This window comes from Pipistrellus kuhlii, unplaced genomic scaffold, assembly GCF_014108245.1.
Source record: "Pipistrellus kuhlii isolate mPipKuh1 unplaced genomic scaffold, mPipKuh1.p scaffold_m20_p_2, whole genome shotgun sequence".
In the NCBI taxonomy this organism is placed as follows: Eukaryota; Metazoa; Chordata; class Mammalia; order Chiroptera; family Vespertilionidae; genus Pipistrellus; species Pipistrellus kuhlii.
Genome location: NW_023425515.1, coordinates 4716317 through 4854046, shown reverse-complemented (window position 1 = coordinate 4854046; position 137730 = coordinate 4716317). Strand labels below are relative to the sequence as shown.

At 49.1% G+C, this 137730-nt stretch overlaps 3 protein-coding genes across 13 annotated transcripts; all 3 read right to left on the bottom strand.

Moving 5' to 3' along the window:
* Window positions 1-36100: 36100 nt before the first annotated feature.
* Window positions 36101-44373, bottom strand: GATD3 (glutamine amidotransferase class 1 domain containing 3). 2 transcript variants are annotated; one of them, XM_036446124.2, is made up of 7 exons: window positions 44102-44371; window positions 43893-43945; window positions 42601-42714; window positions 41644-41763; window positions 38734-38826; window positions 37404-37560; window positions 36101-36612 (listed from the first exon to the last, which is right to left on the bottom strand). In XM_036446124.2, exons 1-7 carry the CDS (start codon window positions 44261-44263, stop codon window positions 36484-36486), a joined length of 828 nt encoding a protein of 275 aa, XP_036302017.1. In that variant the 5' UTR covers window positions 44264-44371; the 3' UTR covers window positions 36101-36483. The 2 variants fall into 2 exon arrangements, with proteins under 2 accessions (XP_036302017.1, XP_036302018.1); XM_036446125.2 differs by lacking the exon at window positions 38734-38826 and having other exon boundaries at window positions 44102-44373.
* Window positions 44374-45843: 1470 nt separating this feature from the next.
* Window positions 45844-61093, bottom strand: PWP2 (PWP2 small subunit processome component). 4 transcript variants are annotated; one of them, XM_036443719.2, is made up of 21 exons: window positions 60977-61092; window positions 59175-59287; window positions 57753-57847; window positions 57374-57473; window positions 56516-56659; window positions 55538-55673; window positions 55067-55296; window positions 54598-54741; window positions 54076-54146; window positions 53497-53633; window positions 52917-53065; window positions 52585-52732; window positions 52198-52348; window positions 51081-51261; window positions 49745-49892; window positions 48780-48888; window positions 48467-48532; window positions 47332-47550; window positions 47003-47153; window positions 46653-46727; window positions 45844-46444 (listed from the first exon to the last, which is right to left on the bottom strand). In XM_036443719.2, exons 1-21 carry the CDS (start codon window positions 60992-60994, stop codon window positions 46261-46263), a joined length of 2769 nt encoding a protein of 922 aa, XP_036299612.1. In that variant the 5' UTR covers window positions 60995-61092; the 3' UTR covers window positions 45844-46260. The 4 variants fall into 4 exon arrangements, with proteins under 4 accessions (XP_036299612.1, XP_036299614.1, XP_036299613.1 ...); XM_036443721.2 differs by lacking the exon at window positions 46653-46727 and having other exon boundaries at window positions 60977-61093; XM_036443720.2 differs by lacking the exon at window positions 48467-48532 and having other exon boundaries at window positions 60977-61093.
* Window positions 61094-62777: 1684 nt separating this feature from the next.
* TRAPPC10 (trafficking protein particle complex subunit 10) lies at window positions 62778-132844 on the bottom strand. 7 transcript variants are annotated; one of them, XM_036443713.2, is made up of 24 exons: window positions 132593-132844; window positions 119760-119841; window positions 114231-114366; window positions 110712-110908; window positions 109983-110178; window positions 107804-107915; window positions 105140-105387; window positions 95175-95321; window positions 94259-94373; window positions 93324-93400; window positions 92025-92116; window positions 89859-89999; window positions 89173-89285; window positions 85973-86487; window positions 85061-85202; window positions 82995-83153; window positions 82034-82269; window positions 78496-78596; window positions 75122-75248; window positions 73931-74101; window positions 67037-67214; window positions 65254-65448; window positions 64758-64981; window positions 62778-64660 (listed from the first exon to the last, which is right to left on the bottom strand). In XM_036443713.2, the coding sequence occupies exons 1-24, from the start codon at window positions 132657-132659 to the stop codon at window positions 64655-64657; spliced, it is 3777 nt and encodes a 1258-aa protein (XP_036299606.1). In that variant the 5' UTR covers window positions 132660-132844; the 3' UTR covers window positions 62778-64654. The 7 variants fall into 7 exon arrangements, with proteins under 7 accessions (XP_036299606.1, XP_036299605.1, XP_036299608.1 ...); XM_036443712.2 differs by having other exon boundaries at window positions 62778-64981; XM_036443715.2 differs by lacking the exon at window positions 73931-74101 and having other exon boundaries at window positions 62778-64981; window positions 132593-132839.
* Window positions 132845-137730: the final 4886 nt, after the last annotated feature.

Below are 137730 nucleotides of genomic sequence, written 5' to 3'. Positions count from 1 at the left end.
TGACCCTCTCTCTGATCTTCTCTCTCTGACCCTCTCTCTGGTCTTCTCTCTGACCCTCCTTCTCTGCAGACCATCTCCCATCCCAGGACCCTTAACTAATCCCATATGCAAAGTCCCTTAACCCCACATTTTCACAGGTTCGGCCCACGCCAGGGCCGTGTGGCCAGAGAGCCAGACACCGGTAGCAGGGTGTGGGTGGGGGAGCCCCTGAGTCACAGCACAAACCCCAACCTTCTCAGCTGCTCTGAGCCCCCGCGGAGGGGGTGACAGCAGGACCGCGGACGCTCCGGGCCAGTGCTCCTGCCGCCGAGTGTGGGCGGGCCGGCTTCCTGCGGGCCACGCGTCACGCTGCCCGGACACAGAGCACGTGTGACACAGATCGCATCGCACACACTCTGCAGACCCAGTGAAGCGCCCTCCCCCCCCGGGCGGCCGCAGAGTCCCTAGGATTCTGCTAAATGCCCAGGGCGCTGGGCTCCGGGGATAACGGACACAGCATGTTAACCTCAGTTACACTCGATTCTCACGCAGTAACTCCCCAGGGCTGGACGCGGAGTGGAGTCCCCTCAGCACGTGTACCCTCACACTCACGCACTGTGTACACACCGAGCACCGAGCAGTTCCCGCTGCATCGCTCCCTCCTGTCCCAGAGCCATCCTGGCAGCCGCCCGCCCCTGCCACATCGCTGGGTAGGGAGGGAAGGAGGGAGGGAGGGAGGGAGGGAGGGAGCCCGCTGACTTGGCTCCTGTGTAGGTTTCTTCCCTGGGAGTTACATGGGACGATCCTCACTCCTGCCTTGGCGGGTGCCGGCTCAGACAGCACACCCAGCAGGTTCTGGAAGCTTCTCTGAAGCCCATATGAGCCCATGTCCACAACTGACCGGTGAACCCAGCTGGTTTCTCGGGCAGAAAGCTCCGTTTGTCCACTGGTGTGCCAGAGGGAGGTGACAGGGGGACGTTCTCCCCTCGTGGGGCACGGGATCCACAGCTCCGTGCTTTTTGGCAAGAAACGATTGGAGGCACATAAAATGCAAAAACACGGAGCAGAGAGTTGAAACTTTTAAAAAGCTTTTACACTTCTGTTCACAGGCAGCGCCCCCACCTCAGGGTCAGCCTGGCCTGGAAGAGCCACCAGCTCCCGAGGCTCAGCAAAGCCCGGCTGGCCTCCAGGGCCCGGCCACCGAGGCCTCTGCCACCCGGGATCCCACGCAGACACGGAGGAGGCCTCACCGAGTCGGCACCTGGCGGGACCTCACGAATCACACAACCCAGGACTTCGGCACTTTTCTAGGAAAGAATTCATAGACTCAAGTTTTTAATTTTAAATTTAGCTGCTACAAAGCCCTCCCTTCCCCTCCCCTCCCCTTCCCTCCCCTCCCCTCCCCTCTGCTCCCCTCCCCTCCCCTCCCCTCCCCTTGCAGAAATGAAGGCGGGGACAGAGCTCTGGGCAGAGAGCTCCTGGCTGGACACGTGACCTCATGGTGAGGAGCCGGCCCCAGCCCCTCACAGGGAGATGCTTCCCCATAAGTCAGCGTTTTTCAACCGCTGTTCCGCGGCACACTAGAGATGTTGCCTGGTGTGCCGTAGGTGCAGACAATACAAGAATTTTATAATTTTTCACTATTTTGTTTACTTAATATTTCATAATAAAGTAATTATAAAATACTTTCTTTGTGTTTATTTGATTCCTATTCAAGAGAATTACTTTATATATAGTCAATATAGGCACAGAGTTAAATTTTTTAACATTTTCTAATGGTGGTGTGCCTCGTGATTTTTTTCATGAAACAAGTGTGCCTTTGCCCAAAAAAGATTGAAAAACACTGCCATAAGCTCTGGGTCTCACGGGTCACAGTAACTTGTCTACAAGATAACAAGTTGGTTGTTTTCATCAAATGCATAATCATTATTGTAAAATGCTCCCAATCGAGAGAAAAAAAATTAGCACCTAAAGCCTCATGGTTACAGACCATAAAGTGACTATTATTTTCCATTGATTTGCATAGTTAGCTGCAGAAAAGTAAGAAGGAGATCAAGACTGTGAAGCATAAAAATGTGTTAGGAGAAGTTCACTGGGAAAAGGCAAGTGAAAATGCATGGTCTACCCTCCCCCGCCTCAGGGACCCACCCATGTGCACAGGGTGTCCCCAGCCACTGACAGGGACAAGGATGGTGGCGGGTGAAGCCCTTAGTCTCAAGGAGGCGTCCAGCCCAGGAGGGGGAACAGGGCCTGACACCCTAACTTGGTGGGAGCTGCCTGGCCTGGAGGGGGAGAACATGGGAGCTCGGCTGAGAAGTGGCTGCTCCCCATGTCCTCACGCGTGGGCACAGCCAGCCCCAGACCCTCACACACGTGAGGGCCGGGATAAGCACGGTCTGGGGGGCACACAGGCAGGTCCCCAAGTTAACAAGTCCTCTCTCTGAGATGGTGGCCGTGGGAAGAGGACAGGACTGTGGACAGTGGGGCGGAGGTCGGCAGGAGGGGCAGTGAGACAGCCTCAAGGCCAAGGTGGGGAACTCCACAATGATAACAAGACCAGACCCACGCATCCCCCCCTTTCACCCGGCCTCGGAGCACACTGGGAGCTGAGCGACAGCGACCGCGACAGAACGTGCACATGGCCAAGTTTGTGTCTGTGTGAATTTTTTTTATTGTTTTTTCAGCTGAGACTCATTGTGTGGTTGTTAGATGACTAGGTCTGTCTCTAAGTGTACTCAGAAATCTAAGCCAAGATTAAACAAATGGCCTTCATTAAACATTCGCTCTGCCCCAGTTCCATAGCCTGCCAGGGATGCAGCCAGACGCAAAGCAAGACAAGAGCGTAGGGACGTCGCAGAGGAAAAACACGGTGAGCTCTTCCTGAAAAAGCCCAATGCGTCCCCGGGCAGAGAAGTGAACGGTGAGCCTCACCTCACACCACAGGCAAACGTGAACACAAACTGTTCCCAAGTCCGAAGTGAGCTAACACTACAAAACTGTTAAACAAAGACACAGGCAGCAAACTGCATGACACTGGGTTGGGCAATGACTTCTCAGATATGATACCAAAAGCACACGCAATGGAAGAAAAAATAAATAAACTAGGTTGCATCAAAATTAAAAACTCCTGTGCACCAAGGAACACAATCAACAGGGAAAAGGCAATCCACACAATATTTGCAAGTGATATGCCTGATAAAAGGCTAATATATTAAAAAAAAAAAACTCCTAAAATTCAACAACAACAAAGAAAACCAAACATTTATTTTAAAATGGGCGAAGAACTTGAATATAAATTTCTGCAAAGAAATTATAAAAATAGTCATTGAGCACATGAAAAGATGCTCAACTTCACTAAACGTTAGTGAAATGAAAATCAAAACCATGATGAGACATGACTTCACATCTATCAGGATGGCTATTATTAAAACAACTAGAGGCCTGGTACACGAAATTCATGCACAGGTAGGGTCCCGAGGCCTGGCTCAGGGCCTATTGGGGCCTTCCTGCTGCCGGCCGGTGCCTCCCTTCCCCAGCTGCTGGTGGGGTCTTCCTTCACTCCACGCCACCCCCTGGTGGTCAGCACACATCATAGTGATCGAGTGATCAAACTCCTGTCTCCTGGTCAAACTCCCGAGGGGACACTTATTATATTAGCCACATATATACACACACCGGTATATCTAGAGGCCTGGTGCATGAAAATTCATGCACTGGATGGGGGGTTCCTCAGCCTGGCCTGTCCAGGAGCCCTCAGAGGTGGGAGGCAACCTGCGATCAGGGGAAGGCAACACACCATCACACCTCTGCTGCTGGTCCATGTTTCTCTCTCATCGACGTTTCTAGCTCTCTATCGCTCTCTCCTCCTCTCTGTAAAAAATCAATAAAATATAGTTTTTAAAAAAATGAGACAACAATGTGTTGGCAAGGATGTGGAGAAATTGGAACCCTTGTGCACTGTTGGTGTGAATGTAAGAAGGTGTAGCCACTATGGAAGACAGAATGGCAGTTCTTCAAAAAATTAAACACAGAGCTGCCACATGACCCAGCAGCCACAGGGTGTACAGCCCAAAGAAGTGAACGCAGGGACTTGAATAGATATTTGTACACCCATGTTCATAGCAGCACCATTCACCACAGCCAAAAAGTGAAAGGAAACAATGCAGAAGTCCATCCACAGATGACTGTGTCACCGCTGTAACTGGTTATTAACGATAGGAGAGGAGCAAAACGGCGGCCAGACACTATAAGCCGGCCACTTGGGTGGCTTCACCAGGAAGCTGCAATTCCACACTCCCCGGGGAACCACCAGCCTGTTTCCTGAGAATTACGGGGAAAGGGACTGGACAAAGGGGAAGCTGGGCGCATATGCACTGAGTCAGGGTGACCTAAGGGAGGGTGCTCATCAATCAAACCTGGGAACGGAGAGGAGCAGGACCACGGTGAGCCCATGGAAATTCGGAGATACATCATGTGCTACGAGCTCGCTCTCCGGCTCTGAGCTCGCTCTTGGCTCTCTAGCTTCTTTGTCTTTGCTCCTGTCCACGTTGCCTCCAGAGCCCTGTGGCCACGCGGATCCCACATGCAACGGGCGGGTGGACCGCAGCTGCAAACCCGCGCTGAGCTAGCCTGATGCTCCCACAGCGAGCGGGAACGCTGGCTCTGGCTCTGACACCAGCTCTGAGAAGCAGCAGAGGAAGGGAGAGGGGACCGTGGGAACTCAGGGGCTTGATTCCACAGAAATTAAGCTTTCTGCAATGTCTCATCCACTCATGGGGGCCCCCAGAAATTCTTATTCCAGCAGTACCCCCAGAACCACACTCCCACTGATAACAACCGGGTAAGGAAAAGGTGGTCCATCCATACAACGGAATGGTATTCAGCCTTAAAAAAGGAAGGGTGTTATGCTAAGTGAAACAAGCCAGACACAAAAAGACAAATACCGCATGATTCTACTAAGATGAGGTACCTAAGATAGTGAGATTTATGGTGTTTGCCAGGGGGTGAGAGGAAGGGCAATTATTTAATGGGGACAGTTTTAGTTACAGAAGATGGAAAAGCCTTGTAGGTAGATGGTGGCGATGGTTACACAACAACATGGATGAGCTTAATAACATTTAATTATACACTTTAAAATAGCTAAGATGACAAATGATGTGATATATATATATATATATATATATATATATAACCACTGTTATAAAGATTAAGTGCCTAAACATAACAACTTGTATATTTTCATAATAAAAATGTTAAGATTTATAGCTCATTAAATTCTTTATAGTTACCTCAAGTTAGCATTACACTATACTTCACTGAAACAAAAAATTAATAGAAATAATGCACTATGCCAACCTCTTTGTATTCGCTACCTTCAAATGAAGTTTTGGAATAACCTAGATGTCTATTTCTATTAGGCTTGTGATTTTTAAGCTGAGATGTTTAATTGAAGTTTAAAAAAACAGTATTAGAACGTGAATGGGCTTTGTTTGTTATAAGCTTCATCTACTAGCTAAGTGAGAGTAATTTACCTGTCGGAGACATTTGGTTTGTGTGGCAAACACCTTGCCAGGTACTTGACATGCAGAAAAGAAAAATGCACACGTTAAATGATAGCAGAACTTATAATGCTAAAGGAATGTAATTTTAATAAAGAGCCAATCAACAACCATCCACCTGGGCCTGAGGGAATCTCCCCGGCCGCCACCCTGAGCTGATGAACCAGCTGAACTTGTTTTCACGCCGTAAGGTGATATCCGGTGAGGGCTGGTGAGGGGGGGCCAGCATGTGCTGATGAGGAGGCCGTATTGGGAATAAGACGAGTGTGAAATCTAAATGGCCTCCCGGGGGTCCACCCTGCTCCGTCTCCCTCAGGGTCTCACACCCCATCACAGTGCTTCCAAAGGGAGGGGCCGCTCCGTGAGCACAGCCTCGGGACAGTCAGACGTAGGCCATGGACAGGGAACTTACTAGAAAGGTGACTGTGGGCAGCTGATCTCAGGGACATCTGCCATCAGACTCTAGTCTCAGCTCTCCTCTCTGCTCCTTTCCGGGACTGGATGCTGCCCTCCTTGTGCTCCTGCGAGCCACTGCTCTATCCATGGGCAGGGACCTGGGCCGTCTCCCCCTCCCGCCCAGGTGTCATGGCAGGCGCTGCAGCCACAGATCCACACGCCTGAGGAAGGCCGAAGGGCCTGTCTGGGCCCTGCACCTGTCCTGGTCAGAGGTCAGAGCCAGGCTGTCCTGGGACAGGCGTTGGATAGCTCAGGTGAGCCCTCTCCCCACCCTCTGACCCTCTCCCGGCTCCTCAGAGCGGGGGGCCAACAGCACCCGGGCATCTGGGCTGAGATCACATGAGCCAAGGCTATGCTGGGGCCTCAGAGGGGATGGGGTGTCTCACGTCTGTGTGTGAGGGTCACAGTAACAGTAAAAACGAACAAGATCACTCTGCGGGTCGTGAGTGTTTACGGTGATTTTAACACTCCCGCCCACTGGATGGAGGAAGTGCCGTGACAGCCTCTATTTCACAGATGGGGAAACCGAGGCAGAACTTGCCCACCGACAACTAGCCACCCAGGTAGGTAACCAAGCTCTGGGGGGCTCCTAGCCCCTCACCGGCCCACTTACCGGTGACAGGTAAGGACAGTCAGTGTGTTTGGGAGAGTGTCCCTGGCCCCAGGGGCCCTGCCTCCTTATCACCATGTTCTTCTGGGTGTGTCTGTGGAGCTCAGGAGGGTGGGGTGGGGAAGAAGGGCTGTGCAGGCCCACGGGAGCAGCAGGAGGAGGAGCAGGGGAGTTGGATCCTAGGTGGGGGAGGGTCTGTGTCTGCAGGCCTCGGGCCCTCTCTCAGGTTTTCAGGCCTCAAAACACTGGGACAAGGGGCCAGGCTTGAAGGCCCACTGGTCCCGGCCACAGGGGGCACTGCTTGGTGGTGGTAGTGGGGGTCGGGGTGTGTGTGTGTGTGGGGGGGGGACATGCGGACAGTGACCCCTGCCCTGGTTCCGCCCAGACTCACCTGTTTGCTAGAACACGTCCTCCAAAGGCCCCCGAAGTACAAACACACCACAGGGGCCTGGGAGCCATGTCGCCATGCCCACGGTGACTGGCACCAGGCGTGGTGGGCCTGGGGGGGACGGGCTCCTGGACGTCGGCATCCAGGGGCTGTTTGAAGGAAGAGGGCAGCGCCGAGGAGGGGAGGGGAGCCCAGGACCTGAGCCCCTGGCGTGGAGGCTGGGCCCCGAGGCCTCAGGGCCGGACAGAGAACCGCAGCTCCGGGGACGGGCAGGAGCCGCTCCTGAGCAGCACCGTTCTCCCTGATCGGAGCGTGGCCGCGCTGGAGCAGCTGGCGGGTCTGTGGGCACCAGGGAGGCAGGGCCCAGGCGGTGGGGGGCAGGGGTCTGCGTGGCCCGCTCTGGGCTTCACGCTACAGGCGAGGAAGCCACGAAGATGTGAAGTCCCCCCAGTGGAATTCCCCCTGCCCCGGATCAGCTGAAACCAAGCGCCAAACACCACCCAGCGAAGGGAGAGCAGGACCAGAACCACCAGACGGGAGGGAGGGGAGCGGGAAGAACCACGCTCCGAGCAGGGGAACACCGGCCTCCGCAGAACTCCGAGATGAGCGGAGGAGCAAAGGGAAAAATAAAGCCAGCACGGAACCACTCAACGGTCTTTTTCATAAGCCCAAGAAACAGCACCTACTTGTGAAAACTATTTTTTTTTTTGTGTGTGTGTGTGTGTGTGTGTTTTGTTGTTGTTGTTGTTTTTAAAAAATATATTTTATTGATTTTTTACAGAGAGGAAGGGAGAGGGATAGAGCTAGAAACATCGACGAGAGAGAAACATCGATCAGCCACCTCCTGCACACCCCACCCTGGGGATATGCCCGCAATCAAGGCACATGCCCTTGACCGGAATCGAACCTGGGAATCCTCAGTCCACAGGCTGACGCTCTATCCACTGAGCCAAACCGGTTTGGGCTGAAAACAATTTTTTGAAAGAAAAAGAATACATTCAGGCTATTAGTTTCACTCAGTAAAACTTAAGAAACGCTTACCTGTAGGGAGTAAGGACTGAGGAGGCGGTGAGACAGACGGCAGGTGAATGGGAAGGTAGGCAGGTGGAAATGAGAACGGATGGAATAAGTCAGTGGTCGGCAAAGTGTGGCCTGAGAGCCACACGTGGCTCACGAGCACGGTTTGCTGCTCTGCTGACTAATGAGTTTGCCGACCACTGTATATGCTACCCTTTACCTCCTTGCACAAAGTATGCCACAGTTGCCTAATCCTCACAGCTTCCAGCTACACGGTAACATTTAGTCTAGTCCAGTGGTCGGCAAACTCACTAGTCAACAGAGCGGCAAACCACTGGAATAAGTAAATAATGTGGAATAAAGATGCGATGGTGACCTTAGGGACATTTGGAGACAAAACCTAGAGGCCCACCAGGTGGCTAACTGATTTTTCCAGGTGAATAAACAAAACAGAGACAATAATCAAAGAAATAATAGAAGAAACTTTCTTCGGCTAGAGATAGATCTCAATCTATTTAACAAAAGAACTTGTTGGGTATCAAACAAAATTAATAAATATTTTATAATCAGGTATAAAATAGCAGCAGGAAAAGCATGGAGAGACAGAGTGGCCCCAGAGAATTCTGTGCAAACACCAGGAGAGAGTGCGAATGGCCACGGTGTCCCAGCTGCAAACCCAGGCGTCTGTGCACAGCCGGCCACGGGTGACCTGCTGCGGTCAGCCACACGGGGGACCAGAAACTGCACTGAGGACATCTCCTCCGAAAAACCAACTCAAAAGATTATCCCGAAACCAGAGGTGACCCAAAACAAAGACCACAGACGAGGGATGGTGGGATGGGGGAAGAGAGGAGACTGAAGCCAGAGTTAAGTCCTAGAAGATTTTGTGAATAAAATCTGAAAACTGCAAAAGAACTACCCTCGCCCTGGCTGGTTTTGAAGGCTGATGCTCTGGCCGTAGCTGGTAGCTCAGTGGTTAGAGCGCCAGCCCACAGACTGAAGGGTCCCGGCTTTGATTCCAGTCAAGGGCACGTACCTTTGTTGCAGGCCTGATCCCTGGCCCCAGTCAGGGCACATGAAGGAGGCCACCAGTTAATGTGTGTGTGTGTGTGTGTCTCTTTCTTTCCCTTCCACTCTCTAAAAAAATAAAATAAAATAAATAAAATCAATGGACAAAATACCCTCAGGTGAGGATTAACAACAACAGAAAAAACTATCCATAATGCTAACACCTTCTCCACCTGCTAGAAGTGATGGCTCTTTGGGGGTCCCACTGCAAAGGAGACAGAGATGCACATGGCAGGCGGCACCCTGGAGAGATGTGGGCGCCATCACGTCCACAGCCAGCACCAGAGTCTCCGTGCCCCCTGCCCACCCCAGGCCCTCAGACCTGGCTCACATAGGCAGGAATACCAGTCCCCAACCTACCCCATGACCTGCACCCTTAGCTCAGCCAGAGACCTCCTGCCAGGCCCCTCCACCCTTCCCATGCTTCGCAGCTTCATAATATTCACTCTACCCACTTCCCTTGTGTAGTAGTCGGGGTTTTCCAGAGAAACAGACCAATGGTGCTGTCTCCATCTCCATCTCATCTCCATCTCCATCTCCATCTCCATCTCCATCTCCATCTCATCTCCATCTCCATCCCCATCTCCATCTCCATCTCCATCTCCATCTCCATCCCCATCCCCATCCCCATCCCCATCCCCATCCCCATCCCCAACTCCATCTCCATCTCCATCTCCATCCCCATCCCCATCCCCATCCCCAACCACATCCCCATCCCCATCCCCATCCCCATCCCCAACCACATCCCCATCCCCATCCCCATCCCCATCCCCATCCCCATCCCCATCCCCAACCACATCCCCATCCCCATCCCCATCCCCATCCCCATCCCCATCTCCATCCCCATCCCCATCCCCATCCCCATCCCCATCCCCATCCCCATCTCCATCCCCATCCCCATCTCCATCCCCATCCCCATCCCCATCCCCATCCCCATCTCCATCCCCATCTCCATCTCATCTCCATCTCATCTCCATCTCCATCCCCATCTCCATCCCCATCCCCATCCCCATCTCTATCCCCATCCCCATCCCCATCTCCATCTCCATCTCATCTCCATCTCCATCTCCATCCCCATCCCCATCCCCATCCCCATCCCCATCCCCATCTCCATCCCCATCCCCATCCCCATCCCCATCCCCATCCCCATCCCCATCTCCATCTCCCTCTATCACCATCTCCATCTCCATCCCCATCTCCATCCCCATCTCCATCTCCATCTCCCTCCATTTCCATCTCCATCACTATATCTAGAGGCAGATTCAGTTTAAGGAACCACGCCAGGCCAGTCCAGATTCAGAAGGGCAGACCAGAGACCCAGAGAAAAGTTGATGGTGTGGAGGGAGAATCCTTTCTTCCTCAAGCAAGTTCAGTATGTTTTCTCTTAAAACACGCCCACATCTGGAGGGCAATCTGCGTTACTTAAAAACTTCGGATTCCATGCTAATCTCATCTAGAAAATATCTTCAAAAAAGCATCCAGATGTGTTTGACCAAATATCTGAGTACCATGGTCCAGCCAAGTTGACATAAGATTAACCACCAGTCCTTATCGGTCCTTTAAAAATTAAGATTTCAACATGCTCTAAGGACAGGCAAATATTTTCCTTTCCAAAGAATAAACCATCTAATCTTACCACGCACAACATGGCTTATTTCTACCATTTATGTGTATATTGATTATTATGTTTCATAAATATAACTTCATTCTGAATCACATAGTCAGGGCAGGGGGAAGGGACCCGTAATGGTAATAATCTCCCCCTTAATACTGGCATATCTTCTTTCTACTTTTTAAAAAATCCTTACCCGAGTGTTTGTTTTTATTGATTTGAGAGAGAGAGGAAGAGAAAGAGAGAGAGAGAAACATCGATCAGTTGCCTCCTGTACACACTCTGACCAGGGGTTGAACCTGCAATCTGGGTATGTGCCTTGACCAGGGAGCAAACCCGCCACCTTTTGGTGACAACACTCAACCAACTGGGCCCTCTTGCCAGGTCGTGTATACTTTTTTTTTCTGTTTATTTGTTTTGTTTGTTTTTAAATAAATCTTTATTGTTCAGATTATTACAAATGTTCCTCTTTTTCCCCCCTCCATTGCTCCCCTCCACCATGTTCCCCCCCTCTGCCCTTTCCCCACCCTCCATTGTCCTCATCCACAGATACACAGTTTTTGTTCATGTGCGTATGTTTTTAAAGCTGAGAAATTTGACAGCAAATCACAGACATCATGGCGATGGCATGCATTCCGGAAATGTTTCTGTGTGCATCTCTTAAAAAAATACTAATATTTCCCCCGCCACCAAATAACATCCTCACCCTTAACAAAACCAAGACGAATTCTTTCATACGATTGTCCTCAAACCGAAGAGTCTCTTCAACATCTGGTCGCCCCCAAAGCGGACTCCGCCGGGGCCTCCCTTGTGGGTGGATGTCCCCGGGGTCAGGCCAGAGCACATGCTGTTTCCGAGACCCTGACAGGCAGGAGCCGGGCCAGCTGCCCTGTGAGCGCGGAGACTCAGATCTGAGGGCTTGTCGGGTTCCAATGAAATATTTTTGGCGAGAACGCCTTGCGGCTGACGTTGTTTCACAGTAAGAAACACGAAATCCGGTATGGGGCCAAGGCTAGCTTTCAGGGTCAGCCTTGTGGTTTCAAATCGGGACACCGAAATGGGCCGGATGAGCTAATGGAACAGCCTCGTTTGCAAAGGAAAACGTCTCTAATCCCACAACCAGCCACTGGCATCTACAGTAACGCCCGTCGGCGACCCTCGTGACTGTACTTCCCGTTGCCCGGCCGCTCTGGGAAAACTCGGGGTGGGTTTCACCCGGGAGCACCCGCGGGAGCCTCCATTCTGCCGCTGGCCCGGGGCTGCCAGGTCGCGGCTGAGGAGCCTTCCCTCGTGGCCCGGCCCTGGCGGCCTTTGCTCCCGCCTGCGCCTGTCATAATAGGTGGCTCGTAGCTGCTGAGAAAGAAGCTCAAGGGCCAGCACCGGCTGGCAAGACGGGCACGTGTGGGCGCTGGCGGGGCCTGCCGTCCCCTGTGCTCCCAGCAGCGTCACCACCGCGCCCACACCTCTCCCGGTGCCGCCTGCCATGTGCATCTCTGCCTCCTCTGCAGTGGGACCCCCAGCCCCCAAAGAGCCATCACTTCTAACCGGTGGAGAAGGTGTTAGCGTTACGGATAGTTCTTTATGTTGTTAATCCTCACCTGAGGGTATTTTGTCCACTGATTTTATTTTATTTTATTTTATTTTATTTTATTTATTTATTTTTTTAGAGATAGAGTGGAAGGGAAAGAAAAAGACACGCACACACACACACACACACACACACACACACACACACATTAACTGGTGGCCTCCTTCATGTGCCCTGACTGGGGCCAGGGATCAAGCCTGCAACTAAGGTATGTGCTCTTGACTGGCATCAAAGCCGGGACCCTTCAGTCTGTGGGCTGGCGCTCTAACCACTGAGCTACTAGCTAGGGCCAGAGCATCAGCCTTCAAAACCAGCCAGGGCGAGGGTAGTTCTTTTGCAGTTTTCAGATTTAATTCACAGAATCTTCTAGGACTTAACTCTGGCTTCAGTCTCCTCTCTTCCCCCATCCCGCCATCCCTCGTCTGTGGTCTTTATTTTGGGTCACCTCTGGTTTCGGGATAATCTTTTGAGTTGGTTTTTCAGGGAGGAGATGTCCTCAGTGCAGTTTCTGGTCCCCCGTGTGGCTGACCGCAGCAGGTCACCCTCGATGGCCCTCAGGGACCCAGGGACCTTGGTCTTTCTGTCCGGGTCCCGTGAGCTACGTGCCCGCCCCACCCGCAGTGGCACAGGGTGTGCAGTTGTGTGGGCGGGCCCGTTACTGCCCGGAAGGGAACTGCTGGCACCCTGCAGATGCAGCATGGGGGGGTCTGAAGAGGGCCACTGGGTGCCCAGACCTGGCCTGAGTTTGGCCTCTGACATTCCTGTGCAGGACTCAGGTCTGGAGCCAGTGAGCCCTGAGCAGGACAGGCTGGGCAGGGCTGTGCTGAGTCCAGTGGGCAGTGCCAGCTGGGGCTCCTCACAGGCCCCCTTTGGGCCTCCCTGGACCCAAAGCAGTTGGTGAGAGATCGCATGAGCTACAGCACACACACATGCACACACACCAAGATGCATGCAGACATACACATGCAGACACATAGACACACGTGCTTCTGAGCACGGCAGTGATGGGGAGCTTTATACTGGGGTTGGCATTAAGCACAGCCCAGGTCAGGAGAGGGGGACCTGGGGGCCCTAGGTCAGGGGGTGGGGATGAGCGAGTGCTCAGTGGAGGAGGGGGCATGAGGTCAGGTGCGAGGCATGAAGTCTAGACGCGATGCTCACAGTGTGGGCCCCGGACAGCAGCCCGGATCCGCGGAGCCAGGACCCCTGGTGACTCGGTGCAGTCACTTCCCAGAAGCCCAAGCTGGCCGGGACTCTGAAGGGACAATCAGCCAGCCTCCGTAACTGGGCCAGCGAGGAGGCCGGGGCAGACCGCCAGGACCAAGGGCGGCGTCTGAGAGCTGAGAGCGGTCCCTGCCCGACCAGCAGCAGGAAACAGGCCCTGCCCTGCCCCCAGGCCCCGAGCTCTGCCTCAGCCTGAGCACCCGGCGGCCCGCGCTGGTTTCTGCAGGTGAACCCTGAGCCGGCCCGGCTGTGCCACGCTGACTGCAGACCCGGGCGAAGCTGCTGAACTGGGGTTCTTCCCACTCACGCGTTCCTTGTTGCCGCGGTAAAGTGCACATAAGGTAACATCTACCGCTTTCACGGTTTTAAAGTACTTGTGTGCCCTAACCAGTTCGGCTCAGTGGATAGAGCACATGCGTCAAACACAAGGCCCGCGGGCCAAATCCGTCCCGCCAGGCCTTGCAATGTGGCCCACACCACGCTGTCATCACTACACTCAGCTGCGTTTCCATCACAATGACAGTTTATGACTGTTCAGTAAACCATTCGGCCCGCGATTTAGGCTGGATTTCTCTGATTGAATTCGACACCCCTAGGATAGAGCGTCAGCCTGTGGACTCAAGGATCCCAGGTTCAATTCTGGCCAAAGGCATGTACCTTGGTTTCGGGCACATCCCCAGGAGGCGGTGTGCAGGAGGCGGCTGCTAGATGTTTCTCTCTCATCGATGTTTCTAACTCTCTATCCCCCTCTTTCTCTTTGTAAAAAATCAATTAAATATATTTAAAAAATAAATTAAAAAAATAAAATAACGTACTTGTGCGAACGTCACCTCTATGGAGGCCAGAACCTCCTACCCGCCCGGACTCGCTGAGCGAACCCCAGATCCAGGCCAGGGAGGGCACACTGGAGAAAGTGGTGGCAGGTCCCTGCTGAGGCCACGCGAGCCCGGGAAGCCCCCCGTGGGACATTCACCAACAACCAGGCCTCAGGGGCCCTTCCCCCAGACAGGCCCGCCGCTCACTTTCTCCTCCCGCCAGGGGAACTCCACGCCAGGGGAGGCTGGCTCCCGGGGAACCTTCTGCCCAGGACAAACCTCAGACACAGGAAGTGGCACGACCTTTCTCCCGCCCAAAGACCCCTGCACAGCTGGGGCGACCTGGCAGGGAGGAGGGAGGCGCCTGCCCTGCTCTGGACTAGGGTCCCCTCCCCCTGGGCATTTCCGGGCATCCTGGCCGGCACCTGCACCCCGGAACTCCTCCGGGGAGGGGCTGGGGGCTGGTCAGCACGGGGCCTGTCTTTGGAGTGGGGGGCGGGGGGGCTGGCAGGACTCCTGGCACCACCTCTGGGCAAGCACTGCTGGTTCCGGTCACCATGGGCACTGCGACCTGCTGGCCCCCCGACGGGTCCTGACACAGGTGCCTCCCTCTCCGGCCAGGCGTGAACCCGTCCATCCATCCCGGGGAAAGCATGTGCATGTACTGGGTGTCCACACATGTGCCCCCGTGGTCTGCGGGGTGGGCGAGTGCGGGCAATCCCATCACCGTGGCCACCCGCCTGTCCCCTCCCACAACCAGATGGGACTAGCGGTAGGGGGTCTGGGGGGGCATGTGGGGCCCTCTTTTGACCGCACCAAGACCCTCGTTCTAGAAACTTCTTTCTGCGCATCAAAATAACGGGGAACGCAATGACCCCAGTCCCAACATTCCCACCCCCTCAGGTCTGCCAGCCTCAGCTTTCTCCTCTGAAACCTTTCCATTTCCTCAGGAGACCCGAAGGAAGGCCGAGGCACCGTGGGGGTTATGGGCTTGGCTCAGTGCCAGCTGCTGGCTCGGCGGTCCCCTCTCCCGTTCATTTGTAAGGTGGGTGAGATGGCGCTTGCTTTGCAAGGTCAAGAGGAGCCAGTGTCCGGCCCTTCGGTGGGGCTCAGGGGACCTCACCTGCCACTCACACCTTCATGGATGTGAGCTCTCCCACAGACCCAGTGTCCTGGCAGGAAGTGGACGGACCGAGAGATGAGAGCGCACACACGGGCCACGTGTGTGTGGCTTCCATGCTCCCCTCTCCACCGTGGCGACAGGAAACCGTGTTCTCCCCGACTGTGTCTCGGTCTGTGCACTTCCTGGGGAATTGGGAAAGTACAGAAGAACACGGAGAAGAATCTAAAAACCACCCAGAGTGTCGCCAGCAACGGCCAGTGTGTGTGTTTCTCCCCAGAGAGACTCGTCGGGAGAGCACACTGACGGGTCCCAGATGGGCAGGGGCTAGGGGGCTGGGTGAAAAGGGGGAAGGGACTGCCCTGGCCAGTGGGCTCAGACGTCCCATATACCAAGAGGTAGCGGGTTCGAGTCCTGATCGGGGCACCTACCAAGGCCAGGGCACGTGTGGGAGGCAACCAATCCATATTCCTTTCTCACACTGATGTTTCTCTCTCTCTCCCTCTAAAAATCAATAAAAATTTAAATCAAATGAGAAAGGTAAAGGGATTAAGGAGTATAAATAGGTAGTTACAAAAACAGTCACAGGGATGTGGGGTACAGCACAGGGAGTACAGGTTACAATACTGTGATGGCCACGCACGGTGCCAGGTGGGGGCGAGACGTGCCGAGAGTTCCCTTCGTAAGGTGCATACACGTGTAACCACTATGCTGTCCACCTGAAATTGTACGTGATAGTGAATGTCCGCCATAACTGACATACAAATTTAAGTGTGTTTTTTTAATACATTTTATTGATTTTTTTATAGAGAGGAAGAGAGAGGGATAGAGAGCCAGAAACATCGATGAGAGAGAATCATCGATCAGCCGCCCCCTGCACACCTCCCCCACCGGGGACGTGCCCGCAACCAGTGTACATGCCCCTGACCGGAATCTAACCTGGGACCCCTCAGTCCACAGGCCAACGGTCTATCCACTGAGCAAACCGGTTTCGGCCAAATTTAAGTTTTTAAAAATAAAGTTTGAACATCAAAAACAAAAAGACGTTCCCTGGCTGGGTTTGAGAATGTGTGAATTCCGTCTCTAAGTGGGACGTTGATGGCTTCCGGTCGCTGAGGTGTGCAGCTCTCTGTGAAAGTGTGTGTGTGTGTGTGTGTGTGTGTGTGTGTGTCAGAGAGAGAGAGAGAGAGAGAGAGAGAGAGAGAGAGAGAGAGAGAGAGAGAGAGAGAGGGAGAGAGAGAGAGGTTGTCTTCACGCAGAGAAAGCCCATGAATGTCACACCGATCTCGGTCCGTTCACCAGGGACAGCGAGATGCACGGCCAGAACGTCACAGGAGAAGATGGCCCGCAGGACAGAGTCATGCCTTCTGTCAACACGCAAGTCACAGTGACTCCGTGGACCTCTGTCCTGACTCCTGGCTCCCGGGGAAGACTGGGATGAAATGACACGACTCCTGTCTCGATAGGGCTGCATGTCTGTAGGCAGAGCTGTGCCCGTGTCCCAGGACAGAGCGGCCGGAGCGCTAACAGCGAGGTGCCGTGGGGACCAGGGCTGGGCAGGTGGACGCAGGCGAGACCCGGACCTTGAGCGGCTCCTCTGAGCCACCCTCCGAGCACACGGGCCTCCCAGGTCAGTCCAGGCTCACAGGGATGACGTCTGCCCAAATTCTCCGAGCGGGTTTTTCTACAAAACCAGACAGAAGCTGCCTGGTCATGACATGGCCCTCTCCTGGCCCAGTGGGAAGGCTGCCTGGCAGAGGCCATAGACCCAGTGGCATCGGGACGGACGCGAGTAGGGATGCCTTCCCCACTGAGGCCCGAGGCCGCTGAGGGATGGTGCCATCTTCCCAGCCGCCTCTCCCAGGAGCTTGGCCCTCTTACCCACAGGCCCAGAGCACTCGCGCCGTCTGCGAATCCACGTCCCACCTGTGCAGGTGCCCGACGCCACATACACGTGGCACCTGCCGCTGGGATGGGCGTGCAGCAGCCAGCACACTGCACACCGTGGGAAAGGCCCGCGGGAGCCGTCGTGGCCATTGTGCGTGGAAAACCACAGGCCTGCTGACCACCGGAACCATCCCCGTCACAGTGACCCCAGGAAGCAGGTCACACGGGGGAGACAGAGGCGTGGCCACGTGAAGAGCCATGTCCCCATTCCGGGGGTGGTGGGGAGACTCGGCTGCCAGGACCATCTTCTGAGCACTTCGGCCCAGCCACAGGCACCTTCCAACCCCCAGACTGGCCTGAACGGGGGCCCCCAAGCCTGCCCAGACCCCCCCCACACACACACCCTCTGCTCTGGGAGGCGGGAGTCGTGGGGCTGCGCGTCGGCCCCCTCCCCGAGGGTGGCTGCTCCCACGCCCAGGGCTCTGCTGGCAGGGACACCTCCCTGCACCCAGCTGGGTGCCACGGGAAGCCATCAGAACAGCTCACTTCCTCGGCCGGCCGGCCGGGCGGCGAGCCAGGTTCCCACGTGGAGAAATGAAAGTCGGGGCAAGTCCCAGGCTGCTTCCCAGGAAAGCCCCTGCAGAGCCCCATGGTGCTGGCTGGCGCGGCTCCCGTTAGCCCAGGAGGAAAAGGGGTTCTCTCTCCCAGGCTGCAGGGTCACCTGCCTGTCATGTCCCGGTCCCGCCCGAACGCTGGCTGTCCCTGCGTGTCCTAGTCTCCAGGGAGAGGGCATGAGGGGCCACCCCACCGAGGCCAATGCCCGCCGTACCCCACGATTGGGGGGCACTGGAACACTCCAGCCTGCAGCCCAGCTTTCTGGGCCTGTCTTGGGGCGCAGGTGTCTGCACATTGGGTTCTGCACTTCCTGAGGCAGAGCCTCCGCTTCCCTGTGGGGCCTTGTGAGGCCCCCTGGTCTCAGCCCCCAGTTCCAGCCTTCCCTGCCCCCTAGTCACTCACCCCTCTCTCATCTGGGATGGTTCTCTGTGGTCTCCGACCTCTCTAAGTCCCAACTAATCTGTACGGACGACATTCACTGCCCTTCCCCCAACAAGCCTGCAGTGGGCATCCTCTCTGGGCTAGGCCCTGGGAGGGGAGCCGCCCGTGCAAAGGCCCGGGGGCCGAGGTGCTGGGACAGAGCAGAGTGGCTGAGCTCAGTGAGGCCCAGGGTCAAGGCCGGGCGAGTGTGGCCTAGCAGACAGGCCCCGTGAGGGTGTGAGCTGCGAGAGTGGAATCTGACCCAGGCTTTGGGCAGTGCCCTCCTGGCTCCTGGGACGTGGGCGGGTCTCTCCAGAGGGTGTTGGCCCGCAGACTCCACTTTCACACGGGGTTTCCCCGGGAGCTGTCTCTGTGTAAGAAGCCTGACCAGGAAAGTCCCGGACCACAGTCAGTGAGGAGAAGGCAGCTCCAGGCGGGGCCGGCGAGGCCAGGCCAGCAGGGCCCTGTGGAGGCTCCTGAGGGCACAGGCTCTGACACACAGAGCCTACGGCGGGCCCTCTCCCTGGGACAGCAGGACAGACACCTTTGCCTCAGGCTGTGTCCCTGCCTCGGTCAGCCTGGCCCTCAGCTGTGCAGGGACGCAGGGAGCCGGTGTGGCCCCTGTCCTGAGGGGGATGGCTGTGTCTACGGAGGGAAACCGGACCCAGGTTTGGGGAGGTGCCCTCTGGCTCCTCTGCAGGGCGGCGTCCCAGGCAGGATGCCAAGGTGCTGGTCACACTCCAGCCGGAAGGACCGAGGGCCCAGGAATCGCCCTGGGGTGGCAGCGGTCACTCTGCCGCCTGCTGCTTATCCCAGACCTGTGGTCGGCAAACTGCAGCTCTCAAGCCACACGTGGCTCTTTGGCCCCTGGAGTGTGGCTCTTCCACAAGGTACCACGGTCTGGGCGAGTCTATTTTGAAGAAGTGGTATTAGAAGTTTAAGTTTAAAAAATGTGGCTCTCAGAAGAAATTTCAGTCGTTGTTTTGTTGATACTTGGCTCTGTGGACTAGTGAGTTTGCCGACCACCGGCCTGGGGAACAGGTGGCCACCTGACCGATGGCTATGGCCCGGGTAGGTGTCAGCTAGGCCCTGCTGACAGGGTGATAGTGAGCTCCTTTCTTCCCTGTTCTCCCTGGAGCTCACGGCTCTCACCACCCTTGTCCACTAAGAGGAAGTTGGGTGCCTTGTGCCCCCGCTGTGCCCTTTGGGACCCAGTCTCCCTCTCTCCTCCTCCTCCTCCGACCTTGACCTCTGCCCCAGACGGCTGAGTCACAGTGAACACGACCAGGGGAGGTGAATGGAGGCCCTGGAGCACATGCTCCTGTGCCGAGTGCCGCCCAGGACACCGGCTGGCCGTGTTCTCCAGAGCCCTCAGGGCACTGCCAGGCGCCCTCACCTCCTCTCTGGATGCCCGAGAATACCGCCTCCCAGCCCCTGCTCTGTCCACCAAGGCACCCCATCCAAGACCTACAACCTTCCTGCACGCCCACCCCACACTGACTCTGGCGCTGCCCTCACTGTCCCCTCCCGCCCACGCCCTTCGTTCCCTCTGCACCCCGCAGGCTTGCCCTCGGCAGGGGGTGGGCGTCTTCTTGTGAGGAGGAGCGGTGGGCCCCTGCCATTCGGACATGAGCAATCCAATCCCATCCTACGGAGTCCGCTCCGACAGCCCGGTCATGTCCGCACATGCAGGTCCCTCGCCCGTGGTACTCGCTCACCCACCTCAACCCCACGCGCCCAGCCAGTCCCCTCCTTGTTTCCCATTTCACAGGAGGGGAAGTTGAGGCCCAAAGAGCTGGGCAGGCTGCTTCAGGCCACACAGCACAGAGGGTGGTGCTCACTTAGGGTGTAGCTCAGCCCTGGCAGCCCGCCCCCCCTTCAGCCTCCCCGTGTCCTTTGGGCTCCTTTCTCCCCAGACAGGGCACCTGCTCCCCCCCTAATCAGTGGGGACACCTCCAGAGGGAGGTATGCAGTTTTGGAGGAGAAGGCCCGAGCCACCGTGTGCTCCTGCTGACACAGATGGAAGATGGGGTTCCCGGGTGCAGACGGCTGGTGCTGGATGGGACGTGCAGACAGGACCGGGCTGTCAGAGCGGACTCCGTAGAATGGGATTGGATTGCTCACTTAAGAGTGACTTAAGTGAGCGCCAGCGACTGTGTGGGTGGGAGTGCAGGAAGGCCGTAGGTCTTGGTCGGGGTGCCTTGGTGGACAGGGTACCTCCGGAGAATGGGAGTGGACTCTGTAGAATGGAGCCGGATGCGCTGCTGTAGACCGGCCAGCCCAGGCGGCAGGAGAGCTGGAGAAGGGCCGGGAAAGCCCAGGGCACTGCCCAGCCTGACAGCCGTGGCTGGCCCTGCAGGAGGGAGATGCCACTGATGGTTCCCCGGTGGCTGGGCCTGATGCAGGCAGCCGGACAGCCCCCTGGCCGGGAGCAGGCGGGACTCCAGGGCAGCGTGGCCACTGGCAGTGAGGGACGAGGGGGCTGATGGGCCCCAGGTTCTGGGAGGGGGCCAGGTGAGGCAGATCTTCAGAATATTTCCAAGATTTGAAAGGCAAATGTGTATGTGAAAGGCATTGCTTTTGGTGACTTGAGGGAACGGAGAACAGCCGCCCTGGGCAGAGGGGCAGCTGGGGCATCTGGCTGCAGCCCTCGCAGGGCCTGGGTGCGGGCGGGGTGACTCAGGGAGATCTGTGCCCCGAAGACGCGAGGAGCTGTGGGCGCGGCTGAGTAATAAGGTGACGCTCTTGGAAACCCAGAGTTTCGGTCTAAACAGAGGGTGGCGTAGACACACAGGAGGTTAGCCGTCCTGCTCATGTCAGTTGGGATGGGGACGTGCTTTGCATTTCTGTTCGTGTTTACTTCACCTTCTAGATCCACCCCAGGCTGGTCCCGTGGGAAAACCCGAGCACCTGACACCAGCAGCCCTCCCTCCTGCCCGGCTGGGTTTCCCAATTCCATTCCCATCCGAGAGGCAGCAGGAGCAGCGAGGCCGCCCGAGGGCACAGGTGAGCCTGGCACCTCAGCGGCAGGAGGGCGGCCCTGGGGGCTAAGTTTAGGAAAATCTGAACTTCAAACAGAACAATGACTAACTCACTGAAGGAGTGGACACCCACACGTCCAGAGAAACACTGTTGGAAACCTAAAACGGAAACCTAATAAAACAGCAGAAGAGACTGGGGGAGGAGAGGGAAGAGGCTCTCCTGAAGGCAGCGAGGCAGCCGGTGGATGCAGAGGTGCTGATGAGCTCAGGCCTCTCCTCGGCAGCCCCCGTGATCACCGGGGACCGGGGACTGGCCTGGAGGCAGGAGCCACCAGGGGCAGGGTCCTGGGGACCAGGGGACCTCTTGGGGCTGCAGTGGAGCGCCCATGACTTGGTAGTTGCGAAGGTGGGAATACACCTCAGGGTGGAGGCCAAAATGGGGGCCGGGGTCGGCTCCTGAGCAAGCACTCGGGACACACGGAGGGTCTGACCAGCGCTGACTGCCAGCCAGGATGTTTGAGGTGGGATCTCTGTGGGGCCCGGGCTGCCCTACACAGGGTGGGCGATGAACAGCACCCTCGCCAGCGTGACAGCCCCTAACTCCTCCAGACGTTGGCAAACATCTCCTCGGGGCAAAGTTAAGGTTAAGGATGGCGGTCCAGATCCAACCCCCAAGCTACAGGAAGCCAGGGAGGGGACGGCAGACAAGTTCAAGACCTCAGGAGGGGCGGGAGACAGATCCGGAATGTGCGACGCTGCCACAGCCAGGTCATCAGGAAGCGTCTGGACCAGGGGTCAGCAAACTGCAGCTCGAGAGCCAATGCAGCTCTTTGGCCCCTTGAGTGTGGCCCTTCCACAAAATACCACGGCCTGGGCGAGTCTATTTTGAAGAAGTGGCATTAGAAGAAGTTTAAAAAAATTGTCAGTCTTTGTACAGTTGATATTTGGCTCTGTGGACTGATGAGTCTGCTGACCACTGGTCTAGACAGACGGATGGAGAGGCTGGGACCCAGCGTGGAGCCTGGCAGGCGGGGAGGGGTGGGGACCCGTGGACGGGGACTGGTGTGGGCACTGCTACAGGACGTTCTGAGGCGGGAGGTGGGGCGCTCATGTTGTTCTCACCCGGAAGTGTGCCAGCACCTGCGTGCGGCGTTACACCTGCTTCCGGACCGCTCACCGGAGCATGTGCACCATCAGTGCTGACAGTGGTGCATGTGCCGTCTTCCTGGGGAGGGTGCGGCCCCTCCCTCTCCCATTCTTTAACCTTTTTACATCAGTTTCTCCCCTCCCCCCCCTCCCCATTAGAATGGCTATTACATAAACCCAAAAATGAAAGGTGAGAAATCAAAGCTCTGGTGCACTGTGGGTGGGAATGCAACATGATGCAGCCACCTGGAAAATATTATGGTGGTTCCTCAAAAAAATTAAAAATAGAATTATCATATGACCCAGCAATTCTACTTTTGAATAGACACTCAAAAGTGAAAGCGGGGTCTTGAAGAGAGAGTTGCACATCCATGTTCACAGCAGCATTTGTCACAGGAGAAGCAACCTGGGCACACGGTGAGTGACGGATCAGCATGCGGTCCAGCCGCACCGTGGAATATTACTCAGCTCTGAAAAGGAAGGAAATGCTACACACGCCACAGCATGAATAAGCCAGACAAGAAAGGACAAATACGGTGTGGCCCCCCTCATCCCTGGAGTTGTCAGATTCCTGCAGAGGGTAGGATGGTGGGTATCAGGGTCTGGGGCAGGGGACTGGAGAATTCGTGTTTCATGGAGACAGTTTCCTTTGGAAAGATGGAAAGTTCTAGAAATGGGTGGTGCTCAATGCCACTGAACAGTGCACTTAAAAATGGTGAAGATGGCCCTAGTTGGTTTGACTCAGTGGATAGAGCGTCAGTCTGCGGACTGAGGGGTCCCGGGTTTGATTCCGGTCAAGGGCATGTATAATACCTTGGTTGCGGGCACATCCCCAGTAGGGGGTGTGCAAGAGGCAGCTGATCGATGTTTCTCTCCCATTGATGTTTCTAACACTCTATCCCTCTCCCTTCCTCTCTGTAATAAATCAATAAAACATATTTTTAAAATAATGGTTAAGATGGTGAATTTTACGTGATGTGTATGCTACCACAATTTTTGGAAAGGTAATGTGGGTTCCAAAAGGCGGGAGGGTCCTGCCGTCAGGCCCCCAGACCTCGCCCCTCGCCCTGGCCCTTCACTGGGAGCGCCACCAAGGACCAACTCCATCTTGAGAACCTCTCTACATGGTCACGTGGCTGCAAATGCTCCCAACCTTGAGTCTGCAGCCCCGTTTCTGGGAAAATACCCCGAGGAAAAGGTCTCTGAGGACAAAATGTTCTTCCCAACATGATTTCAATCAGGAGGAGCTGCCAACGATGGAGCGTCCTCGGGAGAGGGGATGACTGTGTGTAAGCGTCTGAGGAGCAGGACAGGCCCGCCATTTGGGCCGCGATCCAGCAGGGCGGCTGGAGGGCTGGGAGGCGCAGTGGTTTTTAACGTGCTCACCTGCACTCCCCACTCCCTGAGCCATAGGACGCACGGGCCTGGCTGCTGTAGGCTGCAGGGTTGGAGGCAAGGCTTATTTTTTCTTTCCCCAATCTGCAGTCACTTTCACAATAACATCATCAAATATCAAAACTGGGAGCAGCGTGGCTCGAGGGCGGGCCCCGGGCATTCCTGCCCTCGGCTTTCCCACTCTGGCATCATCAGTGGCTCTTCCCTGTCAGGAGGGAGAACCATCTTGGGGCAATTAAGGGCTTTTCCATGGGGAAGGGCTGTCTCCGGTCCTGTGAAGCCCTGAGGGGCCTGGGCAGCCTCACAGAGGTGGGTCTCGAGCTCAGGCCCGGGTGGCAGCAGCCCCGAGGCCTGAGGCCCTTGCCCTTGGCCAGCGAGGCCGCGGGAGCGCTCCTCACAGACCGCCAGGGACAGGTCTTGTCCGGCTCCCCAGGACTTGTTTGTTTGGGTTTCCTATCACCTGGTTTTGCCGAAATGGCCGGGGAAGAGGGTGGAGAGTCCGTCTAATCAACCGCTTATCTCGTCAGGAAATGCCCGTACAGACACACCCAGAATGTTTAATCTGGGCCTCCGAGGGCAGTTACACTGACACATTTATTAGCCATGACCGCGGAGGCCGGCAGGGGATCTGGCTGGGGGCGGCGGGAAGAGGGGGTGACCTTGCTTGTGCCAAGGAGGGAGGCAGGTGCTCCTGGGCGTGGACCCAAGACACCGCAGCAGAGTCTTCCTCCGAGGTGACTCATTGACTGACCTTTCAGAGCCGTTTAGCACCCTCAATTAAAGCTGGTCTGCAGCTGGAAATCCCCCTCAGAATCCCCCACAGGCCTCCAGTGAACAACTTCCTCCCCGAGAGAGCGAGGCTGGGACCCATGTCACCTGCAGCCACAGCCGGGCAGGTGAGGGACCAACACTCTCCCTCCCCTCCAGCCTCTTCATGCCCCGTCCCACTGCAGGGCACGCTGGGTCTGGTCTGGGCCTGGAGGCACCTGGGACCCCGTGTCCCAGGACCGCTGACAGGGTGGGGACAAGGAAGTCTCACCCACCTGTCCTGCAGGGAATCATGAGGCTCAGTCCCCCTCAGAGCCCCACGACCCAGCCACCTACCCTGTTTGCTGCCCCATCCATTCTCCTGTGCCCCCTCCTGTCTCCTCACCTGCCTACCTCACCTGGGCTCCCTTCCTCAGGTGGCTCTGCAGAGCCAGTCCAGGACAGCCAGCTGGGCACTGTGGGGTCAGGTTCCAGGCCTGGCAGGACGGCTGTGAGAGCAAGGTCCCACTGTGTGCTCACGGACAGATGGACAGACCAGACAGGCAGCGTGCGCTGTGGGCATAGGCCCAGGTCCCACTGCGTGCTCACGGACAGATGGACAGACCAGACAGGCAGCGTGCGCTGCGGGCACAGGCCCAGGTCCCACTTCACTCAGGGCAGAGCTGGGATCTGAGATCCAGCAGCTGCTTTCTACATTTTTTCTGAGGGCAGCTCAGGGTTTCTAGGATCTAAAACCCATGTCCACCCCGAGTGGACGAGCCCTCAGGCAGGCAGGTAGTGGGCAGCGATGGGGTACCAGGGTCCTGAACTGACTGTGGGGGCCGCAGAGCACTGAGACCGGGTACGATGGGAACTCCTGTGTTATGTGTACTTCACATGCACGTCCTGGGCTGTGCTGGGCCAGGTTTGGGCAAGGGTCCCATGAGGCTGACAAGGGGGCATTGGGCTCGGCCTGCTTCAGAGTGAGCTCTGTGCTGTTACAGGCACAGCTGCCCTCTAACCCAAGGTGGTCCGCAACTTCACCTTCAGCCTCTGTATTGACCTACAATCCTCCCAAAGACAGGCCCCAGGCTCCAGTGTGCTCACAGGCAGATGGGCAGCCCTGGCCAGTGTGGCTCAGTTGGTTGGCAGTTGTCCCAGGAACCAAGAGGCTGAGGGTTCAATTCCTGGTCACAGCACAAGCACAGGTGGCAGGCTTGATCCCCAGTTGAGGGCATGCAGGAGGCAGCCATCAAAGTTTCACTTTCACATCAATGTCTCTCTCCCTCCCTCCCTCCCCAACCCCTCATTTCCCCTCAAAAAGAGATGGTTTTATAGGCTAAACTGTGTCCCCCCAAAGCTGATATGTTGAAGCCCTGATCCCAGGACTTCAGAGTGTGACTGTGTTTGGAAATGGGTCTTGGAAGAGGTGATTAAGGTAAAATGAGGTCATTAGGGTGAGACCTGACCCAATCTGACTGTGTCCTTCTGAGGAGAGACCAGGACACAGACACAGAGGCACAGGCACCTGAGGGCCCAGGGAGAAGACGGCTCTTTGCAAACCAAGGAGCGGCCTCAGGAGAAAACAGCCCCGCTCATGCCTGAATCTCCGACCTCCAGCCTCCAGGACTGAGAGAAAATGACGTGGTTGTTTAAGCCGCCGGGTCCGTGGTACCACCATGATCCCCTGGCACTAACACAGCTGGGTTCTTGGTTTCTCCCAAACCATCCTTTACCCCCAGAGAAAAACCAGGTCTTCCCCAGGCTGGGAACGGCCCCCGCAGGAGGAGAGTCCAGTGTCCCTGCAGGACCCAGAGTGGGGGCTGGGCTGCGGGTCGAGTGTAGAGCCCGTGATGAATGCAAACTTCCGATGACACGTCTCACAGAACTTCCTGTTTCGGGTCAGATCAGAAGCTCCATGAGACGCTAATGAAAACTATTTCAGTACTTCTGCTATTTGACCTTAGCCCAAACCAGGAAGTGCAGGGAAGCATGAAAATGAGACAAAGAATATTAAAGAGGACAAACATTTAAAACGGTGATGGATTGTGCAATTTTAAGACAGCTCCATAAATCCCAAGGCGCCGTGGTGGTCCCCACGCTGCTGCCCCTGCGGGCACAGCTGTTCCTTTGGAGCCCAGGACTGAGGCCACACTCGGGACACACAAGGCCTGTGGGTGCTGGGGAGCAAATCAGAACAGCGGGGGCTGGTGGCTGGTGGGGGTGGCGTCTCCACTGGGGGAAACAGCCGGAAGTATTACGTAGCCACAGGTCCCAGCTGGGTCCAGCGTAGGGTGCCCCACTGTGCACACCCCATAACCCCACAGCCCCTTGTTCTCGGTGGCAAACGCATGAGGCTGGGCCTGCACCACTGTGGGGTTGCCAGGGGGTTCTGGAAGACTCTAAATGGGGCACAATCCCACACAAAGTGGGGGTTCTCCAAGCCTGTGAGGACAGAGGTGGGTGTCTTCCAGGGTGGCCCTGACCGTCTGTCCTCAGACAGCAGCCCAGCCTGAAGCCACGGCAGAGTAACTCCCAACACAGGGACCCTTGATGGTCTGCCTAACCACAGACTCACCCAGCCACGTGGCTCTCCGACCTAGTGACCACCCGCTCTGTTCTCTCTCCTCCTGACCCCGAGTCCAAACCTGCTTGGGGTGGGGGTGGGGGATGAAGAGGGGAAACACGCACATGGCCTACCACAGGCCAGGGCTCTGTAGCGGGCCAGCCACCCAGGGCAGGACGGGCCCAAACCCCACCTGGCAGGATGCCCACCTGAAGTTACAGACCACCTGTCCGCTGTGGACTGCCGAGCAGTGGGGCTTTCCTGCACCACAGCCACCCATCTGCTTCCTCCCTTCCTACCGCCTGCCTGGATGTGCAGGTAGCGGGAGACCTGCTGCCATCTGGCACAGACCTCTGGGCGCGCGTGTCTCTTGTTCACTCTAAGCTCTGCATCAATGCGTCTCCCAGCCCAGGCCCCGAGCTGGGGGCTCGGACGGACAGGAACCAGAAGCACCCCATCCAGCCCCCCTCGAGTACCCCTTCTGTGGGGTCAGCCAGATGCCCAGTTTCTTGATGCAGGGCAGCCCACTGGACAGGCCCCTGGCCCAGCCTGGGGCAGGGGAGTATCATTACCTCCTGCTGCATAACAACCCCAAAGCTTAACGGGTTAAAACCACCATCACTTTATTGCTCACAGTCCTGCATCAGCAATTCGAACTGTTCTCCCCAGGCCACCTGCCGCCATTCAGCCACTGGAGTGGCCATCAGCCACTGTCAGAAAAGGAGTGTGCGTACACACAGGCTTGCCACCAGAGCGGCACCATTGGGATTCCTGCTCCCGTCTCTAAGGAAGCACCAGGCTGTGAGCACAGACAGCACCTGTCCTCCACCCACCACCACCACAGCCAGCCTGGCCCCTTCATGCCCACCCACTCCTTTCTCACAAGGCCCACTGGCTGCAGGAGAGCAGCAGGCACAGGAGGGAGCTTCCAAGGCCACATCCCTTTCCTGTGAAAGCGCAGCAGGAACAGTCTCACAGCATTTCTGGGCGAAGGCCAGGGCCCCACTCATGGAACGTCTGCCCTACTGTGTGCAGGGCCCAGGGGTTGAATCATGCCTTCAATGCGGAGCACGCCAAAAACTAGAACTAGGCTTGTCATAGTCAAACTACAGAAAACCAAGATAAAATCTTGTAGGAAGCCACAGCCCCGATGGTGTGGCTCAATGGTTGTGTGTCCACCTAGGAACCAGGAGGTCACAGTTCAATTCCCTGTCAGGGCACATGCCCAAGTTGCAGGCTCGATTCCCTGTGTATGTGTGTGTGGGGGGAAGGGGGTGGGGGTGGGGGTGGGGCAATGCAGAGGCAGCCAACCAATGACTCTTTCATCATTGATATTTCTCTCTCTCTCTCCTCTGAGATTAATAAAAATATGTTTTTTAAAAAATAAGTCATAGAATTAACCATCTGACCTACAGAGAAGCAAAGGTAAGAATTACATCTGGTATCTAGAAATCATGAAGCAAGTCAGGGAATGGAATATTTAAAATGCTGAGAAAAAGCCCACCACACACAGAAGTCTATGCCCTGAGAAATGACCCTTCAAAAGCGAAGGAGAAAGACTATCTCAGAAAAACACACACTGAGGGTTTATTGTCAGGAGATCCGCCTTCCAAGCAATGTTAACAGAAGTTCTACAGAGAGAAGGGAAGGATACAGATCAGAAACTCAGGCCCACATAGAACGAAGGACGGGAGAAGGGACAGTGAAGAAAAACAAAGCACCTTTCTTATTCCTAATCCATGCAGCAGACAGCGGTTTGTTAAAAATAATACAGCAACAAATGTGGTCAATGACTATTTTCATGGACATGGAATGAATAGGAGAGAGGGCGGGATCTGAGTACTTTGTAACTAACTGTTTTTGCCCAGCCAGTGTGGCTGTGGTTGAGCCTTGACCTATGAACCAGGAGGTCATGGTTTGATTCCAGGTCAGGGCACATGCCTGGGTTGTAGGTTCAATTCCCGGTGTGAGATGTGCAGGAGGCAGCCAATCACTGATGTCTCTCTCATCACTGATATGTGTCTGTCTCTCTCTCTCCCTCTCTCCATCCCTCCCTCTCTCTTCCTCTCCGAAAAAAAAAGTTACTAGTATTTGAAACAGTCTTAGATTAGTTATAAATGTATTGCAAACTGTAGGCAATCACCAAAAAAAAGTAAAAAAATATAATTGATATGCTATCAGAGGAGAGAAAATGGAATCATATAAAATGCTCAGTTAAAACCACAAAAAGCAGAGTAAGAGCGGAAGGGAAAAATGGGAACAAAGGCCAAGGGCAATGAATAGGAAGCAGGAACAGTGTGGTAGACATTAACTGAACTGTGTCAATATTCACTTTGAATTAAAGGACAGATTGTCAGGCCCACCCACATGTCGTCTACAAGAAACCCACTTTAAATACGGGGTGGGCAGAAGCAGGTTTACACTTGTTGGTACGGAAAAATAATAAAACTGTTAATAAATAATAATATAAGAATAAATGCTGCCCTGGCAGGTGGCTCAGTTGGTTAGAGCATCTTTCCATTCACCAAAGGATTGAAGGTTCAATCCCCGGTAAGGGCCTGTACAGGCGGCAACCAACCAATGTTTTTCTCTCTAAAACCCAATAAAAACATATCCTTGGGTGACAATTAAGAAGAAAAAAAGAGAAGCAGCTCTGTGTTTCCCATACTCACAATTGTGGATCTCCTTTTGCCCTGTCCTGTGTACAGATACATTTAGGTTACAAGTCAATAGGCAGACAAAGAAATATAGTGCTAACACTGATCAGAAGAAAGCGGAAATAGCAATGTTTTTTTTTTTAAGTTTTTTTTTTTTTATATTTTTTTAAATTGATTTTATACAGAGAGGAAGGGAGAGAGACAGAGAGCCAGAAACATCGATGAGAGAGAGTCATCGATCAGCTGCCTCCTGCACACCCCTAACCGGGGATATGCCCGCAACCAAGGCACATGCCCTTGACCGGAATCGAACCCGGGACCCTTCAGTCCCCAAGCCGACGCTCTATCCACTGAGCCAAACCAGTCCCGGCGACACATTTTTTATTATAGGAAACTCACTTGAGGCATCACCTTTTCTGAATCCCCTTTTCATCTGTGGTCTCTAGTTCTGGGCCGGAAATAGCAATGTTAATTTTAGACGTGGCGACGTTAGAACAGAGGCATCAGGGATAAAGAGGGGCCTCACATGATGATAAAGGAGCCAATTCTCTGCTCAAACCTGTAGAGAATCTTTATGAGTTTATTTGAGCCAAACTGACAATTACTGGGAAGCAGAATTTTAACGGATTGAGAAAATGTTCTGGGGAATGGCAGTTTTGCGCCTTATTTTATACCTCAGAGTCAAAGGGCTTACCTAAGGAGAGTTAGGGGGGAATCCCTCAGATTGGGTAAAAAGTAAAATAGACACATCCTTCTTTTACAGTGGCAGGTATGGGATAATAGTGACAGTATGCGGGAGAATGAGGGAATAATGAGGGCTTCTGTGGCCTCATGTTCTGGGGGGAGGCTGTGCCCTGACGGATGCGAAAAAGGGGACTGCTCTGACACTCCACAGGTATGCTACTGTAGATGTGAATCAAGGTAAAAACAGTGAAGGGAAAGGCTGACCTTTGTCAAGGAAGATACCGGCCTGGGACATGAACATCCGCCATGACTCACTCTTAGAGTTTTCATTTCAGACCATCCTGTGTGGTTACTGCAGGCCCCTGGGTTTGTAAGGCTTGCCATGCATGCCTCCCAAGAGCTTGTCAGGTTTAGTTTTTTTGGCCCCTTTTTTGTCCATATCTCCAAGAAGACATAACAAATCCTAACACACATGCACCTACAAAGAGGGTCAAACTACATGGGGCAAAAAGTGACAGAATTGCAAGGAGAAAACCCACTTATCATTAGAGACTGACACTCCAATTCAGAAATGGACAGACCCAGCAGATGGGAAAGCAGTGAGGAGAGAGCTGACCTCAATAACACCAGCAGTTGGCTGGGTCTAACTGACATCTAAGGACTTTATACAACGACAGCTGGACACACATTCTTCTCAGGCTCACATGGAACATTCATCAAGAGGAGCCGTTTTCTGGCCCCAGCCGGTTTGGTTCAGTGGATGGAGCTTCGCCCTGAGGACCAAAGGATCCCAGATTCAATTCAGGTCAAGGGCATGTACCTCGGCTGCAGGATCCTCCCTGACTCAGCCCTGGTCAGAGGACGTGGAGGCAACCAACCGATGTGTCTCTCTCACATCCATGTTTCTTTCTGTAGTTCCCTCTCTCTTCTACTTTCCCTAAAAGTCAATGGAAAAATACCCTCAGCTGAGGATTAATAAACAAACAAAAAAAGAGACCACATTCTGGGTCAAGGACACACACATTTAAGAGAACAGAAATCATATAATATCTGCCCTCAGACCACAATGGAATTAAACTAGAAATCAGTAACAGAAAGATAATGGAAAATCCCTAAGCACTTGTAGATTAAATGACATACTTCTAAAGAACATGTGTGTCAAACAAGAAATGTCAAGAGAAATTTTAAAATACTTTGAACTAAATAAAAATGAAAATACAGCAATCAAAATTTGTGAGATACAGCAAAAGAAGTGCTTAGGAAGAAATTTATAGCATTAAATGCATGTATTAGTAAAGAAAAAAAAAGACCTAAAATCAATAATCTAAGCTCATACTTCAGGAAACTTGAAGAGAAAATTATAAGTTCTAAGGAAGCAGAAGAAAATAAATAAAAATTAGAGCAGAAGTAAATGAAACTGAACGCATGAAACAGAAAAATCAATGAGACCAGTAGCTGGTTCTTATTTTTCAGTAATATGGATAAGCCTCTGGCCAGAGAAGACACAAATTACTAATATCAGAAATGAAAGAGGAAATATTACTATAGATCCCATAGGCATTAGAAAGATACTAGTAAGAAATACTCTGACCAACTTTACACCCACAGATTAACCTGGATGAAATGGACCAATTAATTCCTTGAAAGACACGATTGGCCAAAATACACAAGGTGCCGATGATCTGAATTGGCCTATGTATGAAACAGAAATTAGAGCAATAATTAAATAATCTTCCCAAGCAGAAAGCACCAGACCCAGACGGGTTCAGAGGTGAATTCTGCCAAGCATTTAAGGAAGGCATTATACCCGTTCTCTACAATCCCTTTCAGAGGAAAGAAGCTGAGAGAATACTCCCTAACTCAGTCCATGAGGTCAAACAAAAGGCACTATAAGAAAACTGCAGCCGAAACCGGTTTGGCTCAGTGGTAGAGAGTCAGTCTGTGGACTGAAAGGTCCCAGGTTCGATTCCGGTCAAGGGCATGTACCTTGGTTACGGGCACATCCCCGGTAGGGGGTGTGCAAGAGGCAACTGGTCGATGTTTCTCTCTCATCGACGTTTCTAGCTCTCTATCTCTCTCCCTTCCTCTCTGTAAAAAAATCAAAAAAATATATTTAAAAAAAAAAAGGAAAAAAGAAAAGAAAACTGCAGACCAGCACCTCTCATAAACAAAGATGCAAAAATCCTCAACAAAATATTAGCAAGTCAAATACACACATTTAAAAAGAATTAAACACCACAACCAAGAGATTTATTCCAGGCATGCGAGGCTGGTTCAACATCTGAAAATCAACTATGTCATCCATCACTGTCAACAGGCTAAACAAGGAAAATCACAAGTTCCCATCAATAAACACAGAAAAACACTTGACAAATTTTAGCACTGATTTATGATCATTAAAAAAAAAACCCAACCCTCCTGGGAACTTAGAAATAGAGGAAAACTTCCTCAACTCAACAAAGAAAATCTATAATTAACCCACAGCTAACATTATACTTGAGAAACTCTAAAGCTTTCTGAAGACACTCTGCCCCTGATGGAGGTGGCAGAGGAGACTCAGGGAGGCCACCCACCCAGGCTGTCAACCAGGGAGCCTGCAGCCAGACCTCACGACAGTTCTGTGGTGCCCCTGGTGGCAGGGCCTGAACCACAGGCACGCTCCATGGCTAGGTCTTCTGGTCAAGGAGCCTCAAGGGACTGGCCACACATACCATACCACTCATGGCCCTACTGCCCCCATGTCATGCTGTCCTTGGCCCTGCTGGTGCTCCCACTGAGCCTCTGCACCGGCCGCTCCTGCCTGGAACATTCTTCACACATAGCCACCTGCTCTCTCCACTTCATCCTCAGAGGCGCCTTGTCCCCTCCCGTCCCTGACCACCCTGGCCCCACTGGTCCTCCTTCCCAGTGTGCTCAGGTGTCCTCCATGGTCTGTCGGCTCCATGGCTCACCTGCCTATATGCCGGTCGTGCCCCCAGCCTGGAAAATCACAAGCTCTGTGTGTGCTGGGGTCACGTCTGCCCGTTTCCTCTGGCTCTGAGCATACAGTAGGCACTCAATCATCAAAACAAGTAACTGACTGAACTCGGGTTCGGACTGCTGGGGCCTCGCCAACGTTTCAGATCTGAGCAGCAGTCTTTGCTTGACCCAAGTCTCAGCTTAGCCTTATGACAGGGACAGCCAGGAACCCACTGCCCAGGCCTCTGCAATGGTCACGTGGGACGGGTGTACGTGGGACGGGTGACCCGCTTTCCCCAGCACAGTGGGATCTCAGGAAGGGCAGGGAAGTGCCATCTGACCCGCGCCATGAGCACTGCATGGAAAAGCAATGGGATGCACAGTGACCAAGTACACAAGGGAAGGGCCTGAGGACTGAGGGACCCACGCCAGCTTTCTGGGGTTTCCTTGTAAGTTCTCCCTTCCCTTTTGGTCACCTGCCCTTTGGCCAGGTCACCGCAGGTGAAGCAGAAGTGAGAGGAGGTGAAACCCAGCTAGCCTGTTGTTCCCCGAGCACAGACCCCGTTTCTCGGGCACCCTGCCCACAGCACTTCTGACCACCAAGCCCTGGGGGTGAGCCCGGAGTGGGTAGACGTGGGGGAAGGGGTTGCTGCCCCCTTCCAGGGTCCAGTTCTGACAAACCACACTGCAGAGGAGATGGAGTCACAAACTCTGATTCTAGATGTACCACTGATCTGAACGAAGGTCAAACAACAGGTAACAAACAACAACACAGGAAAATGCCTTCATGATGAAAGGTGGAGAGGAATAACAGAGAAACACAAGTGTGAAGTGAAGGGTGATCAATGGGCCACATAAAAATGAGGACTGCCCTAGCCATTTGGCTCAGTGGGTAGAGCGTTGGCCTATGAATTGAAGGGTTCCAGGTTTGATTCCGGTCAAGGGCACATGCCTAGGTTGTGGGCTCGATCCCCAGTAGGGGGCATGCAGGAGATAGCTAATCAATGATTCTCTCTCATCATTGTTATTTCAATCTCTCTCCTCCTCTCTGAAACCAATAAAAAGATATTTTTAAAAAATGAGGAGCCAAGACTGAAGCCGGTTTGGCTCAGTGGTAGAGCGGCAGTCTGTGGACTGAAAGGTCCCAGGTTCGATTCCGGTCAAGGGCATGTACCTTGGTTGCGGGCACATCCCCGGTAGGGGGTGTGCAAGAGGCAGCTGATCAATGTCTCTCTCTCATCAATGTTTCTAACTTCTCTATCCCTCCCTCTCTGTAAAAACTCAATAAAATATATTTTTTAAAAATAAATAAAAAATGAAGAATATCTGCTCACCAAGACACCCTTGAGAATGGAGACAGTGGGAAAAAATATGAGTGACCCACTTAACTGACAAAGGCCTTGTGGCCAGAACACGTAGGTAAGCCCAATGACGAGACAGACAACCTCCGGAGCCGGACAGGGCCTTCACGAGAGGATTGCCAAAAGGCTGAAAAACACATAAAAGGTCACCAGCCTCAGTGGACATCAGGGAGACACCATCCTCCTACCAGGGTGCTGGAATGAGGCCGAGGGCCAACCACACCCAGCAGGCGGGGGAGCGGGACACGCGTGCTGGTGGCACACAGCAGGGACACGCAGGGCGCTGTTGCCACTCGCACTAAAGCCGCACATCCCCGCTCTGCCCAACAGCCTGGCAGCTGCCTGTGAAAGTGCCGGGAACACGATGAGACGTTGGTGGAGGTGTGGAACGTGAGAGGCACCCCGGGGGAGAACCCGTCTGGAGATTCTTCCACAGGGGAAGCCACACAGCCGAGGCTCCCGTGCTGGAGCCGAGACGCACCGGCACCTGTGGGCTCAGGTCTGGGGCCGTGGTCTCTGGTCCGGGTGGAGGTTCGAGTGCATTCACTGTGAGAACTCACCAAGGTGCATGATTGAGATCGGCGCGTTCTGCCAGAACAAGGGGTTCCCGTGGAGAAAGGACTGGGATGCCAGGGGCTGAACCAGATGCAGGTGAGCCAGAGGGCCTGGGCGAGCATGGTGCCAGGAATCACAGCCCGGAAAGCCAGCAGAGGGGCGTCCATCACCCCGCCCTCCCTGGCAGGGGTAGGGGAGGGAGTGGCAGGCCCTGTCCCTGCACCCGTTCCCAGGCCGCCTCCGACACAGCGCAGTGGGAGATGGACCAAATGAAACAATGCAGCTGCTTCCACCCAGGAGCTTTCCCAAACCAAACAAAGCACAAACACTGTGGCGTCTGTGTGTCCGGAGCGCCCCCAAGGGGCACAGACCGGAAGGGGACGGTGCTCCACACGTGGGTGGTCCCTCCGAAGGCCCTCTCCCCATAACAGAAACTACAATTCAAAGGGAACATGGCAGAATTTACTGTGCCTTCTGGATACACCAGTGTCAGCTGCTGCTCGTGCTGGGACCACCTGACAGTCACTACCCAGCAGCCCCCACCTACGCTGAGGACTACAATTTCTCCTTAAAATTTAAGAGAACTCAGACTAATTAAGAAACCTCATTTACATTTTTCATTTACCCATTTCAGAAGACCCGACATGTGGCTGCCTGCTACAGAAATCCCAGGAACATTTCAATGAGTACATATTTACTCCAGGTTAGAGAATCTTTAATTGTCAATAACCATGTTTCAAGTTTTCTGATTACATTTATAAACTTAAAATTATTTTCCCCTCCCAAACACTTAGTATTCTGAAGCTAGGTGAACCTGAGGTTATACAATACCTCCACCTGACTGGCTTCCTGAGAAAGCGGACTGTCATTTCCGGGAATCACCAGGCCAGCCGCCACTCCATCCTACAGGCAGGGGACTCCAGCCGCCTCCTCCTCTCTGGAAGGAAGGTGAGCCGAGCAGAGCTGATGACGACTCACACCAATTATCTGACCCCAAGTGTGTCATATTCCACGCGGGACTGCACAGCAGGCCGCCAGCTCCGCCTGGTGGATGAGGCGAAGCCAGAGCCGGCGGCTCACTTCCTGGCGAGCTCCAGCACCTTCTTCACCATGGCCCCGATGCCGTCATGGATGTGGTGGAGCGCCGTCTCACACATGAAGGCTGGGGTCGTGACCAACTTGTTTTTCTGGTCCACGTGAGCTTCGTGCACAGAAGTTAGGGAAAACACTGCCCAGCAAGGACGAGGGAAAGTTTTAGGCACAAAGCACATACCAGCCACTGCTCCCAGCTGCCCTCGGAACAAGCATCCCGTCCTTCCCAAGGTGACATCAGGGAGACACCATTCTTCCCGGAGGAATCTGCTGGCAGGGCCACTTCTCACAATCTGTGCGGCTGAACTACACGGGAACGTGACCAGCATGCTCCCAAGAGAAAGAAAGCAGCTCACGCCTCAGCGACCCGCGTCAGCCTCACGAAGCTGGAGAGCAGTGTGCCCCGGTACCCACACGGCACCCACAACCTTAAAGGCAGCAGCAGCACCTCTGCTTTTCAGATCAAGAAAACAGAGAGAGCTCAGCTGCGTGCCAGCAACAGCAGAGCAGAGGCCAATCCCACCTGGGAGCGCCTCCTCACCCCAGCTCACGCAGACCTGAGGTGACAGAACTGGCCTCGCCCCACCTGCCCTGGACCTACATAAAACCCTGGGCAAGCCCGGTCCTTCCCACCGGACACGGGTCTGCTGGCCGCTCTGTGCCAGGGGGCACAGGGACACTTGAAACTAACTGCTCACAAAGACACTGAGGCCGACAGCCGCCTTCAGCACAGGCGGGCGCCCAGGGGTGACGGGGTCATCTCCAGGACATCTCAGGTCCAGGTGCAGACCCGGGGCTCTCTGCGCCCACGGCGCTCGGGCAGTTCCTGGCTGGAGACGTCGCTTGCCCAGCCACAGAAGGGGAGACCCCCTGTCACGTGGGCCCCAGCTGCTGGAAAGGATATGGTCACTCCCTTCACACAGTGCTTGGCACCCATGGCTTTGATGGCCTCCGCGGTGCCGGCATACGGCCACTTGCCGCCTTCCTCCTGCTCGTGGCCCACGGTGACCTCGACACCAGGGAGCACTTTGGCCGCGAGGACAGGAGCGATGCAGCACAAGCTGAAGGCGAAGGAGAACAGGGTCAGGGGGGCAGAACCTCTGCAGCTCTGAGGGGAGACGCGCAGCGTGGATGGCATCGGCCGCTCCACAGGTCCAGTGTAGGCGGGCAGGAGGCACATGCGCAGACCGCTCCCAGGCTCGGACCCTCGGCTGGCACTGGTGGTGCTGCAGGGCTCCAGGACGGCTGCTGGGCCAGCTCTGCACGTGACTGAAGTCTGAGACACTGTCAGCAGGGACTGTCCTCAGCAGCCTCTGTCTCCCACTGGGATGAAGGGGTCTAACATAAGCTGCTCTTTTTCGGTTTGCCAGTGACACGGCAGCAAGCAGCACCCATGGGAGCCAGGAACAGCCTCAAGTTTCCATCCTGCAAATTTTTTCCTAGTGTGTGCGCTGTGCTCCTGCCAAGCCTTCTCCCAGTGACTGACTCTGAACACGGGAGATGTTCGGGCTCTGGCTCACTGACGTGGACAAACCACGCAGTAGGAGTGAGAAGCAGCCACTGGGACACTTGTGGGCACGAAAATCTGATGAAATCAGGTCTTATACAGGGTGGCCATCACGTTTCTGAGCCCCTCCTGGTTGCAGGTATGGCCACCCTCACCTGTCTATCAGGACCAAGGACCAGGGGCTGTGGCATGAGCAATGGTTGTGCCGATGAGTTTGGGGGTGCAGAGAAGCAGGGGGACTCTAGTGTGCGGCCGGCCTCAGGATCCAGGCTCCACAAGGAAGAGAGGGCAGTCGAGAAGGACATGGTGGCAGGAACAGTGCACAGAGCAGCAGTGAGAGTGGAAGACAAGGGCTAACTAGCTGAGCAAGGACAGGAGGGCGAATGGAGGCCAGGCAAAGGGCAGGGGTGCTGGGAAAGGATGGTGGTCAGGGAAGGACCGGGGAACATTATGGAACCTGACCATCACCCCCTCTCCTTCCTGTTAAGCTATCAGGAGAAACCAATGCAACCACAAGACTACAGAATTTTCAGAGCTGGAAGGCACCTGTGAAATCCCACAGTTAAGAGGAGGAAAGGGGCCGAGTTTTCAGGACCACACAGCTCAGAGTGGCAGCTCCCAGCTGCCAGTTATGAGCCCCGGGCCCCGGCCCCCTGCCCTGCCCACCACTGCCGGTCACCAGAGGCCCACCGGCCCCCAGGCCTGCTCCTGGGGCAGCAGAACCTACCCGATGGGCTTCCCCGCCTTGTGGAAGTCCTTCAGGACACGCTCCACGTCTTTGTTGACTTTGCAGTCTTTCCCGTCCACGGCGAACGTGCTCCTGCAGGGAGAACAGGCGGCCTTACAACTCAGAGCCCCTGGCTATTTGCCACAGAGCTCTGATGTGTGGGTCCATGGATTCCTCAGCAAAGGAAATGATTAGCCTGTGTGTGCACATGTACACAATATGTAACTTCTCATCACTGTATGCTTTTCTGTTTTGTTTTTTAAAGAGAAAACAGCATGGAAAGCGGGAGGAGGGGGGTGGGGCAGCAGAGGTGAGGTGGGAAAGCAGACCCAGAGCTAGGTGAAGCCTCAGACCACAAGCCACACCACCTGGTCCTCAGAGGTCTGCTGGGAAACCAAGGAGCAGCAGAATGTGCACTGGCCTAAAACTCCACTTGACTGACAAGGAAGAGGAATGCAAATTAAACAAGACGCCATCTTTTTCTCCAGAGCAAGAGTGGCTCAGGGTCTGGAATAGTCTGCCCTCCCAGGTGGTGGGTCTGCCCTGCCTGTACCATTTCTATGAAGGGCAACTGGGAGACCCGTCAAATTTCAAAGTGCACTCTCTTTGCCAAGAGCCACACGCTGGGCTTCCCTGTGTTAGGTCTGTAGGTCCCACTCCTCCATCCTAGACGCCTGCATGGCATTGGCACAAAGGACTGACGGGTGGTCACTCTCCTGACACGTCAAAATGCATCATTTAAAACATGCATGTCAACTGCACCGCCAAAACGTATTAGGAGAAAAGAGGACTGCATATCATGAGCACCTACTGACGTTGGGTCATCCACCCAGTGGGATGTGTTTGCAGCTGTCAGACTATTAACGGACCAACACTGTTAAGAGGCTACCATCTGGTTAAAATTTTAACACGACCACATATGTGAATATCTTGGGAAATACACATAAAAGCTAGTAACAGTGCCAGGTCCCACCATGAGGAACCAAGTGACTTCTGTCACCACTGAACTTGCCTGCTGCCACCTGCTGCACCCAAATGACCACAGCAGCCACCCGGTAGGAAACCACTGATGTAGGAGTGGGCCTTTCTTCTGGGAAGGCAGAAAAGAATGGGCCAGCGACCGGAAGTGCATGCTGGTCAGGGTGCCCCACACCCTTTAGCACCGAGAGACAGACACACCAAGAACCCGGTGCACCTCCTGTCTGGGCTCCTAAGCCAACCAGGTGTCAGCCATGCTGGGGACACGCCCCTCGGGCGGTGCTAAGAGTCAGAGGTGAGACCAGTGGTTTGTGAAGCCTGCTTATATTTCGGAGAAAGAAAGCCTGGTCCTGTCGCAGGTGAAAAGCCAGACAGTTCTCTGCATCTCCTACCAGGAAGCTCATGAAGACGGTGACATGGGGAAGTCATTGAATGGCTGGTTCTGGGGACCGAGAGTGGGTGTGAGGCAGGGGCAGGGCTCTGGACAGAAAAGCAGCCTTCTCAAGGCTGCATCTGAAGGCATCAGCATACAGAGTGGCCTTGAGCAGAGTCAGACTTTAGGGAACATAACCACCTCTGCCCATCAATTCTGGGTGCAGGACGCCCAGATGGACAGAGCCAGTGTGAGGGTCAACTGTTCAAACAGGGTGATGGGGATAATGAGCAAGGGCCCTGGCTGAGGCCTGAAGCCTCCCCTGCCCCATCTCCCCGATCGCTCATTCTGATGACAGGTGAGCACAGGTGAGGGAGTCAGCGCTAAAGATCAGCAAGATGTTCCAACAGGACTCCGGGGCAGGCAGCTGGAAAGGTGGGTCAGTAGAGGGAGGTTTGTAGTCCAAACATGATGGCAGCAAGGCAACATGTGAATGCAATTCATGGGGAGAATGGGAAGGGGTGCAGGAGGGAGGTGGGGACTCCATGAAGGAGTACACAAAGGACCACTGGGCTCAGGGATCCGGCCAGGCCCAACAGCACCCAGAAAAGTAACCTAGGAGGGAGCACCTAGGAGGGAGGACTTAGAAGGGAGAGCCTAGGAGGGAGCACCTAGGTAGACACCTGCAAAAGGTGTGAACAGCACGGCGAGGACACAAAGGGGTGTCCTGGAAAGGCTGTGGGAGAGCAGCACCCACTCAGTCCGAGCGCTAAGGGGACGAGGAGAGAGCAGCAGGAGGAAGTGGCGATTCCTGGAGCGCTGCACGGGCAGGCGCCGTCAGCAGAGGGTGGGGAGAAGGAAGCTGCAGAGCCCCAGGAATGGCCTCGTCAGCGGGAAGGCGGTTTGTCACCACAGACCCCGGGCCTGGGAAGAAAGGTTCTTACGAGTGACACCGGAAAAGTTCCATTCAGGGCCGATTTGCTGATCTGCTGTGTTTCCATCAAACGCAACATACTACGCTGCATGTTCACTCAGCTGTGCCGTGAACGCCTCTGCCCACCACAGGAGGCAGGTCCTGGGACAGTGAGGCCAGGCAGACAATTTCCATGAAACTCAGGAATAAGGAATGAGAGAAGAGAAAGAGGATCTGAAACCCAACGGACGTCATAGTGACGGCCTCCCGCCCAGGCTCCCAACCAGCTGCGTGGCAAAGACCCAAGGGTGCTGGTCAGGACGGCCATGTGACCGGAAAGAAAACACAGGAGCGTGGGCGCCTGCAGGAAGACACTGGCTTGCTGTGAGGAGGCACACCGGCACAGAGGTTAGGTCAGAGAAGTCACACCCACAACAGGGCCAGGTGCCAGGAGGGCTCGGAAAGGAGCAGGCAGAGGAGAATTCAAGTCTTGCCAAAATGTGACCTAAGCCCCATCCTGCCCTGGTTCCGTCAGAGCGGCTATTGCATCGTTTGGACCCGAGACCTCAGCAGCGGCTCATGTCGCCACCTGGTCCCAGCTACTGCGCCAGGTAGAAAGCCCAAGGCCCCAAGCTCAGACACTCACAGGTTCTTGGCAGCTCCGAAGCCCCCAGGGAAGATGGCAGCATCGTGGTTTGCTGCACTTAGCTGGGCCAGGTCAGTGATCTTGCCACGGGCGATCCTTGCTGACTCAGCCAGAACATTCCTGGGAAAGAGCACAAAGAAGCCAAGAAAACAAGGTTCAGCGCAGGTGGGAGAATGGCAGGCAGGAGCCCACAAGACAAGAGGCCGTGTTTTCTCAGCCCCAGGGAGTATGCTCACATGTGAATTTTAGGTCAATACACAGAAAAGGCAATTAAAGCTACAGGGATGTAAACGTCTGCAGGGCCCTTCAGGTCAGCACTTCACAACCCACCCAGGTCATCTGGAGCCTCCCGTAGGAAGGCGGACCCTACGTGTCTGACGCACACAGCATTTATGTGGAACTGACGGCAGGGCGGTGGTGGGGAAGTTAGGAAGCTCCTGCATCCGGTGAGTGCAGCAACCACAGTGGGAGCCACTGCCCCCCTAGGCCAGGGTCCTGACTAGGACCTAGGACCCAGCCCCTAGCCCCCAGCAGACAGCTGCAGTGTCTTCCCCTGGCCCCTCTCGCCGCACTGTCTGAGCCCAGCTGAAAGGGGCCATTCTCTGTGGTCCCGGCAGGACAGGAGGGGAGATCTCAAGCACCCAGGGCCACGGGAACAGAAACACTGCTGGGAGCTACTCAAAGACACGTGGGCCCAGGCAGGCAGTGAGGCGCCAGACAAACTGAGGCGCAAACCTTTGGTCAAAGCATGGAGCTCACTCTGCAGTAATGTGTTTTGGCGAGGAGTGGAAGTAAGTAGGGACAGGAACACTGGCTCGCTGCAAAGTCCCGACTGGAGGACAGGAACGTGAGGAAGGATGCTCGTTGGAACTGGTGCGGCCCTGCCTGGGCTGACAGAGCTGTGTGTGCAGGTTCTCAGGGAGCTCCCAACCAAGGACGAGAGGGCGGGACCCACACCTGGTCTCGCTCTCCGAAGGCTGCCCCTTGGTGTGGTCAATCACGTGCATCTGAGGGATGTTAGGAGCGAAGATCTGGACCTCGGCCCCGCCACGGCTCAGGTGCACCAGCGCCCTGCGAGGGAGGAAATCACACCAGGCTGGGAGACAGGCCCGACCCAGCTTCACCTGTCAACGCGTTTCTAAAGGCAGGATTTTAGCCGAATGCCAGGTATAAATTCCTTGTGTCGTTAATATGCCACTTGCTTTGCAAGAGGCTGTGGTCCAAACCCCCACAATTTGAATTCATTGTCACTGAACGAGCTTGCACTGCAAGCCAGTCTCCACGTTCCCTTTACAAACCGAGGTGCAGGGGGAGGGGTGACCTGGCTGGTGTCACAGTCTGGGTGTTTGGTTCCCAGGCTGCTGTGGGGGTGCCGTCCCCCCACAGGCCAACTGATGTGGGTCTCAAAAGTCTGAGGTGGGTTTCGGTTCACGGTAGTAAATTTAATTCCAGGTGTCCCCCAACTTTGCTGTCGTGGAGGTGGGAGATACGGAGACAGGCAGGTCTCCCAGAGGGCTGCTCTGTGCCAGGCATGCGGCAACTCACCCATCAGTCCCAGACTCGGTGCTGTCACTGTGCCCCTTTGGGAGGACGCAGGACCCAGCAGAGCCGGGACCGCCCTGGTACTCACTCGGGCTCTGCTGTTCTTGCAACTTCATGGGCACTCCAGGTACAGCTCCTGGTCCATGCTGGGAGGTTTCAAACTGTGCCCCGCTGCTCCTGCCTTCTCCACTCCCTAGTTCCCCCACCAGGAAACCCTCCTGGCCCTCTGCCACCCACCTCCGCACACTCTGGAGTCCCACGCCTTGTCTAGCGCCAACACCATCACAGCTGGCAATCCCGGAATGGAAGGGCTCTGAGGCCATGCACAGCCAACAGCCTCAGGCTCCTAACTCAGGAACAACTGACAGGTTTACCTGTGACAGTCTACACCCAGGAACCCTGCGAGGGTGCTGCGAGGATGGAAACCCGGCTGATAGATGGGGAAAACAGCTCCATGGGGAAAACAGCTCCAAAACTCAGGCACCTGATCCCAATGTTTGTAACACGTGGGTGTTCAAACCGCTAGATGTCACAGGTGATACTGAAGCAGTTTATTTTGTGTCTCGTATTTTACAGCTGTAATTTAGAACTTCCCCCCTGTGCCTCCCTATGTCGCGTCCATCTCTCCTGCCTTAAGGGGACAAAGGTTTCTGCGATCGGTTCGGGAGAAGACAACCCTTCCCCAGGGCACTATCCAGGGGGCTTACGCCGAGGCCTCGTGGAGCTCCGTGCCGTCGTAGACTCCGCACCCGGACAGCACCTGCGGGGGAGCGCGGGTCACGGGAGTCCACGCGGTGGGGTTGGCCCACGTGGCGGGGGGAACCGGGATGTTTCAGTTTGGGAACGGGGCGGGGGCAGGGGTGGGGGGAGCCCGACCTCGGCGGCCCGCCCCACGTCCCCGCGGGCGCGCACTCACCAGCGCAACCCTGGGCCCCGGCCGCGGCGCGGAGCCGTGGAAGGCCGCGCGCGAGGCGGGCGCCGGCCCCGTGAGCAGCAGCGGCCGCAGACCGGGGGCCGGCGCGAACGGAGAGGCCGCCGCCACCAGCCGGGGTGCCAACAGGGCCCTGACAGCCGCCATGGCCGCGCCGGGACAGCGGGGTCAGAGGGTCACTGCGCGGAGGAGACCCGCGCGGGAACCCGCTCAGTGGCGCCTGCGCAATCACCCTACTCCCCCGAGCGAGTGCCGGTGGGCGGGGCCGCGCCTGCGCAGCAACCGAGTTTCATCTTCGCAAGAGCGGCGGTGGGCGGGGCCGCGCCTGCGCAGCCACCGAGTTTCGCCTTCGCGAGAGTGACGGTGGGCGGGGCCGCGCCTGCGCAGTCGCCGGGCAGCGCTGCGGCTCAGCCCGCCTCAGCTGGGGCGTTTTTTCCCGGTCCCTGGTCTCGCGTCGCTCGCGGGACCGCCTGGCTCTCGACCCTCGCTGGTTCCCTCCCGCCCCGCGCCCCAGCTTCGCGCCCCCAGCTCCGGCGGGTTCAGGGCCGCGCCCGCAGTGAAATAGCCTATGTCAGCTCACCCATAAAAGCGATTCCTGAGCATCGGAGACCAGCGTTCAGACCTGAGGCTCTGGGGGGTCCACGCAGTTTGTGTCGGGATCCGAATGCAGCCCCAGGCCTGCCGCTCCTTGTTTTTTCCCACGTGGGTCTTTCCCTGCGCCTCCTGCAAACTGCAGGCCCTAGAGGCGCCACTCTCACTAGGATAGCCCCAGGCTGTGGCGTGTCCTTCCATCCAGAGCCCGCGAGGTCTGTTCTCTCCCTGCGCTCGATGCTCAGTGTGCGCCCTTGCACTAATCATTGAAAAATGAGGACATGCATGAAAACACACCTAGTTATCCAGGAGCCGGTCGGCATACAAATGCCTGGATAGGTGCTTTAACCTTTCCTTGAAGTTTCAAACTAACACAGATTTTTAAATATTTGAGAAGTTGCAGGTGAGCAACAGGCTGGACTGCAGACACAACTCAGGGCTGTTGCTTCTGGGCCCCACCCGCTGAGCTTCGCCTTCCATTCCTGTTACATCTCCATGCGGGTTTGCTCAGCTGTACTTCCCTGTGCACACCGTGAGGCTTACTGAAAAGCTCATGTGGAGAAGGAATACATCTTTATCCAGCCCACGTTACAGGTGGGGAAGGTGTAGAACAAACACCCAGTGACCTGGGCTGAGCTCTGCCAGCCTAAGCATATACACTGTGGGTGAACAGATGGGTTAGAGGCCACGAGCAGGCATAGGCCTGCCACAGAGGGCATTCCTGTTGGGTGGTGGTGGCGGCAGATACTGGGACACCAGGTGTCATATGCACTACCCCCACCTGGCCACATCAGCCTAGGAAGGTGGGCAGGTATCTACTCTGAGGAGCACAGGAGAGCCAGGCTGTCCAATGACCTGTGGGCTACACCTGATAATCAAAACCATTCCCGTACACTCTGAGGCAAGCACTGTAGGGTGGAGTTGGCACAGCAGGTCTCTGAGCTCCTCAGGAGGCCCGTCTGGTCCTTCTCCAGGGTCAGAGTCAAGCAGCTGCTCCCTGCCCAGACCCTACGGACAGATTATGGGGTAGGCAGCCTAGGGTGAGGGCCATGAAGGCTGTCCTGCTCACCTGTTCCCCTGGCATCGAGCCAGTGGGTGGGTGGCTGAGACCCCCCCCATGACAGTTACACTCACGATACATTATAAACATTTTAATTCAGAGTTCAGATTTAATCCATATTTACATTTTAGAAAATCCCATCTTTTTCATCCCTAAATGTACCATTAAAACTTCATATTAAAAATATAAATAACTTTCATACAAAGTTCATGAGTCTATAAATATGAGCCTATTTGCCTCTTGAAAAGGCATTTTCAGTAGCAGGCGCTCAGCACTTTTTTATTCATACCCTCAGGTCCTGGGCCAGCCCTGGGCGCCAAGCCCGAGCTGACCGGTCCGCTCACTCTGATGCTGTGTTCTTGCACAGAGTGAGTCCTCAGTGGTGGCTTCCAGCTCCCCGGACTGCCCTCCACTCACTGCCTGGGACCAGACAGCCGTGGATCTTTCTTCCATAGTCTTATCCGAAATGAACGGGGTTGCAACGCAGCCAGCTTTACACCAACAGTCTATCCCCGTCATCCCCATCCCGATGTCCTCCACTGAGCAGGTGCAGACTGTCCTCATCATCAGACGCATCGGCTTCCTCCTCACTTCCCAGCGGCTCCGAGGGGCGTTTCACGCCCCGCTGCTTGGAAACTGCCAGAGCGTACTGGATGTTATAGCGGTTCCAGTCGCAGCTGTGAAAGGGCAGGGGTCGCGTTAGTGAAAGCAGGAGTGACTTCTATTCCACCAGAAACGCCGGCTCACCGGCACCCACCACCCTTTCTGCAAACTTGACAATACCCAGCTGTGGTATCTCTTATCCCTGAATGAGAGGACCCTGGTGTGGTTCAGCTGGCGATGACATAGCCCCCGACCCAGCCCACCGACGCTGGCAGAACGTACAGTTTGGAAACATCGTCCAAGTGCCGCTGGATGCTCTTCTGAAGGAACTGAACTGCCGGCAGCAGCTTCCCTGCTCTGGAAAGGAAACTCCCCTCAGTGCTCAGCGGCTATGAGAGGCCCCGCGGGCCGCCCGTCACGCTGTGTGTGCTTGTAAAGGCCCCCGTTCGTGATGCATGTGCATCTGAAGGCCTCACACCACACCACACACGCGTGCAGAGGCCTCACTTCATGCTGTGCACCCCCATCAAGACCTCTATTCACGCCATGTTTGCATGCTAAGATTCCCTTTTCATCTGCAAAGATCGGCTGTGACAGGAATTGCAGACGAATGAGTAGTAAGCACATTGTACCTGGACTTCAGCTTCTGTCCATGCGCCATGAGCAATTTCTGAGTCCATATGAGGTAGAACTCCAGATGGCGAGACACTTCGAAGGATGAAGCCAAAAACTCGAGCACTTTCTCCACGTACAACTCGGGGAGGGAGGAGCTGATAACGTCAACTGTAAGAGAAGGAAACCCACGCTCACTCTGCAAAGAACTCAAACCAGGAGGAAAGCCGATTGCGGCTCATGCCCTTTCTGTACGTGCACAGAACCCGAGAGCCTGACCAGCAGCTGTGGGTGCAGGGTCCTGGCAGCTCCAGCCCCCAGCCCTGCCCCAGCCGGGCCTGGCGCTCACTCTCATCCCAGGGCACGGACTCCAGGGTCTCCTGAAGCAGCAGCTTCTCGTTGAGCCGCACGGCCATCAGGATGGCCCTGGTGAAGTCCTTCTGGCGCAGTGCCGCCCGGATCCGCCCAGGGGTGACGCTGGTGTCCAGCTCAAAGGGGTCAAAGAGCATCTGGGTGTCCAGGGAGTAGATGAGGAGCCCCTCGGTGGTGGTGGCTGCCCAACAGCGCCCTGTGAAAGGAAGCAGTCACATGGCTCCAGACAGTTCCTCTCCTGTTCCTCACTCATTTAAGGAACAGGCGCCGAACAGTGCGTGGTCCCTGATGCAGCAGCACAGGAAGGAGCACGGGGACGTCCTCCTCTGGGAGGAGCACCCGGGTCACTGGTGCCAGCCGTCCTCCCGCACCGTGTGCACGTGGCAGCGGACACAGAGGTGCTCCCCACCTGTTTACCCTGGCAGGCATGGCAAAGGCAGCAGATACATCCAACTTTGCAGGCCATGTGGTCTCTGCAGCAATGTCTCAACTCCACCACGGTGCCCAGACAAAAAGGGCAAACAGACTGGCATGGCTGGTCTGTAAACACTTAACTTGTAAAACCAGGTGGCCCAGCCCTGCCTCTCGGCTGCGGTCGGTACTGCTGGCTCACAGTGGCACTGTGCCACGTGCTGCTCTGCACCTTATGGTCCTTGTCACCACTCCACGCTGGAGAGTGTCAGCTACCAACCCACCACCACCCCGTCATGTTCTGGTCTGCACACCCAAATGGCCCAGGCCTCGGGGTACTGACACCTCCACACAGCTGTCAGAGGCGGTCTGCTGGACACTAGGTGGGGGGGCAGGGTAGAGGATGGTAGACGAGAAAGCGGCCCCCCAGGATGGTCCCAATTGGCACATGTGAAGGGTGCTCAGAGCAGGTGCCTGCCTCCCCGTCCCCAAGCCCAGCCTGTCTGAGGTCACAGCTGTCACACCACCCTCCAGAGAGGACAAAGATGACCATGCCTAACGCACGGGGGACAGCGCAGCTCAGACAGAGCTAGTCAGACACTGAGACCGACATGTCCGTGGGAGCAGAGGCATGGTGTATCATGTGGGTCCATGCCTGACCCCCACCCCTTCCAGCACCAACAACGCCCTGCTTGGCTCACCTGTGGGAGAGAAGCGGAGTGAAGTCACCCTGATTTCGGGTTTGAAATGGCGCGAGCTCATGTCACCTGGAAATCAAAGGAACCACTCAGTTACAGGGTAGCACATCCCTTATGAGGCGAGTCCCTTCACCGGCCAGGTGGCAGGCCTGTCCCTGGCCCTCCAGCCCTATTCACAGCAAGTCAGGGAGGCTTCCTGCGGCCCAGCCTCCAGCAGACACACGTGCGCAGGGAGTTTTCAGACATCAGCCAGGGCGGCAATGAGCAGGGCAGCCTGCTGTGGCAGAGCCCACAGGGACAAGGACCCTCTGCTCACCTTTCCGTACGCCTGGCAACGGAATGGCGACTCCATTCTCCTCTCCGGCATCTTGATCAATTAGCGCCAGGTTGCCAAACTCTGTCATTTTCCTTCTGTTCAAAAATTCCTAGAGGAGTAAAACCCCAGGTGTTGGGAGCCAGCAGAGTTGAGGCAAGCAACTTAGTCTTAAGGAAATAGAATTAAGTTCCTTCTAGCAGAAGTTACTCGGTGCCCTGAGGGCTTGGCCAGAAGATAAGATTAACCTGGGGCTTAGCATCTCCTGTCTTCCTGCCTCTTCCCCTTCCTGATCCTCCCCCCTAGATAGCCCAGCCTTGGAATGTTGCACCTTGGAATGTTAACATCTTTGCAACTTCCCCTTCCTGATCCTCCCCCATGGACACTGCCAAGGACCCCTCTGCTTGGGCGGCCCTGCCCCCCTTTGTCTCTGCTGTATAAATACAGCCATTTCAAAGAATAAAACTGAGGCTTGATCAGAACCTTGTCTTGCCTCCATTCTTTCGAGTTCCTTGTTTGTTTCATTCTCTTAGGTGGTTCCTGCGTGCCCCCGTTGTTGTCCCGCAGGTCGGGACACCCAGGTATCGCCGTAAGAGGTGGGGAGGGGAGCATGCCTCTCCGCCTTTGCCTGTGTGTATAACACTTAAGGAAACCAGCCCAGGACATGCACAGGACACAGGACCGAGGAGACAGCATCAAGCCAGTTTTACGGCAGAACCTCCTCCAGAGCCCAGTGCTGGTGGGTAGGAGTCCCTGCTGCCACAGGGGGCTGGGTTCTCTAACCCAACCTTCAGAGGACCCCCGAGGGCCTTTGTGAGGGGGACAGGCACAGGGAGAGGGGCTGGCTCTGCTCCCTCAGACTGCCAGGCCCATCCTGGCCACACGCCCTCACACCACAGCCCTGCCCCGCCCCACACTGGGTACTGAGCCCACAGATCTGTGCTATGGAGCCCCCGCCGCTCACTCACCTCCATGGCGTCCAGCGATAGGTTGCAAGAGATCTCAAACTTCTTCCTGAGAATCTGCTCCTTGACGTGGTATATGCACACGAACTTGGACATCCCTCCTGCCAGGACACTCTGGCCGTCCGCGGAGTAGCACAGAGTGGTGAAGGCCCTGCAACGCAGGGTACTCGGACTTAGTCACCACCCGGGACCTGCGACAGGTGGTCCTCCCACCATGTTCCCCAGCAGCCTCTGTGGCTCACAGCCTAGATACCCACATGACTCTAACCCTGCACGCACAGGACCCGAACCCTGCACACACAGGACCCGAACCCTGCACACACAGGACCCGAACCCTGCACACACTGCACACTAACCCTGCACACACAGGACCCGAACCCTGCACACACAGCACACTAACCCTGCACACACAGGACCCGAACCCTGCACACACAGCACACTAACCCTGCAGTCTACAACTCTAGTCCTGTTCCCCTCAGTGTCGGGCATGGACCGCAGCCTCCTGGGAGGCACAACTCAACACAAAAGGACCACGTGGTTCAAATCAGGGAGTGTCCTTGGGAAGCCAGAGGTAAATAGATGTCTTCAAAATTAAAAACTTCTGTGCTTCAAAGGACACCATCAAGAAAGCGAAGACAATCTCAGAATGGGAAAAATATTTGCAAATTGTACTATCTGCTAAGTCTCTCATTGTATCTTGAAGATATGAGAGACTCCGTTCTCATTGACGCCAATTAAAATGGGCAAATGCTCTGGAGACACATTTATCCAAAGCTGACGATCGAATGACCAACCCAACCGACCCATGAAAAGATGCTCAACAATGTCAGTCCTCAGAGAAATGCAAATCAGAACCACGAGTTTTGCCATCTGGTGCAGAGAAGTGAGGGCGCTGAGCTCTGGGGAACACGCCCTCAAGCTGCAGCAGCTCCCTGCCAGAACGGCTGCGATGCAGAACGGTGCACAGGACGTGCTGGTGAGGACGTGGGGAGGTCGGAACCCTCCCACTGCTGGGGGGCAAGGAAATGGTGCGGCGTCTTTGGAAAACCATCTAGCAGTTCCTCAAAGTTAGCGTCGCCCCAAGTCACCCAGCAACTCCTTCCTAGGAACAGACCTCCAAGAGCCGAGCAGGTATCCACACACCTGAGTGCTCAGGGCAGCGCTGCTCCCACGGCCGAGGTGGGGGACACTACGATCTACTGACCCACACAGAACCCCAGCACAGGCTCCGTGCCCCTCTGGGGAGTGAGGGGGAAGAGATCCCTCTGCTGAGCAGGCTCCTGAGTGCCAGGGCGCACGCCCCGGGTGAAAGACGCCCTGCCCCCAGCAAGGCACTCACTTTCCCTTGGACGAGTGCTTGGCAGTGATCTTGTCCAGCTCCTTCCTGCCGGCCTTGAGGTCGTGCCTGCCCTCGATGGAGCCCGTCTGCACGGCGTTCTCAGGGTCCCAGAAGGTGATCTGCGAGTTCAGCGTGGCCACAGCCAGCTCTGCGCCATCGGGTCGGTAGGTCACAGCCAGAGCTGAAAAGAGATGGAGAATCAGAGCCTGAGGAAGAGCCAGGCTCCAGCAGATGGGCCACACCCTCGCTGTCCTCGCTGCCAGCTCCCTGAGGGATGGGCCTGGCCGGGGCGGAGATGGGGACACACAAGCTCTCCCTGAGATGCTCCGCCCCAGGAGGAAGGCCTCAGCACCAACAGCTCACACCACATCAGCTACACGAGCAGACAGGCGCCAGTGCGAGGGGTCCAGTCTTGGCCACAGACGGGTCCAGGGAGGAGTAAGCAGGGCCAGCCTGGCTGGCGGGAGGGCACAGGGGAGTCACACACAGGCCACGGCAAAGGTGATTCTGATGAGACTAAAGGACAGACTGGAAACAGACTAACTGGAGATGGAGGCCAGTGTGGAGGCCCCATAAAGATGAGGAGGCCGGCTAGGAAGAGGCTGCACCAGAGGCAGGTGGGGGAGGGGGCAGAGAAGCCCCCAGGGACCTGGAGTTGGCTGATGAGTTCTATGCAGGCCAGACAGCAAACAGTCCAGTCTCTGCTGTGACCAATCAACTCTGCTGCCGCAGGGAAAGCAGCCCCAGATGGGACGTCCACACTCCGCTGGCTGTGCACGGGGCAACTTCGTGCACAAACATAGGTGGGGGGGCTCCAGGTGGCGGGTCCACCCAGCCTGCGGTGGGGCCCCCCGCACCTACTGCTTCCTGTGGACAAGGGTTAACCTACCGGCCAGGGCAGAGTGGCAGGAACCTGCAGCCAGGCCCCAGCTCACTCTTAGGGGGGAGCCTGATGCAAAGTGACCCGACTGGGCTGCCAACCCCGACAGCTGTGGGGCCCTTGGGAGTCCCAGGCTTACACCCAAACACACAGCTGGGACAGGCAGGACCAGCACTGAGACCAGGCCTTCCCACCCGAGCCTGGACTTCTGCCCGCTCGGCCCATGGTGTAGCTTACCATCGGAGGTCAGAGCCAGCGTCTCCGTGGTCCTCCAGCTGTCCACCATGTCCCACAGGCGCACTGTCTTATCCCAGGAGGCGCTGGCCAGGATCGACCTCATCGGGTTAAAACACAGACCGCTGATGGGCCCCTCGTGGCCAGACAGGACCTACAACAGTTCATAAAGGAGGTTTGAGATGAGCTTGGCGGACGGACCCCTGCTGGACAGGGAGCACAGGTGCTGTGGCTGCTGAGACACGGCCCTTCTCAGCGCTCAGGGCTGTAGGATGAGGAAAGCAGGGAGCAAGGCCAGAAAACTAGAGTTAACAGTGACCTCTGCCCCTCCTGCATCTGTCCCCCACCACCAGAACCTTCTGGAGCGCAGCTCCTGGGACGAGCCCTTACCTCCAGCAGCCTGCCTGTCTGCATGGACCAGATGAAGATCTCGAAGGAGTCCTGGGCCCCGGCACAAACGATTTCCCCGCTGGAGTCCACGGCCACACAGGAGAACTGGGTGGGCCTTGGGGACGTGAAGGTGCGGAAGTTCCGGTACCTGCCGCGGAGAGAGAAGCCCAGCTGACATCGCCCGCTGAGGCCCCTGCCGCCCATGCTATGGCTCCATCCCGAGCCTCAGCCCACACCACACGCTGCCTGACAATCCCAGAACCCTCAGCCTCACTCTACAGCCCAGCAGAGGAACAGCTTGCTCTGAGCCAGAGATTGAGCAGAAAGGTCACCTGTGAAGGTCAAAGGCCCGCACAGTCCCGTCCATGGAAGAGGTCACGATGACGTAGCCAGTGGCGGTGAAGGTCACGCCAGTGACGCCGCTCGAGTGCTCCGTGAAAGTGATGAAGCAGAAGCCACTGAGGGTGTTCCACACCTTCACCTGTGGGGAGTGAGCCGGCGGGTCCCGGTTTGGGCTCACTCTCTCTCTCACACACACACACACCCATGTGGACACCGTCTGCCCCGCACCTCCTCCCGTGAGGGAGGGCTGGGGGATTGTCGGGGGCCTTGTGCCATTCTGGAAGTATAGCTAGTCAGATGGTGGTTGGTAGCATCCAAGACCCATCAGCCAAGCAGCTGCAAGTGTGGAAGCCCACCCCACTGGGATCCGGGTGAGCTTGTAAATGCCTTTTCATGAGCCCAGATAGGCGAGCGGGCCTGCAAGCCCTGGGCTGAACCCCGCAGCCGGGCCTCGCCCAGTGCCTCGGTGACCCAATGTGCAGGGGGAAGGACAGGGAAGGACCCCACAGCTCCTCCACCCGGGCCATGCTCCCTCCCCGCCGACCAGCCCAATCCAAGGTAACAGCCCACCTTGCCGTCATCCCCGCCGGTCACGATGTACTGCCCGTCGGGGGAGTACGCCAGGGACACCATGCTGTTGAAGTGGCCCTGCTGCTTGAGCACGTAGGACTCGCTCTGCCACTCCCACACCAGCAACTGGCCCAGGCCTGAGGGGCACACCGGGGGCTGAGGACCTGATCACAGCACCCGCCCCATGGGCAGACGAAGGCACCCATTGCTTGTGAGATTCGGGGGGAGGAAAGGTCTGTCTAGCCCTGACTCATGCTGGCACCGAGCCTACCCCACTCTGAGGCAGGTGCCGCCATCACCCTCCACCTGTCCACCTGCGTGAGGGGACCCAGCAGACACCCCAACCTCCCGTCACCAGTGTGCAGAGGGGCCCCATACTGCAGCCCGCCAGAGAAGCCATTGTTCTGGAAGTTTCCCTGACCGCTCCGTCACCAGAGCCACCGCTGGCCCCCTCCGCTCACAGCGGGCCCCGGAAGGCGTCTCCCAGAGCCGGGAGGAGGGCCAGGGACCGAGGTGGGACCACTGGCAGGTGCCCCAAAGCGGAAACTCCTGTCTCACACCATCGAGCAGAGGACGAACCTGAGCAGCCCAAGGCGATCCAGTCCCCGGAGCTATTGATGGCGACGGACTCGACCCTCTGATCTGAGATGCTGAGCAGAAAGCAGGACTCCGTGAGCACAAGCGCCCCTTCCCCACCCTCGGTGGCCAGCTTACCACCGGAAACCAGGGCCAGCCCTCCGGCCTACACACTTCCTGCCCACTCCCTCCTTGTGCCAACAACTCAATGCAAAGCCCGGGCAGCCCCGGAGCGCGGCCCTGCCTTCAAGCCCTCGAAGGTGCGTAATGTTGTGAACTAGGGACTTTAGCTTTCTCTGTGCTCCTTAGAGCAGGACGGAAGGGGAAACGCTGAGATCCACAGGTGGAACCAAAGCCCAGGGAAGGGAGCAGCGCCTGGCCAGGACGGAGGGAAGGCCGGTGTCCTGGGAAGCCGCCCACGCGGCCACCAGGCCTGCGGCCACTCAGGGCCCGAGAGCAGGGCAGGCACAGCGTGGCCTCCCCTGTCCCGCCGCCAATGGCCCCTCAGAAAGCAGAGGCACCCACCTCAGGGAGTGGATGAGGTTGAACTCCGGGAGCTCGTGAAGGTGGAAGATTCCAGAAGCAAAACCGGTGACCAAGAGATGGATCTTCTTGTGATATGCTGCAGCTGTCAGATTGTTAAAATCTCCTTCTTTGTTGAAAAAGTACCTAAGGACGGGGGACAGCAGAGCTGGAAGGACCACCTGGGACTGGGGCCAGAGCGTCCGCTCCAGGTGGGCACCCGGGAAGCCAGCCCTCACTGTCCTGCCTCGAGTCCCCTCTCCCTTCCCATCCTCAGCTCCCCACTCCGAGCCTCCCTGTGCCTGGGACCCACGAGCCAGGATTCCCCATGACGGGCCCAGGAGGAGCGGTCTGTTCTGTGCTTCTGGGTCCTCGCCCCGTGACATCCCCGCCGGGGTCCCTTCCGAGGCCGGAGTCCACAGGAGCGCCCTGTTCTAGCACGAGGCCCCTGCTCTGTGGACGGGAGACCTACTTGGCCAGCCGGGAGTACTTCACTTTGCCCTGCTGCTCCTCGGAGGCCGGCGCGGCTTTCCCTCGGATGGTGGTCTCCCGCTCCTCCTCCTCCTCTCCCTCCTCCTCCTCCTGCTCTTTCCTCTGCAGCAGGTCTGCCTTCCAGCCCCTGGGGGCCTTCAGCCTCAGGCCCTCAGGGGGGGTGTCACACTGCCACACACACAGGGCCCCGTCCTGGCTGAGCGTGTAGAGCTGCAAGTGGGAGCACAAGGTGGGCACGGTCACCCTGACCCAGGCCCACGCCCTCCACAGGCAGCTTCACAAGAACCCTGTTTACCTGCTCCAAAAAGCCTCCCACGCACATCAGAGATGACTCCCAACGGGCAGCCAACAGCCACCATGACTCACCAACTGACCCAGGAGGACCGCAGGGGAGGGGCACCTACATCTACAGGGACGGGACCCGGGGCTCTGGGGGGCTGCAGGAACGTACGTCTAGGCTGTTGGACTCAAAGAAGCAGGCCACGATGGCGTCCTTGTGTCCGCCCAACGCGTAGTAGATGAGGTTGTCCCAGCGCTCGGCCCCAAACACCCACGTGGACATGTCTTTGCTCCCGACCGCAAAGCACCTGGAAGAGGAGACAGCTCACTCCCAGGCTCCCAGCTGAGCGCTGCCCCAAGCACAGCGGACACCCAGGGTGACGAGTGGGGACAGGCCAGGGTGCTGGCTACATCCATCTCGGCGACTCCTGGAGCCCTGGTGGACATGTCACTGTTCTTCCTCGAAAAGCAGGCCCTCACAGGGTCAGCCAGCGAAGTCCCAAGAGCCGATCACAGAGCCCATTGGGTGTTGCTTGGGGAGCCTGTCTAAGTCTCCCTGAAGCCCTCCCCCCCACCCCAAGATCCTAATTGGGGCAAACTCTGCTTATGGCAATGACAGAGAAGGCCTGGTCTCGGGGCACCCCAACCTTCTCCCATAGACCCGTCCCCCAGGAACGTGCGACTGCTGTCTCCCACCGACATGCTGCCTGGGGGCTGTGTCCCCGCTCTCCCGCCCTCAATGGAGGCCAGGGATCTATAAGGCCAGCTGGTCCGTACAAAGCAGCAGCCACCGCCAGACTTCATCTCTCCCTGAACGCAGAACGACGGGCAGCTGAGAAAAAGCCAGCCACTCTCAGGTGCCTTCTGGGATGGCGGCCATGAAAAATCAGGCCATAGCCACCTGGGCACGAAGGCGGGGAAAGGCTTGCCAACTTGCCCACCGAACATGTTCCTGAGACCTGTGCTGGCATGAACCTGGCCAATGCACTGGGTTACAGCTCCCCTCGCCTGGGGGGATCCTGCTCTCCGGTTCAGCGACCAATGCCAAGCAGTGTGGCTCTAACTCCAGCCCCACACCAGGCCCAGGAGAGGCGTTTCAGAATGGAACCCGGGCCGCCCCCGCCTCCAGGGCCGCCCCACCCAGGCTCACCGGGAATCGTCTGTCCAGTCGATGTGTGTGGTCTCATCGTAGGGCCCAAAGTAGGTTTTGTCCAGGACGAAGGCATTGAACTCTCTCTTCCTCCCGGGGGCGTGGTACATCTGAGCAATGTTGCCTTTCGTGATGACGAACTTCCTGTGGCAGAAACAGTAGTCCCGGTAGTTACCAACACTCAACACCAGCCGGACCTGAGGCCAGCTGGGGGCCCAGAAGCACAGACCGCCTGCTCTGAGGTCAGTCCCCGGTGAGGCAGACCTGGGGGCCGCCTGCCTCACTGGCTCCGGGGGACCCAGGCTGGAGGACCGGCGGGCAGTCAGGGAAGTGGCCACACCGTCGCCGTGAGCATATTCCCTCAGGCGCTCCCTCCCACCAACCCCATTGCCGAAGCCCTGGGAGGACCCGAAAGGAAGATACTGGCCCTGATGGACAGGCAGGACCTGGATGCTGGCGAGGGGGTTTCTCAGTGTGTACAGGAGACTCACAGCGGAACCAGAGCCGCCCCTTCCACGCACATCCAGGCCAGCCCAGGCGTGAGCAGCCTCGGAACCAGCCCCCTTTCCCTCGGGCCTTGAACCTGTCCCCACACGGCCTCCTCACGGTGACTTTGAAGCTGGCGGCTCCTTCACAGCCCCAGGGTCTGGAGGCGTGTGCCCACCAGCCCGGAGCAGGAGGGGCGGAGGGGCCACGTGGGCAGCCCCGCAGGAGCCTGGACCCAGCGGGATCACTGGGTTCAAGAACTGTCTAGGCTGCCAACACAAAGCACAGCACAGGCTCCCACGGGGACGCCCTGAGTGGAAAACGCCCCCCAGGTCTGCACCAGCCAGCTCCAGCCGAGCCGGAGGCCCTCACCTGCCATCAGGCGAGAAGGAGACGCTGTGCACGGAGCCCTTGAAGTGGAAGCGGTGGAGCACGGACCGGCCGACCAGGCTGACCAGCAGCGCGTTGCCCCCTGCAGGAAGGAAGGAAGGGAGTGGCCACCGTGGGACACCTGACCTACAGCCAAACTGCAGAGAGTTCTGTGGGCTTCCAGCACCTGAAGCCCAGCCCCACTTCCAGGCCAAGGACCACGCCCACCACTGCCCCCCTCCCCACACCCAGGTCCCAGCGTGCGGGCCTACACCCCAACGGGACCTGGAATCAGCTGTGTCACCCTGATGCCCACGCCTGCCCCCTCCCACAACTTGTGCCACCCGTTACCACCCTGCACCACTCAGTCAATGGCGGTTACCTTCATCAACGATGATGGCGAGTCGGCCGTCTGGGGACAGCCCCACACACTTGACATTGTACCGAGTGGTCAGGGGCAGAGTGTTGGACTTGTTGCTGGGAGACAAAAACCAGAGCCGTGAAGCTGGCCTCATGCTGTCAGACCGGGAGGCCAGGACCACAGGTCACCTGCCCCCACCACACCCTCCTGCCCCTGGGCCAGAGCTCGGCGAAAACCTTTGCTCCTCACTAAAGGGAAAGGAAGACAAATCCCTGGGAGAAGTTGGCACAGCATATTAAAAACCTACAATACGGGCTTTGGATGTGTCAAGTTTGCCTCTAGGACTGCTCCTCCAAACCCTACACATGTATAAAGTCAGAAAACTGGACACAAGAGAGATTAACAGGAGAGATGAACCAAAGACAGCGCATCCATGCATGTAAAACTATTTTTACAGAAATTGCACAAAAATGGAAAAATAACTAATGTCAAAAACAGGTAACGGCTGAGTTGGATTCCAATTTTGTTCTTTATTTTATTCCCTAATTTTTCTTCAGTGAGTGTTTGATAGTTACTCTAGAGAGCCCCCGTCAGATGTCATTTAAACAAACAGTGCCAGCAGTGACCGTGCCAGCAGCCGGCCCTGGGCATGCCCTGAGCAGGCATTGCTCTAGGCGCTGCAGCAAGGAGAAGGGCTGGACTATCGTCCTATCCTCCAGGCAGGGACACCGCGGCCTTCAGAACGGGGGAGACCCAGGCAGCCCCTGCATCAGGAGGATTGTGCTCAGGCCGCACACGTCCGGGAAGGGGTGACCGCCCGCCATGCAGGGGTCCTTCCCGTAACAAACACAGCAGCACTGTGCTGACTGGGCAGGCGTCCACGCCCTCGTGCCTTCCCCACACAATTTAGCCCAGTGACACATGGTTTGTACCTTGAAGGCAATGACCTCGATTCACGGGGTACAGCTCAAGCACTAGAATGAAGAAACTGGGACTCCTACGGCCAGTTCCCCTGCTGACCCATCCACTCATGTAATCCTGTGGCCTCCGCCTCAGGCTGCCTAATGAACAGGTGTACTATTGAGAGGAAGTTAAGGAAACACCGCTGATTTTTACATGCAAAACTATTGTATAATGACTGCTGCTGTTAACATGACTTTAGGGTTAGGAACTTAATACTTTGTTTTTTAATCTTCACCAGAGGGTATGTTTCCCACTGGTATTTAGAGAGAGTGGAAGGGAGGGAGGGGGGGAAAAAGAGAGACAGAGATGGAGACAGAGACACACTGAGCAGTTGCCTCCTACATGTGCCCCAACAGGGCTCGGGAATCGAACCTGCAACCCAGGCACATGCTCTTGACCAGGATCCGAACCCCAGACCCTTCGGTGCATGAGCCAATACTCCAACCACTGAGCAACACTGTCTGGGGCTTACGAACTCACTTTTTAAGGTCAAACACAGTGACTCTATTTCCCACAGGACTGATCACTGAATTTCCATCACACGTAAAATTTAAGTTTCCACGCCGGTAGACTGTCCCCAGCAGATTTGAAAACTGGAAAGAAAGCAAAGTTGTCTTCATACAAAGAAAACACAGAATCTCAAAGGGTTAAGTGGCAAAATTGATCAAGGTGGTGCAGAGCCCCCACAAGGACCCTGGCCACCCCGGGCTCCCTCCAGTCACCCCCTGGGACACTAACTGGGCACCTTTGCAGCCAGCCCTGAGCAAGAGAGAGAAGTGAGCCCACCCCCAAGGGGCCCGAGCTCCCACTGCGGTGGCTGAGGACACCATGAGCACTGGGGCAGCCCCCACAGACAGGAGGTATTTGCCAGGAAAAGGAGAGAACAGGGCCCACGTTTAGGAGGAAAGCTGTACCCACCCCAAGTGCACTCTGGACTCAAGGCTTCCTGAACACAGGAAGAGCCTGCCAGCATTCTATTTATTAATTCATTCATTTACTCAACCACATGTGAGAGTTCCCTGCAGTTCTCTCTGTGCAGCAGGCAGGGCCAAGGAGACCATTAGAGCACACAAGTGAAGCGCAGACAGCAAACCCCAGCGGTGGGAGAGGCAGAGGCATCTCAGGTAGGGACTCCTGGGCTGGAAGCTGGACGAAGACCAGCCAGGCAGCACTGGGAGCTATAGGCCTGCAGGGCCGAGAACCTCAGGGAGCCCCCGGGGGCCTGGTCACCCAAGGTTTTAAGCAGAGGCTTGCTGTGATCCAATTCCTACTTTTTTTAAAAAAAATATATAGATTTTATTGATTTTTTACAGAAGGAAGGGAGAGAGGTAGAGAGCTAGAAGCGTCGATGAGTGAAACATCGACCAGCTGCCTCCTGCACACTCCCTACCGGGGATGTGCCCGCAACCAACGTGCATGCCCCTGACCGGAATCGAACCTGGGACTCTTCAGTCCGCAGACCGATGCTCTACTGCTGAGCCAAACCGGCTTCGGCCAATTCCTACTGTTTAACAACCACTCCAATGACCATGGAGGCAAGAGGGGAAACAGGGAAGCCACTTGGGTTTCTGTGAGGCTCCACACAGAAGGTGGGGTGTCCCAACCAGGGAGGCAATGCCAGGAATGGAGAGGCCCCTGCATGTCGTCCGGATATGGGAGGGAGAAGGGCAGCGAAGCCCCTTGGGATCTGGGTCACAGAAGAGTGTTGGGTAAGACAAGGGTCTCAACGTCTGGGCGGTTCTTACTAAGTGCTCCTCTTGATACATGCTAACATGTGGCACAGTATTTTGCACTTGAGCTATACCAGAACCACAACGGGTTAGTTTACTAGTAGCTAATTGTAGCAACATGTGATCGACAGGCATATCAGCAACAGCTTCCCCTGCCTCCTTTCCTTGTCACAAGTAAACATGGGACCAGCGGGTCGGCACTGGGTCAGTGGTCCTGAGAGCAGCGGAGCAAGAGTGACGTGGGATGGGCTCGGCACAGGTCGTGGACGTCTGCGCCGGCACCCCTCCCCGTCAACGGGGCTCTGGTCACCGGGATTTCACCTCCGGGCCGGCCTACCCGCCCACATCGCCGCCTACGGCCCGGCCCGGCCCGCCTTCCTCCCCGGTCCAGGCCGCAGCGGCGCTCAGACCCCCGCGGCCCGACTCCCTCGGGTCTCGCCGGAGACAGCGCTGCCGGACGCCGAGTCCGCCCCGGCCTGGACCGCTGGCCGCTGTCCCCCACGCCGCAGGGCTCCAGCACCGACACCCCCGCCTCCGCTTCCCCGTGCTCACCCGGTACGCGAACTTCATCGCGGCCGCCGCACGTGTGCCGCCAGTCTCGTAGCCCCGCTCGCCGCTGGCGACAAGTTCCGGGCCGGACCGCGGCCCCGCGCCACAGCGCCCCCGGCGGCCCGGAGGTGCAGCGCCGCCCGAAGCCGAGTCCCCGCCCTAAACCCCGCCCACAGGCGGAGCCTCAGCCCTCGGGCCCCGCCCCTGCCACCCTGGAGTCGCGCGCCTGCGCAGGCCCGCCGCATTCAGGGAGGATTTGATGTTCGCGGGCTTGGAGATGGTCCCCGCTGGCCAGAGGAACCCTTCCTGCACTAAGGAAAGGGAGAAGATCTGACTCGCGCTTACTTAATAGCTTTGGATTATCAAGGGAGAACCAAAAGGAACGAGATTCTGAATAAGCTGAAAACCACACTTTTTGAAAAAAAAAAAAAAACTGAATTAGCGAACATCACAGAGGCAGTAACCTTCTCAAATGATAGGTTGGCAAATATGACTTCAAAAACTGAAACCTGTGAAACTCAATTGTCTTGGTTCTTGTGAGCTACAGGGTAATAAGTTATGAAGAAAAAAAAATCCTTAATGCTCTCCCAACGCGAATAATCTACGCTTCGAGTCAGAAACAAAGGTCAGGGAGAAAAAACAAGAAAACTTCGTACACTCAATTTTCACATCCCATAGCAAAAGAACAACATGCAAATCAGTTTCTTTTTAAAATGTGTATTTTTCAGAATTTAAAATGCTTACATTTTAAAGTCTTAATACTATGGTTTTAGTCTAACAATATATTACAGAATGTGAAAAATGACTTTCATAGTAAACTTTGAAAATGGAATTAATACCTGCAGTGTCAAAGTCACCAACTTGTCACCTTTTCCAGTCACAGAATTCCAGCAAATTTGATTAACAATGCCTTCTAGTTTTATAACTTGGTGTATAAAATGAATAAATTTAGAGAAAGGGACATTTTCATGAAAAAATCAAATTTTAAAATCATGTAGGATTTATTTTTAAATCACAGTTAACAGTGAAACATTTATGTCAGCCTAATTCTTTAATTAAAAAAAATTAACGTTTCATTTTATATACACACCTGGAGTGTTTAAATTCATTTTATAACAATCTTATTTTAAACACTAAAGAAAATTTGAATAAAAGTCTGTATTTCCTCTACTGACTCTTTATGGGATATCTATCCTCATCAACTAAGACTTACTAATGTAGGAATCCAACCCACCACAGCCTGTGCTGACAATGGAACTGTAGGTAGAAGTCATTTTCAGATTAAATACATCTATTTTCACATTAGAAACAGAAGAGTTATAATCTTTCCAATCATAGGAGACCCTATGAAATTCACTAAAATTATAACTTACTTTCTGTCTCTTTGCTAATATTTACATTTCCACACATATTTGCAAAGTAGCTGCATATTGTTTTTTTTAAGATGCATATTCTAAATCTGGCTTCATAATTATTTAACAGCTGCTACATCTTTATCAACTAAACCAGCTTGTCTCAAACCCATAAGCCTTATTTTATTTTAAACACCACAAAAATCCAAGTACAGCCTTTCAGTTAAAAAAAATAAAAAAAAAAAAAAGATAAAGTTTTAGGTGACATTCTTCTTTTGTGTAAAAAACAAAAATAAAATTTAATAAACAGAGGCATTCATGTAACTTATACTGCAAAAGATCTTTTGGTTAGGGTAAAAAAAAAAACAACACCTGAGATAAATTTGATTTCCTTAAATTTTCAGTAAGAAACCTTCATAAACGTTTGGATTTCCCCATTTTCCCTTCATTGCCCCCTCTCTACAATTAGAGAATGTCATCCTGGGATTAGAGCCCGGACACAAAGAGAGATAAGGTTATCATTAAATCACATTGCCTCTTCCAGAAGGAAGGGGGAAATTTACACACGGATTTGTCCCCTGGGCTCCAAGGCTGACCATGAGGATTAGAGCTTTTCTGGCCAAATCAAATCTCAAAAGATCTCTTCATTCACAGCGCCTTTGTAGGGCAGTCATCAATTTTTACAATAAAACAAATGTATTTTAGAAACCCTGAACCATCATTAGATGCTGAAGTTCTAATTTGCCTAAATAGGTGACTAAGTTTATTTGTTTTAAATGGCTCATAAGGAAAATAAATTTCTGGAAAGTTTAATTAAACATAGTTATCTTCTTCACACACTTCTCTCAATTTCCATAAATGAAAAAGACATGGGGGAGAAATGACACCACCTTTATTTGTTGAGTCAGTTATAGACAACCTACAGGACAGTGGCGACGGCTCTGTTGTATATGTAACGATCTGATCTTTTACCCCTGTGCCACCAGCCTCTCTCAAGCAGGTGACAAGCCCGGCTAGTAGCAGCTGCAGGAGGCTCTTATTTCTGTAAGGCTTACACATTTGAGGTTATTCACATGAAGCCCCACCCTCACTTGCATTAATTTGTTCAAGTTATAATTTCAATCACACTTTCTTAGTGAATTAAGAGTTCTCTATTCCATATGTACAAAAATACATTGCTTTGGAGAGCTGGAAAAGGTTTAATACATACAACACTTATTTACAAGCTGTGACTTTCACACCAATAAAAACAAACACGCATTTATTCTGTCCTTGATTTTTGGTGCAACTTATACATAAACATTACATCAGTTAATTTGTACTTTTAAAAATAATAAATCAACCATATGTACAATTAAATTTACAACTGAAAGCAAATTAATCCATTGGTATGATAGAACTGCAATTTAGTGGACCAGCAGAGAACATGCCAAGACTTTCGTCCCTCCTACAGCCAGACTAGAAATGCACTGAGAGGACCCCCTAATCTTCACTTAATGAACCTCTAAATTTCTAAGATTTAAGGTGCAAAAGAAAAATATTGATTTTACAGTTACAATTAGATGTAAAGACTTTTAAGTTTCAAGGTGAGAGGAAACACAACATAGTAACCCTCACATATGACAATTAAAATAAATATATTTTTAATTTCAAGTGCATATAATATTCAATCAACATTATGAGGGAAAGAAAGTCCCAGAAACATTTATTCCTAAACTGCTTCAACACTGAACTGTTCCTTAGGCCCTGCTCTATCTTAAAGTACCTTTAAAATGGCTCCAGTGATGGGTGCTCCAGGTCCGCCCAGTTTGATATCCCAAGGCACAGAAGGGGTTGTTCCCTCCCCACCCCACCCGTTAGCCCACCCACCTGCCCTAAAAGGGTATTTTTCTAGAAAAGCACAACTAGATGAGCTGAGGTAAAGAACTGTGTTACTCCTTAGGAGACTGACAAATCCACCTGGTCCAGAAATTGGGCGGCCGTGTGACCAGAAAGGCACACACGTGTTACTGGTAAGACTGCAAGGCCTGCTGTGTGCCTCCCTGGAGGACGCACAGACTCCATAAAGAACCAGAGGAAGAGAAAAAAAAAAAGAACCAGAAGGTTGTGTGGGGGAAAGACCCCTATGCAGAACGTTCATGAGCAGGGAGTGAGGGATAAGAAAGTGGGCTCTGGGCCAGCACTGGGGGACACCAGCACAGGGACCGGGAGATGAGAAAGGAACAATATTACACCACTGACAACACAAACTTAATGCTGGGCTCAGCTGATGGGCTGCACACAGAGACGCTCTGATGCTTCCATGGCCAGGCAGAGTCCCCAGATCTGGTTAGAGCTAGAATGACAATGGAGAACAATGGATAGGATCCCTTGGAGTGCATTCACGCTGGGTCTGGGCGCGGTAACTGGAGGAGTGGTCATGTGACACTGACTTCCAGAACGTGGTCATCTTTGCTGGGGATGACCAGGATCTGCATGCCTGTACTGGAGTTGAAGACCTGACCGGGCGGCAGCGCCTGCAGCCGGGGCATAGGCAAGCCTTTATGCTCACTGCTGGCAGTCGAATGCACACTGCCCCTGCTCTTGATGCTGCTGCTGTCCAGCTGGTCATCCACGTGCTTGTCCACCGACAGGCTGTCGTTTTCTATCCAGCTGTCTGCAAAACACACAGGAAGTGAGATGCAGGCCACATGGCCGCAGACCCTTTACCCACCACGGGGAGTAGCAAGCCTCCCAAGACAACCTTCAGTGCAGCAGCACGTTAACTCAGGCAACCCCGTACAGGAACCTAACACACGAGTCCTCAAAGGACAAGCTCCAAGGCAGCTGCCTCAGGCTTGTCCACCTGAGCAGGTGTGGGTTTTAGGTTCCACTGGCCCAGAGAACATGCTGTGATCAGCAGGCCTGCTCCCGCACCAGCGTCCTTACCAGCGTCCAGTTGCGAGGAGTGCGCAGAGTGATGTGGGAGGTACTTATAGAGCCTGACGTCGGGAAGGGGCAGGTAACCCGCAAACAGGGGCATCACCTCCATGTGGACTCTGTGTGTTGCCTGAGCGACCACAGGCATGGAGATGACGCCAGAACTTTTCCCACATACTGCCCAGTTGCTACTGTTGTCGACCACTGAAACAGAGAGGGAAACACTGTCTTACCCCAGAAAAGGGATGCATATTCATACAAAACAAAAGCATCAACAGTCTCACACTCAGCATAAAATCCCAAACGGGGGCACACCTCTGTCTCCATGTCTTGTGACTGCACGTTCCAAACAGACACACACAGTGGAGTAACCAGGACACATGGTGATGCCCAGGGAAATCACTCTTCTCATCAATAAACGAACAGGGACTCAATTCTGATGGAAATCACCGCACAGCCTGTGTGATACTTCGGGAGCATGGCTGCCTGGCTGCTAAGTGAAGAATGGGGACAGGACCAAGGGGGCATCTTCTAACAGGTGGCATCAGAGCAGAGAGGCTAAATCCCAGCTGCCGCTCAGAGTCTAACACATGGTAGGTGTTATTATTAATACTAATAACACAGCTGTGTATAATCCAGAGCAAGTCAAACACCTCACTGAGCCTCACTAAAGTCTGTAGGACAGCATCGTTGTCCTCAGGAAGCAGATGGCCCTGTAAAGAAGTCCGAGCATCTGGGTCACAGGGAATCAAGCAGGAACCTAGGAGTGTGTGAGCAGCAAAGAAGGCGTTGCAGAGGAGGGCTTCCTGCAGATGGGGAAACCTCTGAAGATGAGTGGTGCCAAGGACATGCAGAGTGGTGCCAAGGACATACAGCATCCGGAGGGAACATGGAGCAGCATTTCCCAGAGTTGGTCCTCAGGGCAGGTGAAAGCCATTTTCACATTCCTGTCCTAACGCTGTGAAATGACTATTGATGCACAAGAAGCTGCAAACAGAGAGGCCTGTGTGCCCACCGCCTGCCTCCCCCGCCTCGCTGTCTCCTGTGATGTAGCACCCGGGCATCTGCACAGTGCAGGGCGCCAGACTGCCGAGCTCGCCTCAACTTCGCCAGCTGTGGCTACTCAGTTTTGGGTTTTGCAGACATTTTCTTTCAATTGAATGACATGGGCCTGTCACTTTAAAGAAGTGACCAATGATACAAGTCTCATAAAAAATTAGAATTTTGGAAAACTTGCACTTGCCATGGTGAGCTTGACAATGTCCCTATAATCAGACCATCCTGATGAGCTCAGTGTGAGCTTGAAACAATGTGGATCTGTGAGGGTGAATGAAAGGTGCTAACATTGAGATCTACATAACCAGGAACCACGGTGCCCAAATGACCAGTGCACGGTGTTAAAAAGCGATGCCTTTCAACACGCAAGACAGATAAAAGGATTTCATGAAATCCAGTACAAAAGGATCATTTGTGTGAACTCAGACTTCACATAGTACCTAGCCTATAAAAACAGCCACTTGTCAAGTTTTGGTGTAGTAGCAAAGAATCACAGCAGAAAGGAAAGGCAGCTCCAACTGCTACCATGTGCTCAGCTCTGAGCCCAACAACTGCTGGCTAACACCTGTTAGAGAAGACTCCATAACAACCAAGTTCAATTTCCTGCAAGCGTAGGACCACTCTATAAAACACTCAATTCCAGACGGTTCTTTTTGGACAAGGAACACTGCGCTCTGTGAGAGAGAGGACACACTGGAGCAGCACAAGTTAGGAAGGGAGAAGCCTCTGAACCTACCTTCGTACATCAGCTTGGTGGAAAAGTACTCCTCGGATTCTGTCAGTGCTTCATCCCTGTCCACTTCCAGGAGGTCCGAGAGGCGCGTGATGGACACCTCCAGGGCGCAGAGCGAGCCTGTCCTACAGAGCTCCGTCCCCGCGGGCGGCAGAATCTCAGCTTTCACGGTGTATAAGGTCTGGCGAGAGGGGAGAAAAGGACAAGATGTGTAACGCTGAAGACAAACCTGAAGAAACACTGTGAGGCAGACAAGGTGCTGCCCCAGGCTCGGAGGAGGATGGAGGAGACGCCTGCCCAGCACTGTGCCACCTGCCGGCAGAGCCGCTGCGCTTGCCCTGAACGACTCGATGCCCTTGGGAGGCTTGCTTCACCGCATGCTGACCGCGCTCGAGCACGCACACAGCACAGTGCAGTGGCTCTGAGCCGTCACCCACACTCCAGATTATCAACATGGCGTTCGTTTGCTTCCTCATCTATCTGCCTACACTGGTGTTTTTTGTGGTTTTTAAAGTGAACATATCAAGATTTTATTGTCATAAAAAAAAATGAAGCTTAGAACTGGATCACTTGACCTTTTATCTCTTCCCAGTTCAGAATGCTTGCATCTCCTAATAGCCAGCATTCTCTTAGATCTGCAGTTGGGCACAGCACATTCAAGCCTCGGCACAATCTTCTTTGTAGTTTTAGCCTTTTCCCCCTGAAAAATCAGCTTAGTTCCTGTCATAACACCACTTCCCCTGCGCCCTCCAGAGAATCGGTGTCCCCTTGCACTGTTTCTTTGGTGGGGTTGATGCTTGCCACACTTACACAACGTCCTGTGGGTTTTAGGAATGCTCACCATGTTTGCAAGAGCACTATCAGCAGGGAAAAGCTCGCCTGGGGTATTTTTAGCAAATTTCAGACAATTTGTTGTTTTTACCTGTGTATGCTTCAGTGTGTTATACTAAACACATGGGCATTTTCTTACCAAAACATAATGCCATTATAACAACTAGCAAATTTAACATTAATTCCTTAGAATTACCGGATATCAAGTTCATAACTAGCTTTCTCCGAAATGCTTCCTTCTCCGTGACATGTTTATCTGATATTCATACCTATTCACCCTCACCCAACATTTGCTTGCCACTAGGACAAAGACCCGAAGCCTGCAGGGGACAGTGCCCACCTACTGCACGCTGCAGCTGCACTTAGGAAGGTGAGCTCCTTCTTTCAGGACACCATTGAGTGTAGCTCAGCTGCTCCGTGTTGGCCCAGTGGGGCCCAAACTAACACTGACCCGTCATGCAAGCCACACCCTAGACCAGCGGTCACCAACCTTTTGGACTCACGGACTACCAGTGATCCGCAGACCACTGGTTGGTGACTGCTGCCCTAGATAACAGCCCAGAGAGTCAAAAGCAAATGCATATCCTGATACTTTCTCCAGTACCTGAGATCAACAGTCTCCCCTGCCTCCAGCGCCTTACCCTATGAGCCCCTTAGTAAGAGCTCTAGGGTTGGAATTGACAAATCCAGTCTTAGTCCAAGAACCTCAAAGCACTCCACTCACAGACCCCAGTAAAGACATGACTGAGCCCCAGGCCCTGCTCCGTGTGCACTCTGCCCTAACCTCCTGGTGTGGCCCCTCCAGGCGTGTAGGGGACCTCCTCCAGGACCTGTGACTAATAAACTCTATTTCAGTTCCCCTCGCGGCCTATTGCTGAACCACAGCCCACCATCCAGCTACCTGTGCTCCACTTACTAAGTGTTAATTTAATGAGGTCATAACAGATATGTAAAGTAATTAGAGTATAGCTCGATTTAAAGTGTTCTGTTGTTGTTATAAAATGTTCCAAGAAGATTTCACATTTTTCTGGGAGCTAATAAGGCTGCACAGTAATCCTGATGGGCCTCGATGAGCTATTTGTTTCCCTATCAAACACCCAATCATGGCTGCTTGGGGACAGGACAGACTTGTACCCATTGGAAGAGGGTTGCGCTGGAAGTTTATGCAACTCTTTAACTGAACGTAAAAGATGCCTGCACTTGCAGGTACAAATGCACACAAGCCCTTGGACGGGCAAGGAGACACACGTCTGTGGACTGGGGAAAACAGCAGTGGCAGGAGATGGAGGGACGCTGTGCAGGGAAGGATGGCACCACGGCAGAGCTGCCTGAGAAATCTGCTCACAGTCGGACTGTCTGAGTGCAGCCGAGGTGGGATGTGACTTGTGTTCAGAGCTTGGAAGGAAGCACAACTACAGACCGATGAAGGTGCTTGTGCTCCCAAGTGTGTGTCCCTGAGCATCACTTTTGGCTGCATGTGAAATGCAGGACAGCAGCCGAGGGGAAGCAAAGGACATAATCTAACAGTGCAGTGCCTCCCAAACCTGACAGCAACTGCTGAGGCTTTAGGGACAGTGTGAGAAATATTTAGAACTATTTATTTATGGCCAACTGATTTTCAACAAGAGTGTCAAGACCATGCAATGGGGAAAGAATAGTTTCCAACAAATGGTATTGGGACCCCTGCCTATCACCAAATACAAAGGCTCACTCAAAACAGATCACAGACCGACATGTAAGAGCTAAAACTATAAAACTCTTAGAAGAAAACATGAAGGAAATATTTTTTACCTTGGAATAAACAATGATTTCTGAGATTCTAGACCAAAAGTACAAAAAATAAGAGATTAGTAAATTAGAATTCATAAAAAGTAAAGATTTGTGTTTCAAAGAACACCATCAAGAAAGTGAAAATACAACCCACAAAATGAGAGAAAATACTTGCAAATCATATCTGATAAGGGACTGATATCTAAACTACATAAAGAACACTTATAACTCAGCAATAAAAAGACAACCTTATAAAAAGTGGGCAAAGGACTTGAGTAGACATTTCTCCAAAGAAGATATATAAATGGCCAATAAGCACATGAAAGATGCTCAACATCACTAGCCATCAGGGAAATGCAAATCAAAACCACGAGATACCACTTCACACCCACTGGGATGGTTCTAATAAAAATAACGACAAAAACAAGTGTTGGTGAGGAGGTGGAGATTGCAACCCTCGTATGTTGCCAGTGGGAATGTAAAGTGATGTCTCTTTGATAACTGAAAAATCAAATGTGGTCTATCCACACCAGAATATTATTCAGCCATAAAAAGGAATGAAGTTCTGATCCTGCTACAAAATGAATAAACCTCGGGAACACCATTCCAAGTGAAGAAAACTAGGCACAAAAAGACCATGCACACAAAAATCATACACAATATGATCCCATTTACTCATAGACAGCGTGGCCTGTAGGTCGTGACTGCCAGGAAGAGGATGGAATGGGGAGTGACTGTTAATGAGGCACATGGCTTCTTTTTGAACGAGGAAAGCATTCCACAACAAGACTATGGTAATGGCTGCCCACTGTCAACATACCACGATCATTAAACTGTACCCTTTAAATGAGTGAACTTCATGGCTTATCAATCATATCTCCATAAAGCCTTTAAAAAAAAGGTGGTATCTATATATCTGGTCCTCAGTTGTGAAAAGAACAATCTACCAGATTGTTTCTCTGGCCTTTTACTCAGCCTGTACAGTTCTAAAGGAAAAATTTTTTTTTTTTTTAATAAGTTTTTATTGTTCATATTATTACAAATGTTCCTTTTCCCCCCCCCCCCACCATTGCTCTCCTCCACCAGGTTCCCACCCTACCCTCTGCCCTTTCCCCTCTCCCCATTGTCCTCATCCATAGGTGCACAGTTTATGTTCAGTCTCTTCCCACGCCCCCCTCTCCCCTTTTCCCCAAGAATCGTCAGTTCACTCCCCTTCCATACCTCTGATTCTATTATATTCAACAGTTAATATTGTTCATCAGATTTTTTTTTAATTTCCTTGGTTTTTAGATTCACTTGTTGATAGTTACGTATTTGTTGTTCATAATTTTTATCTTTGTTTACCTTCTCTTCTGAAAGAACCCCCTTCAGCAATTCATATAATTCTGGTTTGGCGGTGATGAACTCCATTAGCTTTTTTTTATTAGTGAAGCTCTTTATCTGGCCTTCGATTCTGAGTGATAGCTTTGCTGGGTAGATTATTTTTGGCTGTAGGTTCTCGCTATTCATCACCTTGAATATTTCTTGCCATTCCCTTCTGGCCTGCATGGTTTCTGTTGAGAAGTCAGCTGACAATCGTATAGGTGCTCCTTTATAGGTTACTACCTTCTTTGCTCTTGCTTCTTTTAATATTCTCTCTTTGTCTTTTGCTCTTGGAATTTTAATAATGATGTGTCTCGGTGTGGTCCTCTTTGGATTCCTTTTGTTTGGAGTTCTGTGCACTTCCTGGACTTGTAAGTCTAATTCTTTCACCAGATGGGGGAAGTTTTCTATCACTATTTCTTTCAGTATGTTTTCGATATCTTGCTCTCTCTCATCTTCTGGGACCCCCATAATTCTGATGTTGGTTCGCTTGAAGTTGTCCCAGAGGTTTCTTACATTATCTTCAATTTTCTGGATTCTCTTGCCTTCTAGCTTCTGTGGAGGAGTGTCTTCTGGCTCTTTATGTTCCAAATCTTTGACTTGAATCTTGCGATCTTCCCTTCTGTTTTTAGGACTCTGTAAAATATTTTTTATTTCAGACAATGTATTCTTTATTTCTTGTTGATCCCTTATCATTTCTTGTTGACTCCTTATTAATTCTAGTTGATCTCTTTTCATATCCTCATAGGCCTTATCCATCTTTTCTAGGAAATTCTTGAAAAACCTTGTAAGCGTAGATTTGAACTCTATATCCAGACGCTTTTTGTCCTCCATTTCTTTCATTTGTGATCTATTTTGTTGTCTCATTTCGCAGTTACAGATGGGACGGGGTTTCAGGGTGGAGCCTGCAGCTTTGGCTTCTGTCAGCCCCGCCCTATGCGGGTCCTTCAGTGCTCGCTGCCGGCGCCTCTGAGAGAAAGGTGCCCTCGATTTTCGCCTGCTGCCAAACAGTCTGTGCTCTCCCCCAATGAGCCCGGAACTGGGGTTCAGTTCAGTTGGAAGTGGAGTTGGAGGTGGCGTTCAGAGCAGTCTGGAGCCCCAGTCTCCTTCCCGTCAGGGCAATCCCGTGGCACAGCCGACCGTAAAGGAAAAATTTTCTATATTCGTCATTTGAAGAGGAAGCAAAAAAGATTAAGGTACCAGTGAAAACTGCTAACCAGCCGAAATCGGTTTGGCTCAGAGTCCGGTCTGCGGACTGAAAGGTCCCAGGTTCGATTCCGGTCAGGGGCATGTACATTGGTTGTGGGCACATCCCCGGTGGGGGATGTGCAGGAGGCAGCTGGTCGATGTTTCTCTCTCATCGACGTTTCTAGCTCTCTATCTCTCCCTTCCTCTCTGTAAAAAATCAATAAAATATATTTTTTTAAAAAAGAAAGAAAACTGCTAACCAGTTAATAATCATATGTATAAGCAAACCAGATGTAATTTCTGCAGACCCTCTACTATGTAAATGACTTAATGTTCAGCTGCTATTAATACATCAAAAAGGCACCTGTTAGTACTACAAAAAGATAACTATGCTAATGATCATGTTTTACACAATAGCTAATATCGAAAGTTAAATAAGGCAGAGGGTCCAAACAAATAGTCTTTTGGTTGAAAGGAGATATTGAAAAGATTGCTAATCAAGCCAAGACCGGTTTGGCTCAGTGGATAGAGTGTCAGCCTGCAGACTGAAAGGTCCGGGTTTGATTCCGGTCAAGGGCATGTACATTGGTTGCGGGCACATCCCCAGTAGAGGGTGTGCAGGAGGCAGCTGATTGGTGATTCTCTCTTATCGATGTTTCTAACTCTCTATCCCTCTCTCTTCCTCTCTATAAAAAAATCAATAAAAATATATTTAAAAAAAGAGAAAAAAAAGATTGCTAATCAAGAGCTGTCAGCACAAACACTTCTCAAAGTGTTGACAATTTCAGTAATAAAGAAAAGAAAATGAAATACCACAAAATTGTTGAGCCTTGAAAAATACAGTTTTGAGCTGCATAAGAATGCTTATACACAGATTTTTTTAAAGTAAATACTGTAAATGTATTTTCTCTTCCTTATGATTTTTTAAATAGCACTTTTTTCCTCTAACTTTTTTGTAAGAGTACAATATATAACACATAACATACAAATATGTGTCAGTAGTCTGTTTATGTTATCAGTAAGGCTTCTGGCCAACAGTAGGCTAATGGTAGATAAATTCTGGGGGAATCAAAAGTTATAAGTGTGTGTGGGGCTGGAGAGGCAATGGGGGGAATAAAGACACATATGTAATACCTTAATCAATAAAGAGAAAAAAGTTATATGTGGATTTTCGACTGAGAGGGGTTGGGTATCCCTAATCCCCCGAGCTGTTCAGTGTCAACTGTATTTGCATTTAGCTAACACAAAATCCAGCAATTTCACTAAAGAAACAAAAACCAACTACTCACCTAGCTCAAGGCTACTTTAAGCTTCACGTGCAGGCTATAAAAAAAATCTTCCTTACTTAAGTAAACTTCTATGACATTTACACTTTTTCTTTTAGAAAGCTAGAGACATGTCTTTATAACACAACCGCCCTGTATAGTAGCTAATGATCAAGACGAAAGGATTCTACTAAAGTCAACTAAGGAGGAGAAGCGAGTAGCAGCAAGTTTTTGGTCTTTATGCTTATAAACACTCACTTTAGAGCCGCCTGCAATAGTGCACGTGTATCATGTCACCTCAAAAAGACCTGGGATCAAATACAGTCAGTCAGTGATTAACCACCCTAAGCGTTAACTATTTTCTTTCATTTGTTGCTTCATTATATTGAAAGACCTTGTCTAATTTTTCTAGATTATAAAGAATACATGACTTCTCATTATCCCACCCCACATCTCACCAAAAAAGTAACATAATACATACAAAAAAGTTCTCCACTTGAAATTCATAAGTATAGGGCTTTAAGGAGATTGACAGCCGTTCTTCAGAAGCTGGGCGGAATTCCATGGAGAACCGGCCGCACAGTGGAGGGGGAGGCTCTCGTGTCCACGTCAGTTCCCAGACAAAGAACACCGACTGCTGGCTGCAGATGTGCTGCAAGAGAGGCGGTGTCACTGCCCAGAGAAAGCCACACTCTGCCAACAATGCACACACACAGAAAGCCACAGTCTGTCAGACACACTTCCTGCCATGGGAATACGGGTGAGCCAAAGCAGGGACCCCACAGGGCTCTGCTACTCACATCCAGAGTGTGTTGTGCTAAGTCCTGTACCCCCACCACTGCTCCTGCTCCTGCCTGCCCTTGCACTCAGAGCAGGATGCACAAGGCTGTAAAAATACTTTAATTTTTTAAGATTTTATAAGTTTCACAGCATACGAGATTAAATGTTTATTAGTATATAGTATCTCATACATTTCCAAAGTGGGAAATGCATCAACCAATGAAAAAGGAAATATCCATCCATGCCAATTACTTTGTATTTAACGTTTAGTTAAATGAGGAACTAGCATCACCTCACACAAAAAGTCCATACCTATAGCACAGCCACAGAATTGGGTAGATGTTAGTTGGGGAAAATCCTTTGAAAATGCTAAAGATTAGGTAATCATTAAGAAGCTTTGCTCTTTCAAACACTTACTGTCTGAAATGCATGTGACAAGTGAACATGAAAAGCAAGGCCAGACTCAGCCTGGCAGTGTGAACATGGATATGACCCCTTTATACCAACACCTCTGGTTTCTTCCGGAAGTGCAGGCAGGCATTGAATGACAGGCAGAATGGAACAGCCACCATTCCCTGTCCACATGAGACTAAGAATAAGCTTGTAGTTACATAAATCTGTACATAGGGTAGGACAATGTAAGATTTAATTCTTCTAATGAGAATCTAATCCCTTCATGTACCACTCAGCCCACAGAAAGGGGTGGACATGCATGCTGCGGCACAAAGTGGTGGTTCCCAGCAGTCTCAGGTGCACGTGCTGCTTACTGACCCCCAGCACGCCATTCTCTGTGTGACTGGCCATGTCCACCAACGCGTGTGGGTGGCTCGGTCAGTACACCTGGTTCTCCTGTGTTCTGACCAGTTCATGCTCAATTCTAGAAGATGGTTACCTGCTGGGACTTCGTGTTCAATGGCAGTAGCTGCAGGTCAGTACTATCCCCAGTGTCTATGAGATCACTATCTGACAGGCGAAAGTCAAGTTCTGACAGATTCTGGACACAAACTTGAATATATTTCCTAAAGCAGAAAAACAAAAAATACGGCTCTGACATTTAAGAACTTTATGAAACATACTTTGGCTTTGTTAACAAGACCCTCTCTGGGGAATCAAAAAAGTGACACAGGGAAATAAATAAGACCTAGTTGTTACATTCCTACTTTTGATTTCACATGTAAAAGGGTCAGAAAATATAAATCTTCCTAAGTGAACTATTTCTAAGAGGGAAAAAAAGGATGAAAGAACATTCTGATTCGGACACAGTATTACTACACAATTATAACTGAGTTCCCTAAACATGCAATGGATCTAAATGAGTTAGGCAGGAAAGTAGTGATCACAAGTAATGATTACTCACTGAGAAACTAAATACAGGGCTCACTTTAGCTTTTGTTACAGGTAAAGAGGAGTTTTGAAAAGACAGTTCTTAAAGAAACTCAAATTCTGCTAAAAATTGTTTTGTTTTTTTAAATGAAGAAGTTGAATGTTTTATTATTGAACTTTGTTTCCTGAAAGGCTGCTACTTCACTGTGTAAAACAGCACCAGCAACCTCAGTATACTGCAAAATTAAGATAGTATTGTGCATCATCTGAAACTGTAATAACTAACAAAAACTTTTCCCTACTGCTAGTTATTTCCAATTATTAAGTATTTTGACCCAAATCTAGAGACTAATGTAAGTAAGTTACAATATTATATAAGGGCTTACAATAATAATATTATCCTCAAAATACAAAATTTTTATAACTAGGTTTTAACACAGATAACTTTAGGAATTAGGAATATTATAACTGTAGCCTGGCCTAAAAATCATAGGGTGCTGGGAAAAGACACATAATGTCTTTATCTGCAATCATTAAAAAACTAGAGGTATTTTCTTCCAATAGCATTGCTATAGTTTATTTTTTCATAGTATTACTAAAAGTTGCTATCTTCTACCACTAATTTAAGACAACTATGTTAGATAAAGTTGTTTCATGCTACTTTATTTAGGGTGTATTTTTTTCCATCCTCAATAGATTTATATATTTCTCATATGCTTCTTCCCTCATTGGTTCTCTAGTTCTGAAGGGTTACTCAGTGTCATCTTGATCACCCAACCATCTTCATGATAAGACTAGTGGCCTGGTGCATAAAATTTGTACAGGGGGCGGGGGGTCCATCAGCCTGGCCTGCACTCTCTCTAATCTGGGACCCCTTGGGGGATGTCCAACTGCCGGTCTCTAGCAATCCAAGACCACTGGCTCCTAACGACTCTGCCTGCCAGCCTGCTCACCCCCAAATGCCACCCCCACCGGCCTTCTCACCCCCAACTGCCCCCCCTTGCTGGCCTGATTAACCCCAACTCCCCCCCACCACCAGCCTGATCACTCCCAACTGCCCCCCTGCCAGCTTGCTCGCCCCCAACTGCCCCCCCTGATGGCCTGATCATCCCCAACTACACCCCACTGCCAGGCTGCTTGCCCCCAATTGCCCCCCACTGCTGGCCTGCTTACCCCCTATTGCTCCTTGCTGGTTTGATTGCTCATAACTACTCCCCCACCCCCCACTGGCTTGCTCATGCCCATCTGCCGCCCCCACCAGCCTGCTTGCCCCAAAATGCCCCTCTCCCCCCCCCCCCTGCCAGCCTGCCTGCTCCCTACTACCCCTACCACCAGCCTGATCACCCTCAATTGCCCTCCACTCCTGGCCTGATTGCCCCTAACTGCCTCTGGCCAATGCCACCAACTTTGTAACATCAATTTGCATATTCCCTCCTTATTGGCTGTGGGTGCTGCCATCTTTATCATGAAGTGACAGTTAATTTGTATATTATTCTTTTATTAGATAGGATTTGTTGACAAGTCCTGGATTTTCTCCAAGAGCTTCATTAATCTCAGTTACTTCTAATAGAGGAGAATAGAGTTCACTAGCAGCTTTCACGTTTTCCAAAGCACCAAACTCATCCGGTTTGTTCAATTTTGTCCCTGCTTGAGGACATTTCCCAAAGCTTCCTATGCAAAATGGATGATTCCCACTGTTCCAATTCCATTTTCTGTTGCCATCCATTCATGTTTCTCTGTGAATTGACACACCAAGAGCACATTAAGGCTGGTGTGCAGCCTCAGGACAGCACCTGCCCTCAGGCTCCAGGGCTGTGGTATGCATGGTGTGGCAGGCACTAAAGGCTGCAGGCTGAGGACCATACGCTCGGAGCGCAATGTTCACAGAAGTGCCAAAACTATTGATGTTTTTAATCATTATTATCCACAGTTCCCTCACTGTCATTCTAATAGCTATTTTTCCCTTTAAATAATATTCCACTCTAAATATGATTCTGAAACCTATATCTTCATGTTGACCAATGTCACCCCAATAAATTTAATTAAAAAAAAACCTCACTACCTCACAGGTGAGCTCTAAGTATTTCACTATTTTGCTTAAAAATAAATCTTAAAAGTTCTCAAATAAATAAATATGATTCTGACATTTTTGTTTCCAAATTACCCAAATAAGCCGTGGCAGAAGCAGAAGAGGATATTACAATGGAGGCCAGGCTCACTTAAGCCCAGTGGTCATGTGAGCATCATCACTGACTGGGAACTGTGATGCAGTGACATATGAAGCACAGGACACATCTCAAAGATTCCCGCTTTTCCAAGAACTGACTCTGAATCTGATCAAGCCTCAAGCGCAGTGGTTCTCAACTGGCAGCAATTCTCCCACACACTCCAGCCAGGGATCATCGGGAAATGTCTGGAGACGTTTTTTGGTTGTCACACTATGGGTGTGCAGGATGGGAGTAACGTTGGCATAAAGCGGTGAGCAGCTAACACCCTACAGTGCGCAGGACAGTGCCCAGAGCAAGGGTAATCGCCACACAGCATCAGCAGCATTGGGGCTGAAAAGGCCTGCTCTAGAATTAGCTAGAGGTTCTGGGGGAACCAGTTTAACAAACCCATGAGGATGTGACCAGGCAAATGCAGAATGTGGACCTTCCAGAAGACAAGTGGCCCATATTTGTCAATGGGTCATGGGCTTGAAGAACAAGGCAAGGACAGATAAAAAGGATCTGATAATATCATGGGCACTTGGCTGGATGCCCTCTCCCACAAACCAGCTGTGCAGACCACTACTGAGACAGCTGGGAAGATCTCAGTATAGACTGGGTACTGTAGTGGACAACAGCATGGTCATGTAACAAAACATGCTCAAGGTCACCAAGGCCAAGCTCTCAACAGCAGGGTCTCTGTGTCAAAGAGCCTGGGACTGAAGCAGGGACTCACCGTGTCCCAGCTGACAGCACAGCATGTGTGGTCCTGAAGGGTACGCTGAACGTCAGTGCGATGACAGTGGAGTAGATGGACCACGGGCACTCGATGGACACCTGGGAAACAGAGAGACACCTGTTCAGATTACAAACCATTGGCACAGCACCACTACCATCCAAATCCATCCAAATTTATGGGGGCTGCCAATTTCCTACATACTTGATGGCTTTACAATTCCTTATTTGGAAGGAAAACCCCATTAAACATATGCACAAACATAGGAGAGACACAAAGCTACATACATAAAAATGGACACGGGACTGGCAGAACGTCCAGGAGTCATCAAAACGATTTCAACAGCTGTGGAACAGAGGCCGCAGCAAGCACACAAGTCCCACCTCACTATCCTCCACATGTTGCCATGAGGAGGTTAGGACAAAGTGCTTTTAATCACTTATGTCCAGATGATATTACAAAACTAAATGAATTGTTCAAACACTTAACCCACATGACACAATGCATAGCTGAAAACCAATCAATTTGAAGGCACAGTGTGGACAGAGCTATTAATTACTGTAAGGGCAGAAATCAGGCCTCAAGCTTCAATTTATTTCCCCCACTTAAACAAATATATTGAATATGGAAACTCACTCATTCAGCATATAAGACTATATGCTCTTAATTGAAATAAACATCACCTTTGTCTCCTGAACTCTGTATCGGGTGAGGAAAAACATTTCAGAGACTGAAAAATTAAAACATTATTCTTTAGGTGCTGACTGGTCTGATATTCTATGCCTCTCTTTGAAATGACTGCATTTATTAGCCTTTTGTGCATATACTTTTTAAAACTTGTCATTTAACTAAAACCAGTTCAACTAAAACAAAAAACAGTTCAACCACTGCTCCCACTCACTACCACCAAACTGTTCTCTGTATCTGCAAGGTGTTTTTGAATATTTTTTTGATTCCACATTTGCAAGAGAAGATACAGTATTTCCTTTTCTCTATCTAATTTATTTCATTTTGCATAATACCACTGAGATCCACGTGTATTGCTGCAAATAGCAGGACTTCGTTCCTTTCATGGCCGAATAATACCCCTGAGCGTGTGTTATCACTTCTTTATCCATTCATCCATAAGTGGTCTAACAGTTTTTTTTTGTGTGTTTTTTTTTTTATCAAGTCTTTAGGATTTTCTATATATAAGATCGTGTCATCTGCAAATAGTTTCTTTTCTCCCTTCCCAATCTGTATGCCTTTGATTTCTGTATCTTGACTAACTGCTCTGACTTAGACATCCAATACTGTGTTCAAAAGGAGTGGTGAGAGTGGGCATCCTTGTCTTGTTCTTGATCTTAGAGAAAAAATCTTCAGCTTTTCACTGCCAAGTATGACATTAGCTGTGGGATTGTCATATGGTCTTTATTATGTTGAGGTATGCTCCTTCAATACCCACTTTGTTGAGAGTTTTTATCATAAACGGCTGCTAATTTTTGTCAAATGCTTCTTCTGCATCTATTGAGATGATAACATAATTTTGTCCATTTTGGTGATGTATATCCCACCAACTGGTTTGCAGATTTGAACCCACCTTGCATCCCTGGAATAAATCCCCCTTGATCATAGAGGGATTTATGATCCTATATGGTTGTTGAATCTGGTTTGTTAACATTTTGTTGAGGAGTTTTGCACCTACCTTCATCAGGAATATTAGCCTGTAGTTTTCTTTCCTATGGCATCTTTTCTGATTTTGGTATCTATCAGGGTAATGCTGGACTCGTAAAATGAGTTTGCAAGTGTTTCCTCTTCTACTTTTTGAAAGAGTTTGAGAAGGATTGGCATTAATTCTTCTTTGAATGTTTGGTAGAATTCACTAGGTGAAGACATCTTATCCTCAACTTTCATTGGGTGGTTTTTCATCACTCATTCAATCTCCTCACTATATTTTCTATTTCATATGATTCAGTCTTGAAAGGTTGTATATTTCTACAAACTTATCCATTTTTTCTAGGTTGTCCAATTTATTGGCATATTGTTCATCATAGAATCCTTTGTATTTCCATGGTATCAGCTGTAACATTTTCTCCTTAATTTCTGGTTTTATTAGCCCTCTCTTTTTCTCTTGGTGAATCTACCTAATGTTTGTCGATTTTATCTTTTCAAAAAAGAACTCAATTTTAGTGGATTTTTTTTAGTCTCTCTCTTTTATTTTAGCTCTAGTTTTTATTTCCTTCCTTATACTAACTTTGGGCTGTCTGTTCTTTTTCTAGTTCCTTCAGGTAAAAAGGTGGGTTGTTTATTTGCAACTTTCTTAGTTCTTGAGGTAAGTAATTATCACTATTAACTTCCCTCTTAGAACTGCTTATGTTGCAGCCCATTAATTTTGGTGTGTTACATTTCCATTCTCATTTGTCTCAAGGTATTTTTTTGGTTTCTTCTTTGAAACATTGGCTGTTCAATGGCAAGTTGTTTAATCTCCACACATTTGTGAATTTTCCAGTTTTCTTCATGTAATTTCTAGTTTCATACCATTGTGGTGAAGAAGATGCCTGATATGATTTCCATACTCTTAAATGTAGTAAGACTTGTGATCTAACATGATCTACCTTGGAAATGTTCTGTATGCACTGGAAACATGTATACTTTTGCGTTTGGATGGAATGTTCTGCATACACGTGTTAAGTTGATCTGCTCTAACGTGTTTAAGAGTAACATTTCCTTACTGATTTTCTATTTGGATGATCTATCTATTAATGTAAGTGAGGTTGTAAGTCCCCTACTATTATTGTATTGCTATCTATTTCTCCCTTTAGGTCTGTTAATATTTGCTTTATATATTTGCTTTATATATTTAGGTATTCCTATTTTGGGTTTATAAATGTTATATTTCCTCCTTGAATTGATCTCTTTTATTGTTATGTAATGCCCATCTTTGTCTCTTATTACAGTCTTTTTATTTTAAAAATATACTTTTTAAAGTATATTTTGTCTAAAATCAGTAGAGCTACTCCAGCTTTCTTTTGATATCTATTTGCATGGAATATTTTTTTCCATCCCTTCACTTTCAGTCTGTGTATATCCTTATATCTAAAGTGAGTCTGCTATAGGCAACATACAGATGGGTCTTGATTTTATTCATGCAGCCAGAAGAATACACTTCTATACCTGAGCTGGTCAGAAGCCCTCAGAACCGATATCGGTGTCACAAAACACAGACCCACCTGGAATCAATACAATGCTAGCCACACATTCTGTGAGCTGATGGACTGTGGATCTGGGACCAAAGTCAAGGATCACTCAAATTACTTTCAATAAGTACCAGCACCAAAGCAGAGTTTTTTCCTTGCTAAGTTTGATGTGACACCCCTAAGCAAACACCATCTTTCATAATAAACTGTCCTTCCCTCTTGAGTTGGGATAGGAAAGTTAGAACTGTTTGTCTTTGTCTTTCCAAGATGTACCCATTATCAAAGAAGGGGTGATTCACAGATAAAAGTGCTAAGCACAACAAGAGTGCGTGGCATCAGGAACTGGAGTCATCCCTCCTTACTTTGTGGTCCGTGGTAGCCATGCAGTGGCCGGCTTTCTGTGTGTCCTTAGGCTTCCTCTGGGCCTCTGACATCCCCAGCATGGTGCTCTCCCCCTCCCCTCCAGCTGCTGGAGCTGAAGGTAAAGACAGAACTTCAAGTTCAAATTCGATCATGTGGTATGCAGGCGCTGCAGGCAGACTGATGCTTGTGACCTTGTCAGACGACTGAACCCGGAGGGATGCATCAGAAGCCTTTTCTAGGAAAGATAGAAAAAGTCACTTCAAACACATTCCTTCTGTTTCCTTGTTCCTTTTCCTTCTGGCAGGTGATGGGCCCAGTGAAGATCCAGCCCAACTCCCGCTGCTCCTATACACATAAAAGCACAGACAGGATCAGGGTGGGACTGAAGAGGCAGGGAAATCAGGAGCAAAGCCCCCTAAGACAGTCACACTGCATGAAAGCCAGCAGGTCCCAGGCCACAGAGCTGTCATTGTGCTCAGTCTGAATACAGAAGAGCATTGAGTGTGTCCCTGCACAACGTGCTCCCACTTGGTCACACTGCAAGACCAGCTCCCTCCAGAAAGGGAGCAGTGTCCTTCCCTCCAAAACTCACAGCTGAGGACGGGGAGACAGGCTGTTTTAGGCCTCTGGCCTCTGCCTAAAAAGGCCGGTTTACTTCTGCTTTTTGGTGAGGAAAGCAGGGAGAGTTCTAGGAGGCTGGAGGCCCACGGGTGTCACTATCAAGCATGGGCCCATGCTGCATCCGAAGTCCTAGCAGGGTCAGCTCTCCCTGGCAGCAAGCACGTGCACGGCTCTGTTTAGCCTTCCGATACGTGACACCCTACCCAGGGGCAGGGTCACCGCCCACCCACAGGCAGGAAGCTGCCAGGGAAGAGCTGTAGACAGAGCTGCTCCTTACATCCTCATGATGCACGGCAAACAATGCTGAGAGTCCACCTTTGCTAGGTGACCACCCCTTACCTCTCGTGTTAGAATAGATCACGGCTTTGTTCTCTGCCTGGCACAGGATGAGCATGGCTTCCACATTGCTGAGTTGGAGGCTGTCCCCATTTTTTACTGTATAATGGCCAGTAGTGACAGTGAACTTGACCTTCTGAGGAATACCAGCTAAAAGGCTATCTAAAGGGAAAAAGACTGCATTTAGCATCACTCTCAACCAAAAATAGCAATGGAGGAACTAGTATAAGGCTAAAATACACTTAAAAAATAAATAAAAACAAAACAACAACAAAAGCACTGGTTTTTTTTTTACTAGAAAAGATTTGTTCACTTCAGATACTCCTCAAATTCACTGTTTCCATCACTCCACTCTCACTTTTAATCTCAATTACACAGACTGCAGAGTTGAAGGGCCCTTGCTGAGAATAAGAGAAGCTTTGAGCCTGAGGGATCTCATCATCACGATGGCTTAGAGTTAGGGATCACAGTGGCAACCAAGAATGAGGGGCTCAAATTTTATCTGCCAATAAGTTAGTAAAAGACAACCAGATAATGACACTAAAGAACAGATTCATGAGACCTGGTCTGTTAGCTTAGTTGAGTAAAGCAGCAAGATTTGATTTCTGGTCATAGTACATATAAGAATCAACCAATGAGTGCTTAATAAGTATATAGAACAACAAACTGACATTTCTCTCTCTCAAATCGATATATATATATATTTTTTTTTAAAGAACAGACTGATGAAATTGCATTGCTATTGCTATTCAGAATTTTCTCTGGCTGTTTCAGATTAGCTCTGTAAGATCTTGGACTTAAAAACAACTTAGTTAAAGGCATGGCTATTGGTTTCTCTTTACATAAAGATGAGCTAAGGTTTTTGAGAATCCCACTCCAGGGAAGGTGCAAGGAAGATGGCAAGAGATAAGAAACATGGAAGAGAAAGAGACAGACAAGAGAGAGGGGTGGGAAGGCATGGGGCAAGAGGAGTGAGGGGCCGCAGCAGGAGGCCTGAGCACAGCTGGCTGGTCTCACTGGGCACATTCCAGGCTCTGCAGCAACAAAGCTTAGCCTTTTTCACAAAAGGTTCTCTGACTATAGAATCATTTGAGAGACTGCTGTGTTCAGCATCTGAGGGCCTTTCCTGATGGCCATGGAGAAGTTTAAAAGCACAAACAGAAAGTATGGGGAAATTCAATTTAAAAAAAAAAAGCTTTCTTTGTGGGCTTTTTCTTTTCTTTTTCTTTCTTTTTTTTTTTTTTTTAAATATATTTTATTGATTTGTACAGAAAGGAAGGGAGAGAGATAGAAACATCGATGAGAGAGAGTCATCAATCAGCTGCCTCTTGCACACCCCCCACTGGGGATATGCCCGCAACCAAGGTACATGCCCTTGACCGGAATCGAACCCGGGACATTTCAGGCCCCAAGCCGATGCTCTATCCATTGAGCCAAACCGGTTTCGGCTCTTTGTGGGGTTTTTCAAATGGAAGAAACAAGCCAATAAGTACATTGTTCCAGCCTAAATAACTAAGACATTCTGTTTTACTGTTTTAATTCATGTGTGGTTTTAAATCATTTGTTTACACCAATTCTTTCTAATTTTAGAACTTAACAAAGAGGACAGCAGCTTTGAATTTCTCAAATACTATGCTAGGAGATCAAGTTTAATCAATGCTTTCAAAGGAAAATACTTTTGATCAGAGTATGAAATGTAACTAAATCTGGCATTTAGCCTTTGTAATGAAACGCTAAGCAAGAAATTTACTTATTAAGTTCTCTATAGTAGACATTAACTGATAGCTCATTTTTCTCTTATTCTTTTTTTTTTTTTTTTTTTAACGTTTGGATATACCATGCTTATTAAACACGAAAGTTAGCATTTACAGAATGAAAATATTCGATGAGCAGAAAAGTCATAGCCAGGCAAGATTCCCTTGATGCTACCCCAAACATCTCTGAGAGAGGAACCCAGCTACAACATGCTGCAAGTCCGCTGGTGCAGAAAGCTCTGCTTTCACAGGCTCCTTCGAAAAGGAGAGAAGTGCAAACCTGACCCCACAATCCCGCTTTGTGCAGCCACTCACCGGCCAGCGGCTCCACGTGCAGCTGCGGCTCCTGGGAGTACACGTCGTACTGCGCCAGCGGGTAGAGGTGCGGAAGCACGAAGCACACCGGGCCCGCCGAGGCGCACAGCTGCCGCAGTGTGTACGTTCCAGGCTCCTTGGCCTAGGGTCAAATCAAGCATTTGGAAAGTCATCACCCCTTTCCCAGCTGCAAGCACCCGAAGAACAGGAGGTGGAAGTACCATTATCCATGAATTGGTTGTTCTTTTACCCTCTTTATCTTACTGCTCTCTGCTCATGTGTCTACAGGCAGGCTGTTTTGCAAAAGGCCCTAAAAAGTTCTATTGACATCTTTCTGAGTAACTGGGATTTAAACTTGACTTCTAATAATGAATTTTCAATTTAATAAACTTTATCTGTGGCATTCTTTTCTGAATGCATGAGATGTAAAACCTGCTCTCAGACAAGACTAAAACACGTGACAAATAGCTGTCCTCCCCAGAGGCCACACCCCTAATTAGTAGGAATTACAGGACACACTGCATTGGAGAAAGACTGTCAGTGAATCAGAAGCAACTGCTTTGACAGCCATGAGTCACAAAAGGAAAATAAACTTTAACATCAAGGATGCTACCTTCTTTGAAATCTCATTTTAACAAATGAGGGTATATTTTAAAACAAAGGCAAAAAAATCTAAGTCCAGTGAGAACACAACTAGGTTAAGCACTTCATTCAAAAGTTATCAATTGCCTTAAAACTGTATAAGTATAAAAATTATTTTAACTGTCAGCCTATTTTTCTTTAAGGAGAAAACATTATCAAGGTTAAAAGAACAGAGGCCTCCACTTGATTCCCACCACACTTCAGATAATTCTTGCAGGCCAGCGCCCCCTGCTGACCACCTATGAAGTTACCTCCCAACTCAACACATACCTGTGTCCTGAAGGCTATGGTATTGGGCCCTGGTTCTAGAGTCACACTGCAGCACTTCAGCACAGGGGCCCCGTCATCCAGAGCCACCCCCGAGGGCGTGTCCAGAGCAGTGCTGCTTTCCTGCCGTCTCAGGAGCATGTGGACATTTTTGCATATAATCCCTGTGGTGTTCAAGGAGTTATCCGAGGGGCTCCTCTCAAACATCTCAAACAATTCCAGAGCTGGTAAACTGTTTTGGGACGCAGGGAAAGGCGAGGTCTCCACTGGAAAGTTAATAACCCCATTGGACGTCTTGTGCTTGGTAAGCCACTCAGCAGTCTTCCGGTAACTGTTTTTCTCTATGCTGAAGTGGACGCTGATGGCGATCTGGTCCATGTGGACAGGGACGGGCATCTGACTGCATACAGTTATCTCCACGGATAAAACACCACCCACGTGTACCACAGCATTGGAGGGAGTGAAACGGAGATCTCTCAGGTGTGCAAAAGAATGCATAGGGAGGACGACTTTGTGACCTGCAAATACAGAGCAGCATATTTTGCTTCCCAAGTCACACTTCTAGAAGAGGCAGAGGCAGCAGGACCTTGTTTACCACTGGGCCAACTGGAGTATCTCAACATGAGAGGCAAGAAGTAGTGAGTTCAAATGAGACAGTTTAAAACTACCCAACCACATACCATCTTCACACACTGAATAATTACATTGTCAAAAGCAGAACATATCAAATGCCTAGGTAACGCCTGGAAATCAAAGAACCTGAAGAATTATGGTTTCTAAATTCTGTTAAACCAAAGAGAAATACAGGTCAACTCCTCAATTTCAAAACATTTTGAATGGGAAAAGAAGGGTAATGGGGAGGGGAAGGGAAACACTGATGTGAGAAACATTGATCAGCTGCTGCTGGCACGTTCCCTACTAAGGGATCAAGCCTGGAACCTGGGCATGTGCTCTGACCAGGAATCGAGGCACCTCCCTTTTGGTGCATGGGATGATGCTCAGTCAACTGAGCACACTGGCCAGGGCCAAAACAACGTTTTTTAAATGGTCCAATTAATTCCCAGAGCTGTTTCAAGGAATTCCACCACTTTCCACCTCCATAGCAAAATTCCCAAATGAAGATGTCCACCATCTCTGTGTATCAGGAAACAAACCCAGGTGTTTGCCGGCCTATGATGTCAGCCCACTGAGCGAGGAGCCCCACCTCTTGAACTGCAGGGGGCAGTGCAACTCCAGCCCACAGTCACTAACCAAGAGGAACCCACCGCTTTCTTGACCTCCTTTCTACAAGCACCTGGTTATTCTAGAAAATCCACAGGGCTGCCGGACTGAGCAGTGGTATTTATTAAACACTAATCAACAAAAGAACTTGCTGATGGTAGTACTATAAAATCACATACACAAAAAAATAGCGGATGATTATGGAATAGCCTATTCACACATAGATACCCAAGAACGTTGGCAGGAAAGACATAACTGCATAGTCTCACGTATATGTCACACACAGCAGACGTAGCATAAGGCTCTACCAATAGCTAGTTTGAGCACATTACAGAACAAACCAACTAGTCAAGGCCATGTTGCTCCTGAGAAACCCATCCGAACAGCTCAATGTGAGTGAAACAAGCCAGCAGTCAATGATCATATGGACCTGAAACCAAAACCTATGAAATACTGGCTTTCAAGTAGTTAGTAACTGCCATGGATTGAACTGTGCTCTCCTGACAGTCTAAAGTTGAAGCCCCTAGCACCCTCTCTCCTTGCCATGTAAGGATAAGTCAGGAGGAGAGGCCTCATCAGCAACAAATCCTGGCGGCATCTTGGTCTCAGATTCCAACCTCCAGAGCTGTGAGACAATAAACACCTGCTGCTTAAACATCCAGTCCATGGCATTTTGTGATGGCCACCAGAGCTGACCACAACAGTACTATTTCAGCCCTGGCCGTTTGGCACAGTGGTTGGTGTCGGCCCACAGATCAAAGGGTCGTGGGTTCAATTCCCAGTTAAGGGCATGTTCTTCAATTGCAGATTCAATCTGCGGCCCTGGTCAGTGTGAAAAGCAACCAGTCAATGGGTCTCTCTTGCATCAATGTTTCTCTCTTTCTCCCCCTCTCCCTTTCACTCTCTCTAAAAATAAATGGGAACAATCTCTCTGCGTGAGGATTAAAAAAAAAAAAAAAAAGACAGTACTATTTTAAATAAGTACTCTTCTTGATAAACAAAACCCCAGGAGCTAAGTGTTACAATAAATTTAATCCTACCATACAAGATCAGTTATAAAATACATTTGCCAAAAGGTTTAGCTTGAATCTTAGCCTTTTGTAACAACATTCTGTTGGACATACTCATGAGGAAACACTGAACAAATTCCAGAAGGTGGGACAGTCCATTATGTCTGGCTCGATGTCTAAAAGTCAATGTCTTACACACAACCGATAAAGGAATACACACAATGTGGGCCATCCATCCAATGGAATATTATTAGCCATAAAAAAGAGTGAAATACTGACACATTATAACATGGATGAATCTTGAAAACATTATGCTGAATGAAAAAAAGCCCGTCACAAAAAAATACATATTATATGATTCCATTCACATGAAATATCCAGAATAGTATCTAGAGACAGAAAGCAGATTGTGGTGATGCGCACATATCTATGAATAGTGGTATGCTAAAAGGTGTTGAATTGTACACTGCAAAACAGTAAATTTTATGGTATGTAAAACCTATCTCAAAATAGCTGAGATATTAAAAAATTTCGATCAGTGTCTTGAAAAAAGATGGGAAAAACTTCTAAGTTAAAGGAGAATTCAGATACAACAGTCAAATGTAATATATGATCCCTGATTAGACGCTACTAAATGTATAAAAACAATGAGGAGAATTGAATTTGAGCTACTGAGTACCAGGAAATTAGAACCCTGCCAATTTGAGCATGATTAGGGGGCTGTCCTTGTTCTCCAAGATGCATGCTACACTGTTTCAGGGTGAAGTGTTATAATTGGTCTCAGGTTGCTTTGAAGTTTAGCAAAAAAGAAAAAAGTAAAAAGAAATATATAGATACATGTTTGCTACACAGCAATGTATTACTAGTTGTTGAATCCAGGTGGTTAGTATACATTATATATTGTATACTCTTTTTACATTTCTGTAATAGTTGAAAATGTTCACAATAAAAAGCTGTAACAATTAGCCTTACCTGGGCTATCTATCTGTTCACTGGCAAAGTTGAGTATCTCTTGGCAGAAGTATTTCCGTTCCTCTTCAGTTAAGTGATGATCGCTGGCTAGAAGGCTACTGGTCTGAAGGTAGCTGGGATGGAGAGTCAAGGGCCTGCACAGAGGACCTTATACCAAGGGGTGCTGCACGTAGACGGCTTCTCCAGGCCCCAGAGCTTTCAAAGTGCAGTTTAACAGGTATTCATTCCCCCACTCCCCACCCCACCCCACCCCCTTTTTTTTCTTTGTTTTAATTATTAGGAACTCAGCTCAGCTCAGTGGTTGAGCAGACTCATAAACCAAAAGGTCACAGGTTTAGTTCCCAGTCAGGGCACATACCTGGGTTGCTGACTCAATCCCCAGTAGGGGGTGTGCAAGAGGCAGCTAATCAATGTTTCTCATCAAAGTTTCTATCATTCTATCCCTCTCCCTTATTCTCTTTCTAAAAATCAATAAAAGCATATTTTTTAAAGAAGTATTAGGAACTCAGGAAGAGATAAAATGTGAGGACTAGGCATTTAGCTTACATTGAACATGGTACCTATGTACAGGTTGGCTTTTTCTCTCTAATTATTAGGTGTTTATTAAACATTCAATTGTAGACATTGTTGCAGTTTGAACAAAACAAATTTTCCTATTTCATGGAAATGCTACACTTAAAGGATACTTCTCAGTCTGTCCAAGGTGTTTTTGGCATTCAGCCAGCTGCTTTCTTGTGTGTGTAATAGGCAGTGCCCAGCCCTCAGCCAGGTAATTCTTCAGTGCTCCTTGAAGATAGGTTTCTGCCTTCTGTGGAGACTTTTTCTTCCTTGCAAATCAACAAATAGAAGCGTTCATTATGGTTCATGATAATCAACAAACTTAGACATAATTTTCATGACTTGCTCTCCACCCTTTCCAGCCCTCCACAATGACCTTTGTACCATCTTAGACAGTCCTTCTCTGAGACGTGCCCTGCCTGGTCTGAGGAAGAGCACAGGATCAGGAATACACCCCTGGGCCCAAAAATAGGCTCCTGGCGATGATGATCCCACACCATTTGCTCAGCATCATACACTAGTCAAAGAACTTTTATAGTCGAATCTCAGAAGAAAGTGAGGGCACTGTTCACTATCTCAAGCTGACATATAAGAATACCAAAGGTAAGAGGAGGTGAAGGTACACAGCTAGTTGGGAAGGAAGCTACAAAACCAGGGCTTGGTGCCACCTACTTACTGAAGATAGGAAATATAGAAGCATTCTATATGGCCCAACCAAGAGGGGAGCTTGGGCAAATAGCACTGAGCAGGTTTCCAAGATTTACAGAGAATTATGAAGAATTCAAGAGAGGATCTTCCCAATTTAAACCTTCAAGATGTTCCAAATAAAACAAAATTGAAAGCACAATTAGCAGGAGCTTGCTAAAGCCTCCAAGACAACATGAGTCCCCTGGCCCTCACCAAAGGGCTGGGACCACCAAACTCTCGGGACAAGAGGCTAAGGCTAAATGGGCATCCTTGGAAGACACCTCGTTTTTACTGCCCCATTCTTGAAACAATGACATTCTCAAATTCTCAAATCAAATAAAATGTAAACCTATCAAAGTATGTGTTTGTTTTTCTACACTTTTATGGTCCTCTCCCATTCCACCCCTTTTTAAAGAGGTCCAAACTTTCAATACTTCTTCAGTTACTATCTCTAGCTAAAGATTCTTACATTCTAGAGTTGGAAGTCTACAGACCATCATTCAGCCCCCAGAGATGGAGGCCAGTGGCCACCCAGCTAGTATGTGGCCAAGGTGAAGCCAGAACCCAATTAGCCACTGTAGCTCCCTGCCTCAGAGCAGACTAATGTCCAGGTGGGCACCACTCACAGCATCTGCAGACACGGCTCCTTTGCTCCACAATAGCTTACTCCTGCAATGCACTAGATAAGAGGCTCGAGAGTGCCAAGTCAGCCCTGACTGTTGCTAATCAGTGGTGTGACTGGCTAGCTGCTCTAAGCAAAGCTAGAAAACTTAAGTTCACTTAGATGGCCTATAAATCCCTTCTGCAGCCACTCCAATCAGTTGAAAAAAACTGTTTCACCTAATGAAAATACTACAGATTTCAAGATTTCATTTCAAACACACATTTCTTTTGAGAAAACGTAAATATATTTTTCCTTATACAATGTGTATTTCTTTCCAATGCTTTCAAATAGCAATGACACTGCCAACCAGGATTTCTTCTTTGTGGCAGGCCAGTTTTATCAAACACATGAGAAATATGCTGTCTTGCGTTTTCCTGTGAAATCTGAGTCTAAAGCTGGAGCAAGACTGGGAATACTCCCTGCATGTGTACACATCACTCAGTCATGGTCATCCTCTCTCCCGACAGAATACATGCAGTTACTTTACATCACTGGCCTCCAGGCTTTCAAACTCCTAGGAGGCATTTAATATAAACTAGAGAAAATGCTATAGAACAAAATATTTAAGAATCTACACCCCAACTTAGTAAACACTGGATGTACAATCTTAAGTATCTCCTCATAATGCTTTAACTGAATAAATGTAATTATAATACTATATCTTACATATAATATCCCAATACTTACATATATACAATGTTACATATACTACATAAGATCATTATATTAATTTAATAAAAGGAATGCAAAGATCAGTTATCAGCTATTAAGAATAACAAGCTGAAAACCTCTCCGTTTGGTTTTCAGAAGAAATTGAAAAAAATGATGATTGGTTAACAGATTTTAATCTTTCATTCTATAAATATGTGTACACTTCACATTAACTACATACATAACAAATCTCTTCTTACTACAGGTGTGAAATTCAAAGAAAATCAATTACATGTAAAATTCTGCCAGATCCTTTCCAACAAACTTAGCAGATCGAATCCTCCCAATACTTGTATACATTTCAATGGTAGCGTGGGACAGATCCTGTGGGAAAATAAAACACCACATAATGTTGTACTTCAACTTTAATACTAGACACATCCTACATTTATTTACCCCAAGCTGAAGCAAAAGAGTTATTAAATAATACTAACATTATTTTTATTTTGCATCTACTTTTGTATTGAGTTTTTATATAATGTGATTTATTATTTTTAAAAATATATTTTTATTGATTTCGGAGAAGAAGGGAGAGGGAGGGATAGAAACATCAATGATGAGAATCACTGATTAGCTGTCTCTTACACACCCCCTATTGGGGATGGTGCTAGCAACTAAGGCATGTGCCCTTGATTGGAATTGAACCTGGACCCTTCAGTCTGCTTGCCGACCTGCTCTATCCGCTGAGCCAAACCAGCTAGGACAGTGGTCGGCAAACTCATTAGTCAACAGGGCCAAATATCAACAGTACAACAATTGAAATTTCTTTTGAGAGACAAATATTTTTAAATTATTCTACTGCCACTTCTTCAAAATAGACTTGCCCAGGCCGTGGTAGTTTGTGGAAGAGCCACACTCAAGGGGCCAAAAAGCTGATTGTGGCTCGTGAGCTGCAGTCTGCTGACCACAAAGCTAAGGCATATAATGTGATTTATACAAGATCATTAACTTGTACATAAAATTAAGCAGTATAATAAAAGAAATACAAACTCAGCAGGCATATAATATTTAGCTTGCCGAAGTACTTTCTGTATATGGTAACATTTCTAGTGTTCTTTTCACTCTTTGGGTAACAGGGACAAACTACTAGAAGCCATCATCTAATACTCTTGAGTTAACCATGACTCAGGTACGAAGTTGACTCACCCAGCTTCTACTTATACTGTTTTGTAAGGTTCCAAATTTAAATCCTTTAAAAACAAGCACAACAGCTCTGTTCAAATCCAAATTATTCCTCTGTCCATGGAAAACTATTCACTATCCTCTTTTACAAATTCTATTCTACTGAATTAGCAATGCCATTTTAAACAAACTTATAAATATCTTAAGATAAGTTTATGCCTGAGTATGGCCCCATGAACAACAGCTATTCCAGGTTTTACCCACAATTCCCTAGGGCACCAAAGAAACTGAAAAGGCCAACAAGAAGGAAGTCCTAAATTCCAGCTCATTCCCAATTCACAAGGTCACAGAGCAGCAAGTCTTCCAGAGCTGGGTTTTCTGCCACAGGTAGACAGGGAACAATACTTACTAAGTAGTGTTTTTCAAAAGCTTCTACTGATGACAATGCTTCTTTGAGTTTCTTATAAGGACTCTGAGCTGTGTTGGCTTAAACAAAAAAGAAATGAGTCCTTATTCATCTTCGTTATTTCGGGACATATGAGTTTATATTGCCCCTCGCCTGCCACAGGCAGATGACTTCACCTAACACTTGTAAACTACACACATAGCCGTGCAAACCAAAACTACATGATTATCTATAATCTTGTCCAATTAATAAATGCATGAAACAGTCTAAACCCTTCATATACTTTTTTAAAAAAATCTTTGAGATTAGAATTTTTTAAAGTACATATTACAAATCCTCCAAAGAATTACCTACTGCCAAATGATTTGAGGTGGTCTCTGGGTAAGACAGTGCAATATTATACATTTCCCCTTGTAAATGTATTCAATTTAGTAGGAGTCCTTTCAGTTCTTGGATAATAGGGACGAACTATTACAAGTTTGTCCCTGTTATGCTAAATCATACTCATCACTATACTTGTACCCACAGGAACTAGTAACGCTCCTTTCGAAGTGCTTTTATTACCTAGGAGTAACTTACTGGCTATAAAAGCATTTGTCTGGCCGTATTGTTAGAATACTAGATCATTTAGTAATTCCCAGGGAAACTGGTGCATTTAAATGTCACATGGGTTGTAAAGTCATAATCAGCTCATGTAAGCCTGGGAGAAGCTCACACACAGTTTTGAGAAATCTTCCAACAATTTCTTAAACAAGTTCTAACATTTCTTTATGTTATTAAAAGGTAAAATATCCTACATAAATCTGGTCAGCTATTAATGAGTGCGATTTCCCAAATGGTAAATATACTGTTAGAATTTGAGTTACATGTGCCAAGTTACAACCTACATTGCATTATTTTCCACTGTGCTACGTGCACAAGTGCATCTCAGAAAGTACCTGTTTCAGGTCGCTCAGCTCCCAAACCTGCCAAGAGATCAACTGTCCTATTGAGGTCTTCTGAGTTAGGTCCTTTTTCTGACACAAGTCCACACAGGTAGCCCAAGGATTTTAGCTGTTGAGATAAACCCACAATTTCAATTAGTTTGCCACAAGAGTCAGCAGAGAATTTATAAATTTAAATATAAAAATTAAAATACAACTAAATTTTAGAAAAGATTCAGCTTTCCTCTAAATCACATGTGTCAAACACAAGGCCCGCGGGCCAAATCCGCCCCGCCAGGCCTTGCAATGTGGCCCGCACCGCGCTGTCATCACTGCACTCCGCTGCGTTTCCATCACAATGACAGTTTATGACTGTTCAGTAAACCATTCGGCCCGCGATTTAGGCTGGATTTTAGATTTTGGCCCCTTCTCTGATTAAGTTCGACACCTCTACTCTAAATGATTCTTATTTGGATATAAAGATATACTTATTGGGATCATTTCACACTCCTACCTTCAACACAGTAACAGTAGCTCTGAAGTTGGTAATTCTCAGCTTATGCCATGCACCTGCTTACGCTCTCCCAAGTTTTCAAGGCCTCCCGCTCAATCTGCATCCCTGTGACCCACTCCAGCAGGCCCTCGTGCTGCACACACGGGACCACACTGCATTTCTCACGTTTCACTCTTCATCCTTCTTTGTAAACCCCCAACCCCCGAAATTGCTGGCAGAGAACCACACCTTCAGCACAAGCATAACAAGTGTTTAATCTGGATTGAACAAAGAGTAGAAATCATTTAATCCAAACACACCCTAAAGTAATTAGAACACATGTAGTGACTGAGTGAACACTTCTTCAAACAGCTAGTCCATCCACCTGAGAGGCACAGCTCACAGACAATGGCCATGTCTGCATTCAGGGGCAGTTACCTTTTCGGTGGCATAGCTCCATAAACCCACAGTGTGGGCAATGTTCGAGTCTATCTGCGCCCGGTCACAGCAGCCTTCTATCCTCTGCAGCACCTCCAGACAGCTCAGAAACACCCAGCAGTCCAGCGCGCCAGGCGGGACGGAGACCTGGGGGGTACAAGAGTGGGCACATGAGGAGGGCACATGAGGAGGGTACTCAGGGAAAGCACGCAAACCCACATGTTCTAGTCTGCCCCTTTAGGCAGCTACCTAATCTGTCACCTGCCAAACTACAGGAAAGAAAAAGAAGACAATAACAATAATTATATCAGTTCACGTCTGAAGAGAAAGAAGTGATCTATGTCCAAATACATGATTTGGTTCTATATTTCAGTTGCTGATGAGTGATTTGGCAGGAATATACCTTTCACTCATAGAGTTTTTAAAGCTTATGAAGAAAAGAATCCTATAAGAAGGCCTGGTCATATCTGGGTTCGAAGAGCACATATTACAAAAAAAGGAAGCTAAGATCTCAGATGACCACTGGGTCACATTTTAGAAAGGTCATATTCAATACTAGAAATCTAAATATTAAGTAAATATTAGATGATATTTAGGAATTACTGTTAATTTTTTAGGTGATCATGTTTCTAAAAAAAACCTCCTATTGATTAAATATACACTAAAATATTCACACACAAATAAGACATGATATCTAGGACTTGCTGAAAAAATAACTCAGGAGAAAGCAGACAGGGACTTAGATGACATAAAAATTGGACCCGCCCAGCTAGCGTGGCTCAGTGGTTGAACAATGACCCACGAACCAAGAGGTCACGGTTTGATTCCCGGTCACGGAACATGCCTGGGTTGCTGGCTTAATCCCCAGTAGGTGGCGTGAAGGAGGCAGCAATCCATGTTTTTCTCGTGGATGTTTCTATCTTTCTACCTCTCTCCCTTCCTCTCTCTAAAATCAGTGAAGATATATTAAAAAAATAAAACTAGAATAAAAAAATTGATCACGTTCTGGTTGGGGACTGTTGCAGCTAGTGATAGGTATCTAGAAGTTCATTACATTATCCACTCTACTTCTGTATATAGTTGAGCTGTTCCATTAAAAAATAAAACAAATGTGATATTATGCAAAAATATTTACTGTATATGATCAACTCTAAAAAAGGTACTTTTTTCACATTTTAGCATCTCTGAAACTGTAAAGTGTCTCACAATTAATGGGATCTTGACACTCTGACTGCTTTCTTGGAGGCACTAAATTATGGGGTATCTCACAATTGGCACCCCAATTCTAGTGAGATGGTCATTGGTACCATTCAAAATGGGACCTAGCTGACCGGATGGCTCCATGGGTTGGATCATCATCTCACACACCAAAAGGATGCAGGTTCAATTCCCAGTCAGAGAACATACCTAGGTTGTGGGTTCGATCCTCAGTTGGGGCATGTATGGGAGACAACCAACCAATGTTTTTTTCTCTCTCTCCCCCTTCCAGTCTCTCTAAAGTCAATGGAAAAAAACATATCCTCGGGTGAGGTTTGAAAAAAAAGGGAATCTAGAAAGTAATTATCTGTCAGCTGAAGAGGGAAGGGCTGCACAATGCTGATGAAACTGACTTACACAAGGGCTCCTTCAGCATACCCTGAGCACAAATAAAAGACGGAAGTAGAGAGGGCCATTAAACGTTCATAACAAAACTACTTTTTCTAGTCTCTAAAAAAAATGAGATAAACCTCTTAGAGCCTTTGAAAAGAAAAATCAGCATAGAAAAAAAAATCACGTGATCAGAAGGTACATTCAAAAGTGGTATGACTTTCTCGCCCAGACAATGGACCACACCCAAAGGATGCACAGAAGAGCTGGTCGCAGGACGCAGCTCTGGGACAGAGCATGCTCCTCCCTGCCCAGTCAAACCAGGGCGGGCTCCGAGTGGGTTGGCCTCACCTCACAGGGCCTCCTGGTTCGACAAGATACCACCACACGGGTACCCATCCTGTGGACACAGTTCCTCAGGCATGCACAGGTATTTGCCAGGGAGGATGAAGGGCATGGACCCTGGAGGTGCTCCAAGTGTCTTGTAACTTGGAGGGGTCTGAGGAAGCCCAGGAGTCACAGCAGGGAGCTCTGAGAGGTGAACACCTGTACCAGCAGCCAGGGGCTGGCCCGTCTCCGAGACCAGGCTGCACCCACCCCTATGTGGCATGTGTGTGTGCGAAGGAAGAAGCGAGAGTCAAACGCTGTGGTGGCAACAGTAGGCCACTTTGTGAAAAGCATAGATTTTTTTTTGGCTTATTATTTTCTGCAAAAAGCAAGAACCACCTGTAAATCTGAAGAACAGTGTACAAAATAACACAGTCAGTGAGCATCAGCTTTTCTAATGGCTGAAGCTGAAGCCTCAACTTCCAACCTGGAGGAAGTCAAACCCAGCAGATGGACAGCACGCTGACACAATGCCTTGAGGTTCTCTGTCCTGCTGTCCTACTGTCCAGATGCAGCACTGGTTTTACTAACTGGAACCTGAAGCTTCCAGCCAATCCTGCCCAGTGGGAAGTCCCAAACACCCTGTGCTCCTGCACCAAGGCTGCTCAGGAACTGCAGAGCACTCATTGCCCTATTTCCAAAGACTTTCACAGCCTCCTACATTTCCTATGAAACCTCCGTTTAAATGTAAGTTTCCACTGAAAGACACCGGAACATAAACTGGTATGCCACATGGCATCTTATGACACCTGTGATCTGCAGCTTCTCGGTGCCATCTACCTCTTACATTGCCACTCATTTGTGTGCGTCCATCTGGGCTCCCAACCAGGCCCAAACTAAATACCAAAAAATTACCAATGAGCCAGTTTCTTCTCCATACATTTCAAAGGCCGGGCAGAGCTGGACTCCACAGCAGCCAGAACTTCAGTCATGGGTCGCCTAAGACTTTTGGAAAGTTTAGTGAAACTTACTTATTTAAAATATGATTGTAGTAATACCTTCCCCATTACTTAAAAAACAAGTTACAAAATGCATACAGCAAGGTATGTAAAGGGCACAAATTCTAAGTTTAGTTCTCAAGGACACATCTGTCACTACCACTCAAATCAAGAAACAGACCATTTCATTATCCTGGAAGGTTCCCTCCAGCCCCCTTTCCGTCGATACCCACTCCCCTATTCAGACTCTGTCACCAGTAATGCCTTCTGCCTGACTGCTGAACTTCACATCAATCGAGTCACACAGCATGAGCTCTTCAGCACATGGCATCTCTCGCTCAATATAATGTCAGCAGAGCTCAGCTTTTCAGGGTCTATGGGCAGCAGGTTGTGCTTCACTGCTGGGTGTCAGGCCTTTCTCCGGTATGCCAGTTTCTTCATCCATCCCCCCCATTCCACTCCCCTCGCTGACAGGCATTTTGGTTGCTTTGAAGGCTTGGCTCCTACAGATAAAACTATTTGCAATGCTTTCCTAACTCTGGAGGAGGGAGCCTTCTCAGACCCAAAAGACCCCTGTCCCAGTGCTCAGCTACTCACAGAGGAGGCAGGCGATCCCGGCATTGGGTCCCTCGTGAAACCTTGTGGCCCACGGAGCCCCTTCCTGTAACAGCTGCACATAGCAGAGAGGTGCCCAAGAGCATGGCCTTATGGTCAGGTTTCCATAGTCTCCCAGTGCAGACACAGTCTACTAATCAAAGGTGACTGATCATAAGCCGTGCTGCTTAGGAACAGAGGTGTACCAACACTATTCCCTGGAAGTTAACATCAGTCCTGGGCCCCTGCTTGGTCATAAGCTGCTCTGCACAGAGCCATCCTATTTTCTTGGATGCCTAGGAATGGGAGTGCTCTAGAATAAAATCCAACCTTCAAGACGATACACAAGCACTTTCATAACCTTTAAGATACACTGCCAGTGCCTCTGAAGCCTTCACCTCCAAGCCCTGTCTCGCCCCTTCTAACAAGACTAAGATCCTTTCCAGTTCCTTATATAAAACATCATTTTCTCTGTCTGAAATGGACTCTTGCATTGGCCACAAGCCACATCTACAATCTACTCATTCCATTAAACAAAAGCTCCACAGGATGAGGGTTCGGTCTGTCTTGCTCTCTGCTAAAAACACGGTGCCTAAAATAAACACTTGCTTGGCACATAATAGGTGCTTGGTGAATATTTGTTGATTAAATGAATTTTTAAAAATCTAGCTCAAATAAAAAATATAATAAAGTAAAATCTAGCTCATACAAGACCACCTCTAGAAACCCTCCTAAGCACGTTAGACACTGTACAAACATTTACTAAACTAAACAGAAGCGCCATGCACAGCTGCTTCTCTATTCCTGACCCTCTCCTAAAATCTTCTCTTACCCCAGCTCTGACGACCTGGGTACATGCTTGCTCAGTACACTCAACTGTGGGTTTCTTCCTCATGTTTGTCCCTATCCTCCCACCCATGTTTACTACAGTATCTGACAGGTGATCTTTTGGTCCTATTTAAGTTTTTCTTGAACCATTTATTTAAAATTCTCCAAGGGTGCTTGGTAGCCCTTTATCTCTTTTCCTATAGCCATCAAATCGTACTTCAGCCTTAGCAACACCCTTCCTTTGCACTGATCCCCTCTTCCTGTCCACTCCCACTACTCTTCCAGCTCAGATCCTCGTGGCTCAAGGTCACAACAGCCTCCAGGTACGCACCGAGGAGCCCAGCAGAGGGCCTACCACACAGCAAGTACTTGCTGACCTGACTTTGCCTTCAATCACACCTCTGCTTCTGTCCTCTGCTAGGCTCAAACCTTGGGACTCCTATCCCAGCCAGCCCGCCTGGATAGGTGTCCCAAGGTTTGCCTTGTCTGTTTTCTCCAGTTTAACCTGGACGCTTCTACCACCCACAGTCCCTGCTCACAATCTGGCCAACTGGCTGCAATGGCCTCTCACGCATGGCTCCTGCCAGTCTCTGGGATGAGTGGCTCTTCTGGGATCCTGAAGGGTCCTAATCCTGCTGGTCCTACCCTGTCTGTGAGCACAATCACAACCTAAGCGGATAAAAGGCAAGTCAGTGCCAAGGCGGACAAATTAAGAAAAAAATCATTTGGACAGTCACTAGACAAATATGTAATGGTCTTCTAGAAAATACCTTCCTTACATCGTTCTCCCTTACCAGTTCGGTAAAGATTAGAAAACCGTCATTGCTAGTGTAACTGAAATGGGGAGATCTTTCTGGAAGGCCACCTGAGGGTTTATGCTAAATATTACTTTAAGAACAGTGTATCCTTGAACTTGTGTTCCTACTTGTATGACCTTGTGATATTAGGATGATATACAAGCAGCCTGCTCAGAGCAGGACAGACTGACAGGACAGCAGCTCCTCTACAGAGGAGGCCAGCAAGGGACCTCCTGCTGTCAGGTAAGCATGACACTTCCTTCCATATGCTTGTCCATATCTTCCAAACGTATGCAGAGGATATAATTAATTTTTGGTAAATAAAGAGCAAATTTTTAAATGTTGTAGAAAAAAAAAACAAACTCTGAAATGCAGTTATGTGAACCCACCCATAGCTGATGTAACTTCCTGCCTAAGCTGTATGGGGTAAGTACAATTTGCATTTTCCACATTTTCAATCAGGGGAGCTGGCCCCAGACTCTTAACCGGGATCCCTGGGTGGGACTCTGGGCCCAACCACAGAGGTGAGCTTATTCCCATGGTATATTCCCCTTCCTCTCAAAGATACTTGATTTATTTTTATTTTTTATTTTTGTAAGGCAAATATCTTTCCTCCTACAGGAGGGTGTGCACGCACATGGTCTTGGAACACATGCATACTGAGTGGGCAGTCCGCTTGGCTTTTTAATCCTGACACACATGACCTGTCCCTCACTTTTGATTGGAGCTCAGGCACACAGTCTTTCTCGACTGGCTAATTCAAAGGGAGAGGTTGACCTTTGCCATTTCAAGATGGCGGCCCCCAGGGGAGCTGCCAGTCACGGGGGCTAAAATGGCAGCAGCCTAAACTGTTCTCTGACAGAAAAGATGACTTGTTTCTTCTCACAATTCCCTTTTCCTTTATTTAAACTCATTTCTCCAAACTGACATTCCTTGACTTTCATGCTCTGCAGTGTTGAGAAGACCATTTGCTGTTTGGTTAGTGTGGTTTTGATAAACCTGTGGGCAACACACGGGATGATGTAACACCCCATCACTGTAAATCCTAATCAAAGGGTGAACGTGGACACCATCACTCCCTCCCACTTCCCAAACCATTGCTCTCATGAGTCAGAGAAAGGATACCCTCAAAGAAGACACTTAAATCAACTGATACACCAGCCTAGAAGCTACCACGACAGGCCTCCCAAGCCACAAAAGTAAGTGTGTGCAGCATGTCCTGCTGGAGATGTCACAATGAGGAAGGTACAGTCGTTGTAATACTTAGGCTTGGGCTTGAAAAGGTTAACAGCATTGACCTAACCCTGAAGAGCCAGACACCAGCCCCGCCTCACACTGGCTGCACCCTGGCCTTGGTCCCACAGTTTCCCCCGTCAGAACCAAAGCTCACCATCGGCCCCTAGCCCCTGCCCTGATGACAAAAAACAACACACCAGAAAGTCAGCCCAGAACAGGAAAGGGAGTCTGACTTTGAGAGTAGAATCAACTGTACAAAATATAGAAATAATTTTGAGTCTTTGGACCTTCGAATATTTCCAAAAAATGTTAAAAGAAACTGCAAAACATCCTATATACTAAAAGGCTAATATGCAAATTGTCCCCTGACCGGGAGTTCAACCAGGGGGCGGGGCCGGCCCGCCAACTGCCTACAGCCCTTCCCCTCAACACGAGTGGGTGCACTGGCCTCTGGTGTAAGATACAACAATCCTCCCCCTGCAGAAAGAATCTGAGAAGAGAAAGCTGAGAGAGTAATTCATGCTTACAGGGTCACATGACCTCTACAGTCTTAGGAGAAAACTGACATGCCAGAGTACAGGGAACACCATCGCTTGAAAGAAACACTCAAGAAGACAGGGATAAGGAGGGCCATGTTAACATCTGACTTGGAAGAGGGGTGGTGATGTGCCCAGCCCATGCTACACTCCCTGTACACGTGGTACCTCATGGATCCTCACAACCCAATGGCAGCCAAGGTCTGCCTCCATCTCAGGGAGGAAGAGTGAGCTCGGAGCCAAGTACCTGGGTCAGGTCTCAGCAGGAAGGATGCAGGGCATGCAAATGTAGATGTTGGCACCCACCCGTGTCCTCAAGCCTCACCAGGGACACCGACGACACTGCCATCAACCTGCTGGCACAGACAGGAAAGCACTTCTGCAGTGAAAGCAGCTCCCGAGGAGCCCTGCAAGTGGACGGCAGTCAGGTCAATGGGGTTCAGGTCACTGTGCGCAAAGCAGGCAAGCGCCCAGCAAGAAAGGTGCCAGTCACCCCGGGGAGCCCCAGAAAATGTCCCGGGCATGGTGGACTCCAGGGGTTGGGCACCTCGTGCATGCCCAGGTCCTGAGGAATCTGAGTGACGGCACAGTTACACGACAGCTGCTGGCGCGTGTGGTGTGAGAGAAGGAATAGCTGGGACCTGAGGAAGGGAGAGACGGAGAGCAAACAGCAGGTGGCGTGCCCTCAACGTGCAGTCCCTTTTGGCCTGGGTCCACTCCACAAGAGGGACAGTGAAGAACCAGATACGCACAAAGAGCACATTAAACATGATTAAAAATGGGTCAAACTCCACTTGGGGAAATACCATGATGACAATGACCATTTTCATCCAAAGAAGAAGGAGCCAGGGGTAAAGTGCCCCAGTGCATGCGGGATCCTGACAACAGCACAGGGTGCACTGCCCAGCAGAGGAGGAGCCTGAGAGCTCAGTACTTCGGCTGCCAGGCTGACCTCCACACAATCTGCCGAGGCACTCAGGGGCCACGCCACTGTGCCTCACACGTCTCTTCCCAGGGCAATAACTGGCCTGTTTCCATTCTTCCCACAGCCAGCGGCCTGACAGGACTAAGACGACGGCTAAGGTGAGCAAAGCCCGCTCTGCACTGGGAAAGCTGACAGGAGGCGAGTGTGCCATGGTGCAGCCCACCTGCGTGTCGGGACACACCGGAATGGTAAGAGGTCCGTGCCGGGACAAAGACACCAGTGTGCAATGACACCTCCTGTTCTGAGCTGGATGTCCCCGGCCACTCCCCCCGCTGCTGTCATGTGTGAAGCACATGACACCTTCCAGCTTTAGAAGGCCTGGAGGAGGCAGGAGGGCAAGAGAAGGAAGTGGTTGCACTGCCGGCTTCCTCCCCAGGGCCAGCGGCCCCACCAGAGGACTGGCCCTCAGGCCATCTGTCCCGCTGGCTCTGGCAATGCCTCCCCTCCTCTCTGTAGGTTGGCAGCCATGCTATGACTGGTCAACTTTCTAAGGTAAGAGCAAGAATTTGAGAATGGTTAAATCCCTGAGTTTGTGACAAGCTGGGCACCATGCTAAAGGAGGGGGCTCCGCACCACTCTGGTTTCCCAAGCCTGCCCCAAGCCGAACAGCACTGTCTGATCACCGGTCCCGGGGCTGTTCCATATGAAGTGCCTGTGGGACATGCCTGGACTCTAATATAATCCCCTTCCTCTCCTCTCCCCCAGTAAACTAATAAGACGAGAGTCCAAACCAGGTAAGCTCTAGGCACACATGAGCTGACTGTGAATTGTCACACACAGTCCCCAACCCCAGGTCTATACAGCAAGATCCAAGTAGCCAGAGCAGGTGACCTAAAACTACTCGTTATAGGGAGTCAAAGAATGTCATTTCAAGGTGGAAAATGTTATTTTTCCTCATTTGCTTGATTAGATGTCTGAGGGCAGAAAATAATAAGATTCTTAAATTCTCAAGTTTATGACAGCTGGGCTAGGCATTTCTCCTTTAGAAATGAACTAAAATAATTTCTCTTCATTTGTATTTAAAAAGTTTAAATCACTTGAGATTATTTCAAACTAAATGTTGAGCCTATGCTTAGCATTCTGGGGCACACAAAATAAAGTTCCTGTATTAGGAAAGCTACCCCCTGCCCAGAGCTTACCTAACACAGGAATATTACACTCTTCGACCTTTCTTAACTGTGCCCTTAGGCGTGCTGGTGTGGACCAGGACAGAAGGGCCACTAACATGGCTTGGATGACCTGATTCTGTGACTACTTATGTTTCTGGGTAAGTCACCTAATCACTTCCAGACCCACTTTCTTCATGTGTGAAGTGGAATTAGACCACTCACTTAGTTCATCATCGAGGAATGGGGGTCGAGTGTCTATGAATCCTCTGAAACAATATATAACACTGTGTATGCGCATGTATGCATTTTCCTGGGCAAAGAGGCTGCTGAAATTAAATTTAACTAGGAACCCATTTAACTAGGTTTCCTCACATTAATATTTATGATTCTACAGGAAGGAAGAGTTCAGGCACCCTGGGTGAATTCATCTTTAAAGGCGATATTTCACTATAGATCAAATCAACATTTAGTCTCACTAAGTGGTTTCTTTCACACACATGTGCCCACACGTATTCATAATGTACTTTCCATTAGGCTTTGTGCTAATTAACATGGCACAGCTGGCTGTGTGTCACACTGTTACCTGCATGTTCACTTACAAAACGAAGACAGTTCTGAAATAAAACAAATATCTACCTGCAAAACCTAATCCTGCATGTCCTTCAGGAGGGTACTTTGTCATGAAGACCTGCTCCCAGAGAATGAGCCAAAGGCCACTTTCAAAATTATATTAAGAAACTAATCCAAAAGGCTTGCTTTGTGCCAACATGAACTCCACCACACTGGGAGCAGAAATTATATTTTCCAGCAATTAATTAATCAATGCAAAGAGTAACTATACAGATTATATACAAGAAATTAAGGACATTGAGAAAAGAAAACTCTTTCCTAAGCACAAATAGTTCAATGTCTGGGATTTCTGTGTGAACAGTCAAGAAAAGGGTAAATTGGGAAAACAGACGACTCACTTCCAAGAGCTTCAGCTCCTGCACACAGCTGTGCAGCAGCTCTAGGGCGCGCTGAGCCACCTCCCACGGCCTCTGCAGGAAGAGGAGCAGGGTGCACTGGCGAGCAAACAGGTAACTGCGCAGATCTAATAGGGTAGCTTCTTGCCTCTGTATCAATTCACGCTTCTCCATATCTATGGGCTTTCGAAGGGTCAATCCATTCCAGCTCTTCACCGGCTGGCAGAAAAAAGTCAGCCAGTTGGCACCATCTAAACAAACACACATCATGAAAGCTGACTACAGATCCCTTCACCTCACTGAGATGCTGGAGGGACTGTGGGACCTCAGGTACTGGCGGGCAGCTCACCACCCGATTACTCCCTAAGTAGCAGCCCGCCCCTTCCGGTTAGCATGGAACCAGTCTTGGGATGCGGGGATGGGATCCTTACAAGCACCTTACTCAGGACTTGTCACTTGACAGTGAGCACAGGGTACCATGCCACAAGGTGGTGACAGGTGGGGAAGCAGTCAGACTGCGGCTGAGGAGAGAGGGAGCCGTGGGCCCTGGGGTCAGTCAGCTCTGAGGGAAGGCGCGAGGCCTGGGCTGGAGCAGGCCTCCTGGGGCTGGAGGGCAGCCTGCTCCTGGGGCCACACAGGTCTTTGTCTTCCTTGTCTCCACTCCTTTCCTTAATCCACTGTCTCTAACTCAGCCGTGCCGACTACCTGAGTCCTGCTCCTAGAGAAAAGGATAGTAAACAAAGGAAGATGGAGTACAGGAAGCAGAGAAGAAAATTCTTGCTTGTCAAAAATTTCCAGCAATGCTCTCAATTTAAACTTATAACCCCAAGACTCAAATATGACCTTAAAATAAACATAAGAAACTACAGTAACAAGTCATTCAAACTCTATTAAAAAATCTTAATCTATTTTTCTCACTCCAAAAGAGAGGTGTCAGAATCATTCTGTTCCATGTTCATGTCAGGAAGCAATTTGATAATGGGCATCTGACACTACTGAGTATCTACAGTGCCAACTGCAACCCACAGCATCCTTTGCTGACTTACACTTATACTCAGAGCTGTCAAGTGCACACTAAGTGTGATGTCTAGTCAGACCCTTGGAGTCCCAACACCAGCAAGTCCCTCTGCGGTCCCCACCGCCAGGATTCTCCTGACTCACACCCACCTTCCCTTCGGGTTTTGTGCAAAGGCCACCTGCTCAGCCTTCCTGGACTGTTTAGCCTAGACCTGAACAGCACTCACCGCCACCTTATCCCCTTGCTGTGTCCTTTCTGCAGCCTGCACTTATTCCTGCCTGCCTGTAAGCTAAATATTTCTCTTCCTATGCCTGATTTCGTTCTGGTCCCTGCTTCATTGAGAATAGTGTCTGGTACAGAGTGGATGCTCAACAAGTGTCTATGAAATGAAGGAACAAAAATGAACAATAGTATCAGTCAGCTGCAGAACTTGGACCAGGTTTACTTTTGGATTTTAAATGGCCCCCAAGTTTATTTTAAAACTGAGAGAACAAAGAAATTTTATAAAATATAATTTAAGAAATAGGTAAGATATTTAAAATATATATATGTATAATATATGTAAAATATAAGAAATGTAATTTTATCTCTTCTAAATTTTTTTACTTAATTAGTAAATGCTTTGGTTGTATGTTTACATTGTGTCTTGGCAAAATAAGAGATCCAAAGCTGAACTTGATAAAAACTGGCTGGGAGTGGGGTCACCAGTGACATTGCATCATCTGTTTCAGAACTAAGGTGGTGCATGACTCTAGGGGACCGCCCTGGGACTGCTCATTCCAAGTTTTCTAGCAGACACTATGGTCCCCGAAATCACTCCTTTCATTGGACATCCTAACAAGAGTTCTCTCTGAAAACAAACACACACACACAAAAAAAAACACCCCACCACCCAACAAAGATGTCTATAACAACCCAGCTAATGGTGGCAAGAGCAGAAAACACCCAAATGCCCAGCACCAAGAGATGGCTGAATAAACTAACTAATCCAAACTATGAAGCACCACGCAGCTATGAACGAAAATAACTTGGAATTTCAGCTGTTACCTTGGAGAAATGCCTGCGATGGGCCATTAATAAGAAGAAGCTACAGACAAATATCTACATATTTCATGCTATTTCCAGCTAAATAAATTAGCGACCAAAAAAATTGTGAGGACAATTATAAACTTCATAAATGGTTTGACAGTGCTACTTTTGTACTTTTGAAAGAATTTAAGATACTACCTGAAAGTTTAGAGGGAAAATGAACACCTATCACAATGGTGTCATATAAAACCACTGCAATGAGCATTCAAATATCACAAAGGGGACCTCTCAACAGAAGCAAAGACCCCACCCTTATGCTAGCAAGGAGGCACAGAATCAGAAGTGTCACTAGCCAGCTGTCAGCTGTAAAAATGACACTTTATACCTGAAAAACCACTTAAATGCGGTGGTTACTTAGAAGTCTTCTAAAAGTGAAAGTGACTAATTCTTAATTCTCATTTCATTCCTACTGAAACATAGAGAATATATCCACATAATGTATTTTAAAACAATAATACGGATGCTCGAATCATTTTGTGAATGAATGTCAGCTCCAGACAACTTAAAAGTGGGGAAACTGTGTTGAGAAGAGGATCTGCCTCTAAAGTGTCACCACTCACCGCCAGCACCGAAGTTGACCACATACTGAGAAAACAGGGCGTCCAGCTCGTCGTACTGCACCAGAGCATCTTCAAACTGCTGCAGCATCTCAAACACAAAGGCCAGTTCCTCCTGTTTACCCCAAGTTTTAAAAAAGCAAAAGCCTGAATCAGTATTTTGAAACACTATGTAGCTAATGAAGACTGAAACAGAGGGAAGCATGCAGCTTTATGAACAATGCTTATACCAAGTAAAAACCAGTTTAATGCCATGTCAATGACATTTATGCAGGCACAGAGAGGAGACTGGAATGCAATCAGAGAGGGCCAAGGTGAGTTCTGACTCTCCATGATTTTCAGCAGCACAGAACCACAGTCAACTCTTGTCCTGGACATTTCCCTTGCCATCATTCCAGATATAAGTTTTCACTAGAATCTTCCAGATGGAAGAGCTGGACCTTTTCCTCCATATACTCATTTAACCAGCTATTTATTTACACTGAGTGGCCAGATTATTATGATCTCTGAATGCATAATAATCTGGCCACCAATGTGTGTGTGTGTGTGTGTGTGTGTGTGTGTGTGTGTGTGTATGTGTGTGTGTGTGTGTTTATGCGTGCGCATGCATGCGTGCTAGAGGACCGGTGCATGAACTTTGTGCATGGGGGGTGGGGAGAGGGATCCCTCAGCCTAGCCTGCAGCCTCTCCAATCTGGGACCCCTCGAGAGATGTCTGACTGCCGGTAGGATCGAGCCTAAACGAGCAAATGGACATCCCTCTTACAATCCAGAACTGCTGGCTCCCAACTGCTCATCTGCCTGCCTTCCTGATTGCCCCTAACCACTTCTGCCTGCCAGCCTGATCACCCCCTAACTACTCCCCTGCCAGCCTGATTGATGCCTAACTACTCCCCTGCCAGCCTGACTGCCCCTAACTGCCCTCCCCTGCAGGCCTAGTCACCCCTAACTGCCCTCCACTGCAGGCCTGGTCACCACTAACTGCCCTCTCCTGTAGGCCTGGTCCACCCAACTGCTCTCCCCTCTAGGCCTGGGTCCCCCCCAACTGCCTTTCCCTATAGGCCCAGTCACCCTCAACTCCCCTCCTCTGTCAGCTGGTCAGCCCTAACTGCCCTCCCCTGCAGGCTTGATTGCCCCCAACTGCCCTCCCTTGCAGGCCTGGTCCCTCCCAACTGCCTTCCCCTACTGGACATCCTGTGGCGGCCATCTTGTGTCCACATGGGGGCAGCCATCTATATATTCATATACATATTCATATACATATACATATACGGTATATATATATATATATACCGTATATGCCCAGTGCATGAAATCGTGCATGGGTGGGGTCCGGACAGCCTGACCAGGGGGAGGGGACATGGGCGATTGGCTGGCCTGCCTGCTGATTAAACTCCTGGTTGAGGGGACAATTTGCATATTAGCCTTTTATTACATAGGATATACACTGATGCATTCAGAGATCTTAATAATCTGGCCACTCAGAGCATATCTATGCAGCCTCATGGGTATGAACCTCATTGCATGGGTTACAAACCAACCTGTCATTGTTTATCTGGCACAAATGGTTCAGCTTATGGTATGTTCTTCTGGCGGACCTCCACCTTTCTTGTACACTTCCTTACTTGCTGGATCTACAGATATTCCAGGTCCCTGCCCCAACCCTGGAATCAACCACTTCTATAAGGAGCTCCAGCACCTTTTAGTGCAAAATGGAGTTTAGAAACCAAGATCTAGCACTAGGTGTGCTTATTGCTACTGAGGTATCATCTTTCATAGGCCCTGTCAGAAGGCAGCGCAAGTATGTATGTGTACTAACCCTCACAACACATTCACATATATGTCTGAATCAACCCGTCAATGTACCCATCCATCCATCCACCCACCCACCCACCACACTGAGGGTTCACATTGATACCTCAGATTCTATAATCCAACACCACTGGGTTCAAGGACAAGGCCATTTCATAAAAGGCTAAATGTCAAACTCTGAAGCTCCAGGGAGCTGCTGATATAATTACTCAGGATACCATTTCTGGACAGAAACATCTGTTAGCTACTATATTGTCTTTTTGTTTAAAAAACGATGTCAATAAGACTTACCCCAAGAGAGTTGCCTTATTTAGAAGGGAGGATAAGGAGGGAAAAAAGGAAATTGTCCAGTTCTACAATTAGTCAAATACCTGAACCATGAAATATTCACAAAAGCTCCAGCCTGGCTCAGTCCTCTTCTCCCTCAAGGTTCTCATGTCATCCTCAAACTTGCCTAGGTTTTTGGTAAAAGACATAAGAAGCAATGTCCTGAGTTTGGTCAGGAAGGCATTCCAGGATTCCTGAGTTCGAGAAGAGTCCTTCAAGGGGTCATTGAGCACAACACACCTGCAGAGAAATGAATGGACTATCTGGAAAATACTCTCCAAGCACAGCATCACTGCTCCATTTTCCTTCCAATGAGTTCCTTCCTTTCTCCCCTCCCGCCCTCCTTCCTTTCTTCCTTCTTTGACTGGTGGGTCAGTCCCTGCAACAAAGAAACCACCAAGGCTTCGGCGGTCCCAGTTACAGTTTGTGAAGGAGATGAAGTCAGCACTTTATAACTTCTGTTTTTAAGGAATCCTGCACACAAGATATCAAGACTCCTTGAAGCCCTTGCTATGCTGACGCCCATTATTATCAATAATGAGGGCCTACCACATGGCCTCCCCCAGGGTCACTGGGCCAGAGGGCCTCTCCACTGCGGTTACTGTGTACAGGTTTCACCTGCCAGGGACCTGGTTCTGTTTTCAGCACCACCACCACACGCTCAAGTGTCAGGCACACCACAGACACACAGAGTAAATATTTATCACTACCTGAAGCCAGTAATCTGTATCATCCCAGTATCAGCCCAATGAGGTAAAATTAAAGATACTTACCTGTCACTCTGTTTATTACAAAAATCATTTCTTATTTTGTCCACAATAGAAGTTCGAGGAAGGATGTTGGTTTTGTTTTTTTTCTTGGCATCATTTTCAACTACCACTATTAACCAGTCCACAGAGCTATGAGCTTTCAGAACATTCTGCCACTTGGTAAGGTCATCTTTTACTGTTGCTTTATACACTTCAGTATCCTAAAAATAAACACGTCACTGTGAAAGCAAGTTAATCCATCCCTTTCATTTACAGCAAAATGTGTCTAATAGCAGGGAGTACAGCAGCCATAGCACTTTCCAGTCCCGGGGTGGGGACGCTTCCAGGAGATGCCCAGAACCGAGCCACCCCTGCAGGTCTCTGGGCAGGCTCAGCAGTAGCCTTTGAGTTATTCCCAAATACTTGGGAGCCTGAAGGAAGATCTTCCAAAGTCACAGAGGAAGAGACTGAGTCAGACAGCTTGGGAAGCTGTCCACAATGACAGCTAGGTAAGTTGGGACTTCAAAACACAGGACCAGCTGAAACCGGTTTGGCTCAGTGGATAGAGCATCAGGCTGTAGACTGAAAGGTCCCAGGTTCGATTCCGGTCAAGGGCATGTACCTTGGTTGCGAGCACATCCCCAGTAGGAGGTGTGCAAGAGGCAGCTGATCGATATTTCTAACTCTCTATCTCTCTCTCTTCCTCTCTGTAAAAAACAAAACAAAACAAAAAAACAACAACACAGGACTGCATGGCCAAAGGTCCAATGCCAAACACTGCAGTAATCCCATCCTGGATGGGGAGGCAAGAGGCTCCTCCCGCTGCCTGCCATCACTGTAGGCCCTTTAGAAAATGCAATTTAAGGGTAGAAAACACACCTCATTTATAATGTCTACAAAAATCATATCCAACAATAAAAATACAAGACTTTTGTGAAAAACGTTGTAACACAGTATTAAAGAATATAAAAAAGGCAGAAAGAAGACAAAAACAAACCATGTTCCCAGACTAAAAGATTCATAATTACTAATCCCTCTCAAATTAATCTATAACTTATTCAAGGCAATCACAATCAAACCCTCTCTAGTCTTTCCTTTTTTCTTTTCAGTGACCTGTTTTCTTTTCAGTGACCTGCTATTCCAGTGACCTGCTGCTTTGTAACAAACCACACAATATGTAATGGTCCAGAACATATATTCTGCTCATGAACCCACAACCTAGAGACTCAGTAGACAGCTCATCTGCGCCTCCTGGTGTCAGCTGTGGGTATGAAGGCTGGAGCTGCTGGGACTAGGGCTGCACCTCCACATGCCTGCCCATAGAGGCACTTGACTTCCTCACAGAATGGTGGCCGGGCTCTAGGAGAAATCATCCTAAGAGGACCTGGCAGAAGGTATGTTACCTTTTAAGACTTGAAAAAAATCAACAACCTTCATATACACAAAAAAACTACAATATATAATGGGAGAGAAAACCCCATTTACAATAGCAACAAAAAAGTAAAATACTTAGAAATACAGTTAACAAAAAACATTGAGAATCTATGAAGAAGAAAAGTAGAAAAGACTCTGAAAGGCACAGAAGTAGACCTACACACATGGAAAGACATCCCTTGTTTTGAGTTAGAACAGCTCAACATCATCAAGATGTTAGATCTGCATGTGGTTATTTATAAACTTCATATGATCCCAATAAAAATACCAAGAAGCTTTCGTCTGGAGCGAAGGAATTTGATACTAATGCTCACCTGGAAAATCAAGAGGAAAGAACGACATGTTCCGTCAGTCTAGGAAAGGGCAAACTGCAAAGTGCTGAACTCTTCTTAGAAGATGTGTTTCTAACCAGTGTAGTATTCATAGCAACCATGAAACTATGTTATGCATATTGTAGGACTGAGCCAGAGCCGATGTGTTCCTGGTGTCGAGAACCAAGGTGAATATAAACATGAAATGGGTAAGCCAGAAAGAGCCCTGCGGGGTCAGGCTAAAATCTGAGGCATCAGTATGAACTCCAGGCTCCACAGAATGCCCTTTCTTAGCAATGTCTACAAAAAGGGCAGAAAGCAGGGGCACGCCACAGTGGCAAAGGAAGAAATGGCTGATTCCAGGTCGACATAGCAAAAGTACAAGAACCTAGAACATCTAATTGTCCTGGAAAATTAGAAAATGCTCAAAAGGACATAGGAGCCATTTGAAGTGAACCTGGCTGGCCAAATCTGGGACAATTTAAACCTCAAATAAGTAAGGCTAATTGGCTGTAAAGCATTAAATTAAACAAAACCTATGCAGGCTCTCTCCTGGAGTAGAGTACTGGCTGATACATTTGGAGGAGTCCAGTTTGCAACTGTTGGTAAAAGCTAGCTCAGGAAGAGCCACCAGTGAGGATGGCATCTCGGTGCAAATAATGGATGAGGAGAAGGGTACTCCCAGTGCCATACGGTGCTCCCAGAGATGGCTTATTAGTTGCAAGGTGAAAACAATTAGAGCATGAAGAAACCAGACAACTCCTTGACCACCAATCATTACCACTGAGGGGCTGGAGAGAGAAGTTACCAGGCTGGGCCTCTCACAGGCTGGCCTTGGCTATTCCTGGGAATGTGGACTTTGAGAGGGTTCCCTCCCACCACATATGACGAGTGCTTCCCTGGGCCTAAACCATTTGTGTAGACACTATGGCTGTACTGGAACTTACACTCTCTCTGGGAGGCCAGAGTTTTCTTACATGCCAGGCAGAGATGCTACATGACCAGCCCCAATAAAAACCTTGTGTGCTGAGTCTCTGATGAGCTAATAGAAGACATCCCACATGTGTTGCTGGACTAAAGTAAAAGGTGCATGGGGTAAAGTCCAGAAAAACCAGGCATGAGCTTTGAGTTATTTCTCATTAAAATTGCAAAAACTGCTTCTGCACTCTCAGATTCAGGTTAAAATGTCACAATATGCAATGACTTATGTGTTTTGTTTATTGCTAAATGTTCGCTTTATTAGAGTAAACAGACAGAAGGATATGACCCCCAAAATTTTCTATTAGTTCATCAGAGGAGAATTCTGTCAAGAATGAGAAGTTTCTCTCTGGATTCATAAATATACAAGTTCCAAGTTCAAGTGAACGCCTACAGCAGCTGGGCAGTCCCGGGAGCCCTTTGTCAGGCCCTAGTCATGAGGAAGGACACAGAGCCCAGGCCTTCAGAAAGCACACAAACCAGCAAGGGAGAACAAGGACTATCTCTATGATGGTGAACATAGAAGGTTATGAAAACGAAGCTAAAAGTAAATATTAAAAATACCTAGTGGCCCCTGGGACACAGAGAAATGCTTCACAGAACTTGGAACACAGGAAGGAAGACTGCAATGGGTGATTACCATGAGGGCAACGCACTGGAGCAGAGCAGAAAGGTGCAACAAAGCCATACATCTGGCCGAGGAATGGCGAAGAGAGAACACCAAAAATAAAGGGTGCACAAGGAAGTACATATGAAAAATTGTACACCGTGGATTGTTAACCACATTCCAAGACATCCCCACCCCCAAGTGAATACTTACACAGCATTCTGTCCAATAAATATGAAGGAAGGGGAACGTAAGCAGAGCTTTGTTTCCTTCTTTGGGCAGCAACTCCTCTTTGAACTGCACAAAGTTGGATTCTAGGTGAATCATCTTGGGAGCCCGGCCATAGGACCTATAAACAATTTGAAAAGTCACTGAGAAAAACAACTGAAGTATGGTCAGCAGAGAGAGAAAAATGCGACAAGAATTTCATTATTTCATTTTCTTTTTTTTAAATTGATTTTTTTTAGAGAGAGATAAAGGAGGGGGGAAACATTGCTGTTCCACTTATCCATGCAATCACTAATGACTTGTATGTGCCCTGACTGGGGATCAAACATGTAATCTTGGCATAGCAGAACAATGCTCTAACCAACTGAGCTAGGACAAGAATTTAATAATTTCTATGAGTTCAGAAGTACATATAGACTATTAACCAATAGGAGTCTTCCAAAATAATTCTAGAAATTATTTTAAACACAGTTCACAGCTACACATCAAAGCTCTCTGTCCATAAAACCTTTTTTACTCAATTCCTGCAAGCACAAGAATATGCTATCTAACCAGGGCTATTTGCAATGTCTGAGAAAAATGGACCTGACTACTTCATCTGTAAGTCACTATAAAAGAAGTTTCTCAAATGTCCAAAGTGAAGTTTGAAACTATGAAAGCTAATACTGCTGTCACCTGTGTTGTCCAGAAAAGAGAACCGTTGGTGAAAGAGAACAGGATTTGTTTGCAGAGCACAAATAAAACCATGGTAACCACCCTCCTCCCTTTACTCAGCCCAAAAGGAAAGAACACAGAAAACCCCATCATGTACAAATATCTAACCTAAGGTTATCAGAAGGTATGGGTGCTATTTTATTATACTTCTAAAAATAAATTATGCCACATGTGTCTTTATTCCAAATCGTATTTTCCACCTTTTGAGGCTGTGTCTCCAATCCGAAGAGCATCCCTGCTTCAAGCTAACACCAAACATGTTGAATGTGATCATGCTCACACTTGAACTTGTTTACATCCTATTTGCAGGCTATTTTTTTTTCCTGTCCTTCATAAGACAAATCAAGTTCTCTTTTTCCATCTTAACCATCTATTACTATTCTGTTGCTGCTTACATTTTTATTTTTAACTAGTAACCCGATGCACAAATTTGTGCACATTGAAAGGAAATTAATTAGAAGAAATATTTTAATATCGCTATTCACCCTTTCTCTATAATGGAAGTGTCAACCAAATTCATGATCAACAATGACAGATCAAAACACATGCATGCAATTGGCACCAGTAAGAGCTTTCTATATATAAACTTGCTTAATTACACCTGCTTTCTGATTTAGCTAAACTTTTTCCAGCCCAGTGAAGCACCCCAACTTCTCTTTCAGATAATTGTTAGCAACACAGCAGTAAATGTCAACACGAAGCAGATTATTATTGTAGATCACACAGGGAGAACAAAAGATAAAATATTTAACTGCAGCAGTGTTTGTCTATATTCTGCACAGGGAGAAAACCTGAAGTCATTTTCAAGATCCACCATTTTTTACTTTTCAGTCGGGTCAAGTTTCTAAGCTTTCTAAATCTCTGTTTTCTGGCTAATAAAAAGAAAATGGGATTCCACCAAGTCTCCTATCTACCTACTCCAGGACTTCTGTGAGAATCAAATGAGATAAGGCACGGAAAATGCTTCACAGACATTTGATTAAAGTGTAAAATATTTCCACCTGGCTATAAAGCAAGTTGTGTTCCTGGGCTGAAGAAACTCCAAGGAGGCTAATAGCTAGAGAGAGGAAGCAGGGCATTGCTATGTAACATCATTATCCGGCGCCCACAGCCACCATGTCCAGGCTGGGCTGGGCTGTGGGCCACATTTTGCACCACAGGGTCTCTGCAGCTTTGGCTGAGTATTTGATGGGCTGTTGCTCTGGGTGGTGGAGTGGCCTCATCTGCCCTCTGGTGGTCAGTACACGTCATAGCAACCAGTCAGACGGTTGGATACTTAGCATATTAGCCTTTTATATATATAAAAGATATATAGATATAGATATAGATATATATAGATATAGATATATAGATATGCATAAACTTACATTTTTTTTCAAAGACTAAAGTCAATATGCATCTTCCTTGAATGAGACAAGAAAGACAGCACACCTCTCTTTTTTCCACACATCTGGAACTTTAGATTTTTTTCATTTTCAAAAGAATTGATACCTTAACTTTAGGAAAATATTTTATGACTTGTTTGCTGGAATCTGCTTCTTTCATCTTGTAAATTTTGAGTTCATTTTTCTTCTTGAGAGACATCCTTTAATTATTTCAGACAGAGTGGTAAAGTTTCTGATCACATATGTCTAAAAATGTTATTATTTATTGCACTATTTTCCAACTATTTCCATGTTCTGGTAAGCAGTGAGAAGAATATCTGAATGGCACTCTGGAGTAACACATATGGCTGTGCACAACAAGATGTGACAGATCAGGGTCCCTAGCCATCCTGGACCCCAGCTGGTCCCCAAGGCCAAAAGGAACAAAATCTCTTAGCACCCTGTCTCGTCCTCCATCCTCTCTGCCTCACCTACATGTTAGTCTCCTACAGCTGCTCTGATGCAGTTTTCCCTCTCGCACAAGTGCTAGGTTCAAAGGTATTTTCCTTCAGTACTTTGAGAAGACTGTTCTTAAATGTTCTATTTTATGCTGCATTTCAAATGTTAAGAGAGACTGCAAATTTGATTTCCCTTTTCTCTGTTTCCTTGGCATAGCTTTCTGTTTGCTTTGTTTTACTTTTATTATGCTTGACTTTCAGCAGGCTCTGATCATTTCTGGGAATATCTTGATGTTAGTTCTTCAAATATTACCTGTTTTCCATTCTCTGTTCTCTCCTCTGAAACACTTATTATTATAATAGCTAGCTGTCCATCCTCCTGCTCTCCCTCCCCCTCATAATGGCTCTATCACAAGTGGTGGTTGCCATATGCCGTGTGCCCCTTATTACTAAATGTAGGAGCATGGTTCATTAATGGGCCAAGTAATACCCTGTGTTTGCAGTAGCTTCAGGATGTAACTTTTCTTCTTGGCATTTTCATTTTCTTAAGCTCCCGGCATCACCATTTGTACATCTTCCAAAGCTCTCCAACAGAACTGTAAACCCTCTGAGTGCTACCCACACAGTCAGGCATCAGGGATTTTACAATATTTGTTCCTTTTCCCTTTACTCAGTCCAAAAGGAGCATCTCCCAGGAGCTTGCTGCACCAGCCAGGTCCTAAGTTTGATGAAGCACCTCCTCCCAAGGTTTTCTAAAACAGGGAGTGTGGTAGCCTTATCCCTTGGGCCACCCAGTTCTCCTGGATGAATTCTCTACTCTCTTGCCTGGAGGGCATGGATGTGGCAGTGTTCTTGCTTCTCGGCTGTACCCCGTTCAGATTTAGACATGCTGATTTTAGAATGGAACTTCTCCCAACTTTTTGCAGTGCCTCACATCCAAGGGTCTGTAGCTTCATGTCCATAGAAAGACACCCCCCCCCCCCCCAGGTTCCTGAAGGGCAGACAATTATGGTCACTTCTGCACGCGCGCGCGCGCGCGCGCGCACACACACACACACACACACACACACACACACGCAGGCATGCATACAGACACAGGACTGTGGGGGCCCTGCATCTACCAACTGCTCCCTGTCCATGCCCTCTGCCACTATCCTTTCCCGCCTTCTCTTGCCTTCGCCTATCAAGGCCCTGACACCTGTCAGGGACTTGCCTGCTCCTCAGGGAGTTTCCTCTGCAGACACATAGGGCTCCTCAGGGAGTCTCCTCTGCAGACACATAGGGCTCAGCTACCCAATTTCTCCATCTCTCTTCCTTCTAAAAAATGCCCAAAGTGTCCACGTCTCTTTAATGCCATGTTTTAGGAAGGTAGAGATTAATACTATATTAAATCTATGTAGTTTCTCTACTTCGTTTTCCCCCTCATAATTCTCTTTATTGTTTCATGGACACACTTTTTTTTTCTTTTATCTTTCTGAGTGTTTAAATAATGTAAACTTATTTGAAATCCTTTTTAAATTATTCCATTTCTTTAGACATTAAATTCCTCCATTTGCTGAATGAAATGTTATCTTTCACTCACAGCACTAGGCCTCCTCAGAAGCTGAGCAATCTATATATATAAAAGACTAATATGCAAAGTGTCCCCTTGGGAGTTCGACCAGTAGTTCAATTGCCTGCTATGATGTGCGCTGACCACCAGGGGGTGGCTTAGGTTGGTGAGAGGAGGAGGTGGAGCGGCAAGAGAAGGAGAAGGCAGGGAGGTGGGGAGGCGGGGAATCTGATTGGCCCTCATCGCTGGCCAGGCCTAGGGATCCCACCTGTACACAAATTTTGTGCACTGGGCCTCTAGTTTTTTCATAAGAGAATTCTGCCACATTCTGAATACTATTTATATCAAATGTTGCTGATTAAGCACATTCCTGTAACACAATAATTGGGCACAAAAATTAGACTAGATTCAATAGCAAACTTGGGTGAGTCATCCACAGGAAGCCATACTAATTCTTTATGGTAAAAATTGGTAGTCAGAAATGAATAATGTAGCAATAATCAGAATTACATGAGCATGAATAACAACAGGAAGTTTTTATCCACATTGTTAAAATCAGATTACCTATGTTAACAAATTAAAATCCAAACACTTTCTAAAAATAATACCTTACCAGAAATAATCCAAACCAAGTATTTCCTTTGAACAAGTCATTAAATAAACAATTACAACAGGGCAGCTGGGGTGGCTGATGTGGTTTCTGTCCTAATTTAAAAAAACATCTTTCTGTATACTTCCTCATCCTAAGGAAGAGCATGGGAAGGAGCTCAGAGTGGACAGAAGTGTTTATGAGAGCACAGATAAAGGCCAATCTTCTGCCTTAATGTGAAGTCTGAGTGAGTGCTCATCTCCTTTTCAAAGCGCTATGCTTCTAAGACATTCTGATGAACGCTGAAGAATCAGAAATCATTCCTGTAAAGGCAGGCCTCTAACTCAAAAGGACGGTCTTATTTCTTCCATCCTATGACTTGTTGAGAAAATAAATCTATTTCTTTTTTATATATATAAAGTATATTTTATTGATTTTTTACAGAGAGGAAGGGAGAGGAATAGAGAGCTAGAAACATCAATGAGAGAGAAACTTCGATCAGCTGCCTCCTGCACACCCCCCCACGTCATAGCAGGCAATCGAACTACTGGTCGAACTCCCAAGGGGACACTTTGCATGTGCCCGCAACTAAGGTACATGCCTTGAATGGAATCGAACCTGGGACCTTTCAGTCTGCAGGCCGACGCTCTATCCACTGAGCCAAACCGGTTTCGGTATTAATCTATTTCTTAAGGAGAAAGGCCCACAGCTGTGATGCCACTCAGTTTCTCCATAGTGCACTGCAGGACTCAGGCTTTAACTTTTTCTAGCTCACTTTCACACAGATGTCTAAAGAGTGAAAGAGGGCGACAGAGCCAAAAAACAAACACATCATACCTTCTCCATTCCATTGGTTCTCTCGGCAGCTGCTGTGAAAGTGTTGGGTAAATAGAGGTAAATAGATTCTGATCTCCAGCACCTACAACAGGAATAAAGAGAAATCCAGTTAGAGACATTTTTAGTTAAGTATAGGCAAAACAGACTCTAAAATGTGTTAAATTAGTAATTTTAGGTTATTTCATATTTAGTAAAACGATGTCACAAAATGAGATGTTACACATCTTTATATAACTGGTCTCTAGAAAACGTGGGGCCTGACATATATGATCTAACTTAACCTCCAAGAGTAGGTACGCTTTTTCCCTCAAGGAGAGTGAGTTGAGTAACTTGCCCAAAGCCACAGAGCTCAGGAAAGCTGGAGCCCTTCACCTCCACCCAGTTTCACTCCCAAGCCTGCCCTACAGCCACTGCTTTCTTCAACTTCAAAAGAACAGCCAGAACATTCCAGGCAACAAAGTAAACCCGAAGATGTGCACATGAATTTCATCATCAAAATTAATTCAGTCTGCATCAAAACAGCATCGGGAGCAAAACCATACAAAACACCCACCATGCACTCTCACTCAGACCCACAGTAACTCCTAGGAGGCAAGGCCAAACCTGGAGCCCTCTGGACAGAGAAGGAAGAGGAGGTGTGAGAGGCGTTCAGGGCACACTGCTAGACTGGCAGACACTGGTCATGAAACACACACACACACACACACACACACACACACACACGCCCGTGGGCCTGACTTTGACTGCACACATACTCAGCTTTCCACTCAGTTCTTTCACAGTAGCTCTAACAGAATGGGAAAAGCCCGCTTAGCTCTCATAAAAGGATAGTATAACCTCACTTTATACATAAGCTAGAAAAGAAAAGAAAAAAACCTTTTTAATATAGAGTACTCAAATTCGTATACTCAGAGGATCCTCTGACTTTTAAGCGAAACCATTTCCCAAACTGCTTTAATATTGATCTTAAAGAAAAGGAATTGATGGGGGCCATTAAAACATTTGCTTGTTTTGCTATTATGAATCTAAAATAAAAACAAAAACAAAAAGAAACCTCCCCAAACCATGTAGCAATGTCGAGTCACTGCTGAGAGTAATGTCACTGTGGGCGGCTGAGTTGTGAGTATCAGAAGGCGGTGAGGCACTGTGAGGGCACAGATCAGCCTGGGGAGACCCTTCACCCCTCCTGTGCCTCAGGGGACCCTCTGTGAAATGGGAGAGTAAGACTGCCTCTCCAAAAGGGCTGTGGTGAGGAGTAAGTGAGTCAACACCAATAAATAACCCCGAACACGGCCTGGAGTAAATACCCCATAAGGGTAATATTAGTACATTTTTGTTAAAATAAAAAAAACTTTTATGTCTTAACTTATCACTTTTCATCATGTTCATTTCTTTGGTAGACATCCTAAAAATCATTAAAGTATAAAAATCTTCAGATAGATTTCCTATCTTTGATTGCCAACTTCTGTTGCCTCTTTAAAAGGTTCCAAGGTTAACATACAAAAATCATCACTCTGCTACACAGAACTTAGGGCAGCTACATGAAAGCTTTCTCCTCTTTCACTCAGTTTTCTATAAAGTCTCGCATAAATGCCCAATTAACACATGCACAGAGAGTAAAAAAGCAAAATGCTTCCGGCACCCCTCCCTAAGCTACTTCCCCCAGGAAATCCGTTCTACAATAAAACCTAAATGGAGGCTCTAAAATAACAATTTATCTTACATTCTATCATGGAGTAAACATTGAATTTATGTCCAAATTTTCATTTTAAAATACTCTATTTAAATTAGCATATCTGTCAAGGGCAAAGATGTCATCTGACAACAACTGGGAACTTAAAATGTGTCCATTTGACCTCAGTACCTGTTGTGAACTGTGTGCCCTCCCACATTCGTATATTGAAACTGTACTGCGGTCTTGGAAAAGGTAATGAAAAGACCATGTAAGGACACAGCACGAAGGTGGCCATCTACAAGCTAAGGAAAGAAGTTGAAGAAAACTACTCTGTGGACACATTGAGCATGGACTTCCAGACCCCAAAACTGTAAGAAAATCAGTCTGTTGTTAAGCCACCCAGTGTGCGGCATTTTGTTATGACAGCCCTGACAAACTAATACAGTGCCCTAATTTACATTTGAAAGTCAGATTCTTCTAAACCACTGACCAGGCTCTACAATGAACAAGAATGGAGAAAAGCTACCATGACTTTCGGCCGTAGTTTGAAGACGCTTGCTAGGGTAATATGGAAATCAACCAAAGGATCGGTAGCAATGATGCACACTGACCACCAGGGGCAGACGCTCAATGCAGGAGTGCCCCCTCGTGGTCAGTGTGCTCCCCACAGGGGGGGTGCCGCTCAGACAGAAGCCCTGAGCTGGGCTCATGACTGCTGAGGGCAGCAGTGGTGGCGGGAGCCTCTCCCGCCTTGGTGGCAGTCATTGGACATCCCGGAGGGCTCCAACAGTGCCTGGCATGTAACCGATGTTGAGTGGATATTTGCTGACTGGTGAGTCTAGTCTGACTCCTTCATATTTTACACCAGACAACCCAGGGCCCCCAAAGGACAGGATATATTATAGCAGAAGTGATGACAGGGTTGGGCATCAGAATATGTTCTCAGAATACAAACTTTATTTTAGATTATACTAAAAATTTCTAGTGTGGCTGACTTAGTTTTTAGATTGCTACACTGAAGGAAGTGATAATTTTACTTTATTTAACTCCATAGGAAATGCTTTCTCACAGGCTAATTTTAGGGAGAACACCCCTTCCATGTGGGCAGGGGGTGCCTGACTCCCCAATTCCTTGGTAAAGTTATGGTAGAGGGGACTCAGCCACCATGATGCAGGTCCTCGTTACATTACCAAACACGGAGGGATCTGATCAAACACAGTGATATCTGGTCTTCACACCTTCAAAAAGGCCTCTGACAGCCCTTCCCATTGTTCAGCTTGAAACTTAGAAACTTCCTAATGGATCCAGTTGAATTAAAAGTGCTTATAAACGGTAGTTACAGATTTTGTAAAAATTATTACCTAAGTGTTGTTAGTTCCAAGGTAACTACCTAAAATTCCAGCTCTGAAATCAATGCAATGACTTCAAATGCTAAACAGATCTGTCAAAAATAAGAAAAATGTTCTGATATACATATCTGTTTCTTTATATTCTCTCCTCACTTTGTGAAAAATATAACAAGGACTTAAAACAATACTGAGGAAGGAGTCAACATGTAACAATGGCCAAGAAGCCAAATAAGAACATTTATTTCCCTTGCGGGGAAAGACCATAGTACAGTTTCAATCTAAGAATGCCCCCCCCCACACACACACAGTTCACAACAGGTATTGAGGTCAAATTGATACATTTTAAGTTCCCAGTTGTTGTCAGATGACATCTTTGCCCTTGACAGATATGCTAATTTAAATAGACTATTTTAAAATGAAAATATATAAAAATGGAATGCACATTTTTTCCTGGTGCTATTTCATCTTCTAGACATCTTTTTTGCTGTATCTTTTAAGTGTCAAAGTAAACACAGGTAATTCTAAAGAGGTCCAATCACCAATAAACACATAAAAAGAACCTCACTAATCATCAGATATAGGCACACCAAAACAAGTATGATGACCTTGGGCTGGACAAAGAATTCTTAGATACGCTATCAAAAGTACAATCCAGCCCTAACTGGTTTGGCTCAGTGGATAGAGCATTGGCCTGTGTACTGAAAAGTCCCAGGTTCAATTCCGGTCAAGGGCGTGTACCTTGATTGCAGGCACATCCCCAGTAAGAGGTGTGCAAGAGGCAGCTGATCAATGATTCTCTCTCATCGATGTTTCTAACTCTCTATCTCTCTCCCTTCCTCTCTGTAAAAAATCAATGATATATATATTGATATTTTTAAAGTAAAATTCATAAGAACAAAAATATTAACTAGACTTCATCAAAATGAAAAACATTAATGCTTCAAAAGACACCATTGAGAAATATCCAGAAATCATCTCCAAATATCCAGAAAATATAATGAACTCTTACAACTGAGCGACAATCTAATTTTCAAATGGGCAAATAATTTGAATAAATAATTCACTAAAGAAGATATATAAATCTCTAATAAGAACAAGCAAAGATGCTCAATATCACTAATCATTAGGAAAATGAATATTAAAACCAAAATCAGATACCAGTTCATGCCCACAAGGATGACTATATTAAAAAAAAAACAACAGACAAGTATCAGCAAGGACCTTAGAAAATCAGGGACCCTCACATATTGCTGGTGGGAGGGTTAAGCAGTACAGTCACTTAAGAAAAACAATTCGACAGTTTCTTAGAAAGCTAGATATAAACTTATCATACAAAATAGCAATTCTGCTCCAAGGAACCTTTCCATGAAAAATAAAAACACAAGTCAAAAAAAACAAACAAAAAAAAACCCCCCACAGGTCCACACATATAAATATTCATATAAGCCAAAAACTGGAAACAAAATGTCCTTCAACTGGTGAAAGAATAAATAAAATGTGATTCATCCATACAGTGGAATACTATTTAGCAATAAAAAGGGAACAAATAATAAATGGCACAACATGGAAGAACCTCAAAACTCAGTGTGAAAGAAGCCAGACACCAAGACTGATTCCACTTCTAGGAAATATCTAGAAAACACACGTTTATGGAGACAGAAAACAGGTTGGTGGATGCCTATGCCGAGGGGTGGGAGCACGGATTAAAGGCTAAAAAGCACAACGGAATTTCTTGGGATGATAGAAATGTTCTAAAACTGAATTATGGTGATGGCTGCACAACTCTAAAAAAAATAAACAAAGAACTGCCCACTTATAAAGGATAAATTTTATGGTATTAGGATTAAAGTTCAATAAACCTGTTTTTTAAAACACACAACTCTGGTAGTTTTCGCATCCATCAGACTGGCAAAACATTTTTTTAAATAACTCTGACCCAGTGTAGTAAATATAACGTGGAGTACTGCTTTTTCACAGGCTGATTAGGAAGCAGTTTTCAAAATTTAAACTGCTCTCACCTTTTGACCCAGCAATTCCACTCCTGGATCCCATTCTTCATCATAAAAAACTATATTCCTGTTTTACTGATACACTCTTTTAAGATTTCAAGTTCAGATTTTAAAGTTACAGATGTATCTCTTTCAAGGCTTCATCCAAATGTCAGGGTTGATAGCCCTCAACCTGAATCTCCACCTCAGAAGCTGAATCAGTGACCTGAGGAGAATGTTTCAATTTGGTTGTAAAGTTTCTGCTGACTTGTACTAACGACAGTGTATGTGAACACAATTCAGGGGCCCATTTCAAAGAATAGAGTCCCTCGCATACAAGTTAACTTTATTTCTTTTACTGGATTAACAATTATTTCCTCAATCAAAACTAAACAGAATTTTCCATTATCAAATAAACTAAACATATAGCAGTTTACCTAAAAACAAGTCTAGGTGATGAGAATTCAAATTCTCCATGTATTTTCTATAAAACTGTCTTATCTTGATAAAAACATGTATTTACAGAAAATAACTGCATGCCATCAAAAGCTTCTAACTTACAGAAGCATTGTGTGACTTACAGCACATTTTTATTTACTGAGCATTTACTATGTGCCAGCATTGTTCTAGGTGGTGCAGACAGCAATGAACAAAACAGATAAAGTCCCTGCAATTCTGAATCTCATATTTCAGTTTGTAGGCCACCTGGGTTAGGGGTAGAGAAACAATAAACAAAGAAAAAAACAAATATTTATGTCAAGGGGTGCTGACAAGAAAACTGAATGAAGTTAAGGAATGCTAAACGATAGGTGGAGTGAAGGGGTGGCACCTAAGCCTCCAGAGGAAGGAAGGGGCCCCCTGAGGATCAGGGGAGCCATGCTGGCACTGCTGGAACATAGCCCCGAAGGCTGCAGAGGGTATAGGCTGCAGCCAGGAAGCTAGTGCTGGGGGGCCCGAAGCGGGGGAGGGGGCACTGTATATCAAATAGGGTCTTGTAGCCTATGAATGTCACTGGAGGGGTTTGGGCATAGGAATTACATGCTGTGACTCCTCCTTTAGAGGAATCACCTTTAACCCCATAGAGAATTAGCTTTAAGGGGCTAAAACAGAAATAAGGAGGTTAGCTGGGGTTCCTGGAATAATCCTGGGAAAGATGAAGGTGGCATAAGTTTGGGGGAGCAGCAGTAAATATGGAAAAAATTGGCTAAATTCTAAATAAATGTTAAATAAAAAATGATATTAGCTGATAGACTGAATGTTAACTGTGAGAGAAAAAGAGGAGTTAGGAATGACTCCAAACTCATTAATTTTTAATTTAAAATTCAAATATTCTCTAAAACCAAAATACTGTGAATACATTGAAAATTCACATTAAGAGCAGTTATTGAAGAAGGATTTGATTAGTACAGAAGAGGCTCTGAGGCTAATATAGTTGGAAGCTATTCAGAAAGAGGTGTCTAGTTTAAGGGGTTCAGAAGATGTGGATTATTTTGAGGTGAAGGCAACTGAGACAAGAGAAACTTGCACCTCTCCCTTATTTTAAACTAGAGGGCCAGTGCACGGATTTGTGCACCAATGGGGTCCCTCAGCCTGGCCTGCACCCTTTCACAATCCGGGATACCTCAGGGGATGTCGAAGAGCTGGTTTAGGCCCAATCCCCGAAGGCCAGGCTGAGGGACCCCACCGGTGCATGAATCTGTGCACCAGGCCTCTAGTATACATATAAGATCTTTGGTTAATCTCTTCCCACCTTCCCCTTCCCCCTTCCCTCTGAGATTTATCAGTCTGTTCCAGGTTTCCATGTCTGTGGTTTCTATTCCTGCGTTGAGCGTCTGCCCCCTGGTGGTCAGTGCTCATCATAGCTACCACTTGGGCTTTTATATATATAGATTAGGGGCCTTGCCCATAAGAGTTTTGCCAGAAATAAGTTGTTTTTTTTTAACTATCTATAAAGCGGGGCAACTACTAATTATTGGACATCTGTTCTTATCATCCTGCAATATCCCTCCTCCCCTCTGTAGTCCCAGTGCCTTACATTATCCTTAGCTCAGAATATCATATGTCCCTCATTTCCCCTGTCTGTCGCTGAACCTCTCCTGTATGTGGAGTAGCTAACTCTCTCATGTACATGGGATTCCCATACTTAAGTATGTAATTACATTTGGTTATTTTCTCCTGTTAATCTGTCTCATGTCCATTGATCATTAGACCAGCTAGAAAAACCTAGAAGGGTAGAGGAAAAGTTCTCCCACCCCAAGAGAGTATTTAAAGCCATGCAGTATTTTCCGACACCCCTGGTCTGTCATCCAGACCTGAAGTTATCAGGTGAGAGCAGAGGGAACAGGACATCTGCAAGTAATCCCTTGTGAGACCACACACACTAAATTGTGCAATTCATATGAAAAGACACTGTCAACTGGCAAAAACAAAAACCACTTTTAGACAAAAAAAAAAATTATTCAGTGAGTCACTTGTATTTCCAATAAAAAATACCAACTCAGCCTTTCCTATCTCACTGAGTAGTCCACATCATCATAGCAGTTCCCTTCTAGGAAAGACTAGCTTATGTGTTATGTCTTCCATACTTGCTTACTTCAGATTCATTAACACTTTTTAAAAAATCAGACCCTTTGAGTTTCATTTGCATAAACCAAATTTTACTTTACTACAAACTCTTCAGAAACATATCTTGTAAATCAGATATGTGAATTGAAGTTCAAGTAGAAATGGAAGTTTTTCACTTCTAAATTATCCATCCTAATCCACCCTAGAGTCAGAATAATCATATCCTATATAATAAAAGGCTAATATGCAAATAGACTGAACAGTGTAATGACTGGTCGCTATGACATGCACTGACCACCAGAGGCAGAAGCTCAACACAGGAGCTGGCCCTGGTGGCCAGTGCACTCCCACAGGAGAAGCGATGTTCAGCCAGAAGCCGGGCTCATGGCTGGAGAGTGCAGCAGCGGTGGCTGCTAAGGATGTCCGACTGCCGGCTTAGGCCTGCTCCCCATAGCAGGCAGTCAGACATCCCCCAAGAGCTCCCAGACTGCAAGAGGAAACAGGCCAGGCTGAGGAACTCCCCCTTCAAACCCCCCCAGTGCACAAATTTCATGCACCGGGCCTCTAGTGTACTAATAACATGGGTTCCCAAACTGTGTGCTCAGATGAGGTACCTCATGATACCACAAAACCCTCAGAGGCCCCAAGAGACAGTTGAAATTATGAGGAAGCAGCAATGCTAGGGATGCAGCTACACCCTACTTAAGGTATTGTTTCAATATTAGACCACAGCTCACTCCTTTCAATGATGTCATCACAAAACAGGTGGTGTTGTGATAAAAGTACCACACAAAAAAACAACAAAGAAGGTAGGAGTGTCCAATCTGACCCCCGGATTAGAGAAGTCCTGCAGTGCCCAAGAGGTGCAACCATCCCACTAGTACGCTGCTGTGGTTATCTAAGAATGAGAGAAACTTTTCCCCCAACTAGTATGTGTTTTTGTTCAAATAGCTGTTAGGATATAATACTTAATAAAATTATTTGGACCTAACTACTTAATAAATGGAATTATTAAGTATTCTTTTTGCCAAAACCGGTTTGGCTCAGTGGATAGAGCGTCGGTCTGCGGACTGAAAGGTCCCAGGTTCGATTCTGGTCAAGGGCATGTACATTGGTTGCGGGCACATCCCCAATGGGGGGTGTGCAGGAGGCAGCTGATCGATGTCTCTCTCTCATCGATGTTTCTAGCTCTTCCTTCCTTTCTGTAAAAAATCAATAAAATATATATATTTTTAAAAAGTATTCTTTTTTACCTAAGTGCCAGGAAAAATTTCTGAGACACTAAAGCCATTATGAACAGCAAAAGTTTAGGAATCTCTCCTCAGTAGCTAACTTTTTGCACACCGATCACTCTTCTGAGTGTTTCACAGTATTAATTCTTCTAACCTCATTTCCACCTATCAGGTTGGTACTATCACTATCCCTAGTTCACAGAGAAGATGAGATTATGGAACGCTCTCTAAGACACACGTGTAAGACCTGATTTTAACCAGTCACAGGTAGAACTGGCAAATAAAGCAAGGTAAGCACATGTGGTAGTGCCCGCAGCCCCTCCAAATATACTCCAGGGAACAGCCGAGGTTTCCTAAGAAGAACTTCTGCTCCCACTTCTCAATTGCTGATTTGTTATTGGCTTAAGAATCCAATATGGCCGAAACCAGTTTGGCTCAATGGATAGAGCGTCGGCTTGGGGACTGAAGGGTCCCGGGTTCAATTCCGGTCAAGGGCATGTACCTTGGTTGCAGGCATATCCCCAGTTGGGGGTGTGCAAGAGGCAGCTGATCGATGACTCTCTCTCATCAATGTTTCTAACTCTCTATCTCTCTCCCTTCCTCTCTGTAAAAAAATCAATAAAATATATTTAAAAAAAAAAAAAAAAAGAATCCAATATGGACCAAGACTTGCATTTATGTGTATTGATTTTTTTTTAAAAGACATTAAAAGGTATTTTTCTGGTAATGAAACTGAGATAGTAGCTAAGTCACAAGCACTGTAATTTCAGGGTTGGTGGAAAACTGTGATGTGCAAATTTTAATACTTTAACTTACAGGCGGGAAACACAGATTCCAACCAGATACAAAATGTTACAGATTTGTTCATTTTTGTTTGCCTTTTTCTCCCTTTCAAAACTTGTAATATAAAATCTGGAACTCCAAATACAGAGATTCAGACAAAGGAAATAAGCAATATAAGATGTGGCTGGCGAGAACAGAGCCTTTGGACAGAGCGTTATTTTTCAGATTCTATATAATCCCATTTGGATAGTATGTGCCATTCTAGGTATGATGCTGACACTCAGCAAAGAAAGGTTACATCTGAGTGGAATCCCAACAACTGTCCATGAACAAGATAGCTGGAAAAGGAATTTACCTTTCCTAACATATAGTTGGATCAGAAACCTAACTAAGTCTATTCTAAACCAAAGAATTGACCCAGTGAAGAGGGGGGAGGTGGAGGTGGGGGATGACGACTAAGCTAAAACAAATTTGGATCAAATGGATCTGCTGGATTTCAGTTTCACTGTGTATTTTTCATGATTAATAAATTACACTACAGGTATTCAAATTGCTATGATTAGGTAATTCATCACCCAATGTCCTCACGTTATTAGTTCCACTACTATTCACCTAGCATCCCTGCCAGATCCCCTGCTGAGGCAGTCACTGCTCCAGAGGTAGGCGGCAGGTGCAAACACTTTTAACTATGGACGAAGGCCATTAAAACTTTTAGGTAGCTTCAGAAAATTAATTCAGCAGGTTTTCAAGTAACAATGAATTCCCCCTAATCTCTGGGGACTTTCCATTCTTCTCATGGCCACATATAAACAGTTCCTAAATTTGCCTGAACCAGTTACATTCTACATTCTTCTCAGAAAGATCTACGCGCAATTCATTTTCACTTAAGATGTTCTAAATTCTATGAAGAAGAAAAAACTGAAAACAAGCATAGACTCCACTTTCACTTTAAAATGAACACACACAGGCCTCCTACGGGCACAATGGCTAGGTAAGTATTCAAGAAGATGTAAATGGACTCTTGAAAACAAAGACAACTATGTACATAACAGCAAAAACTGTGAAGCCTCTGGATGGATTTTTTAAAGCGATTTTCCCCCTCTCTTTGCACTGCTTGGACTAGCTCCTCCGTCCAAGCATGTGCAGCTGAAAGAATGGAACAAGGTAAAGTATGAAGTTAAACCAGGACAAGTGCCACCAAAGCTCAGCCCGGAGACACCAAAATGCCATTTCAAGGCTGAACTGTGGAGGCAGCCTTTCAGCCCTAGCTGGTGTGGCTCAATGTATAGAGCATTGGACTGAAGGGTTCCGGGTTCGATTCAGCCCAAGGACACATGCCCGGGTTGCAGGCTCCATCCCCAGTGTGGGGCGTGCAGGAGGCAGCCGATCCATGATTCTCTCGCATCATGGATGTTTCTATCTCTCTCTTCCTCTTCCTTCCTCTCTAAAATCAATAAAATATATTTTAAATAAATAAATAAATAAATATGAAGGCAGCCTTTCAAAAAGTTAAAAAAAAATCTTTAACTTCCAAAGGGGTCTTTCTCACTTTTCAAACTAACTTTCTCTGAAAGTTTACTGATGCCGCTTTCTTTTCTGAGGTGCCTTTTAAGTTGGATACCGTCAGTGCACACAGCATTAATCAGGGGAAAACCTCCCCCAACGTAACAAATCGCAGCTGTCCTGCATGTGCGTAAGAAACTATGCACATGTAACAGGACTCAAACACAGACTACTGGTCACGTTGAATCCAACAGAGCTTTAGGGACTTCTCAGAAATATATAGTCACACATCTATAGAAACACACTATTAAAAGTAAGCTAAGGGGTACGAGATGTGATTAGATACATGGGTGCCCCTACCAGCAGCGTTTATGCAGCACGCACAACGTGCACACCACCTGGGGAGGAGCTTCAGGAAAACCCCCGTTAGGACTGCACTGAGATGGCACCGGCTCCTGAGCCCTGAGGATCAGAAAGCCCCTGGGAACTGCAGGGCCTCCAGGTCAACCCCGCACACCCGTCCTCTCCCACTTAGGTGCCGTCCGGAGTAAGACTTTCAGTTACAAGTATGGGGGGGGGGGGGGAGTAAAGAGCTTCTGCTGAACCATCCAAGTCTCCAAGTTGAGATGAAACTGTTCATTTCCTTAAGCAAGTTTACCAACTACAGATGAAGTAGCAAACTTGAAACATACAATTTCTCGGGGATCTGACAAGAGGGAGCGTACAAGGAGTGTGTTCATTAATCAGAAAAAAAAAAAAAAAGGAAAAAAAGAAAAACAGGAGGAAAGAGAGATATGCACACAGGGTCTTCTATGGCCTGGCCACCCAGATTTTGCTGTCGAAGTGCTTCCTTTCAGAGCACGGAAGATCATCTGGAAAATTAACTGAAGACACAAAATCCTGTCAAAAGTGAAAAACTGACACAGTTCGGAATACCTCTCTGCAAGTCTCGAAATGCCAGCCAACATTTCAACCCTTCTCGTTAGTTATTTTTTAAGTATTTCATTCTGAAGCTATAGCTGTACATATTAGGAGGGATTTCTGTAACAGGAACACGATTCCTCTGGGTATGCATAAATGTGGCAAAGGGGGGAAGGGGGGGGCGGTCCGCAGGTCTAGTTGTCCGGAGTGTGGATTCACAAGTGGGGCCTTGCTAACCTCTATGATCTCATCTGTGAAATGGGTTTCTCCCCGGCAACAGCATCCGGGCAGGCGAGAGCCTACCGGCCGGGGCCATAAACCCAAGGAGCAGGTGCGCACGGCGCAGCCCCGGCCCGCCGGCCCGATTCGGCCCGGAACGGCCGCGCCCGTGCAAGACGGACTGCCTGCGCCCTCCATTTAACAACTGACTCAAGTACCAATACGGTAAGCAAACTTCTCCCACGCTCCCGTCTGCGAGCCCCGAGGGCCCTCCCCGGGGTCGGGGAGCGGTGTGACCCGGAGGACAACACGACCCCCGGCCGGGAGGACGGACCCTGCGGCGGCCGCAGGCGAACGGCCGAGCCTGGGAAGCGCGCCGGCGCCGGGAGCTGCTGTCAAACTGCACGAAACGGCCCGGGACGGCGTCTTCCACGGGGTCAGAGGTCGCTCGCGGGACGGAGGCCCGCCGCCGCCGCCGCCCCGGCCACACCTCCGTCCAGGGAGCGGCCCGGCGGGGTGCGAGGGGGCCAGGGGCCGGCGAGCCTGGGCCGGGCAGCCTGCGGCGGCCGCCGCCCCCTCCCCGCCGACGGGCACTCACAGGTGACGATGGGCTTGTTCTCCATGGTGTAGATCACCGGCGGCAGCGGCTCCTCAGGGGCGTCCATGGGCGTCCGGCGTCACCGGCCCGGCCCCCCGCGCCCCATGGGCAGCCCCGAGGCCGTACCCGGCCAGCCCGTGCCCGAGCGGCGCCGCCGGCCGGCCGCGACAGCGACGCCTGCCCGGCAGCGGGAGGAAGATTCCCTGCCGGCCGCCCGCAGCTGCCGGCGCATCCACTTCCGGTACCGGCGCTGGCTGCCGCGGGACCACTTCCGGGACGCGCGTCTTAAAGGGGAGGGCGCCCCGTCTGCGCTAGCGCTGCCCTCCGACCGCTTGGCGGCGCGGAGAGCGGAGAGGGAAGGCGGGCGGCGGCCGAGGGCCGGAGGCGGCTGCCCACATCGGAGCGGAGCTGTAGCAGCTGCAGGGCTGGGAGCCGCCCCTGAGACCCGCGTCTCCCCTGGGTGGACCCAGGACCTAGCCTCCCGGAGCGGAGAGGACGCTGCGGGGCTCCCAGGACATGGTTAACCCCTCACGGCGTGCATGACCTCCAGGGTGGGTGCACATGACCTAGAGGACACCTCCATCGCCCCGCCCCTCCATCGCACCCGATGACCCGGGCGGCCCCAGCCCCACCACACAGATCCCCCAGGTGGGGGTGGCAGCCAGGGTGGGGGGCGGGTCACTGACAACTTCTGGGCACAGACATGACCCGGGAGCCACTGTGGACTCGGGATGACCCTAGAGGTTAGGGGGGGCGGGGATGTGTCGCTGAAAATGGCATGTGGACATGGGCTTGGCCCTGGGGTCACTGACAGCATGCGATCAGGGGTGATCCTAGGTGACAGCGGCATGTGGACACAGGTGACTTCTCCTGTGCGGGCCTGCTGTTACCTTTACCCAAGCTGGAGGCCTCAGGAGGAACCAGTTAGGGCGCCCGTTAACTCCCACCGCTGGGCTGGAGGCAGTTAGCCCTTGCAAAACCCTCTGTCTCGTGCTTTCTTGTGACTCGGGTGTTAGGAAGTAATAGTGCCCTGAAGTAGAACAAGGTTACTGCCTTCTCGCTATAACCAAAGACCCTACAGCCCGGCTCCCCAATGCTTCCCCAGACTCACCTCAGAGCCCGCCTTGCCACAGGTCTTTCCAGATGGTTGGAATGAACGCCTTTCTCTCTGAATGTCCACAGCATGTTGACGCCTCTCCTGTTAGTACTCGTTTCCTGTGGCCCTGGCCAGAACACTTTTGAATTTAGGGACTGTGCCTTTTACTTCGTCTCTAACTGCCCCCCACCCTCCGCCAGGTGCACGGGACCTTCCATGGAATAGGCAGTGGTACACATTTTGGGAACGCCACAAAATGAATCCTTACTTTTAACTGCATCTAAGTTTCTTATGCAAGGAAAGTACATTTAAAGTAACTTTTTAAAAATATATGTTTTATTGATTTTTTTACAGAGAGGAAGAGAGTTAGAAACATTGATGATAAACATTAATCAGCTGCTTCCTGCACACCCCCTACTGGGGATGTGCCTGCAACCAAGGTGCATGCCCTTGACTGGAATTGAACCTGGAACCCTTCAGTCCACAGGCCGATGCTCTATCCACTGAGCCAAACCGGTTAGGGCTAAAGTAACTTTTTAAAAAAACAGAATCTTGTTTTAATCTGATTTTTATAAATATTTTTATTGATTTCAGAGGGGAAGGGAGCAGGAGAAAGAGATAGAAACATCAATGATGAGAGAGAATCATTGATCAGCTGCCTCCTGCACACCCCCTACTGGGGATGGAGCCCACAACCCCAGGCCTGTGTCCTTGACCGGAATGGAACCTGGGACCCTTCAGTCTGCAGGCCGGCACTCTATCCACTGAGCCAAACCAGCCAGGGCCAGAGTAACTTTTGCAAAGGAAATAGAGTAAATGTACATGTGAAATAATGTGAGTGTGAACACAGCTGCTACTTTTGGTAGTGTAGCATGGTGCATTGTAGTGTGGAGGTGAAAATCAGTGCTGGGGTGGCTGGCACCCCTGAGGCAGGCAGAGCACTAGGAAGGAGCTAGGCGGGTTGGAGAGCCAGAGTCTAGGGGGGCTAGGAGGCGCTGTAAGTCCTTGGCTTCTGCTGGGTTCAGCATGTATAGGATGAGATTCCATGTGGCTTACCAGGAAAAAGCTATTACAGAATTGAGAATGGCACAAAGACTGGAGGCCAAGCAGAGCGGCAGAAAAGTCCTCATTAATACCTCATTAACATTCAGTTCATCTGGGACAGTAGCTTGAGGACCATATACATCCCCAGGGGTCAGCCGACTTCGTCTTTGAAGGCCCAGATAAGTATCACAGGCTTTAGGGCCATATACAGTTTCTGTCTCAAACGTTTCCTTGGGATTTTTAAAAACTATTATCTAAAAATATAACAATTATCCCTGACCAGTGTGGCTTGGTTGGTTGTGTATTGTCCCATGTACTGAGAGCTTGCTGGTTCAATCCCCAGTTAGGGAACATACACGGGTTTCTAATTAAATCCCCAGTAGGAGGCATGCAGGAGGCAGTGGATCTATGTTTCTCTCCCTTTCCCTCTGTAAAATCAATAAAAACATTTTTTTAAAAAAGATTATGTATATATAAACTATTCTTAGCTCAACAGCCATACCAAAACAGGTCGTGGCCAAGATGTGTGACCTGTGAGCCATCTCTAACCCTGCTCTAAATAAGGCTGCACTGGACCTACCATAACCAAGTGTAAAGCAAAGCTTGACAAGATCTGCAAGAGAGATTTGAACATTGACTCCTGCCAAGTAGGGGACACCATGGACATTTCTCAGATCCAGCCTAACAAGGAATAAAACCAAACCTGTCAGAGGTCAAGGTGATAAACATAGTAATTGACGTGCCAGCTACAACAAATGTCAGAACTCTTCTATAGAAGATGGTCCAGAATCTGTACACTTATAACTGACCGATGTCCAGTATACACACAAAAAATGTACTAGACATGCCAAACCACAAAGTGTAAACCACAGTCAGGAAAAAAAAAGTAGCCAATAGAAAGCAACCCTGTATAGCCCAGATGTTATATTTACAGATAAAGACTACACAACAACTATAATAGGTGTGTTCAAAGAATTAAATGAAAATATGGTCTTAATCATTAAAAGACTGCAGAGTAATAACTATTAAAAAAGAATGGGCAGTCTAGCCCTGGCTGGTGTTCTCAGTGGTTAGAGCACCAGCCTGCACACCGAAGGTTCGCTGGTTCAATTCCTGGTCAAGGGCCTGGGTTGTTGATTCCATCCTCCATCTATGGGAGGCGAACAATTGATGTGTCTCACAGTGATGTTTCTCTTTCTCCGCCTCCCTACCTCCTTTCCACTCTCTAAAAATCAATAGAAAAATATCCTTGGATGAGGATTAACCAAAAAAACAAACAAACAAAAAAAAAAGAATGAAGTTCTAGAACTGAAAAGTACAATTGAAATGAAAATTTTACTGCATTGGCTTAACAGCAGATTGGAAATAGCAGGAGGAGTCAGTGATCTTACAGGCAGATCAATACAAATTTTTCAATCTGAGGAAGAGAAAAAAGATTGAAGAAAAAATCAACAGAGCCTTAGAGAACAGGCAGACACTTTATTTGAAAAAATTATGACCAGAGTCCACAATTTGATGAAAAAGATTGATTTATAGATCAAAAACTGCAAAACCCTAGAACACGTACCAAGAAAAACACATACAGGCACATGCCAGTCAGACTGTTGAAAACCATAAAGAGAAAGTCTTGAAAGCAGCCAGCAAATAAAGACACGCTACCTTCAGGGGAACAATGACGAGAATTTTCATTGCCTTCTCATCAGACACAATCTAAACTGGAGAACAATGGAATAAAGCAGTAAAGGGCTGAATTTAAAAAACAGCCCCAAACCCTGTATCCAACAAAAACACTCTAAAAGGTGAGGGCAGAGAAATATGTTCTCAGATGAAGTCGAGAGAATGTGTGTCCAGCACGCAGGTCCTACAGTAAATGCTGAAGATGTCCTTCAGGGTGAAAGGACAGGGGCCCCGTGAAACTTGGACAAACAGGAGGAACAGGACAGTTGGGGGAACTGTCAGCAAGTGGATAGCAGTGGCGATGCTTTTTCTCCCCACAATTTCCTCAAGGAAGAAACATACCTAATTACATTGTGTGATGGTTTTAAAATATATATGTAAAAGGCACAACCATAGCTCAAAGGACAGGGGGTCTCGCATTTGGGGACTTCAGGGTGTGAAGCGAGAAGTGGGCGATGAGAAGGCTCCTGTATACTGAGAGAAGGCTGAACTAATACAATAGTGACTCAGAATAGAATTTGATAAAAGGATATCCAGCCCTGGAGCAAAACCACAAAAACAAAAAAATTTTAACATAAGGGTTTGGCTAAGAAGCCAGTGGAAGCAGTAAAACAGAAAAATATAAAACATTTTATTAGGGGAGATATGTGCAATACTATCAACAATAAAAAATGTATATTAAAATGAAAGGGTGGGGGGGAAGCAAGAACATTTGATTAGTCCAAAAGCAGTCAGGAAAGGAACAACAGGTGAATAAAAATCAGAGCAGACCCTACAATGGCCAATCACCACATCAAAAGAGGTCCAGCGACCAGGAGGTACCAAGGAAATGCAAACTAAAGTGACAGTGACTGACATCTCACTTCACATCTACTCAAATGGCTTAAATATTTTTTAAAATATATTTTATTGATTTTTTACAGAGAGGAAGGGAGAGGGATAGAGAGCTAGAAACATCAACCAGCTGCCTCCTGCACACCTCCTACTGGGGATGTGCCTGCAACCAAGGTATATGCCTTTGACCGGAATCGAACCTGGGACCTTTCAGTCCACAGACCGACGCTCTATCCACTGAGCCAAACCAGTTTCGGCATAGCTTAAATATTTTATTTTTAAACCTGACAACACCAAATGTAAAGTCCAAGTCCAGGTCTCCATGTCATTCGTTCTGTTCTCATCCAGACATCATCATCTGGAGATTAAGAGTCACTCACAGCTCTTCCTTTGTGAGGACACAAGCCCTGTCCTGGCCCCCTTTTCCGGCTCTGGGTGGAAGCTTCTTCCCGGAGGGATGGGAGGGAGGGGCCGGGCTCTCCAACTC

What these genes read in the sequence shown, in the direction of transcription:
- GATD3 (XM_036446124.2), bottom strand. Translation starts at nt 44,263, where the DNA reads ATGGCGGCTGTCAGGGCCCTGTTGGCACCCCGGCTGGTGGCGGCGGCC. An exon ending in GAGCTCCACGAGGCCTCGGC is followed by an intron (nt 42,715 to 43,892) that starts GTAAGCCCCCTG and finishes CCTCCCTCGCAG; the next exon opens with GGCGCTGGTGCACCTGAGCC. An exon ending in ACTGTGTGAAGGGAGTGACC is followed by an intron (nt 36,613 to 37,403) that starts ATATCCTTTCCA and finishes ACTTCTGTGCAC; the next exon opens with GAAGCTCACGTGGACCAGAA.
- PWP2 (XM_036443719.2), bottom strand. An exon ending in CCGGCGGGGATGACGGCAAG is followed by an intron (nt 53,066 to 53,496) that starts GTGGGCTGTTAC and finishes CACTCCCCACAG; the next exon opens with GTGAAGGTGTGGAACACCCT. An exon ending in CGGGCCTTTGACCTTCACAG is followed by an intron (nt 52,733 to 52,916) that starts GTGACCTTTCTG and finishes TCTCCGCGGCAG; the next exon opens with GTACCGGAACTTCCGCACCT.
- TRAPPC10 (XM_036443712.2), bottom strand. Translation starts at nt 132,659, where the DNA reads ATGGACGCCCCTGAGGAGCCGCTGCCGCCGGTGATCTACACCATGGAG. An exon ending in GATCTATTCTAACACGAGAG is followed by an intron (nt 82,270 to 82,994) that starts GTAAGGGGTGGT and finishes TATCTTTCCTAG; the next exon opens with AAAAGGCTTCTGATGCATCC. An exon ending in CTCCTCGCAACTGGACGCTG is followed by an intron (nt 64,982 to 65,253) that starts GTAAGGACGCTG and finishes TGTGTTTTGCAG; the next exon opens with ACAGCTGGATAGAAAACGAC.